The 144,179-nt window shown below is 46.7% G+C and overlaps 2 protein-coding genes across 2 annotated transcripts in view; both read left to right on the top strand.

The window, feature by feature from the left end:
- Positions 1 to 6,221, top strand: part of TFAP2D (transcription factor AP-2 delta) — a 48,167-nt gene extending 41,946 nt beyond the window's left edge. Inside the window, exon 8 of the mRNA XM_044419000.1 lies at positions 6,002 to 6,221. Coding sequence (XP_044274935.1) covers positions 6,002 to 6,221 — 220 coding nt within the window. The remainder of the gene's footprint in view (positions 1 to 6,001) is intronic.
- A 23,459-nt stretch (positions 6,222 to 29,680) lies between these two features.
- On the top strand, positions 29,681 to 86,686 carry TFAP2B (transcription factor AP-2 beta). The gene is made up of 7 exons (XM_044419002.1): positions 29,681 to 29,761; positions 34,441 to 34,899; positions 42,097 to 42,157; positions 60,574 to 60,793; positions 64,272 to 64,390; positions 70,721 to 70,862; positions 85,563 to 86,686. The coding sequence occupies exons 1-7, from the start codon at positions 29,681 to 29,683 to the stop codon at positions 85,861 to 85,863; spliced, it is 1,383 nt and encodes a 460-aa protein (XP_044274937.1). The 3' UTR covers positions 85,864 to 86,686.
- Positions 86,687 to 144,179: the final 57,493 nt, after the last annotated feature.

Genomic DNA, 144,179 nt, shown 5'->3' with positions numbered 1-144,179 from the left:
CTTGTGGACCCACTCAGAGTCTGCACAGCTCTTTGTTCCCAAGGCTTAAGAGTCTGGCCCTGGGATGACATCTCAAGGATTGTGCAGCTCTCAGGAACTGGCTTTGTTTGTTTGTTGTGCTTCTTGCACAGTTATTAGTCCAGGACTTAAACTGGAAAGCCATAAAATTGCTGCCCCTAAGCCCTGGGGTTCCAAAGAGGGAGGGCCATTTTTTCTCCTCCTGAATGGCTATCCAGCAAGAGCTAAAATATTCCAATTTAGGAGGTCTTTGGGACCATGATGGTTTCCAAGCTCCTGTTCTGATTTTATTTTAATATTAATTACTTTTACTACTCAAAGATGCCTAGCTGTTTTGATAGCTGCTTTGTATTTTTTGTTGCAGTTTGGGGGTTTCCCCCCCCTGCTGATACCGGCACTTTTCTTTCACTATATATAACTTATTATTGTAGAATGCCTTGAGCTCTTTGAAGCGAGATCCACATGTTCAAAATAAGTAAATAATAAATTGATTAAACCATTTCCAGGTTTGCATAATTGGCATGCATCTTTGATGAAAACCTCTCCAGTTGAATATGCAGGGTTCTATCAAGAAATCTGAATTCATGACAATTCGCCCCCAGGCACACGAAGGCTAGGCGGCAATGGAAGCACACCTTGCATCAGTCGCCCCTTTCAGTTTACCAGTTCCCATGTCGGCTTTGCAGTACGTGAACCATGACATGCCCTCTAGTGGTCCAAGACAGAAGTAGATTTCCTCTTCTACAGCTCTGCCAGGAAGTTAAACGAAGGAAGCAGAGTGTGTGTGTGACACAGCATATGGAAGTAGAAAAGGCAAGACTGCTAGGCGCCATGTTCACCAGTGCATCTAAAGAGCCATTCCCTGTCAAGCAGCCCAACCCCAACAGAATCACAAGAGAGCCTGCACTCGTGAGCATCGGTTGCATCAATATGGCTGACCGGAAGGGTAGCTGTAGGTAAACAAATATGGCTGGTGCTTCACATTGTACCCAAAGCAGAACAATAGAAAAAAATGAAGGGTTAATTTGAAAATCCGGTAGAGGCATTTATTTATTTATTTATTTATTAAAAGCTTTTCTAATCCATCCACCACTAGCATCTCAGGACAGCTTACAGTAAATTTTATTATTTTATTGAAACAAAAAACATTACATATTTACCTCCCATGACTCATGCTGTGCATCATATTTTTCCAAATTATCATACTACAATATGCTGCAAAACAAGCCTAACCTCAGCTCTGAAGTGATCACAAACCTTTTCCATAGCATTTAATCATACTTTTGTGAATTCTAATGGCACAGGTAGCATAGGGATCACTACAGGTATAGTCACTAAGCCTGAGAGCATTCTCCAAGCTTCCACCAGAACCAACTCTGCTTGCCAGCATCAGTTTAACATGATGTTAAACAGCATCCTAAAACCAAAGAGGTCTGTTTATAGGTTATAAAATCCATGCGCCCACCGCACGAGCATTTGGAAGTATAGCAGCCACTTCACACGTCTAATGGAGCACTGGGACCACCCCCTTGACCACCTCTCCAGAGTGTGTTCCCTGGGGTCTCACCCCCAGCACCCACTCACTAGGCACGGGCACCTGAGCCAGGGAAGTCCGTGTCCACAGACCCGTGTGCACATAGGTTTCCACAGGAGCTGGGACCTTGCGTGATTGAGGTTCCGACGCGTGTGGACCTTCCAGACTTGAGCTGCCACACACGGAGGTCTGTCCCGTCCACCCTGGTGCGGGAGAGGGTATGCAGTACACTGGCAACTGATCCTTGGGAAGAGGGTGGCACATAACTGGGCGGTGGGCCAGCGATTACAGGAAGCGAGGCCCACATGTGAGTTTGGACAGTGTGTTGATTTAACACCAGAGTTGCATTCAAGAGCACAAAATAAGGTATGTGTCACCAATGCATGTCTGTATGGATTACTATGAAGCCTTGGGGTATTCAGACATGAGAAGTGTCACTTCACCTTCAGAGGGGCACCTTGAACAAGTTGTGGGCTGAGGAGAAGAACACAAGTTACCTTTTTAGAAAATATGTGGGGCTCATGGGTAGTCAGTTTTGGGGTCATCTGGGCCGCCCATGGAGTTTGATACTTCTGTAATAAGCAGGGCATAGCAGAGAAACGTGACGATCATTCAGCCTCAGCATGTTGTAAATATTTGATAGCAACTTCTGCTGCGAGAAATAACCAGACTTGGCCATGTGAAGAACTGACGATAGACAGATGGTGTCTTCCTCTCCTCCTCCCCCTCCTCCCACAAAGAAGGAAGCTATTTCCATCGCGGTAGGACTGGGCTCCGTCAGCCTGGGGGTGGAGGGCTGGGCTGGGGTGTGGAAGACGTGGTGGTGCTGGCAAAGGAGAGTCCAAGGCTTGGAGCCTGTTTGGCTGCGTTCACAGAGATGAAAGGGTATGATTAAAACACGGCAGAGGCTTCCCTGCTAGGCATAGTCGCATGTGCAGCACCGCAGAATGACTGGGGAGCATTGGTGCAACGCACGCCCTCCCCTCCCAAGGATCTCGGAGCACTCATTCGTGATACGGGACTAGATGCTTTCCCCCCAGAAATGGTGATGTCCGCATCACGCCGACAGGGTAAAAAACTCGTTCCAACTAAGCACAAGGCCTGCGGTGCCACTCAGCCACTCCGTCTGCACAGCAGGAGTGCTCCTCAGGCAGGGAAGAAGGGCTACCAGCATGGCCGCCACCGCCACCCTGTTTCCCACCAGGGGTGGTCTGTGAAGGTCTGCAGTTTAGACTGGCCTCAGCTGTTCTTCTGCCCACCTCCCCGCTTCCTCGTACTGTGCGGCTACTGTTTTAAATGATCTAGAGAAGCCTCTGTCCCCGGCGGTGCATCCATTCTGCTTGCGAGCAGCATCCCCCTTTCTCTGTTTGGCAGCTTCTAAACTCGGGCCTGGTGCCCCAGGCTGGCTCTGCAAGGTTGCTCAGCCATGCTGCGGGAGGCCACAGACCCTTCTCTCGGCACCAGCCCTTCCCTTGACCCCGGTGTCCTGCACCTTCCCATCTTTCGTGCAGTTCTTCCCCATTCTAAAAGCCTCTCTGAACTCTTTTAAGTATTGCCAGTGAGAGCTTTAAGCGGAAGGATCCAGTAATGTTGGCGTTTTGGCCTTGCACCTTGTGCCTCTGGCCATGTGCCCCACTGAGTCCTGCTCCCAAGAGCTTCTCCACATGGACGTTGGCCCTTGCGCTAACAGGGCTTCAGCACGCCTGCTCTTGGGTGCCCAAGACTCCTTTATGTTTTCGGTGCAACAGACTTGCATCTCTGCCCCTCCTGAAAATGTGATTACAGTTATTATAAGATTTACAAACAGGAACCACGATAAATACATGTTAGTTTTAGCTGGGTTTTGCCATTTTATTGTATTTATCTATCTATCTATTTCATTTTTATACTGCCCAACAGTCAAAAGGCTTTCTGGGTGGTTAACAAAGTCAAAGAACATATAGGCAAAACAACACCACCCATTAAGAATAAAACAATTGCACAATAAAACCAATAAAACAAGCACAATAACAACAAGCCCACAGCAACTGTAGTCAAATTATCACATAAGCACAGCAGTAATATATAATAAAATACAATATTAAAACTAGTGATTAGCTGTTAAAATACCTGGAAAAGAAGCAAGGTTTCACCTGACGCCAAAAAGAAAAAAGAATGGGCACCAGGCATACCTCTTTGGGGAACTCATTCTGTAAATAGGGTGCCACAACCAAAAAGCCCTTTCTTCTCATTGCCACCCTCCTTACTTCCATTAGATGGAGCTCCCTAAGAGGAACCCCAAAATATTATCTTAGGTACATACAGGATGAGGTGTTCCTTCAAATAACCTGACCCCAAACCAGTTAGGGCTTTATATGGCACTTTGAATCAGGTCCAGACTTCAACGGAGGGCCAGTGCAGCTGAAAGGGGGTATTGAGAGAATACTCTTGAAGGCCTGTCCCTGCTAACCTATACCCTGAAGATGCAGACCTCTAAACATTGCCTTGTGTGCTGAAACTTTCCCCTAACCCCAGTGCTTTGCTACGTATGCAGTGGCATCAACTGATGGTGCTCTGAGTGATGACTGGCCTGCCAGGGAAAACTGGATCCGTTTCCGCTCAGGCCACCCAAGCAAAAAAGGTGCCAGTGCCGCCAAGCTAAGCCAGTGATGAGCACTGAGTCAGAGCCATTTCTGTTCTGAAGAGGAAACCTTTCCTATCTTCTCATCAGGGGCTGGGTACAAAACTGGCCCATGGAGGGTAGAAATTGTTGCCATACCTACCAAGACACGGGGACGCTCTTTATGATGCTCTGTCATAAAGGATGTCATTGTGCTGGGGTGCCTGGAGCAGCTGGCCATTTCACTCTCTCTCTCACACACACACATACACACACACCAGGGCTGTCCAGTTACAGGTGGAACAAAAGACAGCGATCCTTTCAGGGAGACTGGCCTGGTCATTCGAGAGAGACGTGTCCCACTCCTTCTCCCTGCCACACAAGCAAGCACTTGGTTGCAGGGGAGCAAAGCTGTCAGAAAGAATGGCAGTGCTTGACATGTCTTTCCCGACTAGACCACTAGATGGCACCTGTTCAGGTAAAGGACTTGAATTAGGTGGTCCAAGCCATGGCCTTTTCCCCACTCAGCAACTGTTCGGTGGTGGTGGAAGGGAGGTGCATGTGCCTCCATAGCAGAGAAGGCGCTAACTGGACCCTGCACCCATGTTTGCTTGTTAATCTTTCCCCTCTGTTACTTTTGCTCCAAATCCACCCCCACCCCCAGTCTGATGGCTTTTCTCCTTGCAAGATCTGAAAAGTGAACTTGCAAGAAGGGGGTTGCAATGCAGAACTGTACAGGGAGGCCCACAGCAAGGGAGAAGGGCAATGGGAAGCCACAGACAGGAGCAGTCCTGAACTGGAATTTCTCAAGCAGCTTTGAGCAGTTGAGAGGGTGGCCAACTCCCCACCTCCCCCAGTTGTGCTCCTCTGCTTAGCAACACTGCACACAGAAAGCTTCTCCAACACTGAATTGCCATGCCAGGGAATATGCCACTCTGATTTCTGCCTCCCTGGCAGCCACTAGGATGCTACAGCCCTGCCAGAAAAAGTTGGCAACCCAGACTTTGATTCACACTGAAGCTCTGCAGTTGATCTAGTGTCATTTTCATGTTTCAATGCAGTTTGGATCAGGGGTGTGATATTTTGGAAGAGAGCGCTTAATCCATTGCGCCCACGTCTTTGTTCTGATGACAGTGACTTTCAGTGTGCCTCCCAAATCTGCTATTGACCATGAAAGACAAGAAAAATCTACAGGACCTTTCCTGCTTTCAAACTGCCCCAAAAGTCTTTTGGGCCTGAGAGCACTTCCACATATTGTGACTGCTGTGGGAAATGCCGCTGCCTCACCACTGCTCCTCCCAGTGAACATGTCCAGGATGGACGCCAATACAGTCCAGAGGTTCTCTGGACGGCCATAGCAGCCATGTTGTGGTGTTTCCCATGGGCAAAGGAGTGGGAAGAGCTGCAGTAGCTTTGTTGCTTTGGGGGGAGGGAGGAAGCCTTATTTGTCATCATCCCAGTACACAGTCCTATTAATCATCACATTGCATCCCTATGGGAAATGGAGTGGCAGCATCTTAAGTAAGTAGAATCCAACGCATACTGTTTGCGGTGCATGAAGTTGCACTGGTTTACGCCTTCTGAAGATCTTGCTGCTGCCGTATGCTTCACCCCTAGTCCTTCAGCCAGAAAGTCAGCTTTGGAAGTATTATCTGCCCTGGAGATGGATGGATGGATGATGATGATGATGATGGGCAGGCAGGCAGGCAGACAGGCAGGCAGAGATGATATTCATATTCTCCCTCAAAGGTAATAATTATTTTAGTGGGGATGAGTTCCATTTCAGGAAAGTGAACATCTGCATACAGTGAACCCTTCAATATATCCTCCCTTTTCTCCCCGCTTTACAGTTTGATCACTCATGGCTTTGGAACTCCTGCAATATGTGCTGCCCTAAGCACTTTCCAAACTGTTCTCAGTGAAATGCTGAACTACTTGGAAAAACACACAGCACACAAAAATGGTGGAGCAGCAGAATCCGGCCAAGGACACGCCAACTCGGAGAAAGCCCCCCTGCGGAAAACTTCAGAGGCTGCTGTGAAAGAGGGCAAAACTGAAAAGACAGACTAGCTACATCAAACAGAATCTATTTCCAGAGAACCTTGCTGCTGATATTTTTTTTAAAGCATATATCTATCTATATATATCTCTCTCTATATCTATATATCTATATATCTCATTGAGGGTGATTTAGTTCCAGGGGACCACACTGGATGGGGAAAAATGTTTTTAAAGACTCACCAACCCCAGTGACCCTAAGGACAGCAATGTACAGTAACCATGTGATGAAATTGTCACCTTTTTAAAAGCGTTGCTCTCTAAATTGCGTTGTGGGTGTGTGCGTGTGTGTGTGCGCGCGCGCATTTGATCATTCCAAATGACAGACTGACACGTTTTGTTTCTTAGCACTTCCAGCCTTGGAGGAATCGGCACAACACTAACCAGTTACAGGCTAGGCCTGAACCCCTTTTCGGATTGGACAGCATAATGGGGGACTGAGGCAACACAGATCTTGGGATACTCAGTTCCTGGGCTAATGTGTGTCTTACCGCCCATTTGATGGATGAAACAGAAAAGATCACCTCCTCCTTTCCATTGCCCTCTGAGAGACAATATGGAGGAAGGCCTGGAATAGGAAATGGAAGAACCTGAGATCCTGAGAAAAAGCAACCAAGCACTGCATTATTGGGTCTGAATGCCGGCGTTTATGGCAAATTAATGTCTGTCAAGCACCGATCCTCTTCCCAGGAACAGTCTTGGTGTATTCTCTTGGGGAGCATCACCGATTACGATGGATGAGCCCTGGGGTTGAGGCATGGCCTTCTTCCCTCTCAACATGCTGTGAGCTTCTGATCCTCTTACCTACTTATCCTCCACGTTAACAACTGAATTTCCTTTTTGCAGATCAAAATTTGCTCTGCTGGATCAAAATAACTGTCTGGAGAGATCAATTGTGTTGCCTCAATTTGATGATGTTTCCCTCCCCTTTCAGCTGCTTGTTTATAGATGTGTCTGTGACTAAATACCAGTGTTCAGTTGTTCTCGAGGCGCATGTACAGGGTGGACTGAGGTGGCTCCTGCTGGCCCTATCTTGACAGGCTGTCTGAAAGCGCCCGCATGCAATCAATCTGTATGCATGTAGGCTGTGAGCTCACAATCACAGGGAACCCTGGAACAGGTCATTTCCTGAGCCTCCACCTGAACAGTTTCTAAACGTATAGGCCTTACAGACACCAAAGGCAAGTGGGGGCAGGAATGGCTAACCGGCAAAATCCTGCTTTCCCTTCTACATTATTCAGGCAATCCCTTAATAGTGTCGACATTTTTCCAGAGTACACATCCTCCCAGTAAGGAGTATTATGGACCAGCTACTGAATTCAGGTGCAGAGTAGTCACGGCAATTTGTAAAGAGCATGTCCATTGGCAGCCACTCCATGACAGCGCTCTCTCTCAGGCTGGTACGCTGTACATGTCTGGGAGTGCAACTTGTATTTTCCCCATATAGCATTGCTAATTAACTGGAGAAGGTCATCATGCTGGGGGAACTCAAAGGGAGAAGAGGAAAAGGAAGACCAAATATGAGATGGCTTGACTGCACGAAGGAGGCCACGGCCTCAAGGTTACAAGTGCTGAGCAGGCCAGCCAAGGACAGGACATTTGGAAGGGTCCTCATTCACAGGGTGACTGTAAGTTGGAGGTGATGCAGTGGCACATAGCAGAGCATTGCTAATGGCCATGCTGACTGGGGATGAGGGGAGTTGTCCAACACATCTAGAGGGAAAGTTTGGTTTAAAGTTCCAGGAAAAGGTATTGTGGTCCATCACATACGTCAACTAGCTACAAGCATTTTGACTTTTTTGAACCTCAGTTCTTACTCTGTTCATCTTAGTCCATTGAAAGGGCAAGAGAACACTAGTTTTGATTTGGAATCAGGCTGTAGCTTAGTCTTACAGGTGAGATCTCTTTCAAGCCCTTCTTCATCAAACCATGTGATGCTTCCCCTTGTCTTCAGAAAACAAACCAAAATCCTAAGTAAAATCCACTCATATGTACTATAAAACATTGCCAAAATCATTATCTAACCTGGCAGTGAAGTTCAGAAGCCCAGTTGTATAAAATAATGTCCTGACTTGGGGTCCATCATCTGCTTAGCTCTTGCTGTTGGAAACCCAGAGCTGGTTCCAGTGATAGTACAGCATCAGACTTAAAACGTACCGGTTCATGTGAGTGGTCTGCATATGTGAGCGACTTAATACTGGCACTGTGAATTCACATGAGATCTTCTTTGCATATCAGAATATTGCAAATCAGGGTTTTATCAGGTCACCAAAAAGGGAGGGGGGTGAGTTCATGCGACTTCCTGGTTTGCACATTATGCCACTCTTGTGAATTGAGGGCTCACACAGGCAGAGCAGGGAGTATTGGGGTGAGAAGAAATAGTCGTTGGTTTATTGTCAAAACTTACTCCCAGAGGAGCAATGCCAATAATTGACAATAGTCTGTGGTACAGTCTATTCGTCTTCCTGTGATTTAAGCTTAGCTAAGCTTTTTAAAAGCATCTTAATGTCCCATGTTAAGCCCTTATATGCCCACAAAGAGTTCCTATTTCTTCTGCAGGAGCCATTTGTTAGCCCTCAAGAAAGAAAGTGGTGTAGAGACGGTCCCATCAAAATTAACAACACTAGAACAGAACTCTCTGTATCAGAAAGTTGGTTTATCATCATTTTGTTTTTAAAGTGCTAAGCCTGTACAAGTACTGTGGATGCCCTCCAAGCCATTTGGACAAGTACTTGTACTGCAAGACTGTTGGATCCAGAATTCGGATTGACAGTCTCAAATTCTTGTCAAATCTGGTTTAGCGTCCTCAGTGTGGCAAGGAGACCAGGAGCCTGGCCCTCTGCAGCCCGCATGAGTTACTTTCCTGCCGTGACCAACAGGCATTCATGGTCAGATGCAACACGGTTGCTATTATGGAGAGGTGTTCTGTGCATGGGAGAGAGCGGAATGCTCCTTTGGATCAAAGGGGGATGAATGGCTGGGTGGCATGTTCGAAACTCAAAGGGTTCATAATGGAGTCTGCCCCAAGATACGTGGGCCACTACATTTTTAGCTGTAAAAATTAAGGGCCTGACATTAATTTTTAAAGCCTGGCAAAACTTTTATTGCATCTCTAGAGCTCTTTTCCCCTCTGGTATTCAAGTCTCCTCAGATCATTGGGTTGCTTCTGTTGTCAGAAAGGAAGCTTGCTACTGAAAGTGCACGATCTCTTTTCTCGTACCAGACAGGAATTCATTCTTAAACCTCATTCGCGTTTTTCTTCTTTTTTTAAGGAGTACACTTAACCGTGAAAAGTGTGCTTGTAGCAAAGAGCTGCTTGCAAACAGGTGTTTCGGACTGGCCCACTCGTCCGAGAACAGGAGATGGGCTGGAGCCAAACACAACATTGCCTGAAGGCCAGAGAGTGGACCCTGGTGCTAGACACCAGTTTGTCACTGTGTGGTGTGTGAAATGACTTCTTTTCAGCGCTGACTTGATGTTCTATACAATATAAGACTCCATGTACAGTCTTCCTCCAATTTCTGTGTAAATACCACCCACTGTTCCTAACTTCCTCGTGAGCTTTCCTCACAGGCATGGTTGTTTTATAGACGCACTAACATTGTGGCATCCCATTTTTATTTGCAAATGTGTATCCCACCCCCTGAAGCCTTGTTTCCTTTGTTGATTGCAAGGAACATCAAACCTGTTTGCTCCAGAAGTTAACAATTCGAAAGGGCTCCTGATTGATCCAAATTAACCTGAACTTATCACAGCCTTTAGAGAGGTAGCTTTGCTGTTCCCATCTTTTGCTTTAAAGGGGACAAGAGGAGCTGACAGAAAGAAAATTCAGGCCAACAAGAACTATACCAGACATGTAATTTTAAACTTTCTCTTAACCTGGCTGGGTTAAAATCTCTGTGGAAGTGTTGACTGGGAGGCTGTGAATATGAGGTCATTTTCCTATGTTGGATAAAGGTCAAACATCTGTTTCTTCAACTGATAATACTTTTAAAGAATTATTTTCCTTTTGTAAGATGGAATCTGTTCTGTACAGCAGTTGTTGTGATTGTACTTAAATGTGAGTGAGCACTTGGTCACAAACAAGGCAAACAGCATTGTTTCTTCCCTCTTCCCCTCTGCCCTATTTTAATGCAACAATTTATAATTTGGTGGTGAAACGCACACTCTTTGATCTTTCTGTTTCTTATATGACTTGTCTATTAGACATAAGTCTATGAAGATGATGGCCACATTTAAGTGAACATTTCACAGCAATAAAATCTATGTTGATTTATCCACCTGGACATAGTTTTAGTCTCTGAGATTTCGAAATACCAATGGCAGGCAAGAATCTGGCTGATTTCCCTCACCCACCTTTTCTGGAAAAAGCCCTCTGCCTTTAATAGCTGTAACAAGCCAGAGTTGCCATCCAGCCAGAGTTGCTTTCTTCAGGCCATGCTGTATTTCTGCCTGTCACACAAAGTTTAAGGCACCAAAACACACACAAACTAGCAACTGGAAGTACCAGAATGGGATTTGTGTGGTGGAGCTGGCATTCACAGGGACTCTATGCCGGCACATTTTTATTTTAGAGACATTTGTTTGTTATGTTTATATCCCATCATTCTTCTCCTCATCTCAGTCTTATCCCCACAACAACAGCCCTGTGAGGTGGGTTGGGCTGAGAGTCTGTGCCTGGCCCAAAAGCACCCAGTGAGCTCCACGGCTGAGCAGGTACTCAAACCCGCATCTCCTGAGCTGCACTCTTAACCACTACACCACGCTGGCTCTCATCTGCCACCTCCCTAGAATTCCCTGTCCTCTCCAAGCTTACTGCAACCTCACTGGAGCTGAAGGAAAATGGAATTGTGTTCCTAGTTGTAATGCAAAGCATGTTGCTGCTACTCATTAGCTTTACAAAAGATTGCTCCTGGTGGAGAGGAAAACTGCTAAAAAGGGTTTGTTCCTATGCATCAGTTCTGACAGCTGTCAGAATTTTTGGGACTCTCCTCAGGGGCATGGCCACAGGGACTTTGCACTCCGAAATTTGCCACCACACTCCTTTTCAGTGGGCTCCTCAAGTTCACAAAGGCTTCCTTCCTTCCGAGGGACTCCCACACAGCGGTGAGTAGCACCTCAAGTGTAAGGATGCCAGAACTAGCGACCTGGGAAATCTCTAGAAGATGAACAGAAGGGAAATTATGCCTACCACTAGCAGGCATTCCTTCTCTCATTAGCGTTCAAAAGTACCCTAAGAGGGGCAGGTGCACCCAGTCTAGGATCAGCTTTCTATGCAACTATGTCAAAGAACCAAAGAGAGATTTCCAGGTTTGGATCTGTCAATTTAATGGGTCACCTATATTAGTCTGATGTGTGGAGTGAGGGGTGGGGCTGAGATTGACTAAGGAAAAAGGCCTGTTTGCTCCTGTGCCTCTAAGTGCAGAAATCAGCAGCTGAAACTTTTCCTAGCACACACAAGCAAATTTTCTTCCAAATTTGGAGATTTAAATTTGCAGTAAGAAGGGGGGGCAGCCCCTTTCTCTTTTAACATTGCGACTCCACGTAATCCGAGTTGTCCTGCCCATCTCCACCCCACCCCCCAAGCCCCACCACTTCTTTTAAGCAAGGTAAAAGACAGGGTAGCACATCAAGGATCTAGTTTGTCGTGCCTGGCTTGATCCTCATACTCGTAGCTATGCTAAGGCATCACTGAAAATGTCATCTCCTGTTGAGAAGATGCCTTAGGGCAAATCAAATATGAAATCTCTCAGGTGTACCATAGAAGGACAATTTACACTCATGTTACTCAGGGCACTACATACAGACAGACCTGGGCAGGACACTTTAACAGAGCAAAGCAGATGCGCAGGTGTGACTCCATTCCATTGCAGAATGTGCTGAATCAATTAAAACCCCACCTAATTCCGACAACACAGCAGCCCCTTCTGGTTTGATTAACCTTGGGGCCCCATGTGGCATGCCATCCGCCATTCAGAATAGGTAAGTCCCAGCTGAGGATAGCTGTGGTTTGTTGTCATATGAATCTAGGCAGCTGGGATTATCACAGGGTTAAAAAACCCTCACGTAATCCTAACACTGACCGTGAATTATTCAAATAGCCTCCACTGCTCTGTTTTTCAAGAAGCAATGGCCAGGATGGGACTTCACAAGAAGCCATGGTGATTTCTTACTCTTGTTGGTCTGTCATGTCACCAGAACCCACCATGGAGTTTTAGCATGGTACATTAGGTTTCTTTGAACCGTCGAGACACAGAACAGACACGGAACGAATCGATGTGGGATTTTCACGCTTAGTCCAACGTCTCATGATGTTCACATGCGGAAGCCCCACTTTACTGTTGTTGGTGACGAAACACCGCAGAGTCCCATGGAAAGAGCGGCACAGAAGGTGTCCCCTCAGGCACTGCAGCTCCTGGTAACACACGCATGGCAGCACGTGCCTTGTCCCGATGGGCTGAGCGATGTGCCTGCCACCCTGTTTACTCTCTGAAACAGAGAGGAAGCAGGTGAATCCACAGAAGGAAGGTGGGATGGTAGGGAAAGGGTTTATTTTAATGTTGTAGCTGGAATGGGCACGGGGCATTACAGAGAGGGGGGTACACTCAGAAGGTAGAAGAGGGAGAACTCCCCTCAAAACCTCAGCAATTCACTCAGTAGCAGAGGTCGACAGAGAGAAATCCAGTACAGTGGAGTATTTGGCTCACAGGGGCTGCTAGGATGAGCAGGCAGAGTGAGAAAGAAGAATGTGGAAATTGTGTGACCATCTGACCAGTAGGCCCAGGCAAAAACCCACAAGCCATGCAGGGTCATTTGCCACAATGAGGGAACCCAGTCGACAAGCCATGGCAAGCATAATGGTGGCTAGCCTACGCAGCAGCTCCTGGCCCATTCTCACTTCCGCAGAACTGATCGACATTTAGGAGCGACTTTCAATGTGAAATGCTGTGCCCTTGGGCTCATGGTCCTGCTGGCAGTCTCGCTCCTCAAATCTCAGTCCAAGGCAGCCCATCCAGGAATTCTGGCACATGCCACCTGGCTGGGTGGTGCAGACACATCCAGCCAAGGGGTTCTTTGAGGGTAAAACAGCCTTTGCACGACCCTCCAACCGGTTACTGTGATCACAGAGGGAAAATAGAGCATCTATGCCTGTTACAAATGCCTAAGCAGTACAATTCCCCTCTCCAAGGAGAATGCAGCGAGAGTGGGTGGCCAGCTGGGGTGGCCGACCAAGCATCCTAAAAGCCCGCCCCATCCACCCACCATCAGCAGGAGCAGGCAGCACCATGCGTCCGGCATGGGTAATTATGCTAAATGGCTCGTGAGTGGCAGAATCAGCCACCGTGGCTTATTTTCCCTCCCCGATCATGGAAAGCGAGCTTCTGCAGGTTGTGCAAGAGTCACGTAACCTTCAAACGACCCTGCTGCCCAGGCTTTGAGGATCCAACAGCTCCTGACAACCCCCAGTGGAGGCTGCACGGCCTTAGGGGCAGCTGGCACACGCTGCAGCTCTTTGAGGCAGATCGATCCTGGATGTGCAGGCATGTCCTGTGAACCAGGCCAGAGACCCTGATCATCCCTATCTCAGAATACTCTCAACTGAGCAGGTGAGCAGTGCATCGCAAATAATTGACGACTGGCAAGCAGTAAGTGAAAGATCATACCCTGATTTTAAAAATCGCTAATCAACAGCAAATGGGATCACCAGCTTTCCAGCTGGCTAATGCGGTCACACCTTGAACGGCAGCTGGATGTGCAGGCACCAGTAGGTGCTAATGGGTGTCTCTGTGCTGAGTTGAACACATGCAGCAGTAAATATTAAAGGCCTTCCCAACACAAAATTCATCCACATTTATTTCCCTCCCAAAGAATAAGCAGTCATGGGGCATTGCCAAAACGTGTGAGTGGGAGAAGCATTAGCTGTATTCTATGTCCAACAGCAGCAGATTGTGACGAGCTCTTGCACACAGAAGCTTTTGCTGCATCAAACGTAACCTAAGATCCACTGGCTCTTCTGAGATGGATGCTAACACAGCATTCCATGGCCTGGGTAAGATGCCTGCATTCTTGCATAATACTCGGCGTAACATATTTAGTTATCAGTAATAAGTATTTATAAATCTGGATTGGGGATGTGGGAGGAACCTGTTTGGGTGGGAGTTCACCAGATTCCCTGGGCTTCTCTCAGGTCCAGGGCCAGGACATGGGTGGCCAGAGACAAGACAGAGGCACTGGGACCAAGGCAGCAAGACGCAAGACTGGTGTAATGGCAAGCGCAATCGCGAAGTTCAAGCTGAAGTAACCGAACAGGCCAGGGCCAGGCTCCAGCTGTACAGATCAAGGGTGAGGTCAGGAGCAAGCCAAGGGTTGAGAACCAGCAGGACGAGCAGAGGCGCACGTACCTTGGACAGGATACCAGCAAGGCAGGATATGTGCCGGGCGTCAGGCAGGATTCAAGTATTTGAGGCAGGATATGGGGCAGGATAGGTAGCGAGGGGCAGGACGCACCGCAGGGACACGGGGGGGGGGGGGCGGGCAGGTAGGATGCAGGCCCCACAGCAAACGGGAGGAGCTGTGCTGCTGAAGCCAGTTCTGGAGGGAAGAGCTGGGCGGCTGCCACACATGGTGTGGAAGAGGGATGCTACCAGCCGTGGCCGCGAATGAAGCCCCTCATGGGCACCGCCAGCGTCCCGCTTCCGCTCCACATGCAGCCACTGCACCCGGCCCAGAGGGAGGCTGCTGGCACAGGGCTCTCCAGGAACGGAGCCCGCGCAACCTCTGTGCGGGCGGCACCCCCCTTCCGTGCTGCCTGCAGCAACCTGTGTGCCACCTCCCCTGAGATGGAGCCCGGCTGCCCGTTGTGCCACCCGCGTTCCGCTTGCGGTCTGGGCTTCCTCTTGGCTAGATTTACAGGGATGGGCTGAGCATGGCAAGAAGCCCGCGGCTGCTAGCGAGACAGACTCCGCTAGGATGCATTCACCCCTGACCTGGGTTGGTATATCTGCTTGACCTTAAATCGTCCCTGAAGCTGCCAGTGCAGCAGGGCCAAGCCTAGATTCTGGCAGGTGTTTCAGGTGCACATCTTACCCCTTAGCCATAGCTCACCAATCAGTTTTAGCCCACAGAGTGGGAAAGGGCAGTCAGTGATCACAGGCACTCAGCTGCTGATCCGAAGTAAAAACCGCCTCATCTGTACATGTCAGCTGGACAACTGTTTTCCTACCAGTTTCAATTTCAATAAGGTGAACATAGCATGTGAAAATGGATTGATGCGACTGATGGATGTGACTGTGTATGCCACACTTCTCTTGCCACCCAAGCTCTGCAGTCTGCCCCCCTCAACTGCTGGCACCAGAAGGAGGCCAGGCCTGGGTGAAGTAGGCTTCACTGGCTGAAACAGTCTCCACACTGGCACTGCACACACCCTGCCTCCCTCTGGTCCAGCCACAACTTCCTCCCCACACAAAACCCTCTGAGTCGGGCAAGGGAGAGGCAGTAGCTCTCTGCTGGCATGCACGCTTGGCATGCTGAAGCCCCCCAGTCCTCCCCGTGGGGCTGGGAAAGCTCCTTGCCTGAAACCCTGGAAAGCTACTGCCAGGCAGTAAACCATAAAGGATGAGTCCAACCATGGTCCTGCAAGGCAGCTTCCCACGTTCACTTGGCATTTTGAACTTCACACCACAGACTCAGAAACATAATCCCATTCTGTGCTCGCTAACTTCCAACCAACAGTTCCAAGTCGAGGAGCTTGCCTTTCACTTCACCATGGGGCCAGGGCTCCCCAGACGCCCCATACCTGAGGCAAGGAGGGTGCTGTCAGAGAGAGGGCCTTCATAACGCTGGTGCGCTGGATGCAGAAGGCTTGTTTAGTGCCTGCTCAGGAGTCTTTACAGCACCGGGCAAAGGCCTTTTCTATTTCCCAAGCCTTTCAAGCGTGTGTGCTCATGCATCTGTGCGTGCACACGCACACGCGCACCAACAGTGGAATGCTCTCCCCAGGGAAGCCCACCTGGCACCGACATTGCCACATTTCAGGACCAAGTCAAAATATTCTTTTACTCTCGGGCATTCAAAGGCACATGATGGGCTTTTTATGCATCAGAGGTTTTGATCACGGATATTTTACTTGGTTTATTATGTTTTGGTATTTTAATCAAAATTGTTTTAGCTATTTTGTATTCTTTATATTTTGAGAAAGTCATGGGCAATCATCTTGGATCTTTTTAAAAAGAAAGGTGATCAAGAAATTCAATAGGTGGTGGTGGTGGTGGTGGTGGTGGTGGTGATGATGATGATGATGATGATGATAAGCATTATTATAATTTATTTTAATTGAATTGTGCTGTTTTCTGCTGCTTTTGCCTGTTGCCTTTCTGATGATTTGACTGTGTAGTGTATTGTTTTCTATGGAAGTTGCCATGGTGATATTTATACTGCAGATTAGCATACTTCTTAAAACAAAGAGGTACTACATAATATCCAAACTTCCATCATCCACATCCGTTCCGTGTGAATGGCTGTCATACATTTAGAAGTTCTGACAGACGCAAATGTACAATCCTCAACTCATTTGGGATGCTCACTCTCAGGCTCTCACCTGCTGGTACCTATCAAGAAAGATGAAATGAAACGGCTACCTTTGCACTATCCCCTGGCCAGAAGATGCCTGCATGTCCTGGTGAACATCATCCACAACAACATTAAAGAGGCAGCCCATGTTTTCATTGGCAGGCAGGTCACAACTGGACTCTTTCCTAGCAAAAACCACGGTGGTTTTCATGTCCTCATTTCAGGATTCACTGAACTTGCAACTTGCTATGTAGCCATAGCTGAATCAGACCACAGTGAAATGGGACTGAATTCTAAAGTCCATTGACCACTCCTGTAATGCTTTTCTACAGCATTCCATACAAAAACAATTCCCTCATTTCCCGCTGCCTCACTATCAATGTTTTTGCCGCTAAAGCCATCAGTGTACTTATATATGAGCTAGCGAAGCCTGGAAGGAGAACAGAGTGTGTCCTAGTGCCCTCTACTGGGATGTACACACCATAGCAGTCCATCTGCGCAGCACTGTCTGCGAGAACAATTTCACAGACTCAGAAATCAGAAGGCAAGCCAAGGGACACAACTTTCTGCAACAGCATTGCATCATCCCCAGCCGCATAATTACAAATGTGAACTGCAGTTCTCCCAGTGCAGGGAAGTCACTGCCTGAGTCACCTCTTCCCACCTGCATCTGGGTGAGCTCAGTCCTGGCTCTGAGCTGTCCCCAGCTCCATGATGGCCACACATCAACAGGGGGAAGCACTGCTCTTCTATTCATGGAGTGTGAGTCACTTACAGTACACAAGAGTTTACCCAACCATGTAACTGCAACATCTAGCTTGCATGGTGAACAAGATTATGCAAGCACTTGCAAATTGTTTAGAAAGAAATTGGTGGAGGATTCTGAAAGCTTTGTGCATGAAATTGCTTAAGATTTATCTGAATGTGAAAGCCTAGATCAGCCTTGCCCATTAATGAATGAAAGGTAGACTTTGTTTTTAGTATCCTCGTATTATTCCTGATTAAATCTGAAATTCATCCAAAAATCTCAGAAAAGTACTAGGCATACCATGCAGTAAACAGGTGTTATCCCAGGAAGGAAAATTAAATAGATTACTATGGAATGTTGTCCACAAATGACAGATCCAAGGAAGTGTTTCAGAAATATGAAGTGAAGGCACAAAGAGTTCACAGAGACATAGACTGGGCACCGGAGAGGGAGAACTACACGCATGTTGAGAGAGCAAGACTGAGAGACAGAGAGAGAAGCAGAAATCACAGAATTCCCCCTACTCTGTCAGTTTCAAATGCCCCTCAGCCACCCTTCTTTTAAGGAGCATGCTGCTCCACAGAAATGTAACTGCCAAATATGTTGAAAGGGATTGCTATAAATCACTTTCCTTAAAAAGTGTGTGTGGGGGGCGGGGGTAGTTTTAAACCATGTGACTTTAAAAGTAGAGCTAACAAGGAAAAAGAGACAGCCATACCGGAAATGGGAAAATCAGCAAAGTGGAAGTTTGTTTCGGGTGGCCAGAAACAATGGTGGAAAAAAGAAGAGAAATGCTGGTTCGTTTTGGTCTTACAGGACAGCTTCTCCATACCAGATTTCAGGCTGACAGGATGTATATAACTTTCCAGGACTAAGATGCTGAAAAGTCCACGCAGCTTAGCGATACAGCTGCTCTCCAGGCTGCTTTGTCGGTGCTGCCCCTGGAGGCCAGAGCTGGGCACAGCCACCTAGAAGCAGCCTTAAAGAAAGCTTTTCTAGGCTGGATTAACCTCCCTCTCCTGCTCTGCCAAAAGGTGGTGCTGCTGCTGTGAGATTAGATGATCCGTTGCCAGGCCAAGAGGACTGCGGCACAGTCCAACGTCCCTTCTTAGCAAACCTGTGCTGTTCTGACTGAGCTGGTCTTTGGTTAAAGTGTCAGAGCTAAGGGGGCTGGAAGGGGCTGGGATTCACCCCATGGGACCTGTTCAAAGAAATGGTGTGCAGAAGGCTTAAGGCGTGCCATTTTTTAAAACCCCAAATGCATTCTGGGAGCCACTAATCTCATGGCTCGAGCATTTTGCAGTGCTCTCCATCCACGAGCCAGGCTGAACACAGCATTGCTTTGGAAGCGCACTTCCTGCTCTCAGGACCTTTTCTGTGGGTATCAACACCAGCACTGTGCTCAGTGGAACAGGGTCGAAGCACCTGGGCTTCCTGAGTAGCGGGGATGGTGACGTCATCTGCCCCCTGCCAGCCCGCTTCCCCGCTCCTCTGGGCTGAGCACCCGTTCGTATGCTAGCTGGGCAGGGGGGCAGCGGATTTCCCCATCAGCAATACGTTATTGGAGGCTTCCCTGTTCTAGTGCAAAGTATTTTGCCGTGGACTGGCCATGCATGGGCAATTAATGCCCCTCGGCTTTTCAAAAGAGGAGAGAAAACTGCTAGCACTGAGTTGCTAATATGGATCAAAATGTAACCCCTGCGCCATTCTCTGTATCTAAATCTCAGGCCCTGTTCAGACCACAGAGAACAGCTGGCATGTTTGATAAGTGTATGAGCAAACATGGAGGGAAGGAGATGAAGCCATCAGGCAGACCAAGTGGCCACTGGCACTGCTTCCTGGGAGAGGGTCCATTTCAGATGGAGCAGAGCTCGGGCCGCCCGTCTTTCCCCCAGAACTGCCCCGACCCTAGAACAGCAGCACTGTACACAGGCCAAGCTTTTGCTGGCATGGGAAGCCTCTCTTGCTGAATTCCTGGAGCCAGGAAGCACTTCTGTGAGGGGAAGGACTTGTCCATGATAGGAAGGTTCATCTGTTCAGTGAGCCCTCTCCCCTCCATCCCACCAGGGTCTCCCGACTCCCTGCGTAACATTCCCGGGGGTTGGAGGGACTGTCACGGGACAGAGAGGCCTTTAAAGAAGTCCACCTCCATCGGCACCCTGGATCTAGCTAGCTTCTGGTCCAGCCCTCTGTGCTTGGCTGGAAGTGGCATTTCATTCTCCCTAGCACGGTTCTAGACTGCCAGATCAGATTCAGTCAAAGAGACCTTTGCATCAGTCAGAGTCCCCACCACCTGCATGGCGAGGGGGTTGCTCCCAGTCGGTGAATTCATTAGAGGGCAAGTGATACTCCTTTGTGGTCCAGGACACAATCATTGTGCGAGAGACATGCCTCAAAACAGCAGGGCAAGTGGACTTCTCAGTGATAGGTTATCACCTGGCAATGTTTGCTGAGCAGACTGTTGTTTAAAACATAGCTGCAAAGGCCACTCACAAAGCTGGCCATTTGCCAGCATGATGGAAAAATCCATGAACAGTATAACTGTTATTTAGAGGAAGTGAAATAGAGTGTGAAGAATTCATTTCAGGTATACTGGCAAAATAGGCCACACTAATGTTTCCCTCTGAATGTTTCCTTTTTATATTCATCACAGTTCAAACTTATTTGGGATAGTGTTTAAAAAAATGGTTCACAGAATAACATTCAAAGACAATCAGACAAAATGAGGAAAAATTCTTCTTTTATCTCTTTTAATGTCAGTTCAAACAGAAGCGGACGTGTTCCCTTCCATCCTCCTTCATTACAACGTAACCTGAAAGAAACAGTTCTACTTTGTTTTCTGTAGGACTAGGTAGCGGGAGTTTTTAATCATGCTCGTTGCTGTAGGAATGTCCTGAGGACGCATTCCATCTGCGTTTCAAACCTGCAACATCTTAAGCATTCCCCAAATTTCCTTCTTTTCTTCCAGTGCACTCAGGCATGGAAGCGGGCAGAAGCAGGGGCTTCCGTATACAGTGGCTTTCTCTACAAGATGTGCTACGACTCCCTCCCGTCAGAGCCAGTCAACACAGCCCGTGTCAGGGCCGATTGCATTTGTAGCCAAGCAAGACCTGGCGGGCCTCATGTTCCCCACTCGTGCTGCACGTGGCATTTCTCTTTCTCATGCAGCAGGAGGCTGGAAACGCTGCAAGTGCCTTGGCAGCACCTGAGCTGCTCGTATAGCTGGAGGCTCCCTCTTTTCACCTGCATGTGAGATGGTGATGGCAGCTGCCAATTCTTCATACCAGTACAGATGGTATAGCAACCCTCCCTACCCTTTGTCTCTTCTTGCCTTCCTTTCTTTTACCTTAGACTTCTTCTTTCTATTCACCCACCACCATTCCAACTCTCTCTCTCTCTCTCTCTCTCTCTCTCTCTCTCTCTCTCTCTCTCTCTCTCTCTCTTACACACACACACACACACACACCCTTAATCTGGTTTCCCACCTGATTCCCACATTTCCACACATCCTGCACAAGCCCTCAGAGCTTCTTGCAAGTTCTCCATGGGGGTTTTTCTCCTCTGCCTGCAAAAAACAATCCCACCCAACTAGCCAATTCAGGAGTCCATGGAAGTTTATAGTAATGAAATTTGACAAACCACTCATGTTGAACATTTATAAAGGTACCTCTCCTGGCTCCTGGGCCAAATACATCCATCAAATCAGGACCTGCTCCATATCATCCTCCATAGGTAGCTTGGCTGCCGAAAGAAAGGTCTCAAGGTTCTGAGCCCATCTTCCCCCTGAGGTGTGAAGTTGCAAAGCTTTAGGAAGGGTCGCGACATGTTGGGCTTCTGTGGCCTTTGGACCTGTCTGGCTACATGCTGAGCCACCCGCCTTTACTCAGGCACTTGCAGCTCAGAAGCAGGGGAAGAAGAGGCTGCACCAGGGTCAAATACACTCCATGGCATACACCCCCCCAAGCCTGATCCCCACTCCCAGGATACTGTAAAACTGCTTCATGCAGCCTGCCACCCTCCAAGTAAGTTGGACTAAATTCCCACCATCCCCCAGCAGCAGCCCACCTAGAAGGCACCAGGTTGAGGATGAGCAAGGCTGCCCTAAATGATGAGGGTTCTTCAGATCAACGCCCACCGTCCCGCCCCTGCTCCTCCAGGGATGCCTCAGCATTCCATATTTGTGGAGAGCAAGGAGCATGCCCAGACCTCACCATGCTTTTCAAAATAGGAGGAGGAGTTGTCGTTAACAAATCTTCTTTGGCATAGCTGGGGAGGCTCCTGGGAACCAGTGTGGTCCAGGGGTGAAAATGCTGGGCTGGGACTCAGGCAACCCAGGACTGCGTCCCTGCTCAGCCAGGGAGCTCACGGGGTGACTTTGGCCAGGCACTCACTCAGTCTAGACAAATCTCCTCACAGGGCTGTTGTACTGAGGATAAAATGGAGAGGAGGAGAACCTTATAAGCTGCCTTAGTTCCTTGCAGGAGAAAGAAAGGCAGGAGATAAAGGACATGGGACCACAATAACCATTATCTTGCCTGTGAATAAACTCCTTTTGTTGACCAGCTTATGGGTTCGCCAAGTTTGGAACCACAAGGAAGAAAGGGTGGGGATAGGGAAACCCGGAGTGGGAGGGAGCAAGGGTCTGGGAATTCCCTCAGTGGTGCAACCAGAGGGAGCGCTCCAGCCTTCTCGGCTCCCCAGTGGTGTCCCCAGTGGCATAACTGCTCCTCTCTAGCACCAAACCCTGCCTGTGCAATCCAGCAGGGAGGGTTCTCTTTCCCCCTGCAATGTCTGAAAAGGCTTCCGGAAAAGATGGGCTCAGGGAATGTGCCCACTTAGCAGGTCACCATGACTCTGATTTTATCCCTCTTGCTAGGGCATTCACTGGGGCTGGTCACTTTTCTTCTCATTCTTACTAAACTGTATCCCACCCCACCACACCCCAAAGAAGTTTCATAGTAATGAGGGCACTTTCCTGAACTGTGGGGCAGAGAGAAATTGGTAGGGAATGTGCAGCTCAGGGGACGCATCTTTCCACTTTTAATTCCTCCCCCCACTACAGTTTAAACGGTTACACGGTCATTTGCCATCCACACTGCTTGGACTTCCCAGCTGTTCAGTCCACATGCCCTTTGTCTAACCTTGGGACTGACTTGCGCTATGTCTCCACGCTACTGTGAACTCCTGAGAGACTGAACTGTGAGCTTGGAAGAATCTGGGCAAATATACCCTTCACTTCTTCCATAAATCGATATAGAGCAAATTGTTTCCTCACATGCAATACCTGCCACTCCCGCCAAGTTGCCGTATGGAGATGATAATTCTTATTCTGCAAAACAGTGTACCTGTGAACAGTGGCTACAAAAAATGAAGAATCTGGGGTTGCAGGGGAAGAGAGAAACCTCTACACTAATTGATTTTGACTCAGGAAACACCTGCATCCATATCCTGGGGTGGGGGAAGCAGGGATTTATGTCCTAAACACTCAGGCTGCCATCCATCCTACTAGCAAAGGAGCGGCACAGTCTCAACCCAGCAGGTGGGGTTTGAACCATCTGCCTCACCGCACTATGAAGAACCATCTTGGAGGTGGGAGAACAAGGGCCGTGTCCACAGGGTCTCCCCAGATGGGCCTAGTCTGGGCCATGCAATGTTTGGGCTGCAGCTGATCTCACAAGAGCCCAGGGTTTGTGCAGCATGCCCCCAGAAAGTCCCGCGGTGGGATGGCACCCACGACCCATAAATGTATCACCAAGAATATATGGAACCTATCATACCAAACACACAGACAATTCAAGGATGAGATATGGCTAAAATTATTGATGTACAGCATTAGAAGAACAAACCTGATTCACACCTGTGTTGATCCATGATCTTTGTCAGCACTTGAATTGGTTCTTTTTTAATGGTTCTAGCCAAATTCTGAGCAAGTTCATTGAGCTAATTTCATCGAGCGGGTTACTTTCCAATTATATATCTTTCCAAAAGAAAATTGAGCTCTTTCTCTCTCAGAATTTTTACTCATACCATTATAATGCTATTTCACTAAGAATAGTGCAGCATCTGACAGTCTGTGGCTTAGTTCTGGTCCTCTGGCCTGCCTCCCACCTACTCTTGGTCTCTGCTTTCACCCAGGCCTTCACCTCGGACCCTCTGGGCATAGGTGGCAATAGATCAGTGTTTGCTCCTGTGAGGTCTTTTCCCACTTGTGATTGGCAAGTGATGGTCACCCCAGTGCATTCAGGGTGGATGCTTGAGCTGCTGGCCCACCCCCATGCCTTCTCTGGGTCTATGCAGCCCCAAAGAGAGCCACTGGGCTTTCTGTCTGTCTCTCTGCATGCATACACACACACACGTCCTCCCAATGGGGTGTGTGGTGTTTCCCTCTACTTCCAGGCCAAGTGGATCAAGTTTTCACTCTTTACTCCACCCGCCCCACACACAAACATACTTTACCATGTATTTTATATTTCTACGTCTTCCATCTTGTGATGCCCCTCTTTTGCATGTTGGCCTGATCATAGCCCCACTCACAGGAAATAAGGATAGGTAGGTGGGCCTCAGAGAGGCCCATCCTTTGACCCGACTGCGCAGTAGCACACCACCTACCTCGCAGGGCACAGCTTCCTCTGGGTCTGACTCCCTGGCGCCACCGGAAACCCTGCCACCCACTGCTGGCCATTGGGTTATTCCCAGAGAGCTGCCCCTGCAAGACAGCCTTTTCTGGTGCTGCTTCAAAATGGTGCCAGGCCTGTATGCCCCCCACTGGATTAGCCTGAAGGTGCAGCCACGGTGTTGCTTTTTCTAACGTTGCTTTTTCTTCTTCTCGGATCCTCATCGTTTTTTTCCACTACCAGGCTGCACAAAAGGGAGGTAAGGAGCTAGCTTCAGCCTGTCCAAATCGAGCCTTCCCCTTGCATGACTGGCCATTAGGGAAGCCTGTATCTCCACCTCCAATGGATACAAAGCTAATCCACCTGCCCGACCTGCTGTGCGGGCCTCACAGTATTCTTTCTTCTAATGCTAAGAAACAAAAAATTCCCACAAATGTGTCTGCTTTTCAAAACACATGCTTGAATAAAGCTGGAAGGACAAACAGAAATTAATAACCTGATATAGGGAGTAGATGCTTAAAATACAAATGCTGGATATTTCCCTTAGGTCAAGCTTCATGCATGCACAAAGGAGGTTATGAACCAGGTTCCATAAGCTAATGCTCACGTGACTTTTTAAAATTGGGCACACGTATGTGAAAGAGGCATGCCCTGCCTAGAAAGAAAGATGCTCAGACCTTTTTCACCTCATTGCTCTTTAAAATGTTTGCTTGGAGATGAAATATGACAAAAAAGCAGTCATGCCTTCTTCATATTTGACAGATGTATGCATATATATGTATGTATTTATATGACACACACCCATGTCCAATAAGCCTCAAGAGTTCTAAAATTCCCTTCCTGTGAACCACTGACAAATTGCTGGAAGTCTTGGAGGACCACTTAATAAACTTGTTTCTGTTCTCCAAATGAAAACACATATATAACTCATATTTCACTAACCGTAATCTTTCTTTCTAATGCAATCGAAATTCATTTGCTTTGGGGAGCAAAGTTCTGTGTGGTCAATATCTTTCATCAGAAAAAATAAATCAACTTCAAAGACCAGCGCAGCTATTCCAAATTGTTCTTCAGCCCTTTGCAGACCACCTGAATGGAACCTGTGAATCTCATCTGTTCAAGAATGCCAGACATAAAGTAAACACAACATACAAAGAAGGTTGTTTGGTGCATCCATTTCTAAGACGGGTTTGTAAACCTATTTTCTCTGTGTGAACTAGGCCTTTTGCCAGAACCTTGTTTGAATGCCAGGTCTGAGGATATGGAACCTCCTTGGCCACAGTGCGATGAGAATGCTTCTCAGCACGACAGAGTGCGCTGACATGCCCCATCGGCCACCGCTTCTGGGATTGGGCAGTTCTGGGCAAGAGAACTTGGCAAGAACGTTGGGCAGGAATGTCGCACTCACATTCTGCTTGGGCAGCTGGGTGGCCCATTGTGTGGGCCGAAGCCTGGAGAGGGTGGGCCCCTGTTCAGATCCAGCAGAGCTCTTCTTATATCTGTAAGTGGGAGCATCTATATCCGAGACGTCTCAGCACTTCTCACTGGGGATTGACTGTTCTCACCACGCTGGCAGTTTCCGTGGCTGTGAAATAGAAGGAATCATGCCTGCAAAATGGAACGTGCTTATTTGGGATGAAATGCGTTGATAAAAGACAGACAGAGTTTGAAAAATGTCGGTTTGGTATGGAATAAAAAGGGAGGAAAGTGTGGGAGGGAATCATCAGACACAGGCACAGCCGCGCATTGAGCGAGATGAAAGGGGAGGGGCGCGGAGTTTTAAAGCGTGGCGGTAAAATTGTCTGTGCCTCCCAGCAGAGGGAGCTAAAACGAATTGCCGAAGAAACCGAAGGCGGCATCTGCAGGCACTTCACTGGGCGAGGAGGCGCGAGAGATCAGGTGGACTCGCTCCGTCCTCCGCTCGAGAGACGCGGCCTGCGGCGGCGCGGCCAAGCGCTCGCTGCCGCCGCCGCCAAAGGCTGCGCGGCGAGCAAGGTCGCAAGACGGCGGCGGGCGCAGAGGCGACGGGCCCGGGGGAGGCCCGCCGGCGGCGCGCCCGCGGGGCCGGACGGCAGGTGCCGAGGCTCGCTCTGCCTATCGGAGCAATCCCAGCTGAAGCGCTGTCTCTCGCAAGCACACCAACCCGGAGCGCTGGATAAGGCTTAGCCGATCACACCGACTGATGCTTGCCTTGCAGTGTCTGTCCAAGAATGCAGCAGGCGGCTCGGCCCTCGTGCTTATCCGTACGTTTCCGCTTGTGAAATACACTGAACTTCTTGTTCTCATCGCTCAGGCGGTTTTCTAGAACCCGACAAAGAGCCGGTTCGCCGCGATTTCTGCAAAAGATCGTCCCCTACAGAGGGCGCTGTTGTTCTGCTGAATGCGACTTTTTCTTGCCGCTTCACTTTCAAGTTTCCCCTTCATAAAGGCTTTAGGATCCAGCTCGTCGGTAGCGGGAAGGCCGTTCCCTCGACTGCGATTCTGCCAAAGTGCTGAACAGTCTTGACTCCTTAAACCGCTGGGGCGAATCACTGCAAAGGATTCCTAAGATCTAAAAACTCCCTTACGCTGCAAATCTTGCAAACGATACTCGGAAGCAGGCATGGCAGTGGGCCTAACCGCCAAGTCCTACCTCGCAGGCCTGGGCATGTATGCCGTAAATCATGTTCACAGATCAACCTTTATTGTTCCGTGAGATCGAATCTGAACCATTTCAGAATCAATATTTCATAAGTGGAAACAAATCCCATCGTTTTGAAAATGAACACCGTGCAGGTTTCCACATCGGGCAAAATGCTCAGACCCGTCCACAAGCCAATTAAGGCTCAGTAGGCGACTTCCAGGCAAATTATGGGCTCTGGCATCCTATGCCTGAACACAGAATTAGGCTGCGATCCAATACCTAGGAGAAAGCCCCATTGAATCCGTGGGTCTTCCTTCTGACTAGACATGCGTATAATTGCACTGATGCATAACAGCTATGAGAAAATAATAATAGTGGAGGCAGTAGTAGTAGTAACACATTACCTGGAGTTACTATTCTCTTATCCTATGTGCTTACAGAACTGTTTGCGATTTACATAAAAATACTTTAGGCTACTTATCTTACTTAGCCGGTAGCAATGCTACCAAGTTGCGCAGTCTGGTTGTAGGTAAAAGCACGGCGTGTTCTTTTTATTTTAAAAGGCTGAGCTCAGCCTACGACTGAATTGAATGCGAAGCGGGCTTCTTCCCCACCCTTTGCAGGGCAGGAGAGTTGCGAGACAGCGCGACGGCGTTGCATCACCGGGGGCTGAGGTGTGCAGGGCCGGGGAGGGGGCTCGGGTGCTTCCCAGGAGATAGCGGGGCGGTGACCGAGATACCCTTTGTCGGCGAGGCGACCGATCAGGCGGCTGCTCGCCTTGTGCGCGGGCCCGCGCCCTGCCCCCTCTGCCCGACCGAAGGCACCGCGCGGGCCAGCAGCCCCGATCGCGGAGGCCGAGGCCGGGGAAGCGCCGGCGAGAGCTGCCGCTCGGAGCCGCGGAGGAGGCGGCGAGGCGCCGGCTCCATCCTGCGGGAAACCGACGGCCGGCCTCGCTCGGAGGCCGCGTGAACCTCAGCCCGAGGGCGGCGGGGCCAGCTCCCCCCAGTGCACGGAGGCCCATCCGCGCACCCGCACCCCGTGGCCCCGCGTCGGATCGAGCTGGCCGTCCGCGGGGGCTGCGGGGGAACGGTGCGCCGTATCCTCACTCCCCTCCACGCAAGGGCTTCTGCAGGAGAGCGGCAGCGCCCCCCCCCCCCACGCGTGCGCCAATGGACACGCGCAGATGCCGAGGGCGCGTTTCGCGCTGCTTGGAGCCCCTTTCCAAGGCTGGCCCCGCTTTGGCCAGCACGTTGCTCGGAGGCTGTGAAGACGCGGTCGCGCTTTCCACCTCCTCCTCCTCCTCCTCCTCCTCCTCCATCTCCTCCGCGTGCGCCTTTCCCCCTCGCTCCCCCACCCCCGCCGCGCTGCGACGCATATAAGGCAACCTTTGCTGCGCACCGCTCTCACCAGCTCCAGTAACTTCCGAGCAAGGCAAACTTGCCTTCCTCCTGCTGCTTGCTGTCCGCGGCTGCCCCAGAAGCCAGTGCCCCCAGTTCCCTTGCCTCCAGTGCTGCCGGAACGGGGCACTCTGAGACCGCGCCGGGGCGCTGAGCGGTGCGGGGGAGACCAAAAGTTGATTTTGCACTTCCATTCGCTGCCAAAGGAATTCCGGAGTTTGCTAACTGTGATCTGTTCCACACATACTCTTTAAAATCCGAGCGATCGATTTCTTGTCCGATAGTAAAGAAACCTAAGAAGAAGCCTATCCGTTAAGATAGCCATTGTCTGCCAAGGTCACATGGAGCTGTTAGGAAACGGCAGGGCTCTCTGAAAGAGATCGGGCAAGGCTGACGGCCAAGGGCCTCCTCCACCTCCGAAGCCTTGGCAAGGTGTAGCGGTTTTCTTTGACGGGGAGCGGGTGGGACGCAACGAGGCGACTCGCTGCCTTCCCTCCTTGAGCTCAAACTTGCCCTAAATGCGCAACGCACCAAACTAGTCATTTAGGGGGAAGCCGAGGCTAACAGAATTGAAAGGTGTAAAAATAACACCCAGCCAAACAAAAACTGTTCCCGACCGGACCTTTTAAATTGGCCTCCCTCCGTTAATTATGCCCAGATCGGGATGTCGGTAATATTTGGATTGCTTTAGATTTGGGGAATGCGGGAGAGAGGTTGACCGAATTAAAAACTTACGCTTGAAATGTGGAATACCAGTTTAACCTTCTTGTCTAAAGTCACTACCATCCCAAGACCATGCACTTATCAGTGAATCAGGATTGGCACATCTCTACACACACAACTGGGGAACTCCTTCCTCGTTACAAATAATTAACAGTTTTGCGGGTAGGTTGATTAATGTTTCCTTTCATTGTACTAAAAAGAAAACCCACCCATTTTTATGCTTACTTTCGTTGATGTGCAGATACAGTGGTACACTGGAGCTTTTCTATTTGCAGATGTGCAGCAGATAGAAGAGAAACAAATTAATCTGTTGATAAAAGTATGTTGTGATACGTGTTCATTGTGGTCAAAAGCTCAATGTTTACTCGATGTATGCACAGATAATTTTATGTGCGACAGAAAGAGTATCTCTGTATCTCTGTGTGTGTATATATATGTGTATCTCTCTCTTGAATGTGAATGTTTGTATATATGTGTGTGTACAAGTGTATTTCTGAAATGTGTGTGTGGTTTTGTGTCTGCATCTCTGTGTGTGTGTGTATCGAGGGTGTGTGAGTGATTATATGCATAATATATGTGTGTTCAATCTGTCTATGTGTTCTATATAAACTCCGTAGATGGGAATGATTTTCCTATGCGGCTGAGGTTTACTTCTCCAGCCTATTGTTTCAGACAACAGATATAAGTTGCGATGGGAGAGGAACGTCGGATTTGGTGTCTGTCCCCCATTTCCAATTATAGATGGATCATTACAGACAGAGAAGTACTGAGAACCCAGACATCTGCTCTTCACATGAATGCACTCACCTCTTAGAGAGCAGCCCGCCATCATGCTCTGGAAACTGGTTGAAAATGTCAAGTATGAAGATATCTACGAGGTAAGTATAGAGATAAGAAGAATGTTTGGGGGGAAAGGAAAAGCCTCGGATTTACAGAACCAGGCAAGTGCTCGCCTGTACGTGCGGGTTTCTTTCTAAGGCAGAGCCAAGCAAGAGACAGACTGGGAGACGGGCGCGTACACACAACTCGGGCACTGGCGCGCTGGCTTTTGCTTTGCAGGCAGACAGACAGGGAAGGGGAAAGAGATCGCCCCAGAAAGAGAACTTTAGGAGCCTCATTTTACACCGCGTTAGTCAAGACGGAAACTTTTTACGAAAGAGACGAGGGGCGGAAGGAAGCAGACGAGATTTAAACGGCGAAGAATGGACTGATCTGCGGGATGGCAGGAGGCGACTTAAACGCGGCAGTTTGTTTAGATCTGGAAGCGACCGCGATCCGATTAGATTCTTAACGCGGGGGTCCCCTTTCGTTTTTCACAGGAGGCATCTATGGAATAGGATAGGTTTTCACGTTCCTCTGTGAAGTTCCTCTCCCCGTTTGCAGCCCCTCTGTTCGAGCCCACATCAACTGGCGCCTGCCTCGCGAGGCAGAGGACGTGCGTGGGGATTTCAGGCAAGAGCTTTGCACAGCTCCACGCACAGAGAGCGGGCGAGCGGGCGAGCGGGCGAGCGAGGGTGCGCCGTTCCTCCTGGCTGCTGAGGCACCTGGTGAGCAAGAGGCGCAGAAGGCTGGCTGGCTGGCTGGCTGGCTGGCTCGCTCGCTCGCTCGCTCTCCGGTCGACCACTTCGAAGAAGCGGCTCGGCGGTCATCCGGCTCTCCTAAAATCGATGAGCAGTGTTTATCATTGATTTCCATGGGAGGCGGATTGCACTGCCTTGGAGAGGAAGCCAAGAGACCTCGTCCGCCGCGGGTCGCCAAGGAGGGCCGGAAGACTCGCTGCGGCGCCTCGCGCTCTCCCTTGCTTCGCCCGGGCGGCTGCGGGAGAGTCCTCTTCGCCCACCGCGCCGCCATCGGGAGGGAAAGCCGCTCCTTCCGCGGCAGCGCGGGGCAGCGGTGAAGGGCACGGGCCGACCGGACGCCGCCGCCGCCGCCGCCGCCGCCAGGCTCTGGAGCGGGCGCGGGGCGAGGTCGGCGCAGGAGCCGCGCTTCCCCGGCCGCCCAGCTGCTCGTTCCCGCCCGGCTCCCGAGAGCCGCGCTGCGGGGTGCGGAAGGGCCGCGAGAGCGGCGGGGAAGGCAGCGATGGCGCCTTCCCGGCCGAAAGGGAGCCGCTCTCGCGCCCGGCCCGGCCCGGCCCTCGGGCGCGGGGAGCGGAGAGGGGCCCGCGAGGCAGCGCCAGCAGCCCCGCGCCGGCCGGTGCCCGCTCCCCCAGGCCCGGGCCGCCGCAGGGGACGCCTCGGCAGTCCTCCGGCCCCGCGCCAGAGCCACGATCCTCCGCGCAGCAGCGGCCGGGAGCGCCTTGGCTCAGTTCTGCCCCCGAGCCGGCAGAGCACGGGTCCCTTCCGGCCTCCCGGCACTGCCTTTCCCGGGCGCGCTTCCGCGATCCCTCTGAGCGCAGCCTTCGCGCCGGCCCCCGCCCGCGCTCATGCGGGAAGGGCGGCGGAGGGGGGCGAGAAGAATCGTCCTCCCCCGACCCCCTTAAGAGCAAATTAACGGCGATTTAAACGTCTCTATCTGCTCTCGTCTTCGCTGGCCACGGCTGCGCCAGCGTCTACTGGGGTTTCGTCTTCCTCGGGAGGACCTGGGAAGAGGCCCTTGCCAATCCTAGAAGGAAAGTCGAAAGCCCCGGGAAACTCCGGTGCTCTTTGCAAAAGTTAGAAATGATAGCCGAGGCTGCCTCCGCTCCCAAGGCAGTCGGAGAGATCCCATGTTTATAGAGAAGCACACTCGATCGGAGGAAAATATCCCCGTGCCTGCGCACACGTGCGCGCTCCTATCAGACCGGGGTCGTGTCGGAGAGTCGTAAAGATTCCGGGAACGCGACGTTTCCCCTAAAACAGCCGTGCGGGCGGCGGGCGGGCGGGGGGCGCGGAGCGGAGCGGGGAGCAGCGCGGCCGTGCCCCGCCGAGCGAGGCTGCTCCGGGCGGGACGCTGCGCCGAGCTGCCGAGTTGAACTTTAACTGGCAGAGCGGCCGGGCCGGTCGAGCGGGTTCTCCAAACATCAAAAGGGCTCTCAATCGCCCCGGGCTTCGCCCAGGAACGATAAATTGGGTGTCCTTTCAAATTCATTGAATACGTTTTGCATCTAGGTGAAAATTGAGCGCTTTTTTGGCTCAGCCAGAGGAAGATTCTCTCTCTCTCTCTCTCTCTCTCTCTCTCTCTCTCTCTCTCTCTCTCTCTCTCTCACACACACACACACACACTCTCTCTCTCTCTCTCTCTCTCTCTCACGCGCGCGCACACGCACACACGCGTGCGCGCACACGGACGCACACGCACAGGACAGGGCAGGCTAAATAGGGGCGAACTGCTCGACACCCTTTATAAAGTGCTTTGCAAAACGAGGAGAGTCTGTGATACTGGTAGGGGGGTTGTTTGTTTCTTTAAGTACTTAATTACTTCTGTAAACAAACAAATCGCATTGGCTGCTTCTATAAAAAATAAATGTCAGGATTAGAGAAGCCCTTTTATTATTTGCTTTAAAAATTAGAACAAAAGCACCAAGGGCAATCGATTTTCTTTCGTATTTGGAATGTATAATTAAATGTTAAAAAGGGGGGAAGGAAATATGATTTCTCCCCCTTCCGTCTTTAGCCTCTAGCGCTGCTCCAGATCACTTCCTTGCTCCAAATCAGCAGTGCCTCGTTTACACGTCTTCCTCTGCTCGAATTAATTGAAGTTATGCCTCTTCCTTGCTCAACTTTTTTTTTTTTTTTGGTCCCTTCCCTCTCCCTCTCCCCCAGCTCTGCCTCTGCCAGCCCCCTCGTCTGATTACATCTAGTAATTCTCCACTGAATGAACGTCATTTACAATACTAGGGGAGCTCTCGAGCTGCCTGCAAAGCCTTCACGCTCCATTTGGTCCTGCATTCTCCCTTTAAAGTAGTCGTGTAATATTAATAGTCATGAATATCAATTATTATGAGGCGGCGTAGGGAAGGAAAAGGAGAAAGGGGCACCGGAGCAGTCTGAACCTCGCCTTGGGTTGAAGAGGATTGCGTTTGGAAGCTCAAAGGGCAGGGAGGGGCACCACAGAGTGGAGGCTTTTAAACATATATACACATCTATAGCTCTCCCATCCCGTTTTGGGGGCACTGGCTTCTTTTTTTCACATTTTTGTTTTGATGGATAGACTCGGAAATACCTCCAGCTGTTCTCCAGGGTGCACCACGTTCCTTTGCAGAGCTCCTTGATACACCTCCTCTCATTAGTATTATTATTTATTATATTGCTATTTTATTTTTAGTGTTTCAAGACTTTTTTATTTCCAGATGTTAGTCCACACCTATTCCGCCATGGTGAGTTGGGTCCATATTACTATTTAAAATTGCCATGTTCTCTCTCTCTGTGTCTCTCAGTCACTGAGTATCTCAACTCCCTCCTTTCTTGCTTGCTTTCTTTCTCCCTCTCGCTCTCTCTTTGAATGCCTTTGGCTTGGTAATTTAGCACAATAATTGGAGGAAGCTTGCAGCTGCTTCTCCATTTTGCATTGTGTGTTCTCAGTTTGAACTGGGGGGGGGGGAGGAGGGGGAAGAGAAGGGGAAACTTTTTTGAGACATTGCTGCTGGGGATTGAACTACATTTTCTGGAATAGGTTTTTTGTCTGTTTTTGTTTTGTTTTGGTTTTGCTTGTAAAATCACAGTTTCAATTTGGATATTGAGTCCATTATTTCAAGAAACGCTTACTAACATTTTAATTATTTCTCAATTTTTCAAAATGTCAAGATTTTTTGCTTTTAAAAATTCCCTTCCATTTAATATACCTTCCTGAATACTTGGTTTATCATTTCATATTTTTCCTCTATCAGTAACAAATAATATTTGGAAAATACTGATACATTTGGAGCAAAGCAGTTTCTCTAGTTTTAGTCCAGACAAACTTTTCCATGCCAATCTTGATTTGGATTTTCATTAGGGAGATTTTGTTTCTTTTCTCTACGACTTCTCCTAAGACCTTAGAGTCACAACTTTCCAGTTCTGGTGTTCTGCCACTGAGAAGAGTGGTTGGTTTATTAGTTTTAATCAAGAAGTTTTTCCTGAAGCAATACATGGTTCAGTAAGCTTATTTTTTTTTTCCTACTCTTGGTGAGGTTATTCCGGCAAAGGCTCCCAAATGCATGAAGAAAGCCACTCCTTAATGGAAGCATATTTTTGATTCCACTCCTGGAAGCGAGGCGTCAAGACAGGAGCCCGCGCTTGGCTACCGAGCTCAAGTGAGGGTCCAGTGTCATGAAGGAAGCCGGAGCGCCTCCTTCTCCTCCATTTTCTAAGCCTAGTTTAATGTACACGACCAAGAGGAGAAACGAAGCACGGGTTCGAGAATGGCAAGCAGTCTTTCTGCTGAAAAGGAGCTGGGGGGTTCGAGATTATTCGTACCAGCAGAGCAATAAACCCACTGCGCTCTCTCCTTCCTTTCTCCTTCCTTTCCCGTCCCTTCTCGCTCGCCTGGCTCTTTCTCCTGTGAAATTGGCTTTTGTCTGTCCGTTGTCTAACCCCCTCCTCTCTCCCTCTCTCCCCCCCGTGTGTGTCCCTGCATGTGCGTGTCTGTGTGTTCGCTCCAGGACCGGCATGACGGCGTGCCCAGCCATAGCTCCCGGCTGTCTCAGCTGGGCTCGGTCTCCCAGGGACCCTACTCCAGCGCCCCGCCGCTGTCTCACACCCCGTCCTCGGATTTCCAGCCGCCCTACTTCCCGCCCCCCTACCAGCCTCTTCCCTACCACCAGAGCCAGGACCCCTACTCCCACGTCAACGACCCCTACTCCCTGAACCCCCTGCACCAGCCCCAGCAGCACCCCTGGGGACAAAGGCAGCGGCAAGAGGTGGGCTCCGAGGCCGGCTCGCTGCTGCCCCAGCCGCGCGCTTCCCTGCCCCAGCTCTCGGGCCTGGACCCCCGGCGGGACTACCACTCGGTCCGGCGGCCAGACGTCCTGCTGCACTCGGCGCATCATGGCCTGGACTCCGGCATGGGCGACACCCTCTCCCTCCACGGCATCGGGCACCCGGGAATGGAGGACGTGCAGGTAAGCCTTCCGCAGGCCGCGCCGCGTACGTGCTCGCGCGCTCCCCGGCGCCGGGGGCGGGAGGCTGCGGCGCTGCCCCCGAGCCGGGCGCCGTCCCCCGCGCCCCTCGCCCGGCCAGCCGAGCCGGCGCCCGCGGGCTTCGCCTCTCCTCCCGCGCCGCGCCCCGACCCCGATCTCGGGTGGCTTGGCGCGCTCGGCCAGCCTCGCCTCGGAGGTGCACCGGACAGGGCCCCCTCCGCGCCTTCCCAGTGCTGTGCTGCGCGCAGCTCAAAGTCTCCTTCGAGGCCCGCTCGCTTGCAAGGGCCGCGCATCGAGCGGGCTGCTGGGTCAGTGCGAGCGAGGGGGCTGCCGCCTCGCGGCGTCGCTCACTCTCATGGGCGCCCCACTGAAACCAGTGGGCCTAGCAGAGGCGGCTGGGGGAAGCCGTTGCTCTGGAGCAGGCACCGAGCCTGTGGCGGGACTCCCACCGTGGCACGTGCCCTGCAGGGTCCGGAGTCGAGAGTGCTTGGAAGGGACTTCCGAGAGCCAAAGTTTTGCTCTCCCCCAGCGGTGAGGTCTGCGGAGGACAATGCAGCAGGCCCCGAGCGAGCCGGTGGCGGAACGCAGCAGCGCACGTTCAGTCTAGCCGGGAAGCAGTTGTCTACTCAATTACTTCATATCATATATAAATATATGAGTGACACTGTTAATTTCTCCCGCACTCCGCCCCCCACCTTCCGGATCGGCAGCCGACCGATCACGTGTGTTGTTTTGTTTAAGACAATAGCCTCGCAGCGCTTGTGCTGCAAAGAGGTGCGGGAGGAAGCGCGGCCTCGCGGCGCTGCGGCCGGAGCAAAGCGATCCTCGGCGGGCGGCGGGCGGCGGGCGCTTGCGTTCGGCCCCTGCTCTGCAGCGCGGTTTTCTTTCCGGGGTCTTTCTGCGTTGAAGGGGGATCCTGCTGGACGCAGGGCTGCTCCCGTCGCGCATGCCCTGCGACCTGAATTTCGCCGAAGTAAACTGGCGCAGGGAAGGCTTTGGCTCTATGAAAGCAACCGAGGGGGTTTGTTTCTCTGATGGTCGGCATCCTCCCCCTCGCCCAAGAGCAGGGCTCCTCCAAAATGACAAAGAAAGCGCGCAGAAGGGGCCGGCGTGGCTCGCATGGGGAGAGTAGGCCTGCCGGATGGATTGTGTGTTTCACTGGACACCCGGGAGCCCGTTGGAGCGGCAAGGGTTAAAGCAGATCTTGCTCTTGGGGCGGGATGTGTTTACTAGCCTCTATGAACTCCACAAAACGGGGCGTCAGATTCCGAGGACTGAAATGGTTTCTGTGCGTGACGCAGGCGAGAGACCTGTGCAGGCCCTGCCCGATCTGCTGCTTTTCATGAAATGACATTCCGAGTGTGGTCACTGCCCGGGCAGAACTTGCGAGTTCTGTTGCCCCAGTGAGCGGCAGGCAGCGTGCAAGAGGATTTGGGAGGAATGGCGCGGGGAGAGCCACATTCAGAAATGGAACAGCAAACACCTATTTGAAAATGGTCCCTCTGGCTCCACTGCAAGGCAACTGTCTGAGTTAGCAAATCCACAACTGGAAACAAACGAAAAAACCTCTAGCCTGGAGGATGGAAGTTCATCCTCACCCCTGCTGGGTTTTCGGTTGCTGACTGTCCCATCCATTTCAGTGGAAGCAAAATCTGTTAGACGTATGCATTTCCAAGAAAGGGGGGGATTTTATTTTTAAAGGACATTTCAGTACAAAACGACCCCCGCATAAGCCAGAAATTATTATCCCACTGAAGGTGCCTAAAAGATGTTTTTCTAAAGAATGATTTTTAGTTTGTGAATATGGGTCTGGAAGGCAGGGAAAAAAAAACAGTACAAACAGACTGAGCTGTTTCCTGGAGTGTTTAGTGGATAAACTGGTGTAGTCGTTTTCATTTTTCCTTCAGAGGGCTTCTCGTTGAAAAATGAAAAAATAATAATTTTAATAAATATTTTTGTGTGTGAATAGTTGGACTTTATTCTAGGCTGGGTCACCTGATTTACAGAAAAGCCTGGAGTTCGTTTCGTTTCTTGATGAAGGGGTGAAAAGTTCAAAAAGAAAATGTTCCTTGCCCCCTTCTGCCTCATTTGACTGAACAGGAGTGTGTGAGAGAGACCAAAAGAAATTAGGGAGAAATATATAATTATACAAATACAAATCGAAGCCACGTGCAATCCATTCTTCATGGACAGAACGAAGTGGTTGTAACTTGAGAGGTTCTGTTATGGAAAAAGTGCTGTTCTCTTTGGGCATGCTGAACTAGGCTCTGGGCCATGTGGCGCCCGATCCTATGCCTGCTCACTCTGAAGCGAGCCCTACAGTTTTAGGGGAGGAAAAAAAATGCAGCAGGACAGCGGCTACCCCTGACATAACGGCAACTCCTTCCTTTAAGGCTTGTCGAGGGCTAGCAGGTGGGTGTAAGGCAGTACAATGTAAGCTCGGAGGAAAAGTTCATCCCGGGCATGCTTTCTAGAAAATTTAGTTCTGCTGAAATGGGTAGGACTTGATTTCCTAGGAAAAGTGCCTAGGATCAAGGTGTCCCCGGTGTCAGTGCTGCCACCAGTGAAGCTGTTGGCTTGTGGATCTAGCTGTTCTTTGACGGTCTTCCTCAGAAGAAGGCATTTTCCCACATATTCAAGGCAAAGTCGAGGAGCTGTTAATGGAATTTGCGGCATAGTTGGATTCCAGGTGTAATTATTGTAAGAAAGGAGGGCAAGTCTCTGCATTTGTTCCATTTACTCTCAAGTAATCTTACTGTACATGACCGTTCTGGAGTGGAAGAATCGGTTGCTGCAATGTATGCTCTTTAGCTCCTGTCGTGTAAACTTAAAACTGGCACATCTGATGAAATAAATCTTGGCTAAATCAAGAAAAGTATGATTTTAAAATGTGGGTTCTTAGTCTCCTTGATAAATAGCATAGTTGCAAAAAAATCTTTTCATGAGAGGTGTGTAAATTATGATTAGCCATCATTTGTTGTTATTAGATGCACAGGTAATCTTTGAAACAATGCATGTGCCTAAGGTATCGCGTGGAAGAGAGGAAACGTGTCCTTCTTAGTGTTCTTAAATCAGAAATGGATGAAGAGATACTTGCAATCTATACCAGGGTTTATGCCACAAGATTTGCTGCAGTTGTGTCCTATTTATTAATTAAAAAATCATCCTCTGCATACTTGTAATAGCAAGCATGATGTAACTGAGAGTTTAACATTTTAGTGATACATTCTGTACTGCGGCATCTTCTCCAAGTATCACATGGTTCTCTCGTGAAGCACATTCTTTCGCACTGTCACAAGAAAAGGGAGCTTAGCCACAGTCCATTAGCCTTGGACACATGCTGCTAACATTCATCTACCACCTGAAAGTTAATAAAAGGGACACTGAGGAGACTTACTTCGAAGTAACAGGGCTTAGAGTTGGGGCCTTCATTCGAAGTTGGTGGCATTGCAAAGGCTGCAATGGATGGCTTCGGATTAACTGGTTCCCGAAACAGATTTGCTTCAGGGGTACATCCAGCCACGCTTCGAAGCAACGATCCTAAAGAGAATTACACTTTGATAGGAGGCCTATTTGAAGCAATGCATTCTTAAACAAGTGTGCTCGGAAGTAAGCCCGTGGCGTTTAGGGGAACTACATTTGCCATGAAATCCTGACCATATTAATGCTGAAGTAAGTCTTGCTGAATCAACTAGGACCTCCTTCCAAGTGTGCGTGCCTAGGAGTGCAGGCTCACCGTGCCTGTAGGGCTGAGTTCAGTGGGGCTTCATCCCACTCCAGTGAGCACAGCTTTGCCTCCTCAATTCAGCAGATTTTCTTGGAAACACGTTTCCACTGAAATCAATGGGGCTGACCCGGTCGTCCATTAGGGGAGATTGCAGCGAGGTGAGTCTCCCAGAAATCCACGGGAACTCCTTCCAAGCAAATCCTTTCAAAGCTGAGGGTGTGCTCACGGTTGTTCCTGTGCTCCTCCCCTCCGCCCTCAGTTTTTTCCTCCCGGTAAGTCAGGTGACGATTAGAAAGGGTTAGGCTTTAAAAGGAAAAAAAAAAAAACCCTCCAAATCTGTGTGGCTTCTTCCTGAGAAAGGCCAGGACCGATTTCCCCCCCCCGAGCCCCCCCCCCCCTCCCCCACCCCCCCCACCCTCCTCCCCCCCCCCCAAATCACAGCTTCTACTGCCAGGCGTTGAAGATACCAAGCTACGTTGCACCAAAGCACCCGAGTATCTTAGGCAGTAACCCCTGCTATCACTTTTAACTAAAGAAGTCTAGTAATTAAAAGTCTGAGTTGTGTGTGCGCAAGAGAGAGAGAGAGGGCGAGTGAGTGTGTTTCTCTCCACGTTTCTGCATGCAGTCCTAATTAAATCTTTACGATCCTCTCTGTGACTATTAACTGCCAGCATGCTGCGCGAATATCCTGTACAAAAACCCAGCAGGCGGCCGTAATTAGATCGAAAATCAGACAAGACTCTTCTCATTAACTACAACAGCTCAGCCACGTTGCTGATGGGGGGAGCGGTGCGGAGGGTGTGAGAAACTTGTCTGTAGGAGCGGTGCCACACACCGGGTGACGGGAGAGGGTAGACGCCACTAAAGAGGCATCCTGACTTTCTGCAGGCGTTCAGGTGGAGCGATGACCCGCCCGCGCCACGGCTCGGGCCGAAGTGGCTCGTATTTGCGCTCCTGAAAGCCAGCCTCGAAAAGCGCGGAGTAGGAGCTCGGAGAGAACCGGGGCAGGGCAGGCGAAGGGGAGGCGCGCCTCGGGGTGCTCCGGCGGGAGCGCTGCGGGCAACTGGGCCGGGCCCGGGGCTCCCCGACGCCCTCGCAGGCGCCTCCGGGAGGTCTCGCCGGGAGGCCGGCGCCGGCGCAGCCGAGGCAGAGCGCGCCCTCTCCCGCCGCCAAGGCGCGGGCCGGCGGGCCCGTCTTCTCCGCCGGCGAAACGTGCCGAAGGGCTGCGGCCTCTCGGGCAGCGCCGAGGCTTCCAGCGGACGGGCCGGGGCCTCGCTGCTCGCCCCGCGCTGCCTGCGGCCCTCGCGTCCGGGGTTTCTGCTCGGTGACGCCGGGAGGGCCACCCCCGAGCCAGAGCACCCAGGCTGGCAGGGGCCGCTGGGTGCTCGGGCTCGGGCGCTGGGTGCCATCCAAAGCGGAGCGACTGCGCTTCAGCGAGCCCTTTTTATTCTCCGTCAGGATCGGAGTTCCCTCCTTTTGTTTGGCTCCTGTGTGAAATTAGGGCTTCACCAGGAGAGCTATTTAAACCGACTTAAGTCTCAAGCTCAGTGCCTAGATTTAGCAATTGAGCCGAGGATCAGCATCAGTAAGAGGAAGGAAGGCGGCCGAATCCAGCCCTTAAGAGGGAGAGGAGGTTTTATACGTGATCCTATATTGGTGATGGCGATTTATTTCTTTATTGTAGAACGATCCCAGCTAGTTTAAATAGTGTTAATCCGGTAACAGGGCTTGGGGGTGGGAGGCAGATCCATTCCCGGAATAAAAAGAATAATTGTCCTAGTATTTTACAGATGATAAGCAGAGAGCTCTATCAATTCAGTTGTGTGAGGGGCTGGCAAATTAATTATCATAAGGAGAGACTCACCGCTTCTCTCAAGATGGGTGTGGTATTTCTGATCGTTTCGTCTTACTCGGTTTTTGGGCAGGAGCTGCGTTTAGCCCTCGGACAGAAAATAAGCGTGCAGCGCTATACATGTCTGCTCAGACCGAAGTTCCGTTGAGCTCAATGAGAGTTACCCCTGGGCAATCAATGTAGGTTTTCAGCCTAAGGATACTAATTCCCATGCACACTTACCCAGGAGAAAATCCCACGCAACGAAGGGTGATAAATCGGTATTTTGGATCATACCATTTCAGAGGGCAGGAACGGGGGTTCTCATGCAAAGAAATGTCCGCAGAAATCGAAAAGGATTCTCAACACTTTCCCCCCTCAGAATGTTTGTTTATTTATTTGGATGCTGAACATTAATTAGGTGACACCCCTACCCTCGGTAGTCTCACCTGGCATGGGCCACACGCAAGTTAGTCATCCCTTGTCGTTTTTGAGTGCTGGTCCTGAGCTGGACCGCTCTCCAAGCAAAGTTCTTGAGATTGGGCTACTCAGGAGCATTCCCTAAACAGCCCCCCCCCCCGACACACACACAGACCCTTTCAGCAACAGCCAGGTTGTGCAGTCAGACGATCCTATACAGGATTATACAGAAATGCACCCCAAATATTGCACGATGCGTGCTCTCAAACCGTGGGACTGTAGGAGGGCATCGCTGAAGAACTGGAAACTGTAATGAGACAAATACTTAAAAAGATATGATGTGTGTCTCCTAGAACACAGCGCGGGATGTTGTAGGGAGGCAGAGGGGGTTGGCTTTGAACGACATAGGAGTGGATCATTGCCCCATCCCTCCCTCGCTGCCTCGCTTCCTCCCCACGCCCGAAAGCTCAGCAGTCCCAGCTATGGAAGTGAATGGGAGTTTATTTCCACGCTCTGTACTGTTGGGAGTGGAGGACCTGACAGCTCAGTATGGATCTGCGCGTCTGTGGGTGGTGCAGGATCCAAGTGCATCTCCTGGGCAGCCTTTGCCCAAGTCCGCACTTTTGAACGCATTTGTTTGGAAGTAAGACCAAGTGGACTCAGCAGGACCTACTCCTAAGTAGGCGTCTAAGACGGTGCTGCCTGGGCGGTATATAAACACTTCTGAAGTCAGTAAATCGTACATTGTTAAATCGCAGACGGCCCCGTTTGCTTTTTCACAAAGAAAAGAAAAGGGAACCCCGGAGTATATATGCAGAGTTTCTCTAGGACTTATAGCTAAAAACGCAGAGAGAGGTGCAGAGGTTCCGGCTAATCCTATTGCTAATTTGTGGCAAGTTACAGATGTCTCTGTCGTGCTAAGACACCAAAGAGCGCTCGAGGGGAAGAAAAGCCGAGCACTGCCCATGGCTTGTTTGGCATCTTTGACGAAAAAAGAAAAACGCCCAGGTGCATCTGCTCCTTTATCTATTCTAGATCCTCTAAAGCGTTTCCGTGTCGCTTTAATAAGAAGCACCTTCCTTTCCCCTGTGAATTAATACACATGGAAAGATCAGGCATCCCATCCCCGCTCTGTGCGTGCGTTCTTCTCTGTACAGTAAATCTGAATAGTGATTCCCCCCCTTCTTTTTTGTATTCCTAGTCAGTAGAAGATGCCAATAACAGCGGCATGAACTTGCTGGACCAGTCCGTCATCAAAAAAGGTATGGTAAACATTTCGATATGGTATGCATTATGTTTCAGAGTATGTGGGGAGGCGGGTACAAAAAAGATTTACTTGGAAGAAAGCCCCACTTACTCGAAAGGGTCTCACTGCCAAGTAAACATGGACAAGTTTGTGGAGGACAAGTACACGTGGTAGGAAAAATAGAGGGAGGGGTCAGCACGGTTGGAAAGAGGAGGGCTCTGTGGCTTCGCTACCTGCAGTCTGTGGCGATTGCTTCCCGTGGAGCTGCAGCTGAGATCCTGAGCGCACGGCTTCATGAACCCAAGCCTGAGAATACTTGCTGGGAAGCAGGCGTGCAACGGGATCTCTCAGCGGCCCCGGGTTTTCTCTGCCTCGGGCTGTCGCCCTCTGACTTGAGTCTGGGGGTCAGACCCAGCGCAGGCAGTGCGCCCTGACTGTTGGTGAGCTGTGTCTTTGAAATCTGGGGGACTTATTTCCAAATAAACGTTTAGGATTGAGGATTTTACGTGCAATGAGCTGAACTTGCTTCTAAGAAAGATAGTGGGATAGGAGGAAAAGTGTCCTCATCTGGCAATCCAAGCGCTCCGTTCAAAGAAACCAAGTCCAGCCGTGAATCAGTCGCTGTCCTGCTTTTTCTTTGCCAATCCTCGTTGACACAGAAACGATTTCAATGAAAAGAAAAGCCCCATGATGCTCGGAGGGGTGGGGGGGGGGATCTCGTCCCTTCGCTGGCATTTCCTTCCCGCTGTCTGGCTTGCTGCGAAGGCTGCCATCCCGCGCACGCTGCATTGCCCAGGAAGCCTCCGAGGAGCCCCTTCCGAGCACACGCGGGCGCGGCCGTCACGTGATCCTCCTCGGGAAGGTGCTCTTCCCGCGGCGCGGGCGGGCAGGCAGGGAGGGGGCGCGTGCAGGCGCGTGCTCGCGAGGGAGATGGAAAGGGTGCACGCGCCCGGGATGAGGAAGAATGTGCGCGGGGGGGGGGAGGATTTAAAGATCACACATGCTTCACTTGTCTACACATGCATACATGATTTAGTGAAAGTGCATCATCGCCCCATACTGTTAGAGGGAATGTTATATTAACAAATGTTTGCAATCTCTTGTACAGCTGTAAGCAAAATAATTAACTAATTAAACTAATTAAATGTAATTACAATAACTCATTTTGGGCGTATTGCAGCTGCTTCCCCCCCCCCCCCGCCCCCCGAATTTCTCTGACAGACTCTTGAAGACGTGGGATGATTATTGCACTAGGGCAATAGACATTAAACAGACCCTACTCAACAAATACAGGAACAGAGAGTGCGCTATTTTTAATTATCTGAGGAGCTGCTATTGCGAGATCCAATTTTGAACGGCACAGAATTATGCTTGGTAGGGCTGGTCCTTCTGCTTACTAAACGGCAGCCTTCACTGCTGGGGCTTGTCTTGCTCGTGGGAAATACTGCAAAGACTTCCCCGAGGAGCCTCTTTTTTCCCCTAGGTGGGGCAGAGGAAGGAGGATGAAGTCCTAGACACTGACTCGGAAGTTCCCCTGAAATCGAAAGACGGTGGTTTCTAGATAGTCCCCTCTATCATCCAGAGGCAGGAAAGTTAATTAAAGAAGCAGGTTTGGGATTAAGCACTTCAGTTTATTGTGCGGGGTGGGGAAGGTGTGCACATGTGTCTGTAACATCTATATATCTCGACACCCAAGTGTTCCAGCTCGAACGCCTCTGGCATTGTAATTTATGCTACTTTCAGCAGGATGCAAGGCATAAATACTCGGAAGTAAATCCGAATTAAACGGATTTGCTCCCAAGGAGCTGCACACAGGGGCATACACTCCCCATTCAAACGAATGAAACCTGCTTCTTCACATGAGCTTGCATAAAATCACGGCCTTGACGTGAAGCCTTAACCTGGATTTCAACAAAAAGGACGGACGGAAAACCCGGATTTGTCTCTGCGGAGGCTTCCCCCGTCCTAACGGTTTCGGTGGAGTTTATAACCGAAGTGGCGCGCCTGTCCCCACTCCGAAGGGCAGGCGGGCGGAGACGGGTCTGATCCGCGGGGCTCACGCGGCTCGCCTTGTGGGCTGCTACTCTGGAGTCGGCAGGTCCTGGCTCGCCACCGCCCCCCCCATCAGAAAACGCCCCAGGCCGCCCCCTCTTCCTTCGCGAAGTTACTCCGAGGTCGGCGCTCAGCGGCACTCCTGGCCGAGTCCAGTGTTGCTCGGAAGCAGCTGGGCATCGCCTAGAAAGGCAGGGCGTAAATGGGGGCCCGCGGCCCGGGAACCTCCGGCCCCGAACCCGGAGGCAAGGGAGGGCTGCGGCGGGAAGGACGGCGACGTCCTCTCGTGCCGTTTGCCGGCTCGGCCGCTTCTGCAGAGGCGAGCCCCGGGACCCCATCCATCCAGGGAGCCCTGCGTTGGACCACCAGCGTGGTCGCCCGGCTGTCCCTCGGAACAAACCCTTGAGACGAGTGCGATCGCCGCCTCACCGGAAAGCGATTCTCACTGCACGCAGTGGGAGTGGGTTTGGGAACAGGTTGGCTGGGAGTGGGGAATTCAGTGGGGAGCTGATCCACTGAGATCCAGAAGGCTTCGTTGCCAAGTAAATGCGTTTATTATGACCATCTCCTCGTTACCCACCCCTCGTAGAACGCCCTGCGTGTCGTGGGGAAGCGCAAGCCAACGCATCGATGGAAAAGTCCAGCATGTTGATTGAGCATGCCAGCAGCTGCAGGACTTTTTTCGACTGCACATGGAACCGATTGCGCCTTTAAGGGTCGTCCTGCTCCTCCTCATGTACCTTTTCAAAGCTTGGAGAAATAACCTGTCCTCCGATGGGTTCTTTCCGAGATCTGAGAGCTCCCGTTTCGCTGTTTCTGCTAGCAAAAGGAGGACGCAGCGCTTTGGATTACTTGAGGAGATCCTAGGAAGGGAAAACCCTCCAGGAGTCGCGATGTTAGACTAGGCAAGTGCTTAAGTCTCCGGACTGAAACCGTAGGAGGGAGCCTTAGAGAACCTGTGTAGTCTCACCTGTCTAGGTACCCCCTTCTTGAGAACGGATGGGCAACCGCTGTGTTGGGCTCTTCTGTTTCAAAGACCTGTCCCCATTTTTCTAATGCAAAAAATATCCTTGTGACAAAGATGCGCGATAGAGATAAATTATTAACACAAATAGCTCATCCCTTGGAGCCTGCTTATGATCTCCGAGGCCCGTGAAAGTAATGGCGATATCTGTCTTCTTTTATTGCCGCGTTGGCTCTAGTGTGTGACATTTGCCGCCGCCCTCCGCCTTTTCTGTGCTTGAACGTATCTTTCCTCCTTGTCGAACCATCTGATACTAACCTAAGCCAATTTCGTTCCACTCGCTCACCACCCTGCCTACATGGAGTGCGCAAGTTCTCCTGGAACAGGAGTTAGAACGCGTTCACACGTGCACGGTCGACACTCGGATGATGACATCATCAAGTGCCGCCACGCATGCGTGAACGAGCCGTCCCGAACCAAAGGCTCCTTCTTTCCCCAAACACCGTTTCCTTGCCACAGGGGCGGTTCAGACGTGCAGCGGCAGCGCCTCACATGTGGAGGAAGTAATCAAGCGAGGCATGGCTTAGGCCCGCAGAGGCCCGTCCTCGGCTCCGGCCACGCGTGGCGTTGCGGCCCTCTTGTTCCTTCAGCCGCTGCAGCGCCGGCCGGGCCCGCCCGGGCGCGATCACCCGACGCGCAGCGGCCGTGACCCGCCACCCCTCGGAGCGCCTCTGCGCCGCCGTCGCTCGCTCCGTCGAGCCAGCGCTTCCCGGGAAGCAGGCGCCGGCTCCCAGCGGCTCCAGGCCGCCCAGCTCTCGCGGGGAAGGCCTTCTCCGGGGCGCTCGCTCCCTCCGTCTACGCATCTCCATAACTGGAGAGAACAGATGGGCTGCCTGCCTTTCACCCCCTCCTCGGCTGAGGCGCTCGACTCCGGCGCAGGAAGACAATATGCTGTGCGCGGCGCTGCGCGGCGCTCCCCTCCCCGCCCTTCCTCCCGCTCGCTTTCTCTCTCTCTCTCCCTCTCTCGTTATGTTTGCGATCTGGGCTTCCTTGACATTTCTGAGGTAATTTAGTTAAGAGGAAATGAGTTGTTCCCAGTAGAGAGAGCAAACGAGTGGAGTGGAGGTAGCCAGCGTGATAAATGGCTCTTTCATTTGGAGATCTCCAGAGCGCGTTTAAGGCTAATTTTCTGTATTAGCCCCCTTTGAGCTATTAATGCAGGAGGCAGGGACCGTGGCCCCTCGGCTCCGAGCTGCCCCATTAGAGGCAGCATTAGGGCTGCCAAGCCGGATCTCCATCGCCGGGGCGGCCGGGCGGGGAAATCACGGGAGGCGCTATTTCGGAAAACAAAACGAGAAACAACGACCCGACGCCCGCTCCTAATCTAAAGTGGCAGAGGGTGGTTAATACGATTTGAAGGGGGCTGGTCAATGAGCAATCAATAAAGTAATAATGAGAGAGATGCGCTACATTAGCGGGCTAAAACTCCAACGAGACATTAAAAAATCATTCGTAACTCTTGCTTCCATTAAGGCAGGCGGAGGGGAGGGAGGGAGAGAGGCAGCCCGGCTAGGCGTGGGGCCGGAGAGGAAAAGCTTCGGGAAGGGCTCCGCCGAGGCCCCCACTCGAAGCGGCCATCTTGCCAGCTCCGCGGAAGAGGCTGGTGGGCCAAGCGTGGCCACCTCCCAGGGAAAACCCGTGAGTGGCATCCACGGAATTCTCCTTGGATTGCCGCTTCCCCGGGTGGATATTACCCGGGTTCGGCGAAATAAGTGGAGTCTGCGTGGAACTGCAGCTTCTCCGAGAGAGCAATGCTGCTCGGGGCTTCCTCTGACCTCGTCCCACCAGCGTTGAGCCTGCCAGACAGCCGACTCTAAACGTTTAGGCGCCTGGGCGAGCTTTAGACTGGAGAGTGACCCTCACTGTTTCTAGAACTTCCTCCCGAGGAGACCTCTTGGGGCGTTGCACCCCTGCGTGTGCTGCAGAAGCAGCTAAACTGGGTAACTGTGGGAAGCTTCGCACACCGCAGAACTGGCTGTCCGTTCAAGCGATTTGCGGCCATGACTTGGGCCAGATCGCGTGCTTTCCCGTTCCCCGGACTGCCCAGACTGAGCCCTTGCCTCGCCCAGAGTCCATAGTAGCCACGGGAAAGGTGGAGGCAAAGCCCCTCAGGCCAGCCAAGGGCCTGCCGCGCCTCGTCCCCCCAGCTTTGAATGTAGGGCAGGATGCAACCCAGGAGTAAGCTACGCTGAACTCGGTGGGGAATTACTTCTGAGTAGGCGGGTCTAGGCTTGCGCTGAGAAAAGCTCTCCGACGATTTCATTTCCGGCCCACCAGGGCCGTTTGCGCGGGAGAAGGGCGCCTTTCCGCCCGTGGCTAGGTGCAGCCTGGCGTAGGCCTGCGCCTCCCAGGCCTGTGGTTGGGAGGCGTTCCCGAAGAGCTCCTGGTCAGAGGTGGGCAGCCCCGTTGCTTCCAAGGATGTTTACGAAGATCGCCTCTGAGACTAGCGGCAGTCCCACATTCAATGGTCTAGAGCAAAGGGAGTCGAGGAATCAGTGCGATGCATATTTTGAATGCTGCTAGCACGCAATGCCGGGCCAGTTGGCGCTGGAACTTACTTCAGAGTAAAGAATAACCCTCTGACTGGGCATCGCAGCACAAAGCAATTCCCACGGCCTCTTTGGGGGCACCCTGATTCCACCGCCAAATCAATGCTCCATATAAACGAAGGGGGTGGCGGCCATGCGCCAATCCTCCCGAAAAGCCGGGGCGATGATCTAAGTAAACATACGCGCCCAGAGCCGCAGCACGTGCCCGGCGGCAGCATTTTCCTTCTGACTGCTGCGCATGGGCGGGCGGGCGATATGCAAAAAGAAACTGGGTTCCTTCTTGTTTCCTTTGGAAACTATTCCGAGAACTGGTGTACAGGAGGGATAGAAGTGGGCGATACAACAGTGGTTAAGGCAGCTGTAATGTCACCATTACAAAGGGCAACAAAACCCCCTTCCTGCTCTATAAGCAAGTATGAAATCTTGCAGAAAAGCATGCTTTCCTGTAGTTCTTTCTCAGAGTAAAGCTTTTTTTGGCCAAGAGATACCTTCGTCTGTCTTTTGCGATTCGAGTCCGTTAGGCACCCCCAACAATTTCATTGCGAATTAGCTCCGTGTGAAAAGGCAGGCACGAGGGACTAGCCACAGAGCAATCCCGTGTGTGTCTACTCGGAGCAGGTTGCATTCAGTTGAATAGGACTTTCTCCGAAGTAAGTCTACAGGGGATCGAAGCTTTATTTCCCTGATTCTGCCCCCCCCCGCAGTATGTAGTGAAGTTCTTCGTATTCCCCCACAAACCTCCTCTCCATGGGTTCGAAGCCTCCCTAAAACCATTGCACAGGGTTCCAGCCAGCTAAACATCAACAGAGAAAACTCTTGCCCTGTCAGGGAACGAACTAAATAGATCTTTAAAGGGAGTCTGAAACAACGGGCCGCAAATAATAATAACCTTGAGAAATATTCAACTAAAATCCGATCTGGGGCTGAAGGGCTGAAGCACGGGGCACAGCCCAGGGAAGCTGGGAAGGCACTGGGAGGGGGGGGGTCTCTTCCTTCACGGGAGGGGCGGGTGCATTCTAAGGCTGTCATTTTTGTCAAGTCCCAGCAATGGAATTAAATTCCATTGGAAACGGAGATAACACTTACAGGCCACTGCTTGTAAGGCACGAACACATCAATAAGGAAATTTGCCTCTTAAGTGGTTTGTGCAGCAAATACATGACTTTGCCGGTTGATTTGGAAATAAATGAGTTAAATCTAACTTGCTCTGAAAAGATCTGGTCAGACTTTCAGTGGCACCTCGGGTCTTGGTTAAATGTTCTATTCGCAGAAGTGTGCGCGCCCTATCAAATTGCTAAACCGAGATATTTCTGTACCTTGGTATGCTGAACTGAATGCTTATTCTCTTGGATGCAACAGGGTTTACTTCTGAGTTAGTACGCCTAGCTCAGGTCACAAGCCATGCTTGTCCAATATTCAAGGGGTCGCGGGGGGCTTTTAAATTGTGTGCTTATTAAAATGCCTTTTTCACCCAGTAGAAAATATTTTAATAACACTTCCGGATCAATAAGTACCCTGCACTTCCTCCAGTGCAGGCTAATTGATTTCAACTGGGTTCCTCTGGGGCAAATAGTAATCCGACCACAAACTATGTTGTTCCAGAAACACAGCCGTAGTCCATACCTAGAGCGATTTCAGGATTACCAGCATAATTCAGTATATATTTATACATGTGTGAGTCAAAAACGAAACTCCACCAATCAAGAACGGCCGAAATCTGGGCGGACAATGCCTTGGTCTTGGCAGTTGACTTCTTTGCAGTAGCTTTGTGTTAGGCTGTGCGAAAGCAACCCGAAAGAGGCAGTTCTGTTTCCTCTCTCATCTCCCTCCACTCCCCAACCACCAACCCAGCCTTAATATATGCGCAGAAAATGGTAAACATGTAAAGAACCGAAAGTTTCACGCTGAGTTGCTCCATGCTCCATTTCCTTGCCGTCTCCTGCTGTCGTTGGAAGCGAGCGCTCGACGAAGAGCTCCGTTTTCGGGAACGGGATTGCGCATAATTACTAACAAATCAAGCGGCTACTGTCGCTCTCTGCCTTTATTGATCAGCTTAAGAGAAATGGAAAGGGGAGGGGAGAGACGCGAGAATGGGACTGCCTCGTAACCACGTTAGGAACTGCACAAAAGCTCTCACCCTGTTTGCATACTCTAAGTGGCGGGGAGGGGCGCTGAGAAAGACTCTGGCGTGGTGATATTTGGTTTTAGAAGCAAGATAAATAGAAGATAACGGGAAAACGGAACACGTGGGCATTGCTAATAAGGTGCAACTGCGGCTGTTGCTTTGTCAGAAGAAAGCGAGGCTCTCCCTCCCCCCCTCGCGTTCATCTGGGAGTACATCTCTGACGACTTGCGATGGGGCTTCCCTCCAAGTCAGGAAGCAACGGGGCAGCCCTGCCGTGCGAGCCTAGGCACAAGCTTGACTTGCTCCTAAGGCCTTGCGGTCCACCTGCAGATGCAAGCTGAGGTGGTCGCAGGGCGTCTGAGCATCCTCCGAAAGTTCCCCGATTGTAATAGAGGAAGCATTCCCAGGAGAAGGGCTATATAGTTGCGTTAACACTAAGTGGGGAGGGGGAGAGTTACCTGAGGAAGCGTCCCAAAGTGCCGGCATTTGCCCTTTGAAGTGACACACTCTGGAAAGCAGGGCCTCACTCCGAAAAGGGATTCCTAGACTCTCCCACCAGGTGACCTTCGCTTTATTTTACCTGCCCAGAAAAGGTGGGTCATTGTGTGGGTCCAACCACAGTACTATGCCTGTGGCTGGAGCGTGCTGGGAGTTACAGGCCCATTTCTGTCTGAACACGCGTAAGATCGCGCCCTTAGAAATGCGATAAAAATAAGTGTCTGAGAGGAAGCGCCTTCTGCCCGAGCTCAGAGGCATTCTGTGCTGATCTCACGAGCTGTGGAACTCAAGTCCGGCCGCATTTTAAACGGTTCAGCCGCCTGAAATAAGCTCAGGGATGATGACATCGTTTCCACGCTGAAGTCAACAACAGAACGAACGTCCCTGGCTCAGAAAAGATTTGGGAAAACGATTTAACGGCATGGCGAGCTAAAGGATGAACATCGGGTTAGTGTACATCATGATGCAGACGCCCCCGTTCTTGTGTATACACCTAATGTGTGTATCCTGAGCAACTCGGAAGCTCCAAATTGCGTTACCTCTGGCAATAGCTTTAATATTAAAGTAATTATACAGATCTCGATAACTCGATCCCCACCGTTTCTTCCATGGAAAGCTCGCTTCCTGCCCCCGCTGCCTTGAAAAGAGAATTAGGTAATTTACAAAAGATGGCATGGAGATTGGAGCTCACATCTCCGGAGCTATGAAATTGCAATGGATATGGTTGTAAAGTCTCGCAGGACCCCTCGGTGCGCTGAGCAGTATTTGCGCGAGTGATCTGGCTGCTTACAGAAGGGCTGCTCCCTTCGAACCGGCTGTGTGAAGAGCAGGAGGAGGGCAGGCATAACCCTACCTGTGGCAGCTCTCTGGAGCGAAAGGACACCGGAAGAGTGTGCCTGCAGTCTTTGCTAAATTGGCTAAGTGAGCAAAGCAAGGCAAGCAATGTCCACTGAGAGGTCCCTTCACAATGTAACATTTACAGTATCCTTCCCCAGCGTGGTGCCCATAGCTGGTCGGGGCATCCTGGGAATTGTAGTCTTACAGTCTGGAGGACCTCAGGTTGGGGAAGGCTGCTTTACACTCGGATCTCCAACACGTCTACTTAGAGGCAAGTTCTGTTCATTCCGCTGATGGCTTAGGTTTGCAAGCTCTGTGACTCAGATGTAGATTTTGCATAAAGCAGAGACTTCTTGTTTGTTTGTTTCCTCATGTCCAGCCCGATCCTATGTATGCTTACTCGGAAGTAAGTCCCAGTGTGTTCAGCGGCGCTTACTCCCAGGTAAGTATGCATAGGGTTGCAGCCTGAATAGTTTGCTGCTCATTTGGAGAATGGAGTTGATGAGACTGATATCCGGATCCACCAGGCGATCGGTTGCAGTATTCCTCCCCGTAGTCCCCAGAGCGATTGGGCGTAAATTCCCACCTCAGCGTGGCCCTGAAACGTCGATAGATCAAAGACCAGATTAAGCCACTGGGGGAAAACGGGGCAGGGAAGAGGACGAAGCTGCGCTGGGGTCCTGCTTGTGAGCTTCCCAGCTGGTTGGCCCCGTGGGAGTGCGTGGGCCTTTGGCCTGATCCAGCGCGGCCCTTCTTCTGCTCCCGTCTTTGAACTTTAAGCAGATTGGCCCTCCAGCCTAGAAGGACGGGAAGTAAGTCCCGTTGTTTTGCCCTGGGTTGATTTCCAGGTAAGGCTGCAATCCTGTACACGCTTCTCTGACAGGAAGCCTCCTCGAACATAGTGGGATTTGCTTCTGAGGAAATATGCATAGGATCGGGCTGCCTGCGTACTGCGTTCCGGCCAAGCCTTTCCCTGTGCGCCTGTGGAAGTCCTGTTGAAGAAAGACAGGCAGGCAGGATTGTCCCTCGAGCTCCTTGCCTCGATTTACCTGGCGAGCACGAGCGTGAGATGGGCCGGCGGGCTCCGACTCAGATGACGGCGTTATCCCAAATGGATTGCTGGCAAGTGCATCTAGGACCTCCCGGCGTGAAACGACCTAAATCTGTGAACTTGGACTTAATAGGGCTGCGATTCGAGGCTGTAAATATTTGTCAACGCTAATAAATACACACGCCCCTCATGATTAGTGGAAGGGATGAGGAATGGTCAGCTAAGGAATTTGAAGGCGCAGCCCATTGCATGCTTAGACCAAAAAAAAAAAAAAGGCCCTACAATTTTCAGCATTCTCCACACAACATGGCTGACTGAAGAGTGCTGGGGATTGGAGATTTATTTTTTCCTCTCTAAACACGCATAGGATCGAACGCGTCGCACCTTTTAGAATAAGGCGATCTTTTTCACATTTACTAGAGAGTAACTCCCATTGAAAATCGTAGTACTTCTTTACAGTTCGCGCTGTAACAGCGTTGTTTTTAGTGCGGATACCGCTAAAGAGGGGTTGTCTAACGGGAGCCTACTTTCTTTTGAGCCGATTAAAGGGTCCTTGAAAGACGGGATGAGCTCCCATTGCCGCCAGTTGGAGGGTAGAGGGCGACTTAGGATCCTCTCTTTTCAGTAGGTTACGAGGACGGGCACGTTCCAGGTTTTCGTAAAGGCGCACTTTAAAAAGCTGGTCATGTGTGAAACGCCAGAAAGCAATGCGGTAGACAAAGCTATATTTCATTGCAAGGAGGTTTCCTTTGCCAACGCGCTTCGTTGCTCCTCCGGGAAAGCCTACATATTACTCGTTGGAACCACACACTTCTGCTTGCGAGCGACCATTCGAGGAGATCCCATTGGTTGGTTGGCCTTCTGAGACTCGCCTTATTTTGCTCCCGCCGGGATTCCGTAGGCGTAGCCACGTTCGGCCGGGCGGGGGCGGCGGCCTTGCTCCTTGCGTGGCCCGCCCCATTGCCCTGTGGACTCGTGTCGGTTTCCTCCCGTGACCGTGAAAGCCCTATTAGAAAGAGGTTCATAACAATGGCTTTTCAAATTCAGGTTAGTGATAGAGAGAGAGAGTGTGTGCATATATATATGGTAAAAACGAAGTTGCATCCCGGTCCTTAGTTTTTTACACTTTCAGAATTAATTCGTATGAGAAATGAAAGTAACTTCTAGTGAGATCTTAAATTAGCAGGGACGTTAAATTTAGGATGGACCAGTGAGGCTGAAGTGAATCCTGAGATGGGTTTAGCATTTGCTTGGAAGACGTTTTGGAAAATGCAGGTTCATAGGAAGAAATCTCCCTTGAACATGCGTGGAGTTCTTCCTCTCACTGGAGGTAACTCTTCGGTTTGAGGACTTGCTCCAGCTCAGCTTACGACATTTGCAGGCGAGCGAGAGACCGGGCAAGCGCCTCTCTTTTTAAACATTTGCTCTCCTAATTGGAAGTAAGTGCTTGACAGAAATCCGCGTTCAAATAAGTGTGTTTAGGATGGGAAATGAGTTGGCTTCGGTCGTAGAAACCTCTCGCTAGTGGAGTCGCAGATCGGGCCGCGTAAATATAAACGAGATTAAACCCCAAATATGAGAGAGAAGAGCAATCGGAAGCGGAGCCAATTTTCGTCTCCCATAAGGGAAAACCACTCGCGGCTGTTTGTTTACATTTAACTCCCTGTCCAATCCGCACGCGGCAGCAGGAATCGGTGAAATCTAACACGAGTTTGGGATTTCGGTAGTTGTTACAGCGCTTTATTGTGGGATTCTGATGTGGTAGTTAGAAATATTTTGTAAGAAAACCTGAGGGAAAATTATTTTGTCTATCCTTTGCTTTGAGGTTACGGAGTTGGCAATTTCCCAACACTTAACGCTTGGTTGCCTGTGAAGATATCCACCATTATATATGGGAAGACCAGGAGATGTTATTTTCATACTTTTCATCCCACTCCATTCCGCTCTAGTACTTTAGCCTAGGCAAGAGCAATTGGAAACTGGCCCACTAAAATCAGCAGGACTTGCTTTTGAGTATACATGGCTTGGATCCGGTTGTAAATCTATTTAGTATAGTGATGGTGGCAACACTAGTATTTTAAGGATCCCTTAAATAGGATCCCAGAGTCATTTTAGAGATTATAGGATTTTGTTTAAAGGGCTCAAATGGTCTAGCAATTCATGACCTAGGTTGCAAAACCAGCTGAAGCACTAGTAGGCCTCTAACTGGACTGTACCACTCCAGATGGTAGGTGAGTAGCACTGGTTCACCTGATGGAATGTTCTCCCTTGAGCAGTGTTCCTAGACATAGAAACCTAATATCTCAGGAAGATGATTAGATTACAGTAATCCCTTTCTCTGAAGCTAGTTTTCTATATGTGGTTCTCCACTTTTATGGAAGAGCATGCGTATGTTTGATTCCTACTAATAGTTTGAAATGGTACAGTCCAGTCACAGGCTTACTCCTTCCCCTACTCTTTGTGAGAGCTAGTATAATATACAATATTTCTCACAATATCATGGCTTTTTAGTGAATACAGTAGTAGTTAAATGTTAATACTAAACCACTGGGCTCTGCAGTGTGTTTGGATTCCCACTGCACCTGTACAGAACCCAAGTACCCCTCCCCCTCCATTTTGGAAGCCACAAATCCTAGAACTCGAAAATCCACTTTGTCTCTCTAAGTAATATCAAGCTGCAGTGATCTCAAGGAAGCCGCCGCTGCTGCTCCCGCTGCAGCTGTCAACTCTTGTTAACTCTTGCATAAAACATACCTTAAGTATGGTTTGTTATCAATTACTGGCAGCAAATGAAACAAGTGGGGGAAATGCAGTGCGGCTTTGTATAAATTAAAGTGATTGGTTGATTGATCAGAGCACCTGCTGTAAATCATAAGTTACACATGGGCACACAATTATGAAGGATCTATTTAAGTTTGGTAGTAAACAAAACTCATGTCATGAGGAAATTGCTTCCATTGCTTTTGAGCTATAGGATAACTTTATACCCTAGTCTACTTATAGCAAGAAAATTTGCTTTAATTCTCTTACAATAACCATTCTTCCTAAAGAAATCATTCTAACAATTCAAGAAAATCTTAGGGAGTAACAGGATTTCAATAGCAGTAGCAATTTACAGTTTCAGATATGTTGAACTTGGGGCAATCAGTTCTGCATCATTTAAAATTGAAATGATCCTTTTCCCCTCCCCCCAATACAATATATCAAATGACAAAGGATGTTTTTATCAATTCCAGGGCAGGGTAAAGTTGTTTGGATTTTTAAAAACAGCATGTTTTATATATCAAACCAGTCTTCAGTGTAAAAGTGATCCAGCTAATAAACATATAAAAAGAGAAAGTCATTCAAATTTAGCAGCTCCTTTCTTTCCCTATTGGTGAAATGGTATTGGAAACCAACAGAATGTTTTAATTTATAGTGCCATCGGTATACTTAGAATCATAGAATGATGGAGTTAGAGGGGGCCAGAGGTTAGAGGGGTCATTGGGTCCAACCCCCTGCTCAGTGCAGGATGCCAAGTTAAACCATCCCTCTTACATGATTGTCAAGTTACATCTTGAATGCCTCAAGTGTGGGAGAGCCCACAACATCCCTAGTAATTTGTTCCATTGTCATACTGCTCTAACATTCAGGAGGTTCTTCACTCTGGGATGATCGAGAAGAGGTCCTGTCCTTTCTCCTTGTGACAGCCATTCAAGTACTTGTAGAGTGCTATCATTTCTCGAAGTCTCTCAGACTCTCTTCACAGGACTTTATTTCCAGTCTCTGGGTCATTCTTGTTATCCTCCTCTTAAACCTTTCCAGCTTATCTGTATCTTTCTTAAACTGTGGTGCCTAGAACCGTACTCCAGAAGTGGCCTAGCCAGTGCTGAGGAAAGGGGAACTAGTACTTCACATGTTTTGGAAGAGACACTTCCATTAATACAGTCTAAAAGAGCATTTGCCCTTTTTGCAGCCTTATCACATTGTTGACTCATATTCAGCTTGTGAGCTACAACAATTCCAAGATCCTTCTCACTTGTATTGTTGAGCCAAGTATTCCATATCTTGTAATGATGCATTTGGTTGCTTTTTTCCTAGGTCCAGAACTTGGCATTTGTCCCTATTGAATTTCATTCCGTTGTTTCCAGCTGAGTGCTCCAAACTATAAAGATCATCTTGAATCTTCTTTCAGTCTTCCAGGGTATTAGCTATCCCACTCAGTTTTGTGTCATCTGCAGATGTGATTAATCATTCCCTGTACTTCATCATCCAAAGCAGTAATAAAAATATTGAAGAGCACTGGGCTCAGGATTGAATCTTGTGGTATTCCACTTGTTATCTCTTCCCAGTTTGAAAAGCTGCCATTGATGTGCACTCTTTTAGTCCTATTCTGTAACCAATTCTGGATCCACCTGACAGTTGGTCCATCCAGCCCACCTTTTGCTAGTTTGCTAATCAGGATACCATGAGGCATCCCTAGTTAATTGGTTCCATTGATGTATCTGAAGTAAGCTTTTCTGTTTTCAGATCATCTCTAAGCTATTGCAAAGCCACATGGGCTTCTTTTGTCCTCTACCCCTTTTCCTTGTTGGATTTGTTTGTAATTGAGTCTTTAGAATTTCCTCTTTTTAAATTTCCACCCATATTGGAGTCCTTTTCTCATTAGATTTGCTTACCATGGGACTTTACTTATCCTTGTTCTGAGTTTATTAAAATTGACTTCCCTAAAGTCTAGGATAGATGTTTGGCTATATTTGGCTTTTGCTTCCATTAGAATCAAGAATTCAAATGTGGCATGGTCACTTTCCTCCCAGGGTACCTATAATTGCCACTTTGTCCACTAGGCCTTTCCTGTTGGTTAGTATCAAGTAAAGGCTAGCCATTCCTCTTGTTCCTTCCTCCACTTTCTGTTGGAGGAAGTTATCAGCAACATATGTTAGGAATCCCTTGGAGGGGCTGTGTTTGGCAGAACTTGTCTCTCAGCAGATATTGGGGAAATTGAAGTCCCCCATAACAAGGACATCATGCCTCCTTGAAACTTGGTGTTATATAAACCAAGTAGAATCCCTGTCTAGAGGAGAATACAGTTAGTATTTACTGTGAGAATAACTATCCTCAACTGCCTGATTTTCCCTCATGACATTAGTTCACAGTATCTTAAAGCAGTGTACTGAGCATTTTAAAACTTTTCAATAGGAACTACACTTATAGAAGTACCACAGAAACAAGTTAAACTGAACCTTTATTGAACATAACTGAATCCTTTCATTGCACAGGGCTGAAGCAAGTGTCCCAGTCCTCTTAACTCTGTGGGTTAGCAGGTCCTACTGTGGCTCTCTCATTGCTATGATGAGAGGGAAACAAGTTTAGTTACATGTTCTTTTTTACTTTTTGGTGATGCATTAAAACCAACACCTGCCTTCAGGCACAACATAATTACTAGTGTGCTTGGAATCACTGGTGCAGCTTCACTAGAATCTTCTGAGGATTAATTGTAGCTCTTTCCTAGGGTTAATGGAAACTTGCCATGGCAGATATGCTGGGGTGATACCAGTAGATTCATAGGCCAATCTGTTTAAGAACAGATGTGATCTATTTAAGAATAAGCTCAAACCAGGCACTGGGTCAGGGAAAGATACAGAATTTTTTCCTCAGCTGGCAAGCTATAGAAGCAGTTGAATGACCAGATACAAGAAAGAAGGTTCTCAGGCCTAATATTTGTGCAAAAAGCAATAACTTCAGTTGGTATGGTCTATCGTGTTGCAGAAGTGAAAAAAAGCAGTATCTAATAAAATTTCTATGCAACAATTTAAGGCAAAGGATAGTAGGAGAGAGTGTAGCAGAGTAGTAAAAGAGATTTGTATAGATTTGGGGCACCTTCAAAATTCATATGCAGTTTGCTAATTAAGATGAGAACTTAAAACTGGGGCACAACTGCTGTGCACAAATCCTTTCAATCTAAGCAACAGACACTAACAGAGAAACCAAGTGACTAAAATGTGCCTTCTCAGCAAGGCTAGATTAAGACATGGGTGAACTGGATTTCAGCCCACGGGCTCACTCTGTAAGGAAGCCAACAGCATTGTTGCTTTTCCTGCAAAATGATGTGCATGCATTGATTCCCACTTTGCTTTCTGTACTTTTATTCAACAGAGACAGAGTCCTCACTTTGGCTGTTGCCTACCCACTCAAATCATTGCCCATTGACAAGTGACAGTCCAGAACCTTAAAAATTAAAATGCTTGTCTTTTTTTTAACCACTTCTGGTTATGCATTTCAACAAAACCTTTTAGTTTAGTGTATGTTGTAAAGATTAAAAAATGGAAGTTCTAGAAAGGAGCGTAGTTGAGAAAGAATGTACCGTTTCATGATGCATTTTGCCTCCTTCATGTGTTAATAGTCCAAGAGTCTCTGGGACTGCATTGTTGCTTTTGTTCCTGGTTTTGTATAATTCCAGTGTCCCTCTGCTGAATGTGGGTGCTTGCACAGGCAAAGCTCAATGTGTGGACACTGTGAGTGGGGTCAGGGAAGCATGTGATGTTGGGGCTGGAATGAGCTATGTGTATAACTTCCTGCAGTTGTATGAAGGAGGATTTAAAGCTTTTGCTTCCTAGAAAGCATGTAAGACATTAAGTGTCACTAAGATTTTAGTCCTATAAATGGTTACAGAAAACTTAGTGCAGTTTCCAGAATTCTCCAGCAACTAGAAGTGACTGGGAAAAGCTGAAAGTTATAGGACTTTTTTCTGTCTTAAAATTGCGTTCTAAGATGTGTAGCGTTCCCACCCTCCATCCACATCTGTATTGTTGTGGTGCATAATTTTCTTTGTGAACAAATGTGATGAGTTCATAGCTGAGGGTAGGGTAGAGGCCAGTACAGCATGGTAATCTATGGTCCATCAGGTTTACAATCCTGCACTGGTTCTCAGCGATGGGTAAAGGTCTTTTCTTTCTTTTCTTTTCCCTGCCAGCTGCCTTGTTTGTTTGTTTGTTTTTAATTGCCACACAACAGGAAAAACCAAAATGGCTGCTATAATGAGAAAACCCTTCACCTACTGAATTGTTCTGTCTTGTAAAGCTATTTGAGATTTGTGAGAAAATTAATTGGAAACTTCTGTTCTCAGAAATACAACTTTTTAGTCTGACTCAACAGTAGCAAAACAATTTTTTCTGTGATTTATCAAGGAATATTTCAACATATAGTGTACCCCTTTTATTCTATTGTGAACTTGTGCTATAGGCAATCTATTTTGGAAAACAAGATTAGTCTGTCCTTAAATTATATTAGCCCAGAGATACAAAACGAAAGGGTTTCTAACCACATGGAAAGTGGTTTGTCTGGCCAGATTTATTTATTTATTTGTGCATTGTATTTCTACATGACCATTTTTCTTGCATGCATCCAAGGTGGTTTTTATAGTTTTCCTCCTTTCCATTTTATTCTCATAACAATCCTGTGAGGTAAATTAAGCTAAGAAGTCACCTAGTAAACTTTATGGCTAAGTGGGGCCTAGAACCCAGATCTCCTGAGTCCCAGTCCAGCACTTTAACCACTATATCACACTGGCTCACAAGTTAGATTTGGTAGCATTGTTGTTTTCATTTGATTTGTTCCTGTACAATAACACCTCTTGGAATGGGAAGTAACTATTCATTGACCTATTGCATATGGCTTCCCTTCTAAGTTACTTCAGGAGTATAATGGGGCATATTGTAACATGCCTTCTTCTTATAATTCCTGGATTCCTCTGAAAGGGTCTACAGTGGGTTCCCTTTTTATACAAGCATCATGTCTCCTGGGAGCTGGGACAACACAGAGTCCTTTTGCCCTACAGCTTTGCCTTATGCTGTTCAGGTCATTTGAGAGGATGCCTTCCTATGATAGAGGTACCTCTTCCTGGAATAGCATTAGCATAGAAAGGAGTTCTGTTGCAGCTAACTCTCCACATGACATATGCTTCCAAATATCCCTGGATAGTGTAAGATGGAGTGATACTTCCTGCAGCTACTCTTGTTTGCTAATAATCCTGTTGGAAGAGGCCTAGAAAGGAATTGTATCATCATGGATCCCCACATTTCCCTTGTACTTCACTGCCGCAGCAGGTCCCTATTGTATACTCAGGCAATGACCTGGCAGCTGTAAAAGGGATCAGCCCTATGAAAGGACCCCCATATCATTCTGTAACAGCAAGCCATATAAAAAAGGCAGTGCTGAAGTAATCAGTGGCACTAACTTCTGAGCAAACGTGGCTATGGCTGAGTGATGCAAGCCCCTTAAATGTGATCTTGTCCATAATGCTCTTCTTTTTCCCCAGTTCCAGTTCCTCCAAAGTCCGTTACCTCCCTGATGATGAACAAAGATGGCTTCCTTGGTGGCATGTCTGTGAACACAGGTGAAGTGTTTTGTTCAGTACCTGGACGATTGTCCTTGCTCAGTTCTACTTCTAAGTACAAAGTGACCGTTGGAGAAGTTCAAAGGCGCCTCTCACCCCCAGAATGTTTGAATGCCTCACTCCTTGGTGGAGTACTTAGAAGGTAAGGCCTTGGAAAAAGCCAATCTGTGCTTCTGGGTGGGATTTACAGGGGTCATTTAAAATCTGTGCCAAAAACATTGTAAGTAACCGTTGATGTTGATACATAGGGGAGGATGCACAGGAGACTAGACATGACACAATAGCCTATGCACTGGTACCATTCTGAATAGTGTGCTGCAACTTTCCCCATTCTGGTGCCCTCTAGGTATTTTGGACTACAGCTCTCAAGATTTCTGGCTGTTGGCCATCCCGGTTGGACAGCAGTTCTTGATTTAGAAAATACTGGAAAGCACTAGGTTGGAAAACCTGGACTACTGTAATGAATTGTATAAGAAATGTCTTTGAACCTACAGTTGGTCCAGAATGTCACTGCCAGATCTGCATTAGCAAGCAGTCTGTTTCAGACTACATTTACAAGTTTTGGAGAGTGTCTTTTAAAGCACTATATTTCTTAGGCCTCAAATACCTTAAGGGTCCAACTGAATCTGCCAGAATGTTGAGATCATCTACATGCCTTCTCTGGTGACTTTCAGCAATTTGAAGAACTGTTCCATTGTGGCTCCCTACTTTGGAATGCTTTCCCTAAGAATGTTTGTCTGGCATTGGGTCTCTTATGTTTGAGTGTCAGATGAAAACCTTTATGTTTATCAAAGCCTTTAAGTTGTGGTACCATATGCTTTTTCTTAGATTTCTTAAACAATTTCTTGTTTATGTGTATTTAGTTGTTGTAAACTGTTCTGGAATTTTTATTTGAAGGGTATGACATTATTAATTTTATTGAATAGTGCGTAGCAACAGTTACCGCTAATACCAACAGTATTAGTGTACTGTAATAGCTATGCATGTGATCAGTGAGCCTGGTAGTCCAGGGTTCAAAATGGACTAGGTGAACTTAAGCAAACATTCTCTCTGAACCTCAGCCCCTCTCTTATCCTCTTGAGTTAACAGTGCTAGCTTATTTTAGACTCCAGAGAGCTGCTGTAAGAATTAATGGGATGATATATCTGAAGGGCCAAAAATGGTGAACTTCTGCTAGTTGTTGTAAGTTATATAAGCTACAAGGATGCAGATGAGCACTCTTGTGTCAAAGAACAGGAAACCAAGTAAGAATGGACAGACAGTTCTATAATTAAAGGATGTAAACAGTGGTGTTCTCAAGGATCTGTACTGGAACCATTGTTTTTTTGCTTTTCCACCAATGGGAGCAGAAAGGAATATTCAAGGTAGCATTTTTTTTAAAGGATAGTGAAAGGATGGCTTCAAACTGGGATGAACCATTATGTGAGTCAATGTAAGTGTACAGTGATGTGCAATGGGGCAATGCTACTAACTTCACCTGTGAATTGATAGAGTCTGAACTGGTAGTGACTGACCAGGAAAAGGATCTTGAGGTTTCATTGACTAGCTCAATGAAAATATTAACCCATGTGTAAAAAGGCTAATCCTGTGATAATACTGATCATTTGGAAATGTAGTGAAAATAAAATGACCAATACAAGTATCATAGTACCTTTGTACAAATTTATGGAGCAAAAACATTTGGCATACTGTGTATCATTCTGACTTCCCCATCTCTGAAAGGATATTGTAGAGCTAGAAAGAAGCAGAAAAATGCAGCCCAAAAGGGAAATGGCATACATCCCCCATGAGAAACAGTTGTTTAGAGCTTTGTTAGTTTAGAAAAAAAAGGTGAGTGGTGGTATTTAAAATATAAAATCATGCATGGAATTGAGAAAGCGGCTAGAGAGACATCTGTGATCTGAGAATATCTAGCCATCCAGTGAAGATGAATGGTGGAAGAACGAGAACAGACGGAAGGAAGCATTGCTTCAACTCAGCACAAAGTTAAACTAGAGAATGGTCTGCTGTGAGGTGTAGATGGCTTTAAACCATCGGTCAAACTTATGGAGGAGAAGGTTACCAAGGGCCATGGTCATGATGGCAAAGCACCATCTCCAGGTTCAGAGGCAGTATGAACACCGCTCACTGAGGAACAAGACTGAGAAGACCGTTGCTTGCATGTCCTATTCAGGGACTGTCCATAGGCATCTGGTTGTCCGCTACAGAAACATAGAGGGGGTAGGTAAGCCGGGGTGAATGATTTCTGACTGCCCAGATGTTTTGGCCTACAAAGTACATCAGCTGTTCTTTTGGCTGTACTGATTAGGGGTGATGGGAGTTGTAGGCCAAAAAAATCTGGAGGGCCTCAGGTTGCCCACCCATATTGTCTGGTCTAGCTGGGCTAAGCTTAATTTCAGCAGAGTGGCCTCACTTTAGCTGAGTTAAACTAATCCTTGAGCCCAGCATGCACATAATATGCTTTCATCAACTATTTATTGAATATCCACAGAGAGTGGTCTTGAATCTCTTTGAGGATTCTAGGCAGGCTGGAGACTCAGCATCTCTAATTGTGCATGTTAAGCTACAGCTTTTATGTAGTATGGATAAGGTTTTGGGCAGCAGTGACTGATGGGTCACTTTGAGGAGAGAGTGGAAGGTACTGTAGAATAATCAGACACCTTCAAAAGTTTAGGAGAGGCCTTTTGTCCACACTACTACCTTACAGGCAAAAGAAAAGGTGTGTGACAGTGTGCCATTTTTAGATAAGTTTGTTGCCATGGAGGTACCTTGGCTACTTGAAATTTAGACTCTCAGCATGCATTATTAACTCATGTGTGTGTGTACTTGCACCCTGATGGATGACTGGTATCTGCTTTGATGGGAAGAATAAAAATTCAAAATTACATGAGGGATTTTCCTTCACTGTTACGGAGCAACTGTGATTTTAATTAGTTAGTTAAACCTTTCATTCATTCGTTAGTTGAAGGCAATTTTAGTTAGCTGGTTGGCTGGTGCAATTTTGAGGATATTTTGACTCTGTTTTTCTAATAAGCAGAAAAAGCTTCTGTTAAAATGTGTTTCAAAGACAAACCAAGACTGAGGTTTTGGTGATATGGTAATATATTTAGATCGGTCAAAAGGTAGGTGTTTTTACTCATCCTTTAATTGGTTGGTAGTACTAATTAAACTGCCAGTTGTTTTACACGTGTGCATACCCTTATTGGTGAAATCATGTCTTCTCCGTTGACTAGTCCCATGTGCTGGTCCCCAAGGCTGGCCAGTTTGCTTCTTGCTAATGCTAACATAATGAAGGCTGCAGTCCTGTGTGTACTTCCTTGAAGAACCCCCAGTTCCATGAATAGCACTAGTGCTCTGATAAATATGCGCAAGATCAAATTGGGCTGATCTGCCAGACTCTTTTCATTGTTTGTTCCCCTGTTGCCCCTCTCTCTGCACTTTCATTTTCACCAGGCAAATACCCTCAGTCAGCATTATTTAGACAGAATGTTTTGCACACATGCTAAAGTCTCTTCAAGCTCCAATAGTCTTGAGTCTGCCCCAGCACCTCATCCCCAGTTCTTTCCTGGGGACATTTCTTGAGGTTTGAATCAGTGCTTTCATTTTTTTTGCTGTTGCAGAGCCAAATCGAAAAATGGGGGCAGATCGTTGCGAGAGAGGCTAGAAAAAATCGGCTTGAATTTACCAGCGGGCAGGCGCAAAGCAGCAAATGTCACTTTACTCACCTCCCTGGTAGAAGGTAAGCAGAATCTCTGTCCATTCTGATTCCCACCCCCACAGCCTCCTGGCTACTCTTAAGGGTGGGAAGAGTTTTGACATTTCACCACGTTTCCTGGATTGCGTGGAAATTGTTGCTGTGGTAGCATTAAAGTTTCATCATGCAGAAAACTAAGGTGGTGGGGGAGGAATAAGCACAAGGCCAGATCCAAAGTGAATCTGTGGTGTATTTAGATTCTATAATTAAGATAGTTTGTTCAAGGCTACATTCCCAGTTATATTTCAGAGTGTGTCCCAGTGTCCCACCCAGTGTGTCCCATGGTGGTCTCTACTTTTGAGTAAACATGCATTTGACTCAGTTAACATTGTATACAATTGAAGTCACCTGGTAAGTTTCATGTATTCATTCTGATCATTTCTTTTAAAATCATAGATCAATATCTTTGTTCAGACCTAGCAGGGCATGGTGCATTAATGTTGGGATTAGATGTCACCCAGATTGGAGAAATATGTTCTATTTGTTTGCTTAAAGAATACTTTGTTTTGTTTGTTTAAAGAAAGTTAAAAGCTGGAACATTTTTGGTGGAAGGGAGCACTTTGCAGGCTAGCTTCCCCATCCTACACCTTTACATGGAAGTACATCCTGTAGTGTTCAAAGAACTGTGCCTTGTAGAAAATATATTGGGGTTATACAGATGCATACTCTGATCAAGAAGCAATTGAGAATTTCCTTCTGGAAGCTAATGTACAAACCAGCAGACACCTGAATCTGCCTTAGACGCTAATAAAGATTTTCAGGACACTTAAGTAAAAGCAGAAGAGAAAAATTGGGAGTTCCTTGTATTAATAGATTAGTTTTAGAAAATGCATTGGTGATAGAATCAGTAGAAACTGGTAAATTGCCAGTACATTTTGATTACAGAAACCCACAGGTTGCAGGGGTCTAAAAGAGGGTCTGGTAAATTGCAGTGCAGACTTTCATGAAGTTATCTGGAAAAACCTGGCATGGCTATTTCAGTAATGAAGTGCTTGAAGACCTAAGCACCAGGTTCCTGATTTGGCAAGTGCCTACTTTTAGTGATCTGTTTGGCTCTCACACCATTCCTGGTTCCCAAATGTTCCTTTTTAGTGATAGTGCTAATTACAGGACAGCCATTTAATAGAAAATGATGGTATTGTGTAGCATGTAGAGAAAAGGAGAACAGTTACTGCAACTTAAGTGTTAAGAAACGGGGGAATCCAGGTTCAAAACGGCAAGCTTTTGAGGAAGACAGACATATCCTCCTTTGGACTGAGGTGCGTTATCTACAATGGGCAGTATGTGTGTAAACATCTTATCAGCACAAACCAATGATGTCACTTTGAAACAGCTAAATTTTAGCATATCTTCTAGGAATTAGTACCTGCTACACCACTATCTCTCACACATACAATAGCCAGTCCCCACAGCCCTTTCACCTCATAATTTCATTTATCCTCAGAATTCACAAAAGAACCCATTGTCTTTTTTGAAGGTTTCATAAGGAGAACTAAACATCCATCATAAAGTCATTTTTACATCTTGGAGGTAGGCACATATCTGCATGCAAGTTTTAAAATATATTTTTAAATGTGCACAAGTGCAGAGGTACACACTTACAGAGATCCAAAATATGGACAACCTTGCCTGGGCTGATGGCTAGGGCGTTACCTGATGCCAAGGTGACACTGGTACCAACCTTGGACATTGTCTCAGGGAGCTCCAAGTACTCTTTTTCCTCATTTGGTTTCATTAACATCAGTCAAAAGGTGATCTGCCAAGCCAAACCAGTGGTACAGGTGGTCTGTGCTCATGAAATGGTTTGTGGCAAGATCCCCATGTTGTTTGTTTTGTTCTTTGGACTCCACTTTTTAAGAGAGCTGTCTCTTTTGACACGTAGCTGTTATAACTCCAGCTCCTTTAAAAGTGGGGGTTGGCAGGGAGCAACATGTTTTTCTTCAGGAGGACATAAGGAAGCCTCACTGCATATGTTTCTCTGAAAAAAAAAAAAAACTATGGGGACCCCTGCCAAAAATTGCCATGCTTCTTTGACAAGGGGGTGGCTAACCCTTTGATATGTTTCCTAGCACCTAGATTCTCTTGAAGAAGTGGAAAACTAAGAACTCCCTTAGGACAGTTGAGTTCCTCCCTATCCTGCAAGCCCCTCAGGAGGACCTTGATGTGATGGACATGTCAATCCCGTCCCCCTTTCTGCAAATGCAGATCACTCACACTGTTGGTTTGGCTGGACAGCATGCCTGTGGACACCTACCAAACTAAAGAGGGCAATGGGATATTTGGAGCCTTCCTGGGACAGTCCCCAGGGTGGCAGCCCTGTCACTTTTGCAGCAGGTACCTCCTTTGACATTGCCCAGGTAAGGCTGCCCATTTTGGGACCTCTTTAAGTGCCAATCTCCACACGTGTGTAAGCTTTGCATTCTTGCACATGTACACAAATATTTAAATGAGCAAACATATTTGCATATACTAGAGGGAGCAAAATGGGTTTGCAGCCATGGACAAGCCCCTCCAAGGTGCCACTTGGGGACTGTGAAGGGGTTGTCAGTGTCTGTCAAAATGGGACTCACAAAAGCCAGTTCTCAGCTGGCTTTTTTAATCTCGGGGGGCAGGCGGAGGAAGAGAAAAGGGAAATACTCATGATGAACAAGTAGCTCTCAGTCACAGCATGGAAGCAGCAAGTGCTGCTTGGGCACTTATGGGGCAGCTGATGGAGGCCAGGCTGAGGTTTCTACTACTTTTGCCAAGTGCTGGATTTCACAATACATTGTTCACCCATGGCTACTTACCCAGGAGTTGTCATGTGAACCAGGTCAATGTGATAGAATCACTGTATACATATATTTTTGTAGCTTAAACGTTCTTCTGGTAGACACTATATCACTTCTTCCTCCTTTGGGTTTAAGGTATATGGTAGCATCGGTAGTTTGACACTGGTGAGGAAACATCTGAAAACAGGCGGGCATTTACACATAGCATATTTTTATGTTATTAAAATCATGCTCTCTCTTGGCTGTTTACTCCAGAGTAGCTCCCCCCCCCCCACACACACACACCAATGACAGTGAGACTTATTCTCCCTGGGCAAGTGTGCATAGATTTGTGGCCTTCATGCTACATTTGGGGGAGATGTGGCAGGGTGACATTTATTTTTCAGTGATAAAGGCTGCCTATGGGGATTAGTTTATTTATTTAAAGGTTGAGCTCTCTCAGGGTGAAAGCAAGATTGAAACAGTACAAAACAAATATAGTAAAAACTAGTAAATACATATTCAATAAGTATTCAATGAAAATGAATTAGCAATGAACTAGCAGCCCAGGAACTGCGGGAGGGGCAGTGAAAGCAGGTGGTCTTTCGGGCTTTCCTGAAAATCTTCAAGGAAGTGCCTGACAAGCCTCTGGTAAAGGTTGATATCAGGTACTGAAAAGGTCCTTTCCTTTGTACTCATGACCGTTGGGCCTGGGTCTGCTGAAGACCTTAGATTATGGGCAGGTTGGTATGGGAGAAGATCCTTCAAGTAACTTGGGACCAAACCATTTAAGGATTTAAAGGAGGGATAGGAAGTATGTATCTTTCCAGATGTTTTGACCAAGAACCTTCATCATCCCGCACTCTGGGCTATGCTAGCTCGGAATGGGAATTCCAGGGCAAAACATCTGAAGGGCCACAAGTTACCCTGTGCATTAATACTCAGTAAGATTTACTTCTTACTCATATATCATTAACTGCATGGTTTTAAGTCATGAAGTCATTTAAGTCAAGTCTTCTAATGGCTGCCAGTCCTGATGGCTATATATTTATTGCCAGCATTGGACACAGGATACCTGTGTAGGCCAGTTGCTAAGAAGTGTGAATGGGAGGGTGTTATTGCCGTCATAGCCTGCTTGTGGGTTTCTTTGATTCTCGGGCCCTTAGCATGACAGAGGTGAGAAAAGGCAGCCTGGATTCAGATTGCAATCTGGCCATGTTAAAAGAGGCAATTGAGGAGAAGAAGCAAAGGGCAAGTGTAACAGGCAAGAGAGAGGAGAAGGATATCGCAGCAAGGCTAAGGTTGCAAGAGATGTGCATAAGCAAACTCAGCCACCCACACTTCAGTTCACTTTCACTGATGTTACCTCCTGGGTAATACAAAGCCATTTAGCTTGTATAACTGGAAAGATCAAAATGCTGTAATCTTGCTTCTTACTGTTTAAATGGCCTGTCCATATGTCCCAGTGTATGCGTATGTGATATTCTACTGTTGCGTTGCCATTTGGGAGAGTCTCAGATGCTGGAGGCTCCAGCCTGCTTGAGAAGAGCAGCCTGTCACCTGCCCTCTCTGATTCCTTATGCGTAGACTGGACTTGTGGTCATTCAAGGTGCCTTTGGCTTTGTGTTGGGTGGAACATCCAAAGCCACTTGCAATGAGGGAAAAGGCTGCATATTGTTCGTTTCTTTTTACACAGTTCAGGACTGGGGCCTTGTGTTTGGAGGCCAAGGCCTTGGTTGACCTGAAGGCCTGGTGTGTGATTCTGCTGGTAAAATCTAGCAATCAGAGGCTCCTGGTTTACCACACTGTTTATGTTCTCCGTGTCAGTGACCAGGCTGACATAGTCATGGAATGAGGATAAGTCACCTATCACACATGCCTGTTGTATGCCACCAAATTATTTACCACTATGGGCTAAGGTTTGTTGTGTTGTCCAAACCCAGCATGGGTGGGTTTCCAAACTCATGGTTTTAAGGTTGGACCGTGGTTTGGAAACCACCCACTGGCTTTAGCGGACACAATTAATGGCACCTGGGGAGGATTTTATGTAATGTGAAGTTAAAATAATGTAACTCCCCAAAGAAGTTACATTGTATTTCTGAGCAACTGAATGTCTTTAATATCATCCTAGTTGTTTACAATAAGTGAGTCTTGTGTTATTCAACACAAGTAGGCCCTCTACAGAAAGGAAAATCGATTCCTTCCCTTGGATGAATTTCTCTTCTTCCTCTTCAAGTCATTAGAGAGCTTGCATTTCCATAAGAGTGTAGAGAACATCACCTCTCACTTCAGAGTCTGAATAGCTGTTCTTGTAAGATGATGGTGCACATCTGTGCCTTCTTGTCTTATTGGACTTGATTTGCAGGGAGAGGTAATGGAAGCAGGTGGAGACAGTGTCGGCAGTATCAGAATCTGTGCATGCACATTTGGAAAATACAGACTGGGGGAAAGGGTAATTTAAGCAGCACTTTAAATGTTAATATTATTGAATTTTAATATTGAATATTATTGAATTTTATTATTGAATATTATTGAATTTGGCCAGGGCGGCTTATTTTATATTGTATAGTTGTATTTTATTTTAATGTATATATTTTAATTTTTATTTATATGAACTGACGTATTGTTGTAAGCCACCCCGAGGCTTCGGCGAATGGGGCGGCATAAAAATGTTGTAATAAATAAATAATTTATCACAGGGATGGGCAAGTGGCAGTCCTCCAAACATTTAACTCCAACTCCCATCATCCCTGGCCATTGGCCATGCAGCTGGAGCTAATGGGGATTAGAGTCCAACAGCTGGAGGGCTGCTGGCTACCTTCTCCTTGTGAAAAATGATCTATCTGAATTGTACTCCAGAGGTACAGACAAGGCAAAGGTGAGCCTTTAACTGCTGCAGAAATGAACTGAAGAGTTAAATGTCTGTCTGAAATAAATGGAGCTTATCTGAGCAACTCTTGCCATAGTATTGCCAATGCATCCATGAGAAGTTTAACTGCTACGCATCTGGGTTCACTATATGACTGATTACACTGTAAACTTATATTTAAATTGTCATTGTTACGATCAAAGTATTCTGGGATTAGTGACAATTCTCTTTAGCCTCCATAAATACCAAAGCTTCCCATGGGATGGAATAACTGTTAGAAAAAGTTAAAAGCTGTAGTCCAAAGTGTTCAGTGTTTTTTTTTTTTCTGGTTCAGCCTGTTCTCAGTCCACCTTTCAGTTGAGCTAATGTAGCTACCTTGGCTGCTCTGTCTCTGCGGATCAAAGTAGGTTTCATGTTCTAGAACTTTGCTTCCTTCTGTATGATCAACATCCCAATGCATTGTCCAGGATATGAGTGCAGGATTTCTACAATGACCAAATGAAGCCATGGTTAATGAGATGTTCTCTAGGCACTGCAGTTGGTATCCCCCATTTTGAGATGTTAGATGGTGGCCTGACAAATCTAAGGACTGAATGATAAATGTGTCTCAATAAGCAGTAACCTTGGCTCCAGTGGATTCTGGATTGCATTAACCTAGCTGACCTATGGTGATCCAAGCTGCTCATCTTTCCCCAGGAGAAGCTGTACATTTAGCTCGGGATTTTGGATACATCTGTGAAACTGAGTTCCCAGCCAAAGCTGTTTCTGAGTACCTGAACAGACAGCACACAGACCCCACTGATCTGCACTCCAGGAAGAACATGCTGCTTGCCACAAAGTGAGTAGTAATTGTCATAGAGCATCCTGGTCCTTTACTTTCAAGATCCTGGTCTTGCAGGCCAACATAGATATTTTAATCCCATATCTAGCAGTTACTAGATCCGAGTGGAAGGCCCCTAATCTGGATTGGAACCCTAGCATGGAGGACAAAAAGCCTTCAAGACCAGGTCAGAGTAAAAATGAGAGATAGTTGCTAAACACAGTTTTAAAGTAATGTCTGGATTTGGCCCCAAACTTACTTATGCTTTCCCTTTTATGACATAGGCTTATTTTTGTGGAAACAATAGAGTTTAAATTGCATTAAAATGTCCACAACTGTTTTCCCTTGGAGATTTAATCCCTTTGGTATAATTTAACAGATTCAACTTTGCTGTGGTTGCATGTCAAGCTCAATTGAGGTTTAACTGCTGCTGCTGTTTATTATTTATTTATTGATTTATTTTATTTAGAAAATTTCTATGCCGCCCCATTCGCCGAAGCCTCGGGGCGGCTCACAAAACATCAATTAAAATATAATACATTAAAAATATAAAACAAATTAACAATATAAAATAAGTCGCCCTGGCCAAAGAATAAAATAAGGAAATAATATTAGCAATTAAAATGACGTTTGAATAAAAAGGTCTTTGCCTGGCGCCAAAAAACAAATAATGACGGCGCCAGGCGGACCTCTCTGGGGAGCACATTCCATAGATTGGGCGCCACCGCAGAGAAAGCCCTCCTCCGAGTACTTACCCTCCTAATTTCTTTCATGGAGGGTTCCCAGAGAAGGGCCTCTCCCGCAGATCTCAGGGGGTGGGCGGGCGTATATGGACGTAAGCGCTCCTTCAGGTAGCCAGGACCCAAGCCGTTTAGGGTTTTATAGGTCGTCACCAGCACCTTGAATTGGGCCCGGACTTCAATGGGAAGCCAGTGAAGCTGACAGAGGACTGGAGTCATGTGAACATAACGCCCAGTCCCCGTCAGCAGCCTGGCAGCTCTATTTTGAACCAATTGAAGTATCCGGACCGTCTTCAAGGGTAGCCCCACGTAGAGCGCGTTACAGAAGTCAAGGTGGGAAGTCACCAACGCGTGTGTCACTGTCGCCAGGCAGTTGTACTCCAGGTAGGGGCACAGCTGATGGATCAGCCGAAGCTGAAGGAAAGCGCTCCTCGCCACTGCTGTCACCTGAGCTTCCAATGAAAGCTCTGGGTCGAGGAGCACTCCCAAGCTGCGGACCTTGTCCCTAAGAGGGAGTGCAACCCCATTCAGGACTAGGTTCAATTCACCCTCTCCGAAGCCCGATCTGCCAACCAACAGGACCTCCGTCTTGTCTGGATTGAGCTTCAATTTATTGGCCCTCATCCAGCCCATTATCTCGGACAAGCCCCGGTTCAGCACAGCCACTGCCTCACCTGGATTGGTGGAAAACGAGAGGTAGAGCTCGGTATCATCAGCGTACTGATGATTCCGCAGCCCACACCTCCTGATGACCTCTCCCAGCGGTTTCATATAGATGTTAAACAGCAAAGGGGACAAAATGGATCCCTGCGGTACTCCATGGCATAGCTGCCATGGTGCAGAGCCATAGTCCCCCAGCACTACCTTCTGGAATCGGCCGTTGAGATAGGAGCGGAACCACTGCAAAGCAGTGCCTCCGACCCCCAATCCCACTAGCCTATCCAGAAGGATACCATGGTCGATGGTATTGAAAGCCGCTGAGAGGTCCAGAAGAACCAACAGGGACGCACTCCCCCTGTCCTTGTCCCTGCACAGGTCATCATACAGGGCGACCAAGGCAGATTCAGTACCATACCCGGGTCTGAAGCCAGACTGAAATGGGTCCAGATAATTAGTTTCATCCAAGAGAGCTTGGAGTTGTCCCGCCACCACCCGCTCCAACACCTTGCCCAGAAACGGGATGTTGGCCACTGGTCTATAATTAGTGGCCATCTCTGGATCCAGTGAAGCTTTCTTCAGGACCGGTCGGACTACCACGTCCTTTAAAGGGGCAGGTACCCGACCCTCTCTCAGAGAGGCGTTAACCATTTCCAAGATCCAGATCCCAATCCCGTGCTTGGAATTATTTATTAACCAAGATGGGCAAGGGTCCAACAGGCAAGTGGTGGGACGTACTCGTCCAAGCACCTTGTCCACATCATCAGGCCACAATAACTGAAATTCATCCATTAATTTTGGACCAGACGGCAGCATTGATGTCTCCCCAGAAACCTCTCAGGCACTAGTAGAGTCTAGCTCGTGATGAATCTGAGCGATTTTCTCCCTGAAATGCCTGGCAAAGTCGTCACAGCGGGCCTTCGAGGGTGGAACCAGATCTTTCTTAGGACCTGGACAAACCAGGCCTTGCACCACTCGAAAAAGCTCCGCCGGACGGCATTTTGAGGAGGCAATGGAAACGGAAAAGAAATTCTTTTTCGCCGCCCTCACCGCCACAGCATAGGCCTGATAATGGGCTCTCAAGTGTGTTCGGTCAGATTCATCCCGTGATCTCCTCCACCTACACTCTAGCCATCTCCTGGCCTGCTTCATCGCCCGCAATTCAGGTGTATACCAGGGGGAAGAGTGGGCTCTGCCTGGCGGGAGAGGACGCTTAGGACGATTGTGTCAACAGCCCTGGTCATCTCCCCGTTCCACAGTTCGACCAGAGCCTCGACAGGAGCACCAGTCTTGTCAGCCGGAAACTCCCCCAGGGCCTTCAGGAATCCATCTGGATCCATCCGGCTCCGGGGGTGGACCCACACAATCGGGTCCGCACCCTTACAGAGGGAGAGGCCGCTCTCAAGCACAAACCTCACGAGGAAGTGATCTGACCATGACAGGGGTGTCAAACATAAATTCCTCACCCTCAGACCACCCTCTTCCTGCCCCGTTGAGAAAACCAGGTCCAGAGTGTGTCCACGTTCATGGGTCAGGCCGGTGACATGTTGAGACTTCTATATTTTACTTCTATATTGCTTTCCCACCAAAGTGGTTGACATACGGTAGCCAGGAATTTTAAAGGCCAAACTTGATTAGCTCTAGAAGTAGGACTATATCATCATGTGTGCTAAGAACATGCTCTGGGCATAGTCACAGTGCTTCCTGAAGCTTAAAAAATGGTTGTGGCTGTCATATAATTTCCTTGCAACATATAAGGGAGATTGACGCATGGAGCATTTGAAAGTGACAGCATTCTTGGAGTCATTCTTGGGTCATATTCTGGATCTTGGAGTGGCAACTAAATACCAAACTACACCAGTGAAGTATAGGATGCAGCCTTAGCTGAATAATTTCTTATGTTAATTGTAGCAGCAAACTATTAGCAGAGTCTAAATGTGAAGGCAGATCCCAGCTTTTTTGCCCCGAAAGTCCATGAATTAATGTATATATAAGTACAATATACTGTTGGTTCATATGAACTTTAGTATTTTTGGTACTGTAATGTCTGCCTTTCTTCTTATCTTAGGCATTCTGCTTTGGCTGAGATACCCCAGTGTTGGCTGGAGCAGGGGCAGAAGGAAGGATTCTAGAAGAATCTCTAGAAACCATTGACTGAATTACATAGATTCAGAGTAGGGCTGAGTAAAAAGAAAATAGGTGGTAGGGAGGAGGATTCATAGAACAGTATGGTTGGAAGGGGCCAAGAAGGCCATCGGGTCCAACCCGCTCCTGGGTGCAGAACACTAAACCACATAATCCCATTCAGTTTGAGTCTCACCTTGAATGTCTCCAGTGTGCAAGAGCACATGACCAATCTCGGCAACTGGTACCACTGTGGTATTGCTCTGATAGTGAGGAAGTTTTTCCTGATGTCTGCCTTGAATGTGATATGCTGCAGTTCATTGTTTTCTGTTCTGCACTCAGGGATGGGTGAGAAGAGATTTTTTCCTCCTCCTTTGTGAAAGCCTTTGGAGGTACTTGTGGAGTGCTAGCAGATCCCCATGTAGTCTTCCCTTCTCAAGGCTAAACATGCCCGGCTCTCTCAGCCTCTCATCATAGGGCATATTTTCCAGATTCTGGTTCATCTACATTGCCCTCTTATGAAACCTTTCTCTTTTTTCTGCATCTTTTAAAGTCCTGGATGCCCAGAACTGAACATAGTCTGACTAGGGGCAGAGTAAACAAGTACCTCTCTTGTTCTGGAAGTAGTGCTTTTGTTTATGCATCCTAAAATAGCATTTGCCCTGTTTGCAGCTACACTGCTTTGCTGGCTCATATTTACCTTGTTGTCTATAACAATTTCACAGTCTTTTTCATTTTCAGTGCTGTTGAGCCAAGTATTTCCCATCTTATATTGATATATTTGTTTTTTCCCCAAGATGGGGAACTTGGCATTTGTCTGTTGAATTTCATTCTGTTTTCTGCCCATTGTTCTAGCTTGTCTAGGTCACCCTCAATCTTCTTTCTGTCTTCCAGGATATTAGCTATTCCACTCAGTTCTGTGTCGTCTGCAAATTTAATATTGTTCCCTGGACTTTCTCATCTAGATCATTAATAAAGTTGTTGAAGATCACTGGTCCCAGGACTGAGCCCTGTGGCATCTCACTCATTGCCTCTCTCTAGGTTGCGAAGCTATTGTTGGAAGCCGTTGTTGACAATCACTCTCTGTGACTGATTTTGTAACTAGTTGTGGATCCACCTAATAGTTCTGTTGAGCCCACTTTTTGCTAGTTTGTTTATCAGGATGTCATGGGACATTTTGTCTAATGCTTTGCTAAAGTCTAGGTACATTATGTCCGTGGCATTTCTGCTGCCCATTTGGGAGGTTGCCCAGTCAAAAAGTGAGATGAGGTTAGTTTGGCATGACTTATTCTTAAGAAAACCATGTTGGCTTCTGTTCATCACTGCATTTTCTTCAAGGTGCTTGCAGACTGTTCATTTTATTTTTTTTTAATTGCTCCTGTATTTTCCCAGAGACAGATGTTAGACTGACTGGTCTACAGTTCCCCGGTTCATCTTTTTTCCCATTCTTGTTGGTGAGGACAACCTCAGCTCTCCTCCAGTCATCCGGCACTTCCTCTGTTTTCCAAGATTTCTCAAAGATTATCGATAGTGGTTCACAGAGTTCTTCTGCCAGTTACTTTTTGACTCTAGGATGGAACTCATAAGAAGGCCATGTCCTAAGAAAAGCAGAATGGCTCAGAAAACAAGGGTTGGAGGTGGTCCAGGGGAATTAGAGGAAGCTTGGTGGGGAGTAGTAAGGCTGAGACGACAAAAGGTTCAAACAGAGAGGCTTCTTGCCAGGAGTTCAGGCCATATTATTTGAATATCTTTGACTTTAGATCCACAATAAATTTGCATTATTGATGCTAACCATATGGAAAAAAGTTGACCACAGGTTCATTGCAAGCATCAGATGTTTTCAGTGAACTCATTTTTTTAAGCAAGTTATGTGATTTCATTGGGTAGCATGAGAAAACTACAAATGATTCTTTCAGAAAGGCACCTACAACATTTCAAAAGTGGCCTGCCTTTGGCAGCTGTACCTGGGTTTCATTAAATTGTATGCCATGTTGTTAGAAATGAGATGAAAGCCAGGATCCACATTCAAGAGGGGGAAGGGTGCTTGCATCCTGACCTATTTTTACTTGATTTCAGTGGGGAATTATCTAGGTGGGATGGAACAACAACACTGTTATAAGGTAGTTTGAAAGGATGAAATGTGAAATACTGTGGGCTGTTCACAGTCTCCCAAAATATGTGTTTAGGCCTAGACTTTGTAAATCGACTGTTTCGTCAGAAGCATATTGCAGGCAGGTTCTTTTCCTATCCAGCCCACTTTCCCCAGAATCACACGACTACCAATTTCAACATGCTTTTAGAGCAAACACTCAAGGAGCCACTTCCAGAAGTTATAATTTGCTTTAAAACTGCATGCTCAGAATCCTGTATGTGTTAATACCTCTGTCTTAATTTGAATTCTCCAGAACTATCTACCTGTACTTCTCTGTTTGTTCTTTACTCAGCCTCTAATAATTTGAATCAACATTGTATCAGTCCCATGGTTGTGAACTTGTTTTCTTCAGTGCTCCCTTCTGATCTTGTCCGGAATGGTTAAAATCAATACATATTTTGACTAACTTCAAAAAAATGAGAATGAGTGTCTCAAGTTTTAGTGTGATTAATTAAGTATTGTCTCATGAAAACGTTTCTGTTGCATCCATTTCCAGTTAATGCTAATTAGTCATGGTGCTGCATATCCATCCTGTTCTGTTTCTTTCTCTTTGGCTGTACAGATTTAGTCAGTCTGGGTTGTGGGTCACTTCATTTCTTCACAGAGTGAATAGCTCTGTGAAGTAGTAATGGCCACCAATTTTATGGCTTTAAAAGGGACTGGGCAAATTCATGGAGGCTGCTGTGTGAACAGAATGCTAAATTAGGCAGTCTACTGTGACGCAGCATGGGTCCCCTGCCTTCCGTATTCCAGAAGCATTTGCTAGCCCTTAGCCTTTTAGCCGTGGGTGGTGCTAAAGCCAGTAAAGACATAGTAATGTTACTGTGACCACACAACAACCCCCACCCCCATAAGTCAGTTTCACAATTTTCAGTATGGTTGTTTTAATTGACCAGCCCGAGTGAGCCAATGTACAAGCATACTTCCTTGTTTCTGCCCTCAATCTCCTACCAGTCAGCTTCATGGGATGAGTCTAGGTTCTAGTTCTCTCATGGAAGAGAGAGAAGAACGTCTCTCTATCCACTTTCACAACATCCTTATAATTCTGGACACCTCCATCATATCTCCCCTTACACACTTCTTCCCCTCAGATAAACATTCTCAGCTGTTGTAACTTTTCCCCACAGAGGAGTTGCTCCAACCACTTAATCATTTTAGTTGCCCTTTTCTGCACTTTTTCCAGCTCTGCAATAACCCCTTGTAGATGTAGTGACCAGAATTATGCACAATATACTAAGTGTGGTTGTACCATACCATTATTTGTTGTAAGCCGCCCCAAGGCTTCGGCGAATGGGGCGACATAAAAATGTTTTAATAAATAAATAAATAGATGGTGAACGGTGAACTACACCCACGAGATCTCTTTCTTGGTTAGTCACTGCCAGTTTGGATCCCATCAACTCATACTTGCAGCTGGGAGTTTTTTGCCCCAAGAAGCATTACTTTGCATTTGCTTATATTGACCTGTATTTGCCATTTTAATGCCCATTCTTTCAATTTGGAGAGATCTTTTTGGAGCTTCTCCCAATTCTTTCTGGTTTTATCCACCCTAAATAGTTTGGTGCTATCTGCAAACTTGGCCAATTCACTGCTTACTTCTAGTTTGAGATCATTTGTGAATAAATTGAAAAGTATTGGTCCTAACATAGTTCCCTGTGGGGCCCCAGTGTTTGCACCCCTCCATTGGGAGAAATGGCTATTTCACTGTCTGCTTTTTCTTCTTTAACTAGTTACTGGTCCATAAGAGGAACTCTTCTCTTACTCCATGATTGTTTAAGTTAGCTCAGTAGTCTTTGGTGAGAGACTTGATAAGTCTTTCAGAAGTCCAAATAAACACTGCACTAAATCACTCTTTATGTGTTTATGACTCTATCAAAATGTGAGACAGGACTTACCTTTTTGGAAGCCATGTTGATCCTTTTCAGCAGGTCTTGCCCTCCTTTCTATATGTGTACTAATTCTGTCTTTAATAATGCTTTCAACCAATCTACCTAGAACAGACATTAAGCTGACTGATGTGTAATTTCCCAGATCACCCTTGGGTCCTCTTTTAAAATATGGTGTTACATTGTCTATTCTCCAGTCCTAGTCGCATATATTTGTAAGAAGGTCAGCAGTTTCTTATTTGGGTTATTTAAGAATTGTTAAGATGGATACCATCTGGGCCTAGGGATTTATTAACCTCTGTTTGTCAATGAGGTTAAGAATCCATCTTTTGTCAGTGCTGTCTGCCTTAGTTCCTCAGACTCCCATTCTGAAAATGTCAGTTCAGGAGCAGGAATCTGTCCTGAATCCGCAGCAGTAAAGATTGATTATTCAGCTTCTTTGCACTTCCTTATTCTCCTTTAGTGTCCCTTTAACTCCACTATCATCCAGTGTGCTAGCCACTTCCCAGTGGCTTCTTCTCTTGCTATTCTAGTGACATTTGTAGGAAGAACCGGATTTGTAGTTATTCTTCCATGTGGCTGACATTTGGGTTGGAAAAAATACAGTTATTGGTCCCACCTGCAGCTTAGGTATCCAGACACTGACACGTCCAGGTGAGCAAGGAAAGCAATTCAAGGCATGTGTTTTTGTGTGGCGTTCTTACAGCGGTCACTCTGTGGACACTGTGGCACAGCCAGAGCAGCTGCCCCAGAAAATGCATTGCACTTGTCTGTTTCCACCATGGAGTTGTTCCCTAACACTTGAAGAGGCTGAGCCAGTGAGGTAAGAGGCTGCTGTGGTTTGAGCAAAGAAGTGTCCCAAACGAAGTGGGGGACCATCATCAATGAGCTGGCCTTGGATTGTGCAGCTGATCAATCCTGAGCATGGAGCATTGCAACATGGCTGCAACACATGCTGTGAAATGTGGGTTTTGATGCAAGGTTGGCTTTGTGGCAAATAAGTCATAAAACCACTCCATCAATCTCTCATACCACAGTTGAGATTCACTCTGTTACATTAAAATTATGCCAAATGGACTGTGTGAACCGGCAAAACATGTCTCCCCTCTCTATTGGTCCATCTTTCCATAGCAAGGATGACCTTGGGCCGAACTCCCTGTCATGGAAAGTCTGAGCTGATTTCAGTAGGCTTCTTAGCTATCCATCCAACTTGACAAAAATAAATTTCATCCCATGCCTCCCCATGTTTACTGTTAATCATCCATAGATCTGACGCTTTTACAGCAGCAGCTGGGGGGCAGCGGGGGGGAATATTAAATCTGCTGCTATATTTAGATGTCTCTCTAGCTCATTGAAACTTTTACAATAGCTTTTCTATTTGTTTGATTTATGCCTCCCTTTGGCTCCTGTGCCATATTGTTTGGTGTTTTATGGCAGGCTTAGGCCTTTGGTAGTGTAGGCTGCCTGTTTTCCCACACGTTCTATCTTGCAGGCAAGCCCCAAACAGATCTCATTTATTTCATGCCCTAGGATGTGGCTTGCTCCGTTGACAGCGTAATTTAAAGAAATATATGGATGGCTGAAAAATCATTTGCTCAAATTTGTCCAGATGTTTTTTAGACGTGATTGGAATTTGATTGCCCTTTCCGCAGGGTCAAAAGATATTAATGTCCCAGAACTTTAATTGCTCACAGATCCCTCCTTTGCTCTGTGAAGATGGAAAACATTTGATTTGTTATCATTTGGCCTGCAAATTCAAACTTCCCACTTTTTTCTTTTTTTGTGTTTCTAATGGATAAGACCGTAAAGTTTCTGTATCATCTGCCTTCGTTTCCTGAATTGTCCTGCTATAATACAGCTTGCTGTCTAATGTAATTTCATGGCTAGACTGCACTACTATTTATACTCGGTGCTTTCTTGGGCACTCCCCTTGTCCTGTGTAGAAGATGGATGTTGTCATCAACAGCCTTGCACTGTGTTTCTAAGCATTCTTACAGTTGATAGGAACTATTGCAGCCTTCACCAGCCCAATGCCTCCCGACGTGCTGCTAACTGCCAGCATCTCTCAGTCAACATGGCAAATAGCTATGTGGTTCAGGATGTGGGACTTGGGCCATGCTGACAGCGGATGATAGAAGCTAGAGTCCAGCATATCAGGAGGACCCCTTGTTGGAAAAGTTGTTCCTCTCATTGGGCAATCATTGTTCATTTTCTCTGGTTTTTTGGACTCCATTTATTGGCTCTGCTTAAATCAACTGTAGCGAGCATATATAGAATTAAGAAAGTGTGAATCTATTCATTTATCAGATTTATATCCTGCCTTTTTTCTTACAAAGAACTCAGTGCAGCTTACATTCTCCTCCTCCTGCTCTCAGTTGTATCCCTACAACAACAGCTCTGTGAGGTAGGTTGGGCTAAGAGTCTGTGACTGGCCCAGAGTCACCCAGTTGGCTCCATGGCCAAGCAGGGACTAGAACACAGATCATCTGAGCCTTGCGCTTGTGATCTTAACCACTACACCACACTAGCTCTCAATAATTTAGCATATTTGCCATCCATTTTACCACTGCACCCACTTAGTTCGTCCTAAGCAGTAAGCAACTGACTGGAGCTTTGTCACTGTGATTTTAGTTAGTATTCTGCTCTCATTTCCTCATGTGACCATGGGGGCTTTGTGTGTCATATAAACCCAGTCATAGTATTGTATGTAAAATAATGGCAGGGGTTCAAACATCTGCACACCTGTTAGCCCCTAGAACCTAAAATACTCAGCCTGCAGATCAGCAGTACTTCAGTTGGTGCAGAGGTCAGGTCACTGATCTGTCTTTTTATATGGCACTAAAGTTGAAGAAGCATAATAATAACAATAATGAATAGTGCACACCTATGAAAAGGTTTGGAAATTTAGAAGTATAGGCCATGTCTTTATTTGGATAATCTTACCCTTGCAAAGGCAGACTGATGATGCTATTCCGAACATGGATCCCCATGGCAAATGCAGCAAGGGCCTGACCGGGGCCTCAGTACTCCCCCTTGCCTCCAGTTGCTTTATCATGAGAGAGCGGATGCCTCTTACCTTCTAGAAGTCTGTGCTGACTGTTTGAGGATGAACATTTTTAACCGTTCACATTGAATTGTTTTCTCACATCCTTGCCAATAGTTTGAAGATGAACGAAGTATGGAACTAAGGCAGTCTTCCTGGTTTCATATTAGAGTGCTTCTTGCTGTCCCCCTTTACAACAGCCTTCCTCGACCTAAAACCCACAATGGTGTTGGACCATGACTCCCAGAATTCCTCACCATTCGCCATTCTGACTGGGGGTGCTGGGGGATAAAGTCCAAAACTTCTGGAGGGCACCAGGTTGGCGAAAACCCCGGTCTTCCATGTTATAGTGGTGGCCATTTGTGGCATGAGTTAGAAATGGGTCAAAGCAGAATTGGTACCAACATGTTAATTATTTTATTTCCTCAAGAAAGGAGAAAAATAGTGGTGAAAGGAGAAAAAATGCAGATATATACCGTATGCAACAAATTTAAAGGTAAGTCCCTTGTTGCGTACAGCAGCACAAGTTGAGAGCAGGGAACTCAGGGCAGTGTATATTGACTCTCATGTTGTGCCTGCAACGACCCTTTCAGGTAGGTGGCTAGGCTGAGGCATATTGACTTGTTAGGCTGTTTCATGGCATGGTAAGGATTTGAACCTGAATTTATCACACAGGGTGCCAGCACTCTGAGACCATACCTCTTGCATTGCGAGTGCTGTAATTCACTGTTGATGCAAGCCACCCACTTATGCCTCCATGTTACATGGTGCATGCCTGTGCGGTGCTGCCAGGTAGCTGTGAAATATGGACTCACCTGTACAGGTAACTGAAAATGGGGTCTTTCTTCATTTGTTGGGTTATTTTAAGATGTGCCCAAATGTTGGGATTTCTTTAAGTTTGGCTAGACCAGCATTTCCCAACCTGGTGCCCTCCAGATGTTTAAGACTACAATTCCCACCATCCCTGGCAGTTGGCCATGCTGCCTGGAACTGATGACAGTTGAAATCTAAAACTTCTGGAGAAGAACAGAATGAGAACACCTAGTCCAGATTGTAGGTTGAAATGTCAATAATGAGGAATGCTTACAACTGGAAACCAAACAAAGCCATCTTCAGAACTGCTTCAGGTTCATATTTCTAGCTTGTGTGTATACCGTGTTGCAAGACCTTGCCCTAAACAGTGCCTTTAATGAAATGAAATCAGTATACAAAAGTACACAACTTCTTGTACTGCCCAGATCCATCAGGAAGCCCATCATCTTCTGATGCAGATGACTTGTAACTAGCAATTCGCTGGTGTTTATGAGTCAGAGTTTAGGTGGGTGAGGTCTTCATCATTACACAGCTTTCAGTGCCAAATTGTAGTGGATGTGTTTTATAAAGTTGCCTGAGGGTGTAAAAAGCTCTTTGTATTTTGCAGCTAGGGTTGCAGTGCTGAAAACCTCTGAGAGAGCTCTAAAAGTCTGTGTGTGCCGTTTGCCATTTTCCTCCTGTCAGCACAGCAGATAGCCAAAAAGGCAAGCCATGCGGAGGCAGCACAGGTGCTTAAGACTGGCTCTTTGAATGGTAGGCTTTTGCAACCTTGCCCTCCTCTTGTACTTCCTTGACCATAGGCTCAAAGTTGAAGGTGTGTCTGTTGCAAACCTGAGATATATTTGTTGCCGATCAGGATGGCACAGCACTCTAATTTGTAATCGTTATAAGCTTCCATGGATAAAAAAGCTATTGCTTCCATCGTATATGATGAACATGTAATATATTGTATTATATATTGCTGTTTAAGGACTACAGTGATCAGCAATTAAAACAGTGTTGGCCTGCTTAAGACTTGCTTCCTCTGCTGACATGGCAACCTGAACTGGTGCATTGGACATATTACTGGATAAGTTATGCCACAGGAAGGGAAAGGGAGCCTTGGATTCCAGTTCTCTGCTTCCTAAAAGCTATGTCGGTCTCCTTCAAATTGCCTTCAGCTGCTAATACACCTTCCTTGCCCCTTTTCAGCTCAGGATGCAGAATGGCTGTTTGCACTTATGTGTGTGTTTTGGGTTTCCTGAGGGAAAGAATGCTTGTCTACGCCTTCCCAGGAGTGCAGTCGGCTCTTCATTTCAGCTTCCATAGCCATACCTACAGGAAGAATCCATAGTCAAGCTCCCAAATGGCGTTCTTTTTTGTTATTTATTCTTCAAAGAGCCAACATTCTTGTTTAAAAAATAATCATCATGAAACACAGACATCCACAACAAGCCATTAATAACATCTCACAATTAATTTTATGGAGTGGGACTGCAAACCTATGTATAGTTACACAGGACTTGGAGTAACGTCCATTTGACTCAGTTGTACTTCTCACAGTGTAGGTTCCAGTTGTAAAACACATTTGAGATTAACAAAAGAACATCAGCCATCCCAAATGCAACATTTAGCTTTTAATTACAAATGCAAATCATTTTTCAACGACATGATCCCATTTCAGAACTTGTGGTTACCATATTCACTTGCTGGAGCTTGGGGGAGCTATCAGTTCTCTTCTACTACAGCAGATCATGTCATTACTCCTGCACTGAAAAAAGCCCAAGAGCTGTGTCCCTCTGTGTCCTCCCAAGCACCAGTGCTTTCTAGGAGCCAATTAGCCAGCAGTGTTTGTCACAGTCACCTCATACATTGGTTCCTGTCTACTCTGAATCCTCTGAGAACTGGAAGGCACCATTCACATCTTTGCTTGATTTAGTTGCAGTGCAGGAGTTCTAATCCGCTGTGGGAATGGTTGCATGTAATGCCTGGGACAAGGTAGACCTTTAGGCTGATCCAGCATGCTGCTTATTTTTTCTTGAGCTGGGAAGCTTCCTGGTTGCATAACTTGCTGCATTGCTGGTTTCAACTGCTAATTGGTGATGGACATTTTAGGTAACACTGGGCAAGACTATGTTACTAATCCATAAAATGCAAATTCTAGTGACCTTCCTCCCTAAAAGCATGCCATTGATTTGAGCCTGCAGAGCTTTATTCTGGGAAATATAACAGGTATAACTTCAAGCACTCCAGCTCTGTTCCCCTCACTATTTTTCATGTGGTCTTATTTTCTCAGTAAGCATATTATCATGTGCATATTTTTCCATAGTCCAATTCTATATGTACATGGAACTTCTTGGTTTCAGAGTATGACCTGACTTTTCTTGGATGCTTTTTCTGCCAGGCAGTTTTTTTTGAGCCTAGTTCACAATACTGTGGCTTGGACAGGCTGATGGAGGAGGAGGAGGAGGGGGCTGAAGTGTGAAAGATGTTGCCCTGGAAGAACTATTTGATTAGCAGCACAATTCTATGTAGAAGTAAATCCTATTGTGTTCAATGGCACTTTTATTTAATCTATCCCTTCCTTGCTTTTTGATTCAGTACATTTTGGCCCCTTCTGACTTTAGCAAGCTGAGCAACCATTTCTTTTCAGCATGGAAGTTCCATTGTACCCATTCAGAATATCTTCTTCGGCAAGGGATGTGCACATGAGTTGTGCCCCTATGTGAACGTGGATGTGGGGCTTCAAGCAAAGGTTCTGTGGGTGCCCTGAAGTGCTCAGACATAGCTGTGGGTTAAGTGCTAGGCCTCAAGTACTCAGAAATACTCAAAGTGCACATGTTTAAATGCAAATTTTTCAGGGACATGCACAATATGATTACACAGCGTTTCAGGATATATCAACCAGAACACAGTCTAATGAAAAGTCTTCCATTGCCCCATCACTCCTACAGGTGGAAAGGCCAGTGAACAATAGCTTTTCTTGGCTCCCCTGGGGGTTAATGTGGTTTTAGTGTACTGGTGTCATGATATACACTCTTTCCAATTCCTGGTCTACCATGAATCTCATTGTCCTTGTCACAACCTCTTAACAGAACAGTACACTCTCCATATGCTGAGCTCCTTGTAAGAAGAGCATAACCCAGATCTGTTTTTAAAAATAACCGACTACAAAGAGCAAAGCAATTCCCCCAAACATTCCGTGAATTACGTTCTGACTGGTAGATCATGAGAAGGCTATTTTTACAAGTGTTAATAATGAAGTTGTCTGTTCCCGATCTGTCTTGGCTCATGATATCTGTTTTCTGTCTTCCTCCTCTGCAGGCAACTTTGTAAAGAATTCACAGATCTCTTGGCCCAGGACCGGACACCCATTGGCAATAGCAGGCCCAGCCCCATCTTGGAACCAGGGATTCAGAGCTGCTTGACTCACTTCAGCCTCATCACCCACGGCTTTGGGTCCCCAGCCATATGCGCTGCCCTGACTGCTCTCCAGAACTACCTGACAGAAGCTCTCAAAGGCATGGACAAGATGTTCTTGAACAACAGCTCTGCTAACAGGCACACTTCTGGGGAAGGACCAGGTAGTAAATCTGGAGACAAGGAAGAGAAGCACAGAAAATGAAAAAAAAAAAGCTAATGAAATTAGGAAAAAAAATAAAGGAAAAGCAGAGAAAGAGAGAGATCTTTTAAAACATTTTAATTTTAGCTTTAAAATATTGGATTGGGCTTTGGAAGAATTATACTAGGTAGGTCACACCCACAAATAATTTTATAAAAAGATGAATAAGGTCAGAGGCGCACAATGGAACAGGAACAGTGGCTCAATGGCTTTTACAAAAGAACTTTTGAAGACAACTTCCAGGAATTTCCACTTCTGTCCTCCCACAATCTTTTTATTATTAGTATTATTACTGGGGAAAGGGCAGGTTGAAAAAATGACCATAATAATTGATAATGCAATCAATAACGTATTGGAAGGATAATTTTCATAATGTTAATATGTTGGCCAAGATGCATAGTCTGTTTCTGTATTATTGTTGTTTTTTTAAAATGTCTATCTGCAGTAGAAATTACAAAACCTTTTAAGGGATGAATTTATTTCATATTAGAGTGTCCTAATCAGGGCAAAGACTCCTGCTTTCACGTCTGTCTAACTGCAGTCCCTTAATTTCTGTGTCACCTTGCCATTGCTTCTCTGTGTCATCAGACTAGCTGGGCCTGAACTTTACCAAGAGTCTCTGGCCTAGAGATCCATTAACAGTGGTGGAGCGGGGAAAAGCAGGTCTATTCACTGGGGCTGTCTAGGTTGGAAGTTATTTTGAAGAAACATAAGCCACTGCATGTACTCCACACAGGCTCAGGCTGTGAAGAACTTACAACTATACCTGTCTGTAAACACTAGCTACATAGTTACCTGGTGCCCCCAGTCAGTGCAGACAATTTGCCTAAACTTCCAGTGCTTACTAAAAATGAGGTGCTTTGCGTATTTAATCCTAAAATATTAAGCCTGCAGTTTACAATTCTCATTGGCTATAATGTGCGTGCGTGCAAGCGAATGAGTTAAAGAGAGTTTAGAGTTCTTACATACATCCATTGAGATACTGAATGGAATCTGTACTTAGTCATACTTTGGGTTGACCCACTGAAGTCAATGGGATCTATCATAAGTTAAATCCCATGGATTCCAACAGTCCTACTAAGTCAGAATCTAAACCATTGACAAAACAGCTCTGATCATAACTTATGATCTAACTTACAGACTTAACTTGCAGCATAATATCTATTTTTCATAGAGACATACATATGAAAAAGGCTACATGGGTATGCAAAAGCTGTGACCAGGAGAAGAGTCAACATTCTCCCACCTGCGGCTGGGTATATTTTTTAAAAACTGAATATATTTTGCATTCCTGTGTAACTTTTTCATGTGTATTCCTTCTCCATAGAGAATAATACATCAAAAAAGTTTAAAATTAGTATGGCCTATTTGCATCTCAGTCATGACAGTATAATTCCCTGTAGGTAGAGGTCCTCCAGGTAGACATGGGGCTCTCCCACTTGCATGGATTTCCTTTACATTGCAGTGAAAGCACCTGTCTCGCTCAAGGGGACAGGTCAGAGTGTCCCAAGGCAGATCCGCATGAAGGCATCTTGCTGAAGTGAATAGGAAAGCCCAGGTGTGTGTGCCTGAGGCTCTAGAACCGAAAACTGTGTGCCTAGGAGTGAGGTGCTGGATGTTGCCTAACTCAGTAATGACAGTCTCTCTTGTTAAGATGTCGCCAGTCTAACTCACACTTTTAAAAAGTATTAGTAGCAAGAATGTCTTGATGAGTATGTAATTTCCTTCTCAGGAGTATGCACCCTTTTTATTTTCTTCTGTTTCCCAAAGCTTTGCCCGCTTGGCTTATGAGCTTCTTCAAAGAGGACTAGAACTCCCTACACATTTCATCAGGTACAGAGATGAAAATCCACAATTCTGACACTTTTCCTTTTCAAATCAAAGCCACTTGTTTTGGAATTCTGCAGGTGTACTTCTTTAAAGAAGCTCAAAGGGAATAGATTAAGCAAGGCAACAGTAATTGAACAGGTGATGCCATATTCAGAAGCAAATGCTATTTTCTCCAGTATAGTGAAGAGTTTGGGGGTGGGTCAATAATATTTGATGCACTGAGGAAAGGAGGCTTTCTATTTCTTCATTAGACCAGATGGGTGGGACTGAAGGTAAAGAACAGCCTTGCACATTTCAATTTAGTACTTTAAAGAAAACTATTTTCTCCAGGTAATTAAAGATGTTTTGCCATTTTTGACTTAGAAGACAAACAGCATGTCTTGGGTGGGGAAATCAACCAACTTCCAGTCATTTGCAGAAATTAAGTGCATTACACTATGTTTTATAAATAACATTTCAAAATGTTTTATCTCTTTGTTTGGAATACCTCATAAAATTCATGCTTAAATGCAAGAAGATTAATTTCACCCTGCATGTTATCAGCTTGGAAAGATTTCTGTTAACTTGACAATGGCTATAGAGTTTCATGCATTTTGAAAATGGTTTCCCCTTTGTAGCAACAGCTTATATCTATGCATCATTTTGGCCTTTCATAGGGATTTTCTGCTAGAAGAGAACAGGATAAAATGTATTATGCTTGCTACTTCAATCTTAACCACATTACATGGTTGTAATTTCCATTAATTTGGGTGGACGATAGATATGCTTTAAGGTACCTTGATGCTGGGGTCCATGACTAACCATCTATCCATTTTAGAGGGGTAAACTTTATAATTGAAACTCAGTTTCCCAATTCAATCGAGGTCCTTGCAGTTTTCAGTAGCAACCTCAGTTTTTGCACGATATAGACTAATAGGATGTCCAGTGGTCAGTGACACATTTGAAGCAGTTGCACACATCTTCTTTCCCCTGTGTAGAAATATTCAGCATATGCTACAGAACTGTAGTTAACTGCAGTTCCTTACTTCATATACATACAGTAAAGTGTACATGTGTAGATGCTTCAAATAAGAAAGTATACGTTCTTAATTCAGTACATCACTCAGTGTAGGTGCTCAATTAAGTATTGTGTGTTGAAACTGGTCTCTAATATCCCTCATTTCCAATCCACTAGCCAATTAAGATAAACTGAAAATTAAACCAGTACTTGCACATTTAATATTTCTGCCTCTATCATGAACTGAGCTGTGTTTGTAATTTTTAACAAGGCATATTCACAAGCTGGGGAACCTGGAGTATATTGGATATGATCAAATTGTAGCAGAGCTTCAAGTGCAATGTTTAAGGATTAGAGTTCCAGTTTTATTTTATTTAATGGGACTTGCTTTAAGTCTAGTTATTTTAGTCCAGCTGTGGGTGAAGCCTTTAAACTTTGATCTGAAATGCACTGCAAGTCCCCGAGTCTCTAATTGTAGAATGCACTGAAGCAACGTATGCATGCATTGAGTGCAGCACTCCACCGAAACAGGGCTGCCACCCACTTCAGGTAACCTTAGTTGTAGGAGTTTTAGTTCATTGATTAAATCTGGATATGGATAAAAACGTTATGAAGCAAGAAGTGTACTTCATTTGTTTTTGTTGATGGGCATTTCTTCCTATTTGAGATAAAAGAAAGAATACTTCTTAAGATGGTGCTGGCCATCTGGAGTTTTATCAGAGTCCATATATATCTATATATATATATTAACTGCTCAATTTATCAGGGCAATTGAAAATTTAAGTGATGAATTATTGCAGACTTTTATTGGAATTATCCCTGTGAAGAACCGCTTTACCAGTTCTTGCGATGAGTTCAGAACTAATCGGCAAATTCAACCAAAGTCAATCCAATTTATTTTTCTGGAGAATTAAGTATATGCTTCACTCACTCCTGTGAAAATCAATGAGACTTAAATGTGCTTAACTTCAACCAGATCACACTCCATAATTTGCTTTCTGTATTTTACACTTTCGAAAATGTAAATCCTGTTTGTTGTCTCTTGTTCACTCCAGTATCCCAAAAGAAGGGGGAAGAAAAGATATTTGCCTTTATCTTCTAAAAAGCCCTTTTGGGAGGCCTGGAAGACCACTGCAGTGTTGATTAGTTCTTCTTACCCATATTTGTTAGCTTGGAATCTAGACACTTTCTTGGAGAGTTGTGTAAGGGTAACAAGTTCATTTTTATGCATCACAAAAATAGCTTACCACTTTTCAGCCCTCTGATCTGAGTATTCACTTTTCAATAAAGAACCCAGACTAGGCTAACTTTCACCAAGTAAAATAAAAAAATCATCTGAAGATATCTTCTAGTACTTAAAATTAAAATGTTTATACCTAGGATGAATATTATAATAGTATTAGTAGGAAAAACTGAGGCACAAAAAAAGCTGCTTGTGAGATTTCTGTTAATACAACTTCTGATCTGCACATCTGGGAAACCAAAGCATTTTGGCTTACTAAATTGAAAGCACATTTATTTTTCCAATTTAAATTTGCCTAAGTCTGTGGACAACAAGCCCAGGGAACTTGTAAGAGGCATTTAACTGCAGTCTTATCTTTCAGCCATAGTTTTGAGAGAAGCTTTCTTCTGTTGTTGAAATGGCAGAGCAAGGGTAGGGGAACACCAGTTCTGATTCATCTGCTTTAAAATGTATGTATTTAGTGTAGATAGTCCCTGAAAGTACTTGAGTAAATACAAACTTGCCCTAATTTTAGTCCACCAATCCCAAAACTAAATTTCCCCCACTCCACCCCAATCCTTGTGATTTTATAAGTCAGAAGCAAATGCAAAAGCATTCCAGTGATAGTCTTGAGCAGGTGTCTTGCCTCCCCTTTCATTGCTCAGTGGAGTCTGCTTTTACAGATACTTGTTTTGGTATCACAACCAGATATGCAGCTAGAATTTTAAGCCTCTGAAGCAGTGTTGACAAGCTGACTGAAAACCATAGGGATATAGAAATCTGCCTTATATCAAATCAGACTGTAGGATTGTTGATTTGTTCAGCTCAGTATTGGTTACACCAGGGGTAGAAAGCTGGAATTTTAAAGGCTATGGACTACAGATCCCATCAGTCCTGACTGACAGCCAATGGTCAGGCATTGTGGGACCTGGATTCCAACATTTCTGGAGAGTGCTGAACCTTTAGCCCCTGACCACCAAGGGGATCAAACAGTAGTTGCACCCCGCCCTACCTGGGGATGCCAAGTATGTGCTTTGCCAGTGAAAGATGCTAATTCCCCAGCTTCATAGCTTGTGTTAATTTCCCCAGCAGTTTTATGCTTGATCTCAGTCATGCATGCAGAGTCTCTGTCTGTAGAAGCTGGTAACCTGACTCTTCTGCTAATTGGGTGTTTTTCCTCTAAAAAAAAAAAAAAAGTGTCATTCCTTGTAATCATGCAGTGAGTGTATGCCAGGAAGATGCCCAACAGCAGGACCCAGCCTCCTCCTGCTGCAGCACCTTCAAATTAAGATCATCAACATATCTTTAGAAATAATGGCTGCCATCTTAACCTCATTCATGAATAAATTCTGTTGCCTAAGTGAGATTTATTCATGAGTAAGTGATCACTTGGTCTCATTCTTAAATGTCCCATGAAGTAATTTAAGTACTTCTGCAAACCCTGTTCATCTACAGAGCTGACTTGTGAGGTCAGCTCATGAAAGAATGTACATCCTTTTCTTAAAGGGTATTTCCCATACCTTGAGGATTGTGCCATGATGGAGGGGGCAGCATCTGGGCATCCTCTTCACTGTAGTTATGGGGTTGGGTGGCAGTAGAACAAAATAACTTGCCCTGCAATCATTGGATTATTTCCCACTATCATCTAGGCAATTGGAAATACCCAATATTTCTTTTCAGAAATAAAATGTAGGACCTAGTATTGTCATAAGTGAAGACATGTTGGAGGAAGACTGCATATTGTGCAGGGGATGAGGAAGTCTGGTTGACCTGTGTGCTTGCTGTGCAGGATTTGGTGGAAGATGCTCCATGGAAATGAAACATATCTCCTGTTCATTCCTGCATATCAAGCTGTGGTCGAAAGCACAGCTGCAAGAGCTGGCCCGAAAGATAGTCACCCTCTTCCTAGACAGAGCTGTCTGCTCTCGCACACTTTTGTTTTGACAGCTAGAAGCAGGTATCCATTGTGCTTACCTTACGGAACTCAGATAATTTTCACCAGTGCTTTGCAGCAAAATTCCTGTGCCAGACAGATGGAAGTCCAGAATATGAAGTCTTCCCCTTCGTTGCAGTTGCATGCTGCCTGGTATTTCACCTGTAGAAATTCTCCTTGCCATTCTTGTTATGAAACAGTTAAAGGCATAGGAGGCCTGCCAGAAAAACAGAGTGGGGTGCAAATCATGCAATCCATCTAAAATGCCATATTTGGAACTTACTCCCATTGCATTTTAAGGTGTATGTCTAGGATGTTTAAGTAAACACCTAGCAATGCAGATTCTTAATACAGTATGCCATGCAGTTACTCCTTGCAGCACCATGCCAAAATGTCCTGTAGACATCCAGTAGCAAATGTGGTTTTCCTGTGGTATCGCTGGTGATACGGCCATGAGGGTCCAAACTTTAAATGTAAATTGCCAAGCTACTTTCCCAGTCTCTTTGTGCTCCTTCCTGCTGCCTCCCCTGAATATTGTTGTCTTGGCACTTTTACTACCCTATTAAAACATTCTGTTACCTATCGATTAACATTCAGGAGGGTTAGCAGAGTAATCTCTCTTTAAATCCAAAGAAAATGTTCAAGGAGTGTTTTCCAAGTTTGTTTTCAAACCAAAAGGGTGTATTTTCTATACATCTGTTTCACTCTTTGACTAATCAGGAGCATTCCCTCCGATCTCTTTGTAAACAATGAAGCCTGGCATGCATTCAATAACTTTTCTCCCCCCAAAGGCCACTGCTTCTTATTCTTAAACCATTAGCTGCAGCGGAATAGCTCCACTAGGTAAGAGTGTGGAGGTGCCTGCCCTTTGTTCCCAGCTTCAGAGTAGTCACAACTCAACAGGTCAGGCTTTCCTGCTGGGGAGAGCTGCCCCTGCCTTTATGTCCCAGGTAAGCAGCTCCTAAAGGCACTGAGATTGTCCAGGCAGTGCTGGTGGCAGCAGTCCTAGTGGCTAGAGCTGGCTTCTGCCTGTTTCCCGATCTGAGCAAGAAGCCTGGATGTGCCTTGTAGAATCCCAGACAAAGCAGGCTTTGTTAGAAGAACCAGTATAACGATCGTTGTTCAACACCTGATCTCAAGGCACCTGTATCTGGAGAGAGTCGAACTGGTTTCCTTTCAATGAAACTTCTTTTCCCAGCGATGCAGTTAGGATTACGGCGTGTTGGTAGGCAAGTCCGTTAGAATCAATCCTGTTTCCGCTAATCGAACTGCAGTTCGATTCCGTGCAGAAGGGCATCCCCCTCCCCCTTTATTCCTTCACGGGAAGCAGCCCCTGGGGGTAGTTTGTGCCCGGGTGGGGAGGGTGGGCTTATCCCCCGGCCAGTTACTGGCTGCTAAGGACTGGCCCCCCATCCTTCACCTTTCCACTGTCCGTCTCGGGCTTCCCCTGCAGTAATGCGCGCGGGGTCTCGTCAGCCTCCCATAACAATATGTTCCCCTGGCAGGAAAAGCCTTACAAGTGATTGTTGGGGAAAACAAGGGACTATTGATAGACTGGGGGAAGCTGAGCCGTCTCTGACTCTGCCATTTAACCCCTTAGGAGCAGACAGACCAAATAAGGTGTGTCCAGGAGTTGCAGGCGAACATCCGAGAAAACGGGGCTAGGCTTTTAGTCGAGTAATTCCCTTACTCTAGTCAGTTCTTTGAGTAGATCTCCATGCCCGCCCCCCCGCCCCGAACACGTACAGTATAATCTCAAAGGCATCTCTCTGTATAATTAAGGACTCTTTTTCTCTGTTGAGTCATAATAGAAATAATTACTAGTCCTTCTTCGGGCGCGTGTGGCGGCCGGGGAAGGAACCTTTCCGAAAACGGGATTGTTGGATCCGCCGATGCACAGAGCTTTAGAAGAACAGAACAGACCAGAACGCCATCAGCACTGAACGCCCCTTTCTGAGGGACAGCTCTGATGAAAAATCATCTACCCTTTTAACATTTCCGCATCTGCAATTAATAAATTAACACTTTAATTGCACTGATGAATGCTCTTGACCCTGTTAATAACTTTTCCCCGGTTACACGAGAGGTTGGCATTTGTTTATTCCAATGAAAGATGTCAATATTACATCATACCAATGTTTAATAATTAAAGCAATCACATGACTTAGGGAAGGAGCCGCGGGTGGCCTTTACGGTGTAACCCCTTGTGTGCCAGTGTGTGACTTCCCTTAAAACGCACTCGCTGAAAGCAAATTCCCCTGCCTCCGGCGGGTCCTACGTTCAAATACTGGGCTTTACAGAGCAAGGCCTCCAGCTAAAATTACACGGTAAAGAGGTCTATTAGAAAACAGGAGTGTGAAATCGATAGTTTCTTCTTCCCATGCCAAAATCTAGTCCTTATTTACAACAAAGCAAATTCAACCCTTACTACTACTTCTTGAGTAGTCTTTCCATAACACGGAAAAAGTATCACCCGTCTTAATGATTCTTCCAGAAAATGAACCGGGCCGGGGTGGGGTCGCGGGGAGGGGGGAGACGCGCGGGGAGGCGTTCAATGATGAGTTTGTATATATTTATTTATGCTTAATTTAACGGGATTGTGTAAATATGGCGAGCAAGTAGTTTTGGGGTTATTTATCTGTGACTATACCTCTGTGAATGGGTGGGGAATTTAAACCAAGGGAGAAAAAAACGATCAAAAAGACAAAAAAAATTACAAACGCTTGACTCTAGATAGTACCCAATCTGATTTTTTTTTTCGTTCTTTATAGACAAGCTGTTATGGTAATGGGTAGAAATTGGTTTCTTGTCCAGTGATGACCTGATTTACATAAATAATAAGAAGAATAAAAAAAGATTGTTGTGTTTTGTTGTATTTTCCTCTTCAGATTTCCTTTTCCTTTTTTAAAAATATGTTGGTGCTGCTTCAGTTCTGAAGACGGATTTACTTGCGCAGCCAAGAAAAAAAAAGTATTTTCTTTCCCGTTCTGGGCTTTGGGAAACTCAGGACCTGGTTCGACAGTGGAAAGAAATAAACGTTGCTTCTCAGAAGTGTTGGCCATTTGCTTTTGTCTGATTGATTCTCCGATGATGCTCTCGGACTTCGGTGCCCCACCGTTCCCGCGCCTCCCCTGCAATAAACCTCAGCTCCAGCTGCACCAACAACTCATGGGTTGCTAATCACGAACAGTCCATTATCTCAGCTGGGTTGAGGCCCACGTTTCAACCCTCGAGTTCCCTGAACGCAGCCAGTGGGGCTTACATCCGTTCAGCTGGGTTCAGACAACACACTAACCCATGTTTCAACAGCAACTGGCATGGAATCCTCAAGGGTTGTCTGAACCCAGTCACTAAGCAGGTACACTCCGGAGAGCAGGAAAGTCAGGCACAGTTTGCATGTTAAGGTGGCAGTAAGTCTGGTAAACTCAGCAAGATTGTCTGACTGAACTACTTCCCATTAATCCGTTTCCTGTCTATGCCCTCCCTCCAAGGAGCTCCTCACAGCATCCCAGCGAGAGAGGCTAGGCACGGCAGTGGCCTCAAGGCCGGGCAGCCTTTGAATGCCGATTGCAGCTCCGGTGAACGAGGGCCGCCATCCCCGCGCGCCCTTCTCGGGAGCATCGCCGTTGCTTGCGAAGGCTGAGAGGTGGCTCGGCTCCATGGAGGAAGCCACAGCCTGGAGCCTGCAGGAGCCGAGCCGGGCTGTCCCGGGGAGGAGGGAGCTCACGTGTAGGTTGGCCACAAGGCAGAGGCGGCCTGGCAGCACGTAGCAACAGTCCCACACCCACTTGCCTGGGAGTCACTGGCTCCTGCACAGGCGCGCATAAAGTTGCCCCGAGCAGGGCTACTCGGAGGCAGGTCTCCTTCGGTGGCACTGGCTACCGGGGAGGGAGTGCAGCGCTGAAGTCCCGGCGTTAAAGCCGTTCGCTGCCCAGGAGCACAATCGAGCAAACCCTGGAAGGCCAGCTCTGCACCTAGGCGCGCTTCCCATTCGAATGCAAAGCGGGGTATAAAATAGGTACCCGATCCGCCAAGCCGAGCCATGCCCTCAGCTATGCCTCGGAAATCAGTGGGGCCTCAAAAGCTGCACGTGGGCCAGGTAGCCCTTTGTGCTGTTCTTAGGGTCCTGCTCTTTTCGGTGGGAAGGAATCCCGTTCGGCCCAATAGTTCGACCTAATTGGCTTCGTCGTGGCGTTAACTTCGATGAAGCTCTGTGGCGACGGGCAGTTAAGGGCAACCTGGAGAAATGATCCGATTTCCACTCCCCTCTTAATACCAGAGGAACTTAGGCTCGCTGCTGTCCTGTAGGACAGGATCCCTTCCAGCGCAATCCTAGACATTCCTGCTCGGAAGTAGGTCCCCTTGAGTCCAGTGGGACTTACGCCCCGGTAAGCCATCCTGTGTAGATCGCAGCCATCGGGATCAATATGCAAGGCATCAAAGAGCAGGAGGATGAGGCGGGCTCTGTGGTCGCCGCGAGCAGCCAGGAGCCTCGGGGCGACCGCTTTCCAGCAGGGCAGCCCCAGGCTGCCGCCCGCAGCTACCGCGACAGGGCGCCTTACACGAGATCCGGAGGAGGCTGGCCCGACTGGGGGCCGCGGCCTGGGTCTCACAGCCTGGCCAAGCTCAAATACTCGGGCTGCGAGCCATTTGCACGCGCCCCCACCCAGTTCTGCGCCCATTTGCGTGGAATTGCTACTCTGATTTCGAGGCTGCCGTTTCCAAGCAGCCCTGCCGCCGGCTCTTGAACACGTGCAAAGCCTGGCAGCAGCATCTCGTCGCTTTCCAGGGGACCGTCCTTCGTTCCAAATGTAGCTCTCCTTACGGAACGCCGTAGCAGGAACCCGGTGCCCCGTTTGTTCCCCCGCAGCTATAAAGGCTGTGCTCCTACTCGGACTTCCCTAGGCAACCGACGTGCCACGGGACACAGTGTGGCTCGTGTTGGACTACAGCTCCCATCATGCCCAGCCAGCAAGGTCAGTATATCCGGAAGGCACCCAGCTGGGGGAAGGAAGCACGGGTTCCATGGGGGAGGGACGGCCCCAGTTGTCAGCCAGCTTTCCCCAGCCTGTCCCTTGCGGATGTGTTGGACTGGGTGAAAAATGGTCCAGGTTGTAGTTCAGTCCATCTGGCAGCGTAAGCAAAAGCAGTCAATATTGTCTTCTGCAGCCGGTGGCCTGCTGGATGATACCCAGAGCGCGGAGAGAGGCCGGCGTGTGTTTCTAAGGGCACTGGGGCCTCCTCGTTCCTTCGCTGGAATGGAACGGGAGGTTCTCAGCCTGGCTCGCCAAGGCCACCTCGCACTATTGGTCGCCTTCCCAAGGGTTACTTCGTTGGCGAGGAATGACCTAGGGCAAGACCCAGAGGTGTTGTCCGTGGGTTCTCTCCTATGTTAGTCCAGCTTCGGTCCCATTCAAATCAATAGGTCTACCCTAAGTAGAAGTAACACTGAATCTGACCCACGGTGTATCTTTCCCGCACCGCAGCCCCAGACCCGTTTTCAACAGGGATAAATTCTTCATTCTTCCCACCCAGGCATTGGGGCGGGGGTGGATAACAGGAAAATAAGTTTCACGGAGAAATCAAACACTAATCTTAGGGTTCCCAACCGAAACAATTTAAACAGTACCTACCCTTAACTGGAATCCCTTGGAATCCTTTAAATAATACATTCATTGTGGATTGATAAACCAGCGCCCTTTACATTGCATCGCAGTAATAGTTTAACCGGATTGGCACTGAGAGCTGAATTTTTTTTCCTTTGAGGGTTTTTCCATTGCATCTAAGGAAGGAAATGCAACTGTAGCAAACAGTAAACAGGTTTTGGGAGCATTCGCCCCTAAAAAGTTTGTAGGCATTTGATCCTTGGCACCACCACCAGAACCACATTTACTCAGAAGTAAGCCCCCTTGATTGCAGTGTGACTAGTCTAATCTGCCCTAGGCAGTGTAAAAAAGTAAGGCACGGCCAATTTTGATGGATTTGGGCCAATGGAGCTTAAGGATCTAGGAGGATGACTGCTTTAAACTTTCTTTCGAAAAAGTTCTACAACTTAGTAAAACATTACACTGTTTGTATCTTGCTAGGAGGTATGTCGTGCTGAAATAAAACCAAAAGCCCCAGCTCAGCCATTGTAATTATACTTCCAATCTCGTTGAAATCAACGGAATGGAAGAAATTAGTCACGACCAATCGACTAGTTTGTCTCCCCTGGTTTCAGTTGGGCTCACTGATTGTTCATGAATAATTTTAGCTACATTGGAGTTGGGTGTTAGAATCGGGATATGTTATCAGAACAAAAAAAAAAAAAAAAAAAAAAAAATTAAAAAATATTTTTTACAAACTTAGAATAAGAAATTAAAAACGGGATATTTTAAAAAAAAAAAAAAAAAAAAAAAAAAAAAGAACTTTAATCCTCTTCCCTCTCCCCCTTCTAGTGAACCATCTCACTCATTTTATTTTATAACATCATCAACAACAACAATCTTTAATATTAATAACAAAAACAAACCAAAAAGATTTGCTTGGGGAAGAGCCTAATGTTCTAATCTGTTTCATATGCTGCAGCCATAAAAGGCCTCTTATTTTATCTCCTCTGAACAAGCAACTCGGCCATTTTTCTGTGACAAACCTTCATCTTGATTTATATGGCTATAAACAACGTTTTGTATCTTTAATACCTTTGGGGAAAACTCTGTTCTTTTGTCCTAACTTGTGCTCAGGTTTATAGGAGTTCCTCGTAAATAACATCTCTGTGTGATAAAACCAGTTGCCAGTCTGAAATAATCTGGAGTCCTATTTTATCTCTCGATCTCTGTCTCTAACTCTCTATCTATTTAATAGCTCTGTCTTGGACTGAATAGCCCCTTCTCATTTACTAGGAAGCAAGTTCCATTGAAATCACTGGTATCTGCAGCCATGCCGATGTGCTTGGAATGGAAGCCAAAGATGAAATGAAGCCCAGGCTCACATACTTTGTTCGATTTATTTTAGCACTGAAGCAAGGAACCTCCAGAACCAGTTGCTACTGGGGTATCATACAAAACACAAGCATTTGACTTTGGGTCAGTAGTATATGCATCTCTGAAGTGCTGCGGTGAATGGCTGTGATGCATACAGCTCGTATTCTTTTAGAGACTGCTGAAGTGTTATACCACAGTCCAGGCAAAATTCAATGCTTTTAATTCCCACTGATGTCAACAAGAGGGAAGGATGTGCTTAAGTCTCAGCATGTCTTAAAAGTACTTAATAAACTGGATTATGTTATTTGTACTAGGGCAATAATCTTATTAAAGAATTGTTATTGATTAATCATCACCTTTTTAAACAATGGCTCATTAATCTAGGAATAAACCCTGTTGAACTCCATGGAATTAACTTCTGAGTAGGTATGCACAGGACTGCATTGTTAGATTAAACTGAAACACCTGCTTATTAGCAGGACAAACAGGCACTTTTTTGAAATAACGAAGAAAATATAAAACAAGTACAGCTACCATCCTATCTATATTTGCTTGGGAGTGAGCATAATTAAATAAGCAAATCTGTTTAGCTATCAGGCAGGAAACTACTGCTAGAAGACCAAGACCATCTTCGGCTTTCTAAATTACCTAGTCTAGTAACATACTAGCACCAAAATGGCATAAAGGGTATGGTTTGATGTTCAGCCACACCCCTTAAAATGCACCGCCAATTAAAATTGCCCCCATCTGGTCAATCTGTTAATAGGTAATTATTCTATCAGATGAAAAAATTAAACATTTCAGTCTTAAGGCAAAATAAAACAAAACTTTAGGCTATTTCTTCAGATCTGTTGTATGTCATGCAGCTTCCTGGCTGCTAATATGCTACCCAAAAGAATATAAAGGCACCTGCTTTTAAACACAACTTGCCCCGACACACACCTCCAACCTTGAAACGCTCTTTTCATTCAGCTAGAAATAACAGAAAGGTTCTGGGGAGGGGGAGGTAGACAGGGATGGTACCCCATCCGCATCGCAAGATGGATGAGAAGCCACGCCCTGCCATGAGATGCTTCATCTCTACCTGCTGTGCCTCCATAGGCAGTTTCCTTGCCGGACAGCGGGATCTTCTGAAAAAAGGAGAGAGATTCTTGGGACCTTTAGGATCCAGAATGAAGTCTCTGGGAAACAAGGTTCCTTAAGCTCAGTGGAAGCACGGGAGGGGGCCGTTCGGGAGGGAGGGTTCAAGAGAAAACGGAGAACGACATTCAATACGAAAGCACACCTGTGCTTGCCCACAGCCGATTGCGTGAGACACAGGCTGGCATAAACACACCTAGCCCATGCGCTCTCCTTTACGCGGCCGGAGCTGCCCCAGGCTCGCCTCCGTTCCGAAGTGGGCTCCAGTCCACAAAAAGTTTTGGTCTCGGCCCATGAGCTGCAGCACGATTCTTTTGCCCATTCTCAGGCATGGGGCCCGGCATTTTGGCCCCAAGGCTTCAGCGACAATGCAGGTGCATGTCTCCTCAAAAGTAAGTTCTCAGGTGTGCCTAAGAGTGCAGGTTTAACAGCCCTATCCTAGGCACATCTATTTGGGAGAGGAGAGCAGCCTCGCTGTGCCTAAGAAGATAAGCAGTGGGCTGCACTTCTGTATCCGCTCACCTGGGACTAAGTCTCATTGAACTCAGTGGGTTTTAGATCTGAATAGACATTAGTCGTGCCGCTGCTGAGGGCCAGGGCCCCCCTCGGGAGAGTGTGCAGGTGGGCCGCGAACACAGCAGGGCTGCCCCATTTTGAAGTCTACAAGCCCTTTCAGCCTCGAGCTTAAAGTTCCACAGACAATTATAGGATCGCACAGTCAGTCTTGAGGATGCCACCACCAGACTAACCCCTGCGCGGGTCCCACAGACGATGGTTGCCCCCCACCTTGAACGAATGTGGTGCACGACAGTGGGCGTGAACACCCCCCCCCCCGGAGATTTCCTCAGTTCCGGGCGGGAAACGTTGGAGTGACTGAGCGAAACACCTTGAATCTACGGATGTCACAGGAAACTCGATCATGATGAATCCTGCACCCCCTGCCGCCCCCGCAAGCGAGCTCGCTCCAGACTGGGGGACCAGACCGGAAAGCGCCCCGGGGCTGCCGACCGGCGATTCGTGGGTTCGGATATACCTCGGTGGCAGGAGGCAGAAGCGCCTGGAGCGCTCCTGGTTTCCAGGGAAGAGACCACGCGCACTTTCTCGAGCAGTGGCCCCAACCTGGCCCCGTCGGACTACAGTTCTCAGCATCCCCCAGACAGCAGTACGCAGTTCGTCTCTGTAGCGGGCCTCCCATACGCCTCGAACTGGTTTCTAATCGCAACTGGGCAATCATTCGGGGGTCGCCGAAAACGCGCCAGAGACGCCGCCTTTTGGGGAGTCAAGCAGGTGCCCTTGACCCCCGCTCTCCGCAGTCTTTCGGAAGCGCGCACGGCACCTGAGTGCTTCGCGTTCGGCTGCTTACAGTTTCGTCTTTGGAAATAGCAGCAGCAGCACCGGCTAGCCGGGCGGCAATGTGGCCTAGTGGCTAGAGTACAGACCGGAGGCTCGGGTTTCAGTCCTAGCTCCGCAGAGATGCTCACTGACTAACCTACATCACAGGGTTGGTGTGAGGAAAAAACGGATTGTGTAGGTTGCCTTGGGCTCCTTGGAGAAACGGGGGGCTGCAACGGTAGCAGAACAAACAAATACATGTTTACATTCGGACACTAATAAGAACCGCAAGAGAATCGAGGTCAGTCCAATTTTAAAATCCAAGTCCTATTTATATTAATGTTTCACGATAAAGCGCAACCGGCTTTTTTCTAGCCTTTAGGTCCAATCTGACAGTCCAGGAAACGGAACTTCATCCTCTAAAAATCTTCCTCCTAGAGAAATGATGGCATGCAAGCGTCCCAAGGGAATCTGCGAAGGACAAAGCGCATTTTGGTAGGAATCACATGGAAGGGGTTAAGCGGCGGAAAGATCACGGTCGATTTCACTTTCCCTTTCAGTTGCCCGGGACTGGGACTCACCCGTGGCGTGGATCTATAACGAAGCACCAGTAATGGCGCCGGAACAGCTCCCAAGGGCGACCCTTGCAAGGGTAGTAGCGCATCCAAGCACTTTCTCCCAGTCAACCAAAAAGTGGCTAGGATTAAAGGGAGCCTGGCTACTCCCTTGATCCTGAACGCAGCGCCCTCCCTAAACATGCGAGGGGCCCCGCACAGTCCCTGCCGTCCAAGAGGCAATAGATCCGAGGTTCCTGGCCGGTGGAAAGCATGCAGTGGGCAATGGCGATGGTTTGGCACAGCGCTAGGCAATCTCCGTGCAGCGCCTGATATCAGGCAAGATCCCGGGGGACTTGGACAGCAGGTCTCTCCAGCACTTCTGAACCAGCGCGGGCATTACCGGGGTAGGTGCCCCCGAAGATGATGAGAATGACGGTGGGAAAGGAGGGCGGGCTTTTTCGGGCTCGCCCCTGGCGCACCGTGCAGCAAGAAAAGGGCAGCCGGGGCAGCGAAGTGGCCGTGAGCGTAAGGTGCGCGCCACGCTCTCGCCAGGTGCCCAGAGCAAGCGCTTCTTTCCCCGCCTCCGTTTGAAATCGGAGCGTGAGACTAATGACTGGAGCCTCGCGGGGTCCGAAGGCGCTCCTGCAGCAGCCGCCTTAGCGCCCTCATGAATTTGGAGGAGCCCTTTGTTGCCGCCCCGGCCTCGCTGGAGCGCGCCAGGGTGGCCGGCAAGGCTTCCGGCTCCTGAATCGCCAGCTGGGAAGCGGCCGCCTGGCAAACCAGCCGGCGAACCTATACAAGCCAAGGCAAGGAGCACCGGCGCAGCCTCACCGCTTGCGCGGGACTTTGCAGGCAGCGGAGTGCCCAGACTCCTCTTTGTGCTTGGTTTTAATCTTAGAAAAGCTGCCATATTCTGCAGGCGCCTCTTTCTGGAGTGCTTCCCCTGCGGGGTCAACAGTCGGGGAAGGTCCCCCCAAGAAGATGGGGGCTTCACGGCCGATTGCGCCTTCACCCTCTCCTGAAACCACACTCGGAGCCTGACCCGTCTCGGAAGCCCCCCGGAGGTCCCGGTCACAGCTTTGGGCCGCTCTGTCGGTCACGGGAGGCCACAGAAAGCCTGCCGCGGGGCTGCAGCTGGCTGGGAGCGAGTGCCGGCTTCCTTCTGCTCAGGAGCCATGGCTTGGGGGTTTAGACCCGCCGAGAAGGGATTTGTGCGGGCCTCTTCGGAGACGCGTGTCTGCGATCACCCCCTCTTTCTTCACCCGCCCACACCCTGTGAGGACAGAAGTGCGTGGGCACATGCGTGGCATCCCGAACGCTTGGGTGCTGCAGACACTTTCCCTTTGTGTTAAAGGGAGTCCGGATCAGACCCCACATACAAGCTCTTTGTCGACGCATTCATGCATTCGACAGCCGCAGAACTCAAGCCGGATTAAAAGTCACAGTTTCCTGCTTCTAGTTTGGTATTAACCGTAATTAATCCAGCCCTTCTCCCGCACCTGGAAAGCATGTGCTCTTTATTCCATAGCACTTTGAAAAGTTTTCCTGCAATGGGCTCGGCCCATTCTTTGGGAAAACCCCCCAAAATCTTCAATTTCCAAATCAGGGAATTGGAAGGAGGGGGCAAAACGAAGCAATCTGGGATGTAGCAAGTGTTTTCCTACTTAAATTAAATTAAATTCACTGACGCGAATGAGACCCGTTGGACTACTAACAGATGCAACCCTTTTTACCCGCTCTTCGCGGTACTTTGTAATTTGGGCGAGGAGCGGGAGAAGCCTCGGAAAGCAAGGCAGGCTTCGCAGGCAGCTTTGTTCACCAGTCTCTCCCCCGAGCCCCCCGGGACGCGCGTGCCGGCGCCCCCGCTTGCCTCCCGTAGCCCCGCGAGGTGGCAACGAGACGGCCCCGCCGCCTCCCGCAGCCGCGCCGGCTTCCGCTGGGCTCCCGCGCCTCCCGTCCCCGCACCCGCCCCGCTCCCCTCCGGTCCCCTCGGTCAGGCAACAGGCTGTAAAATAGTTATCCAGCCCGGCAGACAGGCAAGCGCCGCCTGAGCGTAATGCGTGCCCCCAGCGCTGCGCCTGGGGCAAGGCAAGCGTGGTCTTTGACGGATCAGTCTGGATATTTCATTATTCATTAATTTACTGTTTAACCAAATCCCACTCATTATCAGAGGCAACGCTTGGCAGCGCCCAGCCAACGGTAGCAGTTGGTGTCAGGCGTGGAGAATGGGCCCATTTGATCCTGGGCTGCGTTATTATTCCACACCACCGGCCGAGAGAAGGGCCATGAATAATAACGAGCCGAAGCGGGGCTTCAGGGCGAGGGATGCACAGGCGCGCCGAACCGCACGTAGCGAGGCGCCCGCGCTGCCCGCATTGTCCGCCGGCCGCGGGCACGGGCGCCTTTGTCCCGGGCCCGGCGCGGGTGGCGGCGGGAGGGAGGGCGGCCGGCCGGCAGGCGCGCCCGGCCTGCGCGGCGACCTCGCCCCCTCTCGGGCGCCCGTCCCGCCATTTCCGCCTCCGGGGCGGCTAAAGCCAACTTGGGGCAGGGCGGTCACATGTGCCTCCTGGCAGCTGCTCCGGGACGCATCTTGCCTCGCTACCAGCTACTTGAGAAAGCCTGCTGCTGCTGCTGCTGCTGCTGCTGCTGCTGCTGCTGCTACGGCATCCTCCTCCCTGCCAGCCGCCCTCCTCGAACTGCTTTTGTAAATGTAATAATGAGATATGTACGGTTTTTCATTTGACTGTACAGAGTTACTGCCCTGTTATGACCTCTACACTATCCTCCTTACTCTATAGTAGATCGGGCCTTCCGCAACAACAACTACTCCAGGGCTATCTTTATTTAGCATGAACAATGTGTGAGGCACCGCACACAATACAGAAAAAAAAACCCACAATGTGGCATCCCCCAGATGGTTTTGACTACAACTCCCACCATTCCTGACAATTGGAAATACTGGTTGAGGCTGATGGGAATGACAGAGACACTGTCTAGGAGTTACATTTTTAAGGAATCCTGGCTGCTCTTTAGAAGGCCAGATCCTGAAGATGAAACTCAAATACTTTGGCCACCCAATGAGAAGGAAGGGCTCCCTGGAGAAGAGCCTAATGCTGGGAACAATAGATGGCAAAAGGAGAAGGGGATGGCAGAGGATGAGGTGACTGGATGGAGTCACTGAAGCAGTCGGTGTGAGCTTAAGTGGACTCCGGGGGATGGTGGAGGACAGGGAGGCCTGGAGGAATGTTGTCCATGGGGTCACGATGGGTGGGACGCGATTTTGCGACTAGCATAGCATAGCATATAGTACAGTATTACAAATATGAATATATTTCTCCCTCATTATTTTGAATTATCATCTCAGTAAGCCAGGAAAGTGGACTAGCACTGCCCTTTCCACATCCCAAATGGAAGCTGAGGCTGAGAATGATGCAGCTGTTTCAGTGTCGCGGTGGTTTCCCCGCTCAGCTCAGCGGTGAAGCTCCTTTGGGGACTGTGGCCCATCCCCATCCCTCAGCCGAACCTACTTCATGAAGCAGCTGAGTTCTCTGAAGAAGAGGCAGGACCAAAAATCACAAAGAATTAATAAAGGAATAGATGAAAACTGTGCTATTTGGACTTGGAACTTGCTAGCTCCAGGTCATTCTATGCATGCCAGCACTAGATACGGGTGGAGGGTAAAGACTGGCCAAGGAAAAATGGATGGAGAAAGTGAGGCAATGGCGAAAAGGGGCTGTAAGAGGTAGCCCTCTAACATCATTCCAGTAAAGGAGGAGGAAGAGGCGAACAAGGAGGGCAGGGACCAGGACGACGAGAAGGAGAAAGCGGAAAAGGGACCGTGGTGAGGAGTGATACCTCGGGAGCAATTTAACATGTGCGTGCAGTTGTTTGCTTGGGGGGCAACACACAGCAAGATGAACATTGGAGGTAAAGGAAGTCCACATGCACTGATAATTAAGCATAGCAAAAAACAACCCAAAACTCCTGCTGCAAAGGATAACTTACCTTGAGGCCTTTGCCAAAAGTAAGCAACCCTGGATCCTGACTTTCCTTTGGTGAGCAAGGCCTGGTTTCACATTCACAGAAGGAACCTTTCCGCCTCTTTTCCTACCACAGCAGCCCCTTCCAATCTGGTCCTGTGGATATCCTTGGGAACAGTGTGAATGGCTGCTAATGAGGGGAAGCAGTTTGTTTGTTTTATTTCTATACCATCAAATAGATGACACTCTTTGAGCAGTGAACAACAGTTAATGAATACAATGAAATACAATATAAAATAACAATAACAATGATAAAATTGCACTAAAACTCCTCTAAAACCACATTTTAACAGCTTGAGCAACTACAACCACTTCATACTGCTAAAGACCTACTGAAAATCAGGGCAATATTCCCCACACCTATGTGCTGCCCAGAGTTGGTCAATGCTTTGGCAAAGAAGGCAGACTTAACCTGGCACTGGAAAGATAGCAAAGTTGGTACCAAGCAGATCTTGGTCAGTAGAATATTCCATAATTTGGGGGCTACCACAGATAAGACTCACCTCATTGTTGCCAGATAGATAGATCTATCAGCAATCCCAACAACTATGTTGCTACTGTTAAGTAGTAGTAATCTACAAATCAGTAGACTAAGTTGCAAATCAGTGTCCCTCTAGAGATCATTTAGACTCCCAGCTTCAAACACTACTTGCTAGACCACATAAACTGAACACCTAAATCCCTTGATGCAGCCTGCTGATATCTGTATAATCTCAAAACAACAGCACCATAGTGAGTGGGGCATACACAAGACACTCGCAACCACCCACAGCACAGAATAACTATGGAACAAGAGCAAATCTAAAATCCATATTCATCCCTGTGAAGTTGTAATGATAAATGCAGGCTGGGTGTGGGTGGGAAGCAGATCCTGAAATAACAAAATTCCCATTTTGTTTGATGCAGGTGGCACCATAAGTCATAGGGCTAAAGTGAAATAGAATAAAAACTGATGAGGTTTGCCCAACACTACCGAGCTAAACACAGGCAGCCTGTACTTTTTGATTTTTATTGGTGCCCATTTCTGGTTTTTTTCTGGCATATTATGTGAAGAAAATACAGAATGATTTTCAGTTATACTCATAAAAACAAAAACCATCAGCAGTCACAATTTGATGGTTTGTTTGTCTACAGATGTGACAAGCACCCCGATATATGCTGACGGTGTGTGGATGTGAAACACGAGAGGCAGGCAGGTCAGTCAGTCGGTGGAGCATCGCTGCCTTAAATTGAATGTGAAGACGGAGGAGTGATTGTAATGGAGCGTGGGTGTAGCGTTGCTAGTGCAGCACCAACAGGAGTGCGACAGAGCAATTGTAATTAAAGGTGGGTGTAGCACTGTGAACATAACCGGACGTGAGTGCTGTGGCGAGTGTATATAACGAAATGTGAAATTGTCCAAGTGAGTCTATGTAAGTGGTGCCAAGAGGGGGGTGGGTGATGGTAACCGAATGTGAATGCAATATTGGGGAGGCGGCTGGCTTCCGTATGCCTCCCAATGAGTTTGTGATGGGAGAATGCTAATGAATGGGGGTACCGAACATCTGGATATTACCGTTTCTCTAGCCGATCCTGTGTGCAATACATGTGCTTACGTAACCTCATCGAAATGCTAGTGTAGCTTATGAAGATTAAAGACTGGTAAGTAAGCCAATTAGGATGACTGAAGTAGCTCAAACTTTTCTCTCACCCTGTGTTTTATGTAAACCACCCAGAGATCTTTTGCAATGAAGAGCAGAATAGAGATTCCGGAAGGAAGGAAGGAAGGAAGGAAGGAAGGAAGGAAGGAAGGAAGGAGAAAAGTAAAATTATGAGGCTCACAAATGAGCAAACTGCCCTAGATAAATCTCCATGCAGAGTGTAGAGAGGTACTAGCTCTGCACTCTCTCTACCAAATTTGGAGAGAAACCATCACGTTCACAATGCTACATAACCCAAATTTTGTTTGAAGGTTAAATTGAAGCTTGAAGAGTATTATGATCCCTACCCACCATAAGAATAATGAAGCAGCTAAAATCGCCAGGCCAGGGAGAGGACAGACCCATGGCCATACTGTTTCCGCCTAACCTGTGTGTACCTGTGGGTGGGTGGGATGCTGAAGGACTGTAAGGCTGACAACCAAGGCTGACAACACACATTTGAAATTGCTGTCTATTATGTCCAGCTTTTCCACAGCATCAGGACTGTTTTCGTGTAACACTGACGATTCATAGGCTAGTTAACCCACAATTTGCTAAGGGGCATGCTGGATACATTCCATTCCAAGTGCATTTTTGAATATTCATCCTTGATCAGATCAATCAGGGGCTGTTATGTGATGTCCATACCTGGATACTGTAGGTTAATAATGGGTTAATGATTCATAGTTAACTACTAATTGAAGGTTAACTATGGATTGTTTGATCCACAATTAACCTATAGTGTCCGACTTGGATGCCACGTAGTCTGGTTGGCATGATCATAGGTTGAATATCTAAAATGTTTGTGGCATGGGCCCAGCATGCACTCCAACACATCTTGGATTAGTTAGCCCATGATGGTAAATTATTCTCACACTTAAACCATCTCCTAGAACCTCACAAAGATATCTTTCCTGGGGTTTACAATATGTGCTTTGATTTAAATTAACTGGTTGAAAAAACTGTTGATAAATCTTCCTTCTTGTATTCCTTCTGTTGACAAATCTTGCTTCTATTACTCTCTATTGGGGTTGTAGAATTATGGTTTCATATTTGGTTGAAATTTTGGCTGATAATAAGGAACTAATTGGTGTGCCTGCAATGAACCCCATCTGAGGGCACAAGTTCTGGTGCAAGAGGGCCTGCTGGTGTTGCCTGCTACCACCAAGAGTAACACACACCCAGCCTCCTAAGTAGCCAAGTGCTCCTGGTTGCTTGGGAATGACTGGCCCAGAATCCCACTGGTGGCCTTTGTGCTGGGCCTCTTTGCGGCCCAAGGGAGCATGGCTTCATTGCAGGTTGTACTCAGTGCACTGCATACAACCTGGGTGTTGAAACTGTGCAGTGTGAGCCAGAACTGTGGCACGCCTCCTGGGAGCCTCCCCACTTCTGTCCCCAGTGCACTCACAGTGGGTTTCTCCGAAGAGTTTATTAAGGATAAACTGGGAAAAGTGCAGAATGGGAAAATGCTAGCCAGCTAGCACAGCTCTGGACTAAGATGCCTGCCTGGTTTTTGGAGGCCCACTGTGTTCGTGGCAAAGTTCTCCTGGCGCCTGTAGCAGGTCTTCTCTTTGGTTGGGAACAAGTGCCCCTGGGCACCTGTCCCAGAGAAATGCTGGACAATCTCTCCAGATGCCCCCCTCAAGCTCTCCTACTTCCTAGCACCTGTACTGGAAGATAGTGACCCCCTGCCCCCCTCCCCCCACGAATCGCCCGCTGTTTTCATCTGCTGACCATCTGGTCATGTCTGATCCCCAACACTGAGATGGATGCTGAGAGATTCTCACTAAGGCACCGGAACAGTTTACCACTGACTCGGTGGGCTAACCCTGATGCTTGCCCTACAGATGTCCTCCGCATCGGGGACCAGGCCTTTCCCTTGAGCAGAGACCTGCAACTACCTGCCAGAGGGAAGTTTCTGTCCCTGCATGGTGTAGCTGAGTAGCCACCCCAGGCTGATTGCAATGGGCACGCCTGTTGAGCACACAGGTCTCTAGCTATGCCCTTACGGGGAGCTTTCGGTCGTATCCAACTAGTCTCTTCCTGAGGTTCACTCCTGCTCATCTTCAGCAATGCACAGCATCAGTCTGTACTCTGCCTTTTTCATTCTTTAGCTATATAAATAAGAATTGGCATTGCTCCGTGAAGGGACCATGCAACCTGCCAGAAATGTGGCTGCTCCTAATAGATCATCGGATTTGTGGTCCGCTTCTTGCCATCCTTGATGAGTCCCCCTCGGTATGGCAGCTGTAGGGCATGCAGTATGTTTGGCACAGTAGGACATGCCCAAGCCAGCCCTCAGAGATTATGCTTTAAGCTTCCTGATCAGCCCTGCCTGCACCTGTCTGCCGCTCAGTGAGAGTTGTTGTTGGTGCAGGCTACTCCTCAGGAACCCCGTCAGCAACCTGCTTTAAAGGACCCATGTTCCTTAAACGTTGTCTCCCACCAACATCTGACAAGTGTCCATATTTTAAAAAATTGTCAGCATTTCCAAAGGGTATGTCTTCTTCCCTACATGCCCTCCCACCCGCTAAGATCGGCAGCAGAGGCCATGCTCCAGGAACCCTCCTTGAAGGAGGTTAGGAGGGAACATACTCAGAGGAGGGCCTTCTCTGCAGTGGCGCCCCGGCTATGGAATGCGCTCCCTAGAGAAGTCCGCCTGGCACCAACATTATATGCTTTTCGGCACCAGGTCAAGACCTTTTTATTTTTCTGTACTTTTAGTGTTTAATTTTAACTAAGTTTTTATGCTCAGTTTGGGGATCATTTGTATTATTTGGGTATATATGTATTTATTGGATTTGACTTGTAAGCTGTCTAGAGACCCACTGGGAATTGGACAGGGTAAAAATACCCAGATAGATAGATAGATAGGTAGATAAGATTTGGGTATCCTTTTACAGTAACTATTATGAGTTTTCCATGTCTCATTAATGTGAAGCAGCTTTCAGGAATTTAGATGGGAAATCAGATCCTTGAAGTGAGCGTCAAACTATATTCCCTCAAAGGAAGCTCTATTGCAGGGGTCCTCAAACTTTTTCACCAGGGGGCCAGTTGAAAGGTGCTGGGCGCAGGCCGGAGAGGTGGTGCCGGTGGGGCGCGCGGGCCAGTGCAGGGGGGGGGGTGGGGGTGCGCGGCGAGGTGAGGCAAGGCAGGGAGGGTATGCGCCGCGAGGCAGGCGCACGAGGCAGCGGCTTGCTTGCTTGGAGATTGTTTTCTCCAAGCGAGCAAACTGCTGCCTCCCCTCATGTGGGGCGAGGTGGGTGGCGGCGGGCGAGTGCGGGTGCGCACGCAGCAGGTCCAAACAGGCATGGCGGGCCGGATCCGGCCCCTGAGCCGTAGTTTGAGAACCCATGCTCTCTTGCTATCAGTGAGACTAAATTCCATGTGTTTATCCCTGGAAATTTAGTCCTAGGCAGGATCCAAAGAGATCCCTGTGCATGCTCAAAGTATTTCCAGACACACTGAAGTGAGGAGGGTCTGATTTCTACCACTTTTCCTTCATCTCACCAGCTAGTGGTGCTGGTTTTTCAAATGTCAATACCTTAATAGCATCCTGAGATATCAGAAGGTGACAATAGTCTTGGTTAGATATTTGGTATATGCATTCATTAGGGACACACAATTGCAGTGCCTTTTTTGTCTTGCAATTCCATCACCCCACATATCATAATTTAAAAAAAGAAAAGAAGCTCCTGTAGGATCCAATGCACTTTTTTTTAACTCCCTCCCTCCCAGGAGCTAAGGAGCTTGAAGGTGTGTGGGGGAAGGGAGCTGGGAATGTACAACCTCTATCCCAAAGTGCCATGGGCCTGTCCTGAACCAGGACCGTGCTACACTGTTTGTGATTAGCAGAATGTGCAGTTTGATCCTCAGCTGCAGCCCTTTGCGTCTCTTCACCCCTACCCTGGAATGCCTCTGTGGGAGGCTTTCGGGGATGGATTGCTCATTACCAGAAAGGGGCCAGGAGCCGCCTTGCAGCCCTTGCAGAAGGCATACAGAATGATCGGCCTGTATCTGGAAAATAGAAGAGAAACAAGCCAATCGTGCAGTTGAGGCTTTGGTTCCAGATCAGCCTCATCAACAGAATTAGACTGCAGTCCTAGGGATACTTACTGGGTAGTAAGTCCTACTCAACTCAGTGGACTTACATCTGAGTGAGTATAAGCACAAGACCAGGCATTCAGTCTAGTAAACAGTGGTTTTGCTTCACAACAGGCTTGAGTGTGCTTGCTTGAGGTCTGTACGAAGTACATTTGGAAAAAATATATTGCTGCATGAAGCTGTAATCCTAGTTGTGGCCAATGTGATGAGAGGTTTATATTTCCTGACCATGAAGGGCTTTCCATAAAGTGAAAAGGATATCCCACGGTTTTGCCAGCTGGTTGGTTCCAAATGTTTATTTAAAGGCTTTAAAAAGCCCCAGGAGCTTTTTCATTCCTTCCTAGTGGTAAGGTTAAAAAAGATACACATTTTCTCTGATTTTAATTTTCTGATACATTGGGAGAAAGGGCTGGTGTGTGTGTGTGTGAGAGTGAGGGAGAGGGAGAGCGAGCGATAGAGAGATGGTGCATTTTTGTAACTAAATTATCTAGTTAAAACTTTTATACCACCGTCCTAGCGCATGAGACAACTTACACAGCAATTTAAAAACATCAGTAGCTAAAAACTGTATAACAATCAACCATCTACCAATTAAGTATAAATAAATATAAATAATAACTGTTTATTAAAACAATAATAAAACCCAACAATTTAAGCTCCGCATACCTGCAAGAACTGATGAGTTTTATTTCTGAAACAAAGCAATGAAGAGTGTTGCCAGACCTCTTGGAGTTCAGCAATAGCTTCAAGGGCAACAGCGTACCTGAGGTTCCTCTTCTAGGCGGGGAAGAACTGCTTTGCTAGATACTGTATGAGCTTGGTTGCCTGAGAAGGTGGTGGAAGTACACTGCATCTCTTTCATGCTGGGGACACACAGATTACCTAGGATTTTCTTGCTGTAATGGATGTCCATATTACGGGAATTTCTACTGTATGGCTTTACTTCAGCTCTTGACAGAACTTAAACGTACTACCAGTCATAGCCAGATGACAGAGCTGACACATGTACCTATGTACTGCCTCCCCTCTTGATTTATTCTAAAAGACACCTGCAGTTGTGATGTCCCTTTCCCAACTGGCTTATTTTTCAGTGCATGCCTGCTTGGGAGGCCATCTTGCACCACAGTCCTGGATATTTATGCTGACGCTTGCTTGCAGTGCCATCAGACTCCCTTTGCAAGACTGGGCTAACTTCATAGCTTGTGACATTCTGCTAGTACAGCAAGCCAGCACCCTTTCTGAGCAGCTTTCTGAGGGAAGCCGATTGCCTTGGTTCTCAACACATATACTCAGAAGTACGTTCCACTGATTTCTTACAGTGTTAACCTAAAGTGGGAGTCTGTACAAATTGCACATTTTTAGACCATGCCTCTTCAGACTTCTGTTTGCACATTCCCCACACAGATAAAGCCCAAAGGCAGAAAACTAGCATGCCAAAAAGGCAGTTCCTAGAGCATCTCTCTCCTTCTCTCTTTCTCTGACATTCTAGTTTTCTGTCTTTTGTGTGTGTGTGAGAGAGAGAGAGTCAGAGAGAGAGAGAGTTCATGTGGACGAGTACAAAAGCACACTATGCTTTCCATTTGGAGTCTGCTGCAGAAAGAGTTTTGCCATGCCTTAGGCAAGACACCCACTCTCCGTGTGACAATGCAAAATCAAAAGTGGGGTGGTGGTGGTGGTGGTGGAAAACAAGAGACACCTAATTAACACCAGTGGCTGATAGTGATAGTGATGGCAGAAGAATCTCTAGTCCATATGCCTAAGGGAAGCAGAAGTTGTTCTTTGTGCAAAATACGTTGGTGGGTGACACCATGAAGAGGTCCCACCTGGGGATTCTTCATATGGAAGCCTTTTGGGTATTAAAAGAAGAAATAGTAGTAGTGGAGGTGGCGAGAATATAATTTTTGCACCACCTTCACCCAGAGATATCAGGGTGATATCACAACCAGTGGGCATCATCCTACAGCAGTGGTTATGCCTCGGAACCTGATCTAAATGGAGATGAACTCTGATGATCAAAACTTGTCTGTTGTCCCTTATTTCTAATGTGGGCCAGACCTCATGATCAAGCTCCTTTATGGGTCACAGAAATGACGTTCAGGATGGTGACCTCCCCACACACACACAGAGCACGCCGGGGGATCCGCAGAACGATCCGATGATTCCCCTTCCAACCCCGCACAGTTCACAGGATATCAGTTGTTCATCCCACGGCATTCACAGTAGGAGAAACCGCAGAAGAGCAAAGCATGTGTGGTCTGTTTTATGATGAAAATCATTTGAAACAAAAAATGACTGAAGCCAATTTCACCCTGAGCAAATATTGTGCCAGAGGTGAATCCTAATTCTTGCTGTACACTAATAACTGCCACGCCAATGTTAGTTTCCTTTTTCTTGAAGCGTCAACCTGACTGCATCCGTTTATTTGAAACATAAATGAAAGAGAAAGGATGTTGTTAAAATAATAAACCTTTAAATACCCCAGTTACCAGAAGCACAGTGTTAGTTGTTAAAATAATCCAAGCTGTTACAGCATCTGATCCCACTGCTGTTCTTATCTATAGGAAACTTGCATTATTTCAGAAGGGAAAGTATCAGTTTATAAATTCATTTAATGCCATGTCCTGTCAAGGAGTGATTTATTTCCTACTAGCCTGCAGAACTGGAATGCAGCAAATTTGGGTTACTGTTCTGGTTGTACAATGTTTTACATCCTTCTGATAGCTGGGGCTCACTTTTGTTCTGAATTAAAAGGAAGGCATCCTTCATGTTTCCACTCAGAAAGGCTTCTTGCCCTGTTTCTGGTTTTTCCATAAACACTTGGCTGGACATGGTGGGAATCTACTTGTTGGAACTTATGAACCTCAGTCAGATCCATCTAAGTCTGTTGTATATTCTAATGTTTACTTCTGCTATGGAAGAGTACGATTCCCATCCTGTGCCAGTCACTGTTCTCAGAGCGCTTCCTGGATGGATGGATGGAGACCAATGGAGAGCCGTGACTCTAGTCAGTGAGAGCTAACGCACAGACACCATGAGCAGCTCCGTAGCACATCTGCATCACTACCTATGGCTTTTAATAGTCTATGAAGCGATGAAGAAAGGACACAGGGACTGGAGGAGGTGTGCTGTTGTTCCAGCAGTACTTTGCACTGGCATCTGAACCAGCTTAATTGCTGAATGGATGATGGGTAAAAGGAGGCCCCATAGATAAGAAGAGGCCCCATAAACTGGAACTCTTACCCCAGGAATAGGCTGCATGCAGCCTTTGCTGACTCCCACTGCTTTGGCTAAACTGCTGAAATGTGCTGTGGAAGCGGACACACGGTCAGTTTGCCACCAAAAGTGGCTTCAAACCACTAAGGAGGCCTGGGGTGTTCAGATCTCGCTTGTTTTCAAGCAAGATACGGCTATTTTAGGCTTAACCTTAATCTCACTTTCCTGAACTCTCAGGAGAATCCGCTTTCTGGGCTCTTCCACTTGACATGTGAAGACAGAAGGATGGAGACTGTTTTGCCATTAGTGTGGAAGATCAGTTCCAGCAAAGGTGCTGACCAGTGTGTCTCACTGTGGTTTTTTTTTTAATCCATGGCAAGCTGCAGTACCCACAGGAGAATTCTGAAAAGGTAAAGAGCAGCCATGGCTTGCCAGGTCAGCCAAACCCAGTGGCTGTTCTTACGGTTATGCAAGGTTGCTTAACCCATGGAAGCTGGTGTCTCCAATGCCAGTGGGGTAGTATATCCACTCCAGGTTGTAACTATAACTCTTAAGGAGCTGTCCATGGTGCCAAATCTATTTTGGAACTGTAGTTCACCACAACTGATAACTACTTTAAGGTCCAGACTAAAACCTAGAGTGGATACACAATGAGCTGCAGTCATGGCTGCTTGCCGTGCACCCAAACTTATTGTGGCTTAAACATGCCACGATGGGCTGTTTGATCATCTGAACAGGCAAGCTGTCTTTCAAGGAAGCGTGTCCAATTTTACTGATGTCCCACTGAAGAACTCCAGATAAACTTTAAAGCACCTCAGGTTTTATCAGAACACTGTTTGAAAATCACTGACTTTAAAAACTTATTACTGACAAGGCTGGTCCAAAAAACACATTCTAGTCTCCTGGGCATATTGAAATGTTTGTGCCATGTGTAATTCCACCATTCGCATGACTACCATCTCTGATAATACTCCATTGACCTGAATAGATCCTGGTTTATTGATTGGTGGAATCTCTGTAATTACCGGGAACAATGTTCCAAAAGAAATACTCAAATCTAGATTTGAGAAAAAGTCTTCCTCCTTTAGCCAAAGGGGTATGTTAAATGGTAAGAAAAGAGAAATGAAAAGGGACCCTAAGTCAGAAGACACTTTAGTCTTATCCACTTCTCATAGGGTTTTATGAGCAGGAAGGAAGGTTAGGGCAGCTTTTCATTTCCTATGAGAATGTCAGCACATGGAACAATAATAGAGTCTGGAATTGCTCTTCATAAAAAAGATGCTGAAATTATCAGCAAAATAGAAGGGGAGAAAGCAAGTGAGATCAGAGATATAAAAATAATTTTCCTATTACAAAGTAGTTTCCTTTCTTTAAATGGCAGGAGGGGGTAATCCATTGGATAGCCAAGTTTTTTTCCTGGTAATTTATTTCTTATGAATAATTGCTTCCTCTATTATTATGGCAATGCATTTTGAATGCATTTTGTTTCCCCACTCCCTACAGTTGATTTTGAATGCTAAGGAAAACTGTTTGTTCCATGCATGGGTTTCACAATACATTGACTTAGAGGGTAGAGACTATGGACTAAAGGAGGACGTTCTGAATCAGCAAGTACCCCAAGGTTAATTTGAATTGTGAACTTTTGGCACCTTCTTTGGAAGAGAAACAGGACAGATTAAAGGGAAAATGTGATTTTTAGCATCCCAGGACAAGTCAGCACCAGTGCCCAAGAGCGCTTGTCTCTAAATAAGAATAATCTGGTAGACTTTAAAGCATCAGCAGATGCCTGGGGTCAATGGTTAATGCACATTTTTAAAAAGCAGCATATTTTGCTTAAAATTCAGTCAGAGGAACATACAGACTTCGGAAGTCTGACAAAGTCTTTCTACAAGGGGAAATGTATTCTATCAGAAGCATGTTTGATGCATTATATATATATATATGCAGAGATCACACACACACAGAGTTAAAATGAAGATTCATATGAACAACATGAAGCTGCCTTCTTCTGAGGCACACCATGGTCCAGCCTGCCCAGGATTATCTACCTGGACAGGCAGTGACTTTCTGGAAGGAGTTCTTGAAGCCTTTACTGCCTCAGTTGAAGCACAGGGCCTTGCGTATGCAAAGCATGAGTATTGTCCTTGAGCTATGGTTCCTTCCCAAATAAAATTGCATTGCAAATCCAGTTCAAGCAGAGTACTTGGACCAAAACGGATGCATTTTTCACAAATGAATTAAAATGCATTAACAGAATGCCCGATTTTTCATCTAGGTTCCTGGTGAGGTTGAAGAATCTCTATAGAGATTTATAAGGAAAGTGTGGATAACATAATCTGGGGTGATTTTGTTCTGCACTGGAATTAGAAATGTGTCCTAAACAACAGTGGACATTTTTATTTCTTACAATTGGGAATGTCCAGGGGTACAGCTAACGGGAAACCTTGTTTCATCAAGTTTTGCTCGATAGCTTATTCTTGGATTTTTTAAAAAGGTGGGGGTTGAAAGGACCCACTCAGCCATTCCCATAGTTTCATCCATGCTTATATATTTGCTCCTCTGAATGTGGTGTGAATTGCTCTCAGAACTGCTTGGAGTTCATTTGGCTTTCCAGCCCATTCCCTGTGATTCTTTCTTTCTTGGGACACTGACTGCCCTACTCTGAGGCCTATCCTGCTCCTTCATGGCCAGAGTCCCCTTCTTTCATTATGAAGCACCGTGTCACTTCGGTGGCCCCAACAGACCCAAGCTGGCTTGCATGCCAAGCAGAGCTTCATCTCATTGAGTCTCCCTCTGGCCATGTTCCAGGTGTGAAGCATCTCAGTGGGTGAGCTCATTAGCTCACCTGCAGACACACTGCAATCTTAGAGGAGCCACAACCACCACATGAGGTCTTGACTCTTGAATTCACAGGTGTGGCAGACAAGAGCGGAGTCTGATGTGTTTTGATGAAGTTGTTCTGAAGTCGCAAGTCAAGTGCAGCCAGCAATACTTAGCGTGCTTTCTAGTTAGTCTCCCTTCCTTGCCTCCTTCCATTTTAATTAATTTTCTTGGAGTAATCAGGATCGAAGAAGACTTATTTGTAGACTTTCCATTCCAACTTTTACACACAAAAAACTGGCAGACCAAAGCTTAGCTTGTGCCTGCTGTGAGTTCCCATTCCTCTTACTCTATTTCCTACTATTTCTCCAGATAGTCCTCTGATCTTTCCTGCTCCTTGCATGGATTTTAGAAAAGGCATTTATTGCATGCTTGTTGTTCTCTATTCATGGTTATTCACTGGCTTTTTCAGTGACATCGTTGAACTACCAGTTTCACTTCTGTGTCTGACCAGCACTTTAGTGAGTTATTTTTAGAGCAGGGAAAATGCACCATTTATTTGTCAAGGCAAAAGAAGGTGCAATTTCCTGTTGTGTATTTGTGCTATTCCACTTTACCACAGTGCCACCTAGAGGTTATGTAGCAGAAAAGCAGGAAAGGTGCACAGTGGTCAAATCTCTGCTCTTCAGTGAAACCAAATGTAGATAGAATGGGTTAACAACCTCATGGAAAAAGCTCCATATAACTAACATTCCCCCACAAATGCATTCCGCTTCCCAGGTCCCGCCTTTGTTGAAGCACAGGGCTAATCTGCTGCTTGTACAATAGCACCTCTTGGGAAGATGCCTATAATCCTGTGTTTGTGTATACACACACACACACATTCATGCACACATGGACATACAGTATGTTGCTGTGGGAAATATGGTGGATCATGTGCTTTATGTGTGTGGCAGTGGGTACCCTATGCAAAATAGAGTTAAATCTCTGCATCCAGGCAATCCGAATTCTATGCAAAGAAACGTTAGCAGCCTAATCAGCCAGCAGTTAGCACCCCTCACATGAAGTATGTTTAAGGACTGCAACCAAATTCTGTGACCTACATAAAATAACCTAATTTCTCTTATTTTACATAATGGATCCTGCCATTTTGACTGCAGTCATCTTGTAGAAAATAATCTCCTCCTCCTCCTCCTCCTCCTCTTTATAGGAAGAGGCATGGAGCTAAGTAGGAATTTAACCCTGGGCTCATTTACTGGAAATTTTAATCACTGTTAACAAGTCTGGCTTCTTAGATTTGCTCAGGCATTGCTCAAACTCATCATCAAACTAATCTCTGCAGCCATAAGGACTAGAAGCCTGTGTTCCTTAAAAGGAAAGCTAAGTTTTTGAGAAAACTGAATTCTGTACCTAGTACTGCATTCTATGCTTTCCTTCTGTTGCTTTTATAGATCAGCAGTACACACTCGTACACACAGATATACCCTGCTGGATAGGTACCTTCTAGCTCCAGTACACTTTTTTGGGGGGGGAGGGGGGGGCTAAAGTCTATTCTAGCATCCAATGCTCAGAGTGGTTTGAACAGAAGCTAGGAATATCTCATCAGTAAATGGCTTTGAAATCAAGCTCCCTGGATCTCTGTACCATTACCCCCAAGTGTAAATAGAGACAAATTCTTTCTTTTCCTTACCAAGAGCTTCTGGGAATAAGTAAATAGAGAGATATATTAAAGATGGTGAAGGGCCTAGACACTGCCCTCAGTGTGTCTGAGATGGTACTTCAAAGCTCCTTGGAGCAAGGAGCACCAACTGCGATTTGTTTAATGGAAAAGGTCATCCAGTAGGAAGTGGTAATAAAATACAAGAAAACAACAAGCTTGCCAATAAGCCTAATCAATATGCCTTTTCTGCATGTTGCAAACCAAGCGCAGAACAAACTTGGTTAAAATGCATGTCCTGGGATGTTGGAACATCTGGAACTCCTTATATATTCATGAAGATTGTGGTTTAGATTTGAAATGCTGTTCAAACAAGTGTGTTGAGACACAGAAGATCTATTGTATAGATATATCTATTTAAAAGCATCATTGTTAACATGGGTTTTTGAACGGCTGCCAACGTTTTGCCAACTGGGGACATAGTGCATGTTGCTGGCACGTGTTACACAACTCCTCTTTGAAATGGGAACTTCGCCAAGCTGGTTCAAAGGTTAGATTTTGGTCTCATTCCTTGAATAATATGTAATTTGATAAACCTTGAAAACACGGGCTTTCTTTCTTTTCTAAAAAAAAGAAAGAAAGAAAGAAAAGGAAAAAGGCTTTTGCTAGGCTATTCTCAAATGCAATGCTTTGTAGGTCTTAATAAAAGTAGCCAGGTGGTCAATGTGGTATTGATCCATCACATTTTTGAAAAGCCTTCCAAAAATATATCTGTTCAAATTGCCTTTCGGAGAAGAACGTTTCTGAGCAATGCACGTACAAGCTGGCTTAGAATAATCATTCCACACATTCCTCTGCTCAAACTAAACATGTTCGGTTGTTGATGAAAATTCAGTGCAATCAGTGCAAAGACCAGGCTCAAAAGGGGGATACAGAGTAGTAGCCAATGTTACTTCTGTGAGTGGGGAAACGAATAGAGAATGAATGGGATACTGGCGGCCAAAGTTTTTGTGTCAGTGTACCAAAAACATTCCAACTCTTTGAGGAAGCATTAAAGAGATGGTGGTATAATCAGGAGGGGGTAGTGGGAGAACCCCCCTCAAAACCTCAGTGGACTAGTAAGGGAGAGGCAGCTGAGGTAGCTAGGGAACAATATAATAATGAGGATTCTGATTGTGGGGAATACTGGAATGCATGGTGAGGGTGGGAGGAGGTGGAGGGGGCAGAAAATGGCGTTGCTGGTTGGTGTTTGTGACCATCTACTGCGGGAAACATGGTAAGTTACGACCATTAGTGGTGACCTCCCACCCTCGCTTGTGGCGGCGTATGAGCCTAATCACAGAAATTAATTAAACGTAAGTTAGTCAAGAGTAATTGAAGTCACATTCATTACAATGGGTCTACCTAGCCAACACTAGCAAGGGATACAATGCCAACACTAGCAAGGGATACAATACAACACTAGCAAGGGATACAGTGTTCCATCTCCTGGTCCTATCCTACTCCCTTGTGCCCTAAAGGGCAGGAGAATCTCTTAGAGTGGGATTTCCTGAGGGCTGTAGCTACACAGAGGACTACTTCATCTTTTTCTTCCTTATGGAATGAATCAAGATGGAAGAGGTGGCTGAGGATGACATTGCCCTGACCCTCCTGAAATTGTCTTGACCCTCAGGTGAGGTCGGGTGATAGCACCATAAGGCTTCATCTGAAGGCAATGGCCATGGGGAGACTTGCAGCCAGCAGAGAAATTAGGTTGCCCATTATGCAGACAAAGTTGCTCACTCGGCACACACGAGCCTCTTCGGATCTGGTTCGTACCCCGTAAGACATGACCCGAATGTGGCAAGCCAAGTGTGAGATGCTCAAACCAACTTGCCATTTTTTGCCTTGGGACTGGGACACACACACCCCTGGTGTGAAATAATATTCTAGCATTTTTCTCTGGCCAATTAGTTTTGTAGTGCTTCAAAAACCTGCAAAGCCTGTTTGCTCGAATATAACAACGGGACAGAAGAAAGCCATGATCATAATGCTTTGAATTCTCAGGATGCTTCCAGACCGTGGGTGTTCTTGCCCAGGAGGGGAGATCACAGCCACCAAAAGGGAAGACAGAATTAAGGATTCACAAACTAGAGCATGGCCAAAGGGAAAAGCCTTACTGCTGTTTTACCAACTAAACAAGATCCTCAACCCTGGAATGGAACAGTAAGTCACAGAACATTAAGAAATCAAATGACACCCAACAAAATGTTGACAAACGGTGGGGATATGGGGAAGAAGAACTAGCATGCAGCACTGAGCAGACTCAAAAAACACCCGGGACCCTTGAAAAGCCATATTCCACATAGGAATCCCATGATATACTCTCAGAAGGAAGTGGCACAGCACTGGAATGTCCCCACAAAAAAGGCCCAGCATTAAAGGAAGAAATACAGATGGCATGCAACAATTTTGGGAGTAGGTGTGGGGGTGGAAATCCTTGCCTCTGTGGTATGTTCCTCTGGGCATCTCTCCATGACAGACTTAAACTGGTTCAACAGGATTCCTAGTTTTCAAGGCAGTCGGGATTAGGGTTGCAGAGAATTGCCTGCATCATGCTCAGGTACGATTCCCAGAATTTGCAGGGATGAGCCACCACAGTTTACCTGATGTACAAGTGATCTATCTTTGTTGTGTAGATAAGGAATACAGTCTCATCTAACAAGTTTCTCAAAACTGCTGTTAAGGACATTCTTGAGCATCGAATCTTTCATCTCCATGTGTTGCCAATTCAGTACAAGAAGCAGAAGAGCTTTTAAAAAGCCAGGTCCACGTTCTGGTCACTATAATTTTTCATACAATTCACAGGTGCATAGAATATAAAAACTAACATTTTTCACAAGCAATAGAAACATTGCTTGTGAAAAATGGAGAACCAAATAAACTCTCCTCTTTTGGCAATTGCTTTTAAGCAAAGAAAACATTCAAAATATTCAAACTCCGGTCCATAACTCATCTAGTTTGGACCTCAGCTGAACTGTACAAATACAACTGCCCAATGTTTTGAAAAATTTGGACAATTTTGTAGTATACTTTTTCGTGGGTCATTCCTGTTTGCTTGAATGGCTCTTAACAGAAGCAGAATATTGAATCTAAATCCCTAAGCCTATGCTGGAAGGATGTCTTATGAGAAAAGCCTCTCCTCCAAGATTTTTTAAAAGCCACATCTGCTTCCTATCCAACCATGAGAACTGTAAGCTTTTTGCTAACTTTGGCATTTCCGTTTCCTTTCCTGGGTTTCCATCAGAAGGAAAAGAAAATTTCAGAATCACAGTGCAGATCTGGTTTGAGTTTGTGTTTGCAAAATGGACAAATGTTCATCTGTTTTGTATCTTATCTGAACTGGTAGCCTTCACCAATAAGAGTACGAGTGAGCATTTGTGAACATCTTGATAAGGTAGCTGCACGAAGAGACAATAAGTCTGATCACATAATTCAGGAATCAATGCCTTCTGAAGTTCGTATCAAAAGGACACCATATGACGGACTGTTGTGAAGGAGTCTCTCTCTCTCTCTCTCTCACTCTTTCTCTGTGTGTGTGTGTGTGTGTGTGTGTGTGTGTGTGTGTGTGTCTGAGACACAATGTTTACAGCCATGTATCTTTTGTATATATAAATCCTCACATTATTCCACCAATTCTTTTTTAAAGCATTTGTATTAGCATTTGTTAGCCATATTCTATCCCTACTTTTCTGTTAAAGGTAGAAAGGTAACTAACATAAAAACCATGTAAGAAAGCAAATGACTTTTAAAAAATAAAATAAACCAGGTAACTAAATAAAATAAACCAGGTAACCAGGTCACTAATCAGTTGAAATGATGAGAACCTAACAAAACCACTTGCCCAGCATGGCTTATCTAGGCCATTGCAGGTTGCAGTGCATGGCTGGGAATGGTCAACCCATGACTGCAGCTTGCTGTGTTGTACAGACTACGGAGCACTGGTTCTGTGTCTGCTAAAGGTCCCTTGCGTAACCCCAGAACAGGCCCTGCATTCAGGCCTGGAGAGTCAGGATGGCGCCTGCGGTTACTATAGCTCAGCGTGGCTTAAAGAAGTCAATGTGAACCACAGTGATCATGTGTATCTGGTCACAGTGTGAAGAAGCAGCACCCAAAAGAAAACCTGCTGGAAAAGACTTTTCTGCTGCATGTTGAAACATGTGTGGAGATGGAGCCAAGCAAGCCCTCTCCATTTCTGCACATCCTCTCCACATATATAGAAAGGATCTTTTAACCTTGGCAGTAGCCCCTCTCAGAAGATTTGTTCCACTCTCTCTCCCTTTCTTTGTCCCCACTCCCTGCTCTCACACGCAGAGAATCCGTTCTTCAGGAAGTTAGCTTAGTGGTAACACAAGAATCAAAAGTATATGCAATGGTTACATTGGGAATTAGGTTGCTCATTTAAAAATAATAATGGTTTATTTTAGCCACTTATATACTGCCTGATAGAACTTTTTCTAAGCAATTCAAGGAAGTAACACATAAAATGCAATATAAAATAATATAAAATGATACATTAAAAACATTAGAGAAAAAAAATAAACACAGTAGTGATGTCAAGAAAAGCTGAGATAACTGGTGCCATCTTCAAGAAGCATCTAAAGCTCACTACGGTTTTTGGACAGCATTCCATGGAGAGGATTCCATCAGATGGAAAATAATGAACAGCCTATGATATGCTGTACGCCATTTAACAGACACTGTGTGCATTCTAGTAAGGAAATCATTAGCTCACATACAACTGATAAATCAAAATACACAAAACATATGAGGCAGAAGATCAAACAGAGATCCTGCAGCTCCATTTACAGAATTCAAGGGAGGGGAAGCTAGCCTAAAAGGGCACCAAACGGCTTCTTCTGGGGGCTGCTGCTGTTCTTAGAAATCAGGCTGTGACTGGCCCTGTGCCGTACTGGCTGGACTGCAGACTGCAAGAGAACGGTTCCACAGCAGGCTGGTGTGGAGCACAGACACAGCCCGTAACTAGCTCAAGTCCTGGGCCACCACAGCACGAAGAGCTGGCGAGAGCTAACCTAACACATGCACCTGGATCCTAGTGCCTTCGGTGTCCGCTTTTCTTTTCTTCTTCAGCTCCCAAATCTTTAATACGAGCCAATCTTCTCTTATCCAAATCCTCTAGAGATGAGGATGAGAGGGTCACTAAACTGGAAGAAGAGAAGGGAAAACCAAAAGGCTGTGTTTGTGATGTTTGTGATCCCATCTGCTGCCACACCAGGGAAGGGCTGCCCTTGTGTGGCTGGGGTTATTATTATTATTAATTATATTTCTATACCACCCATAGCCGAAGCTCTCTGGGTGGTTCACAACATTGAACTGGGTGGTGGTTCCAGACAAAGACTGGCTCCAAGGACTGAACTGCTGTAAGATAGGATGGACTCAAAAGATACTCCCCAAGGGACCATCCTGAGGATGAAACTGGAGTGCGAAGGAGTTTCTGTAGCCGTTGTGGAAAAGGGGTGTTGGGTGAGGCTCAGGGCTGTGTGTGCTGGGCCTCTCCTTGGGCTATCAGAATGGGATGCTGAAGCTCTGTGGTGAACCCTTCGATTTCATGGCTTGAAAAATGATTTCAGCACCGAGGCCAGAATCTGAGAACCTGCTGGAATGGCAGGAACCGCCAGAGCAACAGGGCACTGGGGCCTGGGGTTTATGCAGCACTTCTGGACAAAACCAAAGAAAAGGGAGAAGCACTGGCAAGGATGAGCACCAGTCTAACAGGGTGCTTTCTCCACAATCTTCCCATAGGACTTGACTCAAGGGTAGGGATCTCCAACAGGTCATTCCCTATGCCACCCCCTGGGAATATGCAACACCCTTGACTGGGTGTATTTGGACTGAACTGATGACGAATGTGCCTTGATTTCCATTGTAGGGTGTCCACTTTAGTGAGACTCATTAGGTAATATAGCTGATCTAGCCTGTGTATGTGACTGGAAGTTCCTGACCCACTTGCTGGACCTTCTTACCTGTGCCCATTAGAACTGTTGGCCTTTCATGCTCGTTCTTCCTCATGGGACAAGGGTTAAATCTCTTCAAGTAGCATCAGTCAATATCAAACTATGCCTCCCATGCTTGGAAGTTCAGCAGCCTGCCAAGCATCCCTGAAACGCCTCATGCCAAAACTAACAAGGTCTCGTCTGTGCCCATGATCCATTATTTTTGTGGCAGGGGGATACAGAGCAGAGCCTTAGAGCGGGACTGCAGTGCTCAGGCACTGAAGTGAGCGATGCATTCTCATTCTCATTTATTTCAGGTCCTCCAAGGCAACTGACATTGGAAGAGTTGGCAGCTTCTTGTATGAACAATATGCCACAGCTTATTCTACAGTTAATTCTGCCCAAGGCTTTCTGAAACATGGGTGCTTACAGATGAGGCTGCTTCTTCACACTGCTGTATTTCCAGATTTTTTGGGGGAGGGGGGTCATCCCCTTGTAACTCTCCTGTTTCAAGTGGTAGGTTACACTTGGTCCATCTTTTTTTGCATAATGCAAAATTTATTGTGGGGGTTGCAGGCAGGGAAAGGAATTGCTGCACAATGCCTTGAGGTTGGTAGTGCTTTCAGAGACCTCTGTCCGGAAGCACCCTGTCACAGAAACCCTGGATGGGGAGGAAATTAACTGAATACACACACATGGAAAACAGACAGTTTCCTACAGATGGAAATGGCGAAACTGTCCCTGATCTGCAAAGGCAGGACTCTTACACCTTTGACAAGTGTGGAGAAGAGGATTTGGAGCAGGCTCAAGTGAGAGTAAAACAAGAGTCTTGTCCTTCTTTGTGTTTACTCACTCAGCATGTAATATGCAAAAATCTCTGACTTCAGGACTTTTAAAAGCAGGTTTCCATCCTCAGAAGAAGCAGCTATTTCCTACTGTAAATACATACATACATACATACATACATACATACATACATACATACAGGTTGTGAAACTAAATTGGAAAAAAGGAAAGAACTTCCAGTAACTGCCACAGAAGAGCTACAGAGGTAGCTTCTTCTCTTCTCCCCTTTTGCAGAGTCTAGACCTCCTGACTTACTAACAAGATAATTCCAATCTAAGGGAAATTACTTGAAAATATAAAAAGTCAGCAATTCACAAGAGGAGCATGATAAAACAATAATGAGATAATTCCCAATAATCTCTGAAATTGCAGCTAGTATATCTGACAAAGCTCCAGGCAGTCACAGGAAATTTTGGGTTTAATTTTTCCATTTCTGTTTGAGAATTCAACAGTGAGGCAGCCTTGGTTTCTGTCAGACGAGGCCAACTCTTGGCTTCCCATGGGATAGAGGTCACTCCGGGAAAGTCATGCTGTTGTCCTCCCATGTGTCAGCCATGAACACAACCTTTTTGTTCACCTCAAATCCCCTGTGAAGTGTGGTGTCCTGTGCCAAGGTAGCGACACTGTCCCTCCTGGAAGGGACTGCTCTGGCCGCACATCAGCAGCTCCAGGAACACAGAGCAAGCAGTGCCGCAGAAGGAACATGGCCAAGTTGGCTCTTCCAGAACATGTCGCCTCCCTCTGCAAAAGGGGACTATGTCTGCAGTCAACCGGTGTGGTGGTGGAGGACATGCTTGAGGTTGGGATGCCAGTGTGCTTGATGAGAAGAGCCATTTCAGTCAAAAAAAGGCATGGAGGAACAACCTTCAAAGCCTGTTCTTCCACATTCACAGCTCCTCTCCAAATTGCCTTCGCAAAGCTTAATGTGCCTCCAAAACACCTGTGAGATCCAGTCACAGAGCTCCCTCCCCATCCAATACTGTAACCACCCCACACTGTCACTAGGGGCCTCTGTGCAGGTGCAGGTTGGGAGCAGCAGTCATCCCTGTGCGTGGATCTTGCAGAGAAATCTGCCGATGCTACAAATCTACCCACAGAATGTTTCCTGTGTGTTTTGGCTGCCTAGCTCCACCTCGCACTCCCAACAATCAGCTCTCGCCCTCTCTTTGGCACTCGGCAGCTTTGCTTTACTAGGGCATGTTCAGAACACGCGTGTGCTCCTTGCAAATAAACAGAATCCAGGGCTTTTACTCACTGTCAGGCGGTCCTCTGTGGTCACTGCCATATCATGGCTCCTTCACATGCAACCTGATGCGTTTAGAAATGGGATACAGAAAAAGCCGATGGACACTGGACTCCGGCATCAAATACTTGGGCCTCATCCATCTATACAGAAAACCCTTCCCGGAACCACTTCCACGTGTTAAGTGAGAATCAGTAATTTTACCCTCAGATCTCACCATTACACGTAACATGTGAATGTGCCACGTCAGCTTCAGTGACAAGGAAAGCTGCAGATAATGCAGCGTGTGACAGTTTTTTTCCCAAGGAGAGGTAAAGGAAAGGACCGGAACGGAAAGGGGAGAAGCACTTGCGCTCTGTGATGCTGGGCCAGGGGTAGGAGCAGGCGATGGGAATGCAAAATGGCCGTTCTGCCAGAGAGCTTCCCCCCACTATGCACTTCTAAAGCAGCATCTATTGAGGCCTTTAAAGGGGTTAATAGCAGAGGCAGGCAGAGCCATGAGAAGGTGGCAACATTTATTCCCTGACTTCAGCAGAATGTGGCAGACATTTTTAATTGCCTCCTATTTGGCATTTGTTTGCTTTGCCCTAGCTATCGAGTTCACAGAAGTAGAAGAAAGCCTGCTCTGGGTCGGAACGTAAATGCTGGAAGTCATTTGAAGGCTTATGTAACAGGACTTACCCCAAAAGAAGCTTTATGTACCATTCAAATACCAGAACATTTCTAGTACACTGCAGGAACATAAAAGTGAAACAACACAAACCCGAGCCATCTGACAATTACTGACAGAATTGTGCAGTGGCACAAAATATAGGAGAATAATTGGAGCAGAGGGGTCTCCTTTCTCTCCTTCTCAATTTGCTCTGGTTGCAAAGAAACTGAATACATCTTGAAACAACTGAATGCACACGCTGTTTTTTCCTCTGAATGCTTCCCCTGTATTTATGAAACAGGTCTGGAGAGAAAGAGGGTGCCATTGCACCAGCATGAATGATAACTGATGGATGTTGCAGTGGCCGTTTTGAATCAAACTCTTTAGACTTTGCTGTGGAAGCGTAAATGCAGAACGAGGGACCAGGTCCTGTCTCTCCCTGCTGGGTTCATTTAGGATAAAGCCCAGGCTGTCCTGCATTCTGAGCTGGAGCCTCACGCAGCGGGGGTGATTGGACTCTCTCTGCCCTAGGCACAACATATGCTACTTCCCATCACTTTAATAGGCATTAGTTCCACAGACAGCACTGGTCAAATGTACATTATTCACAATCACTTTAATGCAAATATGCAAGGCTGAGAGAAAAAATATGTCACAAAGAGACAATCAACCATTTCTTCTCTTTTAGCAAGTGTGGGAGGAAGAGATGTCTTCAGTACCTTCAGATTCTCTTGTTTTTTAGAGATTTATTTTTAGAAGCTTACTGTGTTGATTTTCTGCAGTGCTTGAGACTATTCACCCATCATTTTTGCAAATACAACCCAGTGCACAATTAGGCTCCTCAAGTCCCAGTGGCTTCAATAAGGTACAACCGGATCCAACACATGTTATTCAAAAATATATCCCATTTGCTTTTACTCCCAAGTGAGCGCGTATAGTATTGTACTTGTGCGGACTGATCCTATGCAGAGGTAGATACCTGTAAATGCAGGACCGGAGACTTAGGCTACAATCACCCTTTTTTATTTAGAGGCAAATCAAAATGAAATTACTGGGACCTCTGAATTAATGTGTGCAGACGTCTACGGCTTTTAATCACGTGCATGTACTCATGCAGTTCAGAAAACTAGCTGTTTTTGTTCATTTCCTCCAATATCTTTGGTTGTCTTCATTTCAAAATAGCTGTTGTGAGCCTACTATGTTGATGTGCCCTTCCCTTCTGCATGTATTATAAAAAGATAATCCATAATTCAAGGGAAAATACTACAATTCAGTTATGACAAAGGGTGATCTGCAACAAAACCTTGCAGTATATTCCCAGTTTCAAACTTTCCCCTCCTACAGGTTTCAGAGTGGAGCTGACTCCCAGCTTTGAACCAGAGTGCTCTATTATTATGCAGCTGGTGGCGGTAGAGCTGCAGTCAGTTTTGAAATGTGGATGCTCATCATGCCAGTCCCCAGGCCTTGCCTCCAAGCAAAGCCCCAAAATTGCACGCTGCTGTGCTAATTCATATCAACGAAACAATACAGCGATCTTCTGAAACATCTAGAGATCTTAATTTTACACTAGGGCAGGGCACACAAAATGCTATGCATTACAACTGCGGAATATGCAATATTGCTGGGAAAATTAATCCTTGACAACTCCTGTGGGGATTGCTGCTAAATTCAGAGAGAATTCAGAGGGAGGTGGCAGATGATATCTACATCCCTGCTAATAAAAAATGATGGTACTGTGGCCCTGTAAGCTGTAGCTCCACTACACCCCTGGTTGACAGGGAAGTATAAAGAGAGATCGGAGGGTTTTTTAACCTCACACGCACACCTGGACCTCATGATCACATCAAAGGTACTATAAGCTGCTTGTGATGCAAGCGAGCTCCCTCAGGTTCCATTTTTATATTTTTATTTTTAACTGATTCCTGCAGTATTCCATGGTTCAGTTACCCTCAACTTAATGGCACAGTTCATCGAGTTCTTTTAGACTTTGTTTTTTTTTCCTTTACAGAGCAACAGCAGACCTGACAGCTACTGTAGAAAGTATGTATGTATGTATGTATGTATGTATGTATGTATGTATGTATGTATGTATTTATTTAAAGCTTTTACTATTACTAAAAAGTCCCATTACTAGCGTCTTGGGAGCAGTCCTGATTTTAGAATACCTCTAACTGTTCTGAATCCTAGACAAAAGATAGTAACCCAAAAGAGACTGAGCAGGTTTGCATGACTCAGGCAAATGCATTTTTTGCTGCTCCATGAGGTGAGGAGCAATTGAGGGGGGTTAGGGTGCATTTGACATATGCCATGCAATGCCCTTTCTCCTGTCACTGGGTTTCCCATCCTGTTTGGCAGGTTCCCCCCATGCTAGCAGCAGGAGGGCATTTGTAAAGCTAGGGGGCAGTGATGGCCACCTGATCTGCCTCCCAAAACTAGGAGATCACACTGCAGAGAGGGTGGAGGCAGCCCCTTCCAGCAAAGAAAATTTGACAAGTCCTCACAAACCAGGAAGAGGGGAAATGCTTGCTTGCAGCTCCTACTAGGCAAGGTAGAGGGTGGACGACTGCTGGTCTAGGGCAGCAGCCATTCTCCTGGCCTGTACCCACTCCAGGGCCCCTGTCTTTAAACCTCAACTTCTCAATTTGCACAAACGGATCATATATAATGAGTGGAAAAAAGCAGGGGTGACCACAGGCAGCCCCTCCCTGAGAGGTGGGTTTGGCAATCTCCAAAACAAGTTTTAAAGATATAAAGACAAGCTACAGCTGGATCATAATGGCTCATGATCGCTTTGGGGGAGGGGGGTGCCTGTGCCAGCTGCCCCCTCAGGTGTGGCTCCAGCACTCCTGGGGCAACTGGCAATAGGGCCACTGCTAGCCACTTAGCTAGAACACCAAGCCTTTCTGCTGGTCTTGTCAAACAGTTTTGTAGGATTTGGGGCTGCAGCTGGGCTTGTTGTGCCATTTGGGTTCAGACAATATGGGAAACCCAGGAGTATCTATGAAACTCTTGAGGGAGATTTGTAGCCAGAAAGAAACCACCCCATGGAGGGGCAGAGGTTTATGCAGCTTGTGAAGCTACTGCAGCTTCAAAGATATGGTGTGTTGTGTGGACCCATCAATGTGAGCCCAAAAGTTCTCTTTCAAGACAATGGGATGAGTTATGTTTTTGCCCTCAACATTACATAAATTCTGGAAACTCCCAGACCTAAAAGCTTACAGAATGTGCATGCAGATTAAAGTAGGTTTTTTTTCAAATTTAAAACTTTTACTTACCTGGCAAGGGCCAGATTGATATAGAACTGCAACATTTCATTTGGATAGCATCCTTTTTTATTCCAGACTGACAAGTGCTTGACCACCCAAGTTTTCTATTAGAAGTAATGATGATTTGAAAAATCGTAGAAGAGTTGAAGACAGTCAGGGACCATATTGTTGTTGCTGTTACATGTCACAAAGCTGTCTCCACTTTATGGCAACTCTATGAATGAACGGCCTCCAAATATCCTGTCCTTGACAGCCCTGATCAAGGCCATAGCTTCCTTTATGTATTCAAGCCATCTCATATTCGGTCTTCTTTTTCTCCTTCTGACTTTCATTTTCCATAGCATTGTTGTCTCTCCAGTGAGTCTTCCATTCTCCTGATGTGCCTGAAATACAACAGTTTCATCCTTTTTGCTTCCAGGGCAAATTCTGCCTTGATTTGATCCTGAGCCTACTTCTTTGTCTTTCTGTCAGTCCAGGGTATTCACAAAGCTCTCCTCCAGTACCACATTTCTGATGCATCAATTTTCTTCCTGTCAGCTTTCTTCATTGTCCAGCTTTCACACATAGTTATCCGGAAACAATAGTGTGGACCATCCTGGCCTTGGTCTGCAGTGAAACATCCTTCTACTTGATGATCCTTTCTATTCCCTTCATTGTTGCTCTTCCAAGTTTCAGTCTTCTTCTAATTTCTGGGCTGCAGTCTTAATTTGAATTGATGATTGAGTCAAGGTATACAAAATCTTTCACAATTTCAATTTCTTCATTGATTACATTAATTCTTCTGTAGTTAATATTAGGAAGGACAATATTGACAATACAGTATTGTCAATAATATTGACTGTAGTCAATAATTTGGACAATAAGTAGGATAACATTACAATCAAATTAAAACAAAAGGGTCCTGCAGTGAATTAAAATTCATTTATTATTTCTTATGGATAAATTTAGAGATACTAAAGAATTATCTTATTCCTGCAGAATTATTTGTATGTACTGAGTCAGATTGTATGGAAGCAGTCTAAGAACTCCTGAATCCCTCTTTCTTTCTTCTCCAACCCAAACATTTTACAAATTGCTGGGTGCACAGGAGCTTTGCTGCTCAGCTCACTCAGCAATCTCTGTAAAAAGTGTTTTAAATGGAAAGAAGGTGAACCACTTTGTTTCCTTCCTGCTGCCGCAACTGGTTTCTTGCTTTCTCAGCCCCCCCCCCCCCACAACCGTTTGCAAAACAACCTTATGGCCCCTAGAGAGCACCTAGTCAGAACACTGATCAGACCTCAGAGCTGGGGAACTGTGGTGTGGAAAGAAGGGGGTTTGCGGGTGTTCTTGGGAGGCAGTGCTATTAAGATGCTCAGCCTCTTTCCCTCCTACTCCAAAGTACTACAGCCAGACAGCTGAAACATCCGCCCAGCTGTTTGCATGGTGGAAGGAATACAAGGTGACTCGCCTCCATGCTTCTTCTGTCCTGAACAGGATGCCCATAATCCTCTGACTTAGGAGGGATACTGGCATCTTCATAGGAATGCACCCTTACAGCACTGGTTTTGCTTACCAGGGCGCCCAAAACCTCTAATAAAATCTGGAAAAAAAAGATGGCAAGAAGACCTGTTGGTTCCCTTCCTCCTGCCGCCTCACTGGTTTCCCTCCCCTCCTCCCCAAGTGACAGATCCTTTCCTCCCTTACTATTTACTTTCCTATAGAGGCAACACTGGGTGTTCAGCGGACAGAAGGCTCAGACACAGCCCACGGCTTTGTTTCCTCTGAGTGTCTCTGGCCATTCTGAGGAAGGGAAGACGATGAAACCTTGCTTTGTGGCCTGTCCCAATCCTGCCTCTGCAAAAGGTCAAAGAAAAGGAAACGTCTGTAGCTGGGTTCAGACAACAGGATATTCTACATTTAAGGGTTAAGGATGGGTAGAGTGTGGATTGTCACTGAAATGAGGATCTTTTAGAAATGGAGTTTTGGATTGCCTGTATCTGACTGTGCTAACAAAACAGGGCTTGTTAACTAAGAAAGCCCATGAGGAGATCTCATGGTTTGTTTCTGGGTTATGAACTCTGGAGTGTTCACCACAGTTTGTTGGCTGTTAAGATAGCAATCCATGTTTCAAGAACAACCCACATTCAACCCTCTAGTGCAGGTTTTTATGTTACCTGAACCCAGTCATTGCAGCAACTGCCACTGTGGAGCTGGGGTGGGGTGGCGGGGTTGCTGGGCTGCGAGAGACCAGACTTCTGCCCCCAAGCCTGGGGCTAATGGTGCCTCTGAGCAGCCCTCAAAGGTTCTTTCCAGAGTTCATGGTCAGCACTCTCCCTCTGCTTCAGTCTCAAGCTGATTCATACTGCAGGTTCTTTGTTCCTGCGCACAGATTACATCATCCTTAGTTGGGCGGAAAGGGAATGGTATTCCCATATCTACCACAATAATTTCACCCTCTTCATAACAACCAATGAGATTCCAGTCCTTTCCTAGCCATTCTGGGCCATTTAATCACAATCTTCCTAACAAGAGGAAGGTCTGACCACCTGCAACCTTCTGGCCCCAAGAATCTGGTCATATTCACCAAATTTATAAGTGTGTGTGTGTTTGCCTCACTATTTTAAAAATAATATTGCTGGGTTTTTGGTTAAAGCACTGACCTGTTGCTGAGCAGGGAAGTATAAATTGCATGCACTTTACTGTTACAGATCATGAAGTTTCAGTGCAGCCTCATCTCAGATAATTGCATTTCTTTTTCTCTACCTCCACCCCCAGAAATGATCTTCCAATTGAGAAAGTCATTCATCTTCTGGACTCAGAGAGGGCCTGATCTTCCCATACTGGTGCTGAGTGATTTATATAGGCAACTCCTATTAATGCTAATGGAAGGTAAGTGCGTAAATCTCTTCTCCCTGGATAGATAACAGCATCTTATAAGTGGCTGTTTTGGTAACAAATCTAAGTAATGATTAAATTAAAAGCTGGGACATCAAATATAATTGAATACTTGCAGGGATCTGTACATATGATGCACATAAATTAGTGAATCAAACTAATCCCTGGTGCAAGGTCTCCTAGAACAAATTTACCAACTCATTCTACAAGTACGCCTTAAAATTAACAAGTGGTCATAAAGGCCTGGGTAGATCCAGACTGAAAACAGACAGTGATCCAAATGTATACAGATTAGAGAGAAGGCAGTTTTTAAAGGATTTTCCTGTAAGCCAACTGGTGGGCGACTGGCAGGGCTATTCCATAAAATGGTTCTGCAATGAAAAGCCCATCCCCAAAGCAGTGATATAACTTGCAGAGGAGAAAATAAACCTATACATACAATACACCTGGCTGTCTCTCTTTTGTGTGTGGGTGTTGGATGGATCTAACAGAGGAGAGGAGAGGAGAGGCAGCCAGTGAAGTGAAGTGAAGTGAAGTGAAGTGAAGTGAAGTGAAGTGAAGTGAAGGGAGGCAGGATAATGTGTGAATGCAATACTGTTACAGGAATTAAGTTTTCCTATGTGAAACACAAGGGAGAAAATTAATATAGGGATGATATTTTGAAAGGTAACCAAACATACACCCAAGAGTAAGGACAGTTCAATCCCATGACTATCTGCTCCCTAGAAAAAAGTCACCCCAAGCGCCATCTCCAGAAGTCAACCTGCAGGCACAGTTGCATGCTGCATCTGATCACAGCACGGAAAATAAAGCTTCCACAATGGCTCGTCCTCTTCTCACCCTTGTTTGGTTTCTGGAAAGAAAAGAGTGAATAGGTGTCTCTCTGCAACAAGGCTCTTTCTCTCTGTGCTGTTACATGGGAGTAACTTGATTCTACATGGACTGAACTGGAACTTTAGGACTATTCCACAATGGAAAAAAATGGGTGGTAACTTTTATGGACAAACCCTCAGAAATATGGAGAAGTTTTTGGGGTCCTTTAAACTATTTAAAAAAATAGATTTTTTAAAAACAGAGTATTTAACTGAATCCAAGTTAATTATGCCCTTGTACAGATAGGACAGTTTTCCATCTGAAAGCCACCGTTTAGAAGTTATGAATCAGTAACACAGACATACTGCCTCATAAGGCCATATTTGTTTTAGAAATAGAAAATGCTAGAAAAACAGAAATTCTGGGCATGGTGGCACCTTCTCATTCTCTTCCTTACATCCCTCCCAGATCACCAGTCTGTCTAAACTAGGCAGTTTCCTTCCCCTCCTACTCAGAAGATGTGCCAGATCTGAGTGACCAATGGTAGTTCTTCCACTGGGATCACAGCCAATTTTCTTCCTTCTGTAGATGGCAGTATAATAATTTTACTATTTCTTCCACTTGACCCACAGATCTTCAAATGACTGTGACTTGGCCATGGCTCAAGCGCCAAATAAAGTTCAAAGAGCAAAGTTCGAAGGCTCTGCAAAATATTGCGGTATCCTCTGCACACAACTGGGTGCAGAAGTGCTTTTTAATGCTTCACTCATTCTTACAGAGCCAAACTCGGTGTTTCTTTCAGCTGGAGAGCTCAGATTCTTCCTACCAGAGCAATGGGGACCTTTTTTTTTTAGCGCTGTTTGCTCCTCACCCATAAAAGTCTTTTGAAGAATAACCGTTACTGTGCCCAGACATAGATAGACCTTGTTCTCATATGCATTACAAATCTACGCTCAATAATATTGCCCAGTGGGGGCGGCACCTTCTAAGCTTTGTATTGTGTGTTGCCTGTGGCATTTTGGACTGAGGCGGTATGTAAGATGAGAGAGAGGAGGAGCGGGAGAGAAAGGAGGGAGAGAGAGGCTTTCCCTCCCCGAGGGCAACCTTTTAAACAGCCCCAGGGAGAGCTGCTATTTGTTTATTATCCCCATGAAGTGTTCTAATATACCGAAGTCCTTAAGGACAGAAGCATGGCAAAACTTCTGAAAAGAAAATCCTTTATCTGTGGAAGTCTTTGTCCCTGAACAGACTCGGAACATAATAAGTATGCACTAAACTTTCTGTGGGATTAAATACACCAGTTCGTATTTATTTATGCAGATGAGCAGCAACACACGCGACAATTTAAAATTCCCCATCAAGAGAAACTAGGGAGCTTATGGAAATCGTGACAAATCTATTTAAAGGCAGACCTGTCGGATATTCTAGATTATCTTTAAAAGATTATATTAAGACATATTATAGATACAGGATTTTTCATATAAATGATCTCAACACTTCTTAGAGCAGCCCAGTAAAGTAGTCTAGTATTATGAGTCTCATATGGTTGGTAAGGGAGGAGGGGTTGAAACTGAAGGATAATAGCTGAAATCTCCAGACCTGGGCACATCTACGTAATCACCCAGTGCAGAGTGTGAGGCCTGGTGGAGGCATCCTTCACCCCTCCACCCTCCTGCCCTGTGGATTTCACTAGGAGGACATTTTCCTGCATCTAGTAAGGACGCCTTGGAGAGCGAGGAGGAAAGGAGGGGGTAATAATGATAAACATACAGTAATAATAAAGTAACTACAGCCACTGAAGACACACAGAATCTGTGTGTATGTGTGTAGGTACACAGTATTATTAAAAAAAACAAATAAAAGAAACCATTCTTAAAACAGTTTAGAACATTATTGAGGTAACATGAAGTCTAACATTAACTGGTGATGACAGAGATGGATCTGGTGCTGGGGAGTCGGGGTTTGATTGTGCTGCTGGAGGTGGGGGTGGGGATGGGGTGGTACCACTGGAGTCGCTTTCTTGAAGCAGGCTTCAAGGATTGTCTGTGCATCCATTTTCTTTTCTCAGCATAAATGGCCTTGTAGCAACTGAGGGCCTGGTTACAAGGGCATATGCTACAAGAAAACCGCAGGGAACTATATGCCCTGCACATGTCCCAAAACACACTGGCTTGGGTATGCTTGAGTCAACACCCAAAACTAAAAGTCATGAATATTATATCTCTAGGGAACTAGGCTGCCACTGATGACACGTCACCAAAACATTGCATAGTTCCGTAGAGATATGTCATGTCATTTTTAAGAGATAGCAGACTATCTCTAGTGAATTTCTATCTCCAGTGAAAAGCTGTGAATTACTCTCAACAAAAACCTGTGACTATTTCTGGGGAACTATGCAGTCACTGATGACATGTTCCCTAGAGATATTCATGTGGGGCTTATGGTTGTCCATGTGTTCATAAGTATGGGTTGTTCGTAACTTGGGGACAGCCTGTGTACAATATTACAAAGATTTTGCAACAAGCTCCTTTGAAATCTCAGTCTTTGTCCTTGAAAGACTTGGGTGCACAGGAAATGGCACCTGAATCTTTGTTCAATGGCATCAGTTCCCTAAGGTCCTAGGCCAGGGTCTTCTGTATCACCTGCTAGACTTTTGGCTGGATTGCTAGTAAGTGAAACTGGGGCCATCTGCATGGAAAGCAATTGCTTTGCCACTGAGCTATAGTTCCTCCCCAACGGCCTGGTGAATATGGGAGTCAATCCTGCTGCCTCTTGCTGACAAAACAAGCCTTCCACAGCTGGATCTAATTTCCCCAGAGCTGTTGTCACAGAGGTGTCTCTAGTCACCATGTTTTAAAAGATGACCAAATCAAAGAAAAAAACATCACAGTAACTATCCTTTTGCTATATCTTACAAGCAGCCTTGGCATCTATATGGTTGGAATGCATTTATGTGCTCTTTGTGATTATTTTCACTACCTCAACTGCAGGCACTATTAAAAATGCCTAAATTAATTTACTTAAAACACTAAAAAGTCATTGGTCTTAAAATTTAACAGGAGCCTGGGCTTACTCCATTAAAAAAAATAATGTGCTGGGATGTCTTTAATCAGTAGAACAGTGAGGCAGGTCTCACAAATCTATGCTGTAACTTTAGGATTCCTTTCACTTTGAGTGCTTTTATGAGCCTGAAAGGCAAGGAGGGAGAATCAAAAGCAGTAAAAACTTATATGATTTCTATCAGTAGTCCCCTTTTTCATAAAATGTTGCGAAAACAATCTCAGTACAGAGGAGCAACATACTGAGCAATAAGCTTCCATTCCAGGAAGTTCATTTTTCCCTCTTCTTGGCACATAGCCCAGTGCCATCAGAACTAATTAAAAACAGAACCATGCTGGTAGGATCTCGGCATTTGGGTTTTACAATAACAGAGTAGCTAACCAGGGGGATGTCTAATGAGAATACTTCCCTGAGTTTGTTTTCTAGCATTGGGCAACTATGTCAATTACTCAAAACTGCAGCTTAGGGCCAGCGCCCCCGCTAAGCTAGAGAGTGTGTTATTGTAGTACAGATTGAGCTGCTGCTTTGATGCATGGGACGTGTGTATCACTGGAATATGAGCACAGCTCCATGGCTCTTGAGTGAAGCAAAAGTGTCTAGTGCACCGTGCTCTTCATTCAGGGATCCAGATCAGATACTAAGAGTACCAGGCTTTCCTCTTGGCTTGATTGAAAAGCACACAGGAAACACACACTCAAAACCAACATCGATAGAGAAGCTGATTTACAGGAGCAATTGTTTACCAGCAAGAGGACTAGTACCTCTGAAGTCAAGGAGAGCAAGCGAAATCCATGAACCAAGAAGCCAAGAATAAATATTTAGAACCTTATGATCACTGAATTCAACAATGGTGCAGGTTCCCAATAGGCTCCAGTGAAATTCCATTTGGGGTTCAGTTGGCAAAACATTTTGTAAGGCCAGAGTTGCCATGTTGTTACGTAGGGTGAGGGCAGCACCTCCTTGTGTTTTGGACTGCAGGTGGGATATGCTGGGGTATCCAAGGGTGCCAATGTGTCCATGCACATCTTTTTCTCTGACCCTTCTAATTTTTGTTTTAGTCTTTAAAATTAAAAATAATGGGGAAACTGGCTTCCAGCCAAATGAAGTGCTGTTCTCCAGCACCATCTTTATTTGGGCTCCAGATAGGTGGCTTCTGGGTTCAAAACAGTGTTTTGAGTAAGTGTTTGGGTTCAAATATTATTATTATTTGATATTATTATCAAAATATTATTTCCCCTTTTGGCACTCAGGCCCTACCTTTTAGTTACGCCCTTGGTAAACTTACTTTTAGTCTTACCAGTTTGGCTTCTGGGAAATGAGTGTTCTGAAACAGCCATCTTATGAACAGGCAAGGCACCTCTGCAGTGACTGTTTTTTGTGCACCCATGACACCTCTCAACATTTTAAATGGGCATGACCACAAAAAGATGAGGATCCCTCATCTGTGGTTAGTGACCACCCCAGAAAGTGACCACCCCAAACATTCTTTAAAAGCATTTCTTTTACCATTTCAGTTTACACCTGAACCTTTGAACACTGCTGTAAAACTTCTCCCTCTGCTGCTCCCTGAAATTCCCGAGCTCCCTCAAGGTTCTGCAGCTGGTATGGATGGACAGTGAGCTTACTCATCCAAATGAAGGACACAAGCGGTCTGGCCTTGGCCCACACACCCAATCAAGCACAACAGGGAAGGAGAAGGAAAAAAAAAAGAGGATTTTTATTCCCTAGAATAAGCTTGATCACAACACAAGGGTAATAGACCCAGGAAGCATAGCAGAGTTCCTTTTTTACAGCTTTGGTGACCTGGTTACAATGACAGACACTCATTGGATTGAAATTCCTGACGTGGATGCTGACAGGTACATTTGAATTCTGGTGGTTCCCACTCTTTCTTGCAGGGTTGGGGCTCGAGAAAGTGAGGGACGTCACAATCCCCTCTGTGACTTGATTGCTTCAGCCTTGCAGGAGATGTAACTACCCTACTGCGTTTAATGCTGGCCAGCCAGATATGCCCTACACAGCAAAGTTCTTTGTCTCTTGACTTTGCCCTCTACGCACTATGTAAAGAAACCTTGGTAACTGCAATCACAGACTTCTTTTTACTTTGGAACACAAGGAACACCAGCCCTGTTTGTGCGTAAGTGTGGATGCTACCTGGAGAGGCTTCCAGGGTGCTATCACCCTTGTCTGTGGAACTTTTCAAGGGGTTCAGACATCGTGGTCTTAAATGCATGGTCCTTCCATCTTTTCTTGTTCTACCGCTAAGAAAGAAAATACAGAATAGCTGCATATGGAATAGCTGCACCTCCTTGTTGGCACAGTAGGAGCTCTCTGCCTAGAAGCACCATCTCACCATTGCCCAGCTGCACTGCCTTCCAAATGCTATGGGGGCTGGCTTTGTGCATGGAGAAGCCCGACTGCCCAGGCTGCTGAATAATGTGGGAGGTGATGGAATGGAAGCCTTCCCCCAATGCATTGGAGGGTGGCTGGGCTGGCTGGCAGAGATGCAGTGAAAGGGGCAGAGGCAGTCAGTGTGGCCCTGCTCTTCCTCTCATGGGCAACGAGCGAGTGGGCCTAGTGGGCTGCCAATTCCTGAGGCTGGCTTCCTTGCAATTTACGGGATGCGTATAAGCAAGATGATGCAGGCATCCAGCTAACCTCCTCGCATCCCTGCCGCCACCCCGGCCCAGCAATTCTTCAGAGCTCCCACTAGCACGGAAAATCCAATTTTTAAAAAGAAGAATGGAAAAACAGTGCTACCTCTGCTAGGGTGGATGCTTCTTATCACTATTTATTGCCACTTCTCCTCCTCATCCTACCTGGGTAAGTACTTCCTTTTCCCATCCTCCTCCTTGTGTGTGTGTTTGCTGAATTAGTACTGTTACAAAGAGGGAGGGAAATGCAGTTGCTTAGGTGAGTGACAGAAAGGGAAGAGGCAGCCTTCAGAAAAGCTCCTGTTGAGTCTCAGGGAGGGAAGGAGCAGCAGGGCCAGTGGCAGGGAAAAGGAAAGGGTTCATTCCTATACTCACTCACCTGGGATTAAGTTAACTGAACTCAGTAGGGTTTACTTCTGAGCAGGCATAAATAAGATCGCACTATTAACACATTATAGGACTCCATTGCTGAGATCCTAGGCTCCCTTACTTCCAAGTAGGCCTCACAGAAAGTACTGTAGCTTAACTTTTGTGTAAACATCACATGATCAGGCTGCCAGTGGAGGAGAATTCGTTTCTGTTTTCTCACTGAACATAGAGCCAGAGATAGAGTTACTGTACATAATCTCTTTTATTGTCTCATGTTGGGATAATGAAATAATTACTAATAATTAAACAACTGAGAGGGGTTAGCAGAAAGTGTGGGAAGACCCATGGCTGGACATAAATACATATGAGAAGCAGGCCATGCACTATGAGAAGTCAGTGCAATCCCTGGTGCAGTACAAAATGGAACCCAGTAAGAGCACCTGGAGCAGAGTAGTACGCGGCTTGCGTTCCAAGAGTTGCACTAATGGGAAGGCCCAGTGTAGCCCCACAGGTGAAAAGAGAAATTTGTTGTAGCCAGATCATTTAGGGTGCTTCTGAACAAATAGCTCCCAGCACTAACAATCAATAGATCTTGTGCAGCTATTCTGTCCTTGACAGGTTTTTTGTGGAAAGGAGAAAGATGAAAGAAGCATTGGGAAAACATTGCAGGATACCCTGTGAAGGAAGTGATGTGATTGCACAATAAAAGTCTTGTCTGGAAGCACCCTTAAAAACCATATATCACACTGCGTAAGTATATTTAGGATATTTATCCCCCATATAGTCCAATACTAAACAAGTTTGTTGAGAAATAATCCCCGTGTTGTTAAATGGGATTTACCTCCTAGTAAGTATGCCTAGCATTTGAGCCTTTCTCTCTCCCAGCTCCCTCATATAATAGCTTTCAGTCTTGCTTTGTCTGGTTTGAAAAAAAAGCTCAGGCCAAACAATTTTTCTAGACAGTACAAAATTGGTCCCTTGTCTATTCTGCTAAATGGCATTTTATGTCAACAATGTATTAGGGAAAATGCTCTATTAAAAGCAATAGGATACTGTTCTTTTGAGGTCAAGAGCAAATAGCAGATGAGTGTTTGGGGGACTATAATGTTGTCAAATAAAGGCAATGGCCATATCTTTCTGAGTGATATTAAAAGTACGATGTCACAGGGCATCTATTTGTAGGAAAAGGCTGGGTTCATTTCAGTGGGTTATAAAAAAATGAACAAACAAGAACATTTTCTTCATAGAATAGCTAATGCAGAGATGGGTGAGATACGAGGCAGCGTGGGACTTAGCCCACCCATTGCCTTCTTCCTTTCTGTGGGCAAAATTATCCAGTACTGAGGCGGCTTTCAGAACAGACAGCATGGTTGTATTAGTTCAAGTGCTGGATGAGAATTCAGGAGATCCTACCTCTAGTTATCCATGAAGCTCACTGGGGGACTCTGGGCCAGTCACTCATTCTCAGCCTTACCCACCTCACAGGTTGTTGTTGTGAGGATAAAATGGAGCGGAAGGGGAACAAGTAAGCTGCCTTGGACTCCTCAGAAGAAGAAAATAAAGCAAGGCATAAATGTCAGGGGTAGTGACATCGTCTGCCTTCTTAAACAAGTAAATTTCACCAGCGTGAGGATGGGGTTGCAGGATCTTCCATCTGGCTGCACATGGTCTTAGGTGCAAGAAGTGCCATGCCTTCGCTCCTTGCCCTGATGCTCACTCATGTCCAGGACTTAGATGGAGCTGCTGCTAAACTGATGTTTGAGCTCCACTGCCACAAAGAGATTTCCTCCAGAACGAGAGCTTCTGCTCCTGTGTGTTGGGATTTTGTATGCATCTCCCATAGACAGTGGGAAGCGTAAGCACCGGTCCTCCGCAAGGCCTGTGCACGCAGAGTCCTGGCAAGGGCTACTGCTTGGATTCCTCCTGGGAGATGCGAGTGGGCTTTGCACTCAGCCGGCTGTGGTGCAGTGTGCCTGCTGCAATGCATGCCTGGCTGAAGGCCAGAGGGAGTGGGGAGAAGGGACTATGGGGATGACTTACAACAGACTTCCCCAACCCGGTGCCCTCCAAATATTCTGGCCCTTCCCCAGCCAGCATAGCCAATGGAGGGTGCCTTACAATGTACACAGAGCTGTCCATATTGCAGGGGCTAGACTCATGTATTTTAAGGATCTTAAGAATATAGTTTTAATTTAGATATTTAGTTAGAGTGCAACATTATCTGGAGGCTACAGGATCATTCTGAGACCCATCACAGCTGGTGCAGAGAAAACTGTGCCGGCATCTCACTGAGGTTGGAAATTGGCCTTGGGGAGGAGGAAAAAGGGCATGCTGGGGGAGGCAGGGAGGAGGCTGGGCCTGATGACTGATGCGCTACTCGAATGAAGCCTCAGCCTCCTGCCCTCCCCTTCTGCAGCACTTTATCTAGGCAGCTGAAAATGGCCATTTAGCTGAAGGGCAGGGCAGTGGAAATTGCCACCACTGTGCCTCACACCATGCTTTGGATGCACATAAACCTCCAAGTTCAGAGAATTATGTGCATTGAGCATGGAGAGCGCAGATGGCACTCTTCATATTTACTAAAGAGGTGAAATGGAAATTAAAAAGTGTCTCTTAAAAATACTTCTAAAAATGAGTTGAAGCCCATGGAAATCTTATTTTAAAAGAAAGCTGCATTGTGCTTTGAACATTTGCATGAGAAATACTCACGTGCACTCCAGAACAGAATTAGACCCATTGTTTTCAGTTTTCAGTTTGGAGAGTTGTGTTCCTTGTTATGAGTTTTAGGGATGTTCTGTAGCCAGAAGCATTCCTGGCCACTGCTTATCTGATTTTTACTGAACCCATTCATCCTTTCTCCTACAAAAAGCTGGCTTGCTTCTGCTTGTGATTTTATTCATTTGCCTCAGGTATAAATCACTGTGCTATTGCTTGCACACTCTACACAACTGTTACAGAGGAAATCCATGTAATAATGCGGTGCCTCTTAGATTAGTGCGACAGGCACTTCCTTACTTCTCAGAACTACTAATCCTGCCATTTAACTCGGAACCATTATGATCT

The sequence above is a fragment of the Varanus komodoensis genome, unplaced genomic scaffold, assembly GCF_004798865.1.
Source record: "Varanus komodoensis strain SLA01 unplaced genomic scaffold, ASM479886v1 scaffold97, whole genome shotgun sequence".
Lineage (NCBI taxonomy): Eukaryota > Metazoa > Chordata > Lepidosauria > Squamata > Varanidae > Varanus > Varanus komodoensis.
Note: the sequence above shows the minus strand (reverse complement) of the source record. Positions and strands in the feature narration are given on the sequence as shown.

Bases quoted from the DNA above. Each gene is read 5' to 3' on its own strand.
- TFAP2B (XM_044419002.1), top strand. From the start codon at position 29,681: ATGCACTCACCTCTTAGAGAGCAGCCCGCCATCATGCTCTGGAAACTG. The intron at 34,900-42,096 runs GTAAGCCTTCCG...TTGTATTCCTAG, and splicing joins CGGGAATGGAGGACGTGCAG to TCAGTAGAAGATGCCAATAA. The intron at 42,158-60,573 runs GTATGGTAAACA...CTTTTTCCCCAG, and splicing joins CCAGTCCGTCATCAAAAAAG to TTCCAGTTCCTCCAAAGTCC.